The sequence below is a fragment of the Mus musculus genome, chromosome 1, assembly GCF_000001635.26.
Source record: "Mus musculus strain C57BL/6J chromosome 1, GRCm38.p6 C57BL/6J".
NCBI lineage: Eukaryota > Metazoa > Chordata > Mammalia > Rodentia > Muridae > Mus > Mus musculus.
Window position 1 is genome coordinate 96,229,855 of NC_000067.6, and position 144,179 is coordinate 96,374,033.

Here is a 144,179-nt window from a genome sequence, read left to right on the forward strand (position 1 = left end):
TTCAAATTGTTTAAATCTTACTGAATATCCTAGAAACACCATGTAAGAATAATTTTTATAAATTCAGAAGGCTTCCTTTTCTTCCGTGTTCTCTAAACAGAAAATGAGCAAAAAAATTAATTATGTGTGTTTAAATTGTAGTATTAGAAAATAATTTAGCTAAGGTAAAAATAACTAAGGATCTGTACAATTCAACATGTTTTCTTCCTTCCTCTCTTTTTCTGTTTCACGAGATAGAGTTCATTATGCATTCTAGGCTGATCCCAAATTTCTAGCACTCCAGTACCCTGCTGGGTTACATGTGTAATGCACTTCTTCCTTTTCTTATAACATTAGCATTTTAAGTATTGAAAAAGGCATGCCTAATTGTGTTTTTAACAGGGAAGGTTCTATTTTTCAAAAGAACAACTGGATGTATATCAATGGCCAAAAATAACAAAATGCTCTGTTTTCTTTTATAGGATTTGGCATGAATAAGACATTTTAACTTTTTTTATTAGATATTTTCTCTATTTACATTTCAAATGTTATCCCCTTTACTTGTTTCTCCCCACAAAAACCCACTCCCTATTCCCCTCCCCTTGCTCACCAACCCACCCAATCCTGCTTCCTGGCTGTGGCAGTCCCCTATTCTGGAACATAGAACCCTCACAGGACCAAGGGACTCTCCTTCCATTGATGACAGACTAGGCCATCCTCTGCTACATATGCAGCTAGAGCCATGAGTCTCACCATGTGTTTTCTTTGGTTGGTGGCTTAGTTCCAGTGAGCTCTGGGTTAGTCCATATTGTTGTTCCTCCTATGGTGCTGCAAACCCTTTCAACTCCTTGGGTTCTTTCTCTAGCTTCTTTATTGGAGACCCTGTGCTAAGTCCAATGATTGGCTGTGAGTATCCACTTCTGTATTTGTCAGGCACTGGCAGAACCTCTCAGAAAACAACTATATCAGGCTCCTGGAATAAGAAATTTTGATACTGGTTGAAAATTAGTCTTTATTTTATTTATTTATTTATTTATTTATTTATTTATTTATTTACTTTTACAGAGAATAATTCTCAGGGGTAGATGAACAAAAAAATTTCTGTAATGTGGTTTATGTTACATGATGCAATAAGAATTTTATGTCTGTGTGTGTGTGTCTGTGTGTGTGTGTGTGTGTGTGTCTGTGTGTGTGTGTGTGTGTGTGAGAGAGAGAGAGAGAGAAAGAGAGAGAGATATTGTAGTTTATTCATGTTTTTCTCTATATAAATTTTATTAGACTTACACATACACACATACTCACAGAATATTAAAATTTAAAAAATTCACATGAGCTTTTTCTGAGTATGAAAATAAAAGGACAGATTCAAATTAATTTTCATTAATTTATTTTATTCACAATTACTTTTTTACCTATTTTGTTATGCCTTAATCCATAATTAGATTATATGTATCACTTGATTGTCATATCAACTCAGTTTCTGCCCTAGACAGTTTAAATTCTCTTATCATCCTGCTTCACTGCCCCCATTATCTCATGTAATATGCTGACTGACATTTTTAATGATCCTCACTTTGGAAATACAGCCCTTTTGAAATGTGTAGAACAGGCTGGATGCTGGATGCTGGATGCTGGATGCTGGATGCTGGATGCTGGATGCTGGATGCTGGATGCTGGATGCTGGATGCTGGATGCTGGATGCTGGATGGGCCTTGGATTCCACCATCACTCTGCTACCTCTTCTTTTCTTCCTCTCTGTCTCTCTGTCTCTCTGTCTCTGTCTCTTCTCTCTTCAGGACAATAAATTATATTTCAAATGAAAGAATGAAAGACACATATCCTCATATGCATATATATATATATATATATATATATATATATATATATATATATGTATATGGTAAAAAATCCATATTCATTTGGAATCATTTCAGGTCACACTAGACAGATAGTTTTCATTTAAAAACACACAATTCTTAGGTTGCTAATTAGACTTTAAATTTGTAACATACAACAATTGGATATCTCTTATATGAATTGAAATGTTAAAAAGCAAAGTATATTCCTGATATTATTTCTGAATTGTCAAAAATAATTGTTTCTTATTACTTTTACAGATAATTGACATAATTTTCATGTTATTACATTATATCAGACTTGGGATCACATTACACCATAAAAGCCTTTGACAATTTTGTGATCCAAGGCTGTATCATGCATCAGAAAGCCAACTCACTGAACAGTTCCATGGAAACAGAGACTTTTAAATTGTGAATAGTTTTATTATTGATCTGACAAATTATTTTAGTATTTTTTGTAAGAAATCTATATTTCATACACACCTTTGTTTCAAAATCACTATAAAATAATAGAGAGGCCCATTGGACTTGCAAACTTTATATGCCCCAGTACAGGGGAATGCCAGGGCCAAAAAGTGGGAATGGGTGGGTAGGGGAGTGGGGGTAGGGTATGGGGGACTTTTGGGATGGCATTGGAAATGTAAATGAGGAAAATACCTAATTAAAAAAAAAAAAGGAGAACCTTCGAGAGTGGAAAGACGTTTTCAAGAAGAACGTATATCATTGGCTAGAGCTTAACATACTGGCTCATTTTCATATAAATGGACTCTGTGAATCCCAGATGCTTACTGAAAAGGTTTGTATCAGAAGACAGGAAGTTGAACTTGTAATTTTGCCAAGGTCTATGTGACATTCCATGTGGAAGAAGTGGTGGTCCATAGTCCTCCATTTTGCACTGAGCTCAGAAAAGCTGTTCAGACATCGTAGACAACAGCCTTAATAGTTGTCTCCAACATAATAGTACATGCATATTTGTCTGCTTTCCTTCCCTCTGTACAATTTATGAAGACTGATTGAAATCAGTGTGCCTTGTTTGATCATTACTAACTATTGCTCAGTCTTAATAGTATCTTCGAAAGTAAGAAATGTCAAATTATATTTATCGATTCAATTTTTGATGGGCATTTGGAATTTCTATCTGTTAAAGTATTATGCACAAAGGTGTTATAGGTATTTCTGTGCAAATTTTTGTGCCCAGATACATTTTAATTTCTTCAGAGTAAAATCATATGTGTGGGTTGTTATATTTTATAATAAGTATAACTTATTTTTATAAAACTTTTATAGAAACTTTTATAGAAACCGTCTTAACTATTTTCAAAAGCTATCCTTCCATTTTATGTCTGTGTGGTGCTACTGTCTATTAAAATACTTGCAAATACTCAACATTGTCCATGTATTTATATTAAATTGTTTTAATTGTCATGGTGGCTATGCAATGACTTGTTCTCTGGTTTGTTTGCTAATATGCTTTTTACTATAAGTTCATGTGTGTATGTCATTGCTATTTCATTTTCTTTTAATTGTCTCCTCAAATATTTTTATAATTTAAAATCAGTTTATTCATCTTCATGATATTAAACATTTTATATATGCTGTATACAAATGCATTGATCACTATGTATGTTGCCAATATTCTTCCTAGTATATAATTTGACTTGTTTTTAGTTTCCTAATTTTGCTTTTTGAAGGGCAGAAATTATAAATTTTAATAAACTACACTATAGTCTTCAAAAATAATAGAATACATTTTGTACAAGAAAGAATGTCTAATTATTTTAATTTTAAAGTAATTTATATGCTTTTAAGTTGATATCTTAAAAGTTGAGTTTTAAATTTCAAAATTTAACTTTAAAAAAAAATCTGGGTCATAAACATTTCATTCTTAAAGGACATAAATTTTGAGAGAAAAATACCCCCAATTTCTTGAATTTTCAAGAATAAATATAAATAGATAAATCTAAATATGTTTTTCTATCCCTTCTTCGACAATATCTCCTTAGTCTTAAGTTTATAGTTGATATTGTAGATCAAGTAGAGTAGGGAATCCCACAATGACACTGAATTTTAGTATGTACAATGGGTATTACATAAAATATAGATTATATTTTAAAATATAATTTAGTGATTTATATTGATTAAGGACAAATATTTGATTTTGATGAAGTTTAGAAAATAGCAATAATATATGCACAATAAAATATAAAATGATAACTGGAGCATATCTGATATTAGAATGGAAACTCATATTTTTATTAATATTTGCCTCCATTACTGTAGTCGTTACTATTGAAGCTTATCCCCAAACACTATCATACATCAAAATATCTGCATGCAAACTGGTACAACCACGCTGGAATTCAATCTGGAGGTTCCTCAGAAAATTGGAAATAGATCTACCTGAAGAACCAGCAATACCAGTCTTGGGACTATACCCATAAGATGCCCTACCATGCCACAGGGCGTGTGTTCCACTATGTTCATAGTGGCCTTGTTTTTGATAGCTAGCAGCTAGAAACAACCCAGATGTCTCACGACAGAAGAGTAGATACAGAATATGTGGTTCATTTACACAATGTAATGCTTCTCAGCAATTAAGAATGAGGACATCCTGAGTTTTGCAGGCAAATGGATGGAACTAGGAAATAACATCTTGAGTGAGCTAACTCAGGCCCAAAAGGACATGTATGGTATGTACTCACTAATAAGTAGATATGAGCCCCTCTCCCCCAAAAAAGTACAGAATACCCAAGACACAGTCCACAGAATTAAAAAAAGATTAACAAGGTAAAGGGCCCAAGTGAGGACACCTCATTCCCACTTGGTAAGGAGAAGAAAACAATCATGGGGAAGGGGAGGGAGGGAAAGAAAGAAAGAAAGTTAACGGGGGGGTGGGGGGTGCAGGAAACAAGATCTGGTATTGGGTTGGGGGAAAAGACTGAAGATCTGAAGGCCAGCAGAAAGAATGGAAACAGGCAACTTCAGTAGGTAGGAGGTTGGGTTAGGAGTGCATTCAGAATGCACTAGAGACCTGGGAGGTGAGACACTCTCAGGACTCAAAGGGAGAAGATGAACCTTAGATGAAATGCCCTGTAGTAGTAAGAATGAACTTGTAGAGCTCACCTACAGCAGGAAGAAAGTGCATCAAGTGAGGGATGGAGTTGCCATCCCACAGTCAAAAAACTCTGACACATAATTGTTTCTTTCTGAAACAAGTGAAGGGATGGAAATGGAGAGGACCCTGAAGAAAAGAAGGTCAAGTGACAGGTCCGAAGTGGGATTCAGTTCAATGGGAGGTCCCAACACCTGACACAAATACTAAGGCTATAGAGCACTCACAAAAAGGGACCTATCATGACTGCCCTCAGAAAGACCCAACAAACAGGTGAAAGAGTCAGATGCAGATATCTGCACCCAACCAATGGACAGCAGCTGCTGACCCCTGTAGTTGAATTGGAGAAAAGCTGGAAGAAGCTGAAGCAGAGAGAGACCCTGTAGGAGAATCAGTAATCTCAACTAATCTGGACCCTTGAGATCTCCCAGACACTGGATCACCAACCAGGCAGCATACACCAGGTAATATGAGTGCCCCAACACATGTACAGCAGAGGGCTGCCAGGTCTGGGTTTAATCAGAGAAGATGCACCTAACCCTCAAGAGACCAGAGGCCCCCGGAGTTTAGACGTCAGGTAAGGTGGGTGGTGGGTACATCCTCCTGGAGCAGGGGTGGGTGGGTATGGGAGATGGGGAGGGGAATAAAATCTCCACTAGTTGCCAGAGTGCTGGAACTCTCAACATTTGATAAACAAAGGAATAGGGAACTAAAACTGAATCAAATATGATGAAAAAATATCTGCTTGTTTAAATGTATTCATTTACGCAATATAACTTTTAAAGGTTACAAAACAATATGAACTAGTAAGAGTTTTCTCTGAGAATCCATATTCTTGCTTTTGATGTCTTGGGACTTCAACTTCCTGATACGGATGGCCCATTTCTTAATCAATCTATTGTCTCAAATGTTAATTTCATTGTATATGCTGTACTTCTTTAGCTATCTTGCATCCTTAAGCCAGAAAAGCTGACAAGTTCTAAGTAAATATGTATATGTATGTCTTAGTCCCCTGGAAAATGTTTTATTCACCTATTAAGATTATAATCAAGAAGACTATAAAATATCATAGTCTCAGGGTAAATACTAAAGAAGAATAAAATTGAATATTCAAAATTCACTGCACATTTTCATTATCCTGCACAACGCTAAAATAAGCTTGAGAAAGAAGGCATTTGTTTGCCCTCCCAATTTAATTCCTTGATTACATAATCTAAGAACTGCTGCTTTTCAGTGTCATACTTTTTAAACATACTTAGGAACCAGATGCTTTCTGTAATGATTGCTCTTATTTTCATTGCCATCTCCACTGGACAAGGATTATGTAAATGGATGAATGGACAATGAGATTAACGATTTAAGAAATTATAGTATATATGTATCAGTATTGAGGAAGTTCTATTAAAAAGGAAGATAGCCACGAAATTAAGCCACTGCACAATTTCATTTATCCATATTATCTAAAAAAAAAAAAAAAAAAAGAATCATGGGATTAGAGAAAAGGTTAAATTTGTGATTGCCAGAGGGAAAATAAAAACAAGGATATGAGGAGGCATATGCCATGTGGATCAAAGGGACAAACCTACATTTATTTTAAAAAACTCCAGGTCCAGTGCACAGTGTGAGAAATACCATTGATAACAATGTGTTACATTATTGAAGTTTATGTCAAGAAAAATCTTTAGATTCTGCCACACTGGAAGTTAAGTGTGCATCTGTGAGTTTGCTTGCCTTAGTAATCATTTTGTTATTTTTAAAATTATTTTAATTATTTACATCTCAAATATTTCCCCCTTACTGGTCTCCCCTTTGCAAAACCCCTCCACCCCATTACTCTTCCCTTCACCCCTTTGCCTCTATGAAGGTACTCCCCACCACCCACTCATTCTTGCCTCACCCCTCTAGCATCCCCCATTTCTGGATCAACAAACATCCACAAGACCAAGTGGCTCCCCTCCCATTAATTCCAGATATAGCAGTCCTCTGTTACATATGTAGCAGGAACTATTGATCCACTCCTATATACTCTCTGGTTGATTGTTTAGTTCTTGGGAGCTCTGACGGATCCATACTGTTGATACTGTTTATCTTCCTACTGGATTACAACCCCCTTCAGCTCTTTCAGTCCCTTCCCTAACACTTCAATGGGGTCCCAAGGCTCAGCCCAATGATTCCCTGTGACTATTGGCATCTGTCTTAGTCAGGTGCTGGCAGAATCTCTCAGAGGACAGTCACACTAGGCTTCTGTCTGTGAGCACTTCTTGGCATTGGTAATAGTGTCAGGGTTTGGTGTCTGCATATGGAATGAATCCTAAAGTGGGATGGCCTTTCCTTCAGTCTCTGATACCATTTTTGTCCTTGAATTTCTTTTAGAAAGGAACAATTCTGGGTTAAAGATTTTGAGATGGGTGGACTCCTATCTTGGGCCATGTCTATCTACTGGAGGTGATCTCTTCAGTTTCTATCTTCCTGCTTTTGAGTATTTCAGCTAATGTCATCAAAATTGGGTCCTGGGAGCCTCTAGCATCCCTAGCTTCTGGAAATTTCTAGTGGTTCCCTCTGTCTTCCCCCATCCCTGTTATATATTTCTTTCCATTGTCCTGGCCCTCTGGACTTCTCTCCTGTCTCTTCTCTCCCACCCAGGTCCCTTGCTCCCTTGCCTGCTATAATTATTTTATCCCCTCTTCTAAGTGGGATTGAAGTATACACACTTTGGCCTTCCCTCTTGTTAAGCTTCCTTCTTGTTAAGGTCAGAGTTGTATCGTGGGAGTTCTGAGCTTTTGGGATAATATCTACTTATAAGTGAGGACATACCATGCATGTCCTTTTGGGTTACTTCACTCAGGATGTTATTTTCTAGTTCATTCCATTTGCCTGCAAAATGTATGATGTCATTTTTAATAATTTAATAACATTCCACTGTGGAAATTTACCAGATTTTTTGAATCCATTCTTTCATTGAGGGACATCTGGGTTGTTACCAGCTTCTGGCTATTATAAATAAGGCAATTATGAACATACTGGAACACTTGTCCTTGTGATATGGTGGAGCATCTTTTGGGTATGTGCCTCTGAGTGGTATAGCTGGGTCTTTAGGTTGAATTATTTATAATTTTCTGAAAAACTGCTAGATTGATTTCCAAAGTGGTTGTATCTGCTTGCAATTCTACCTGCAATGGAGGACTGTTCCTCTTTTTCCATATTCTTCTAGCATCTACTGTCACCTGAATAAGCATTTGTATGCTAAAAGTGTGTGCTGTGTACTTTAACCAGACAAACTGCACTACCAGGAATGCTAATGGTAGTTCTTCAGACTTAAGAGAAATTATGTCTAACAAAAATTTCATTTTTTAATAAAAAGGCTAAGATGGTATTGAAAAGTTAATTATGCAAAAGAACAAAAGACTACTTTCATCCTCCTTGTTATATTCTCTTCATAAACCATTAAAATTCTACAAATCTCTTCACTAATGTATAATTAATTACAAATTTCTTTTAGTATCCTTTATTACCACTGTTAATAGATGGGGTAACTTCTTATAATTCTTTCCAAGTTTATGCTACAAATAAGTACACACATTTACAACAATTACATGCATATGTTCTTCTTAAATATCTTTAAGGCTATATTTGTAAGAAAAAATGCCTTTTAATTTTTATTATGTCTTTTTACTATATAAATCAGTTTAAAAAATTCTTTCTCCCTACTCAATTTTAAGTTCATTCTCAGAAAAGAAAGCCCAATACATAGCACAACCAAGAAAAAAAGTCCCAAAAGAAAATAAAAATCAATACCCAAACTCTAACAGAATGAAAGAACACATACACACACCCCACAAATATGTAGTTTGTCTGGTATATGCTATTCCATCATTCGTGAATATGAGGCCTGTCCTGGAGTGCTTGTTAAAGTCCATGTTGCTTTTTGGACAAACCTGATTTTTCTCTCCCTCAATAGGTAAAAGTAACAATTCTGTTGTTAACCTTTAACCTGGTGGCTAGGATTTTATTCATTCATTCCTTCATTAATTCGATTTTCAAATACAACAACATAATACATAATAAGATAAAACAATAACTATTACATTGAAGTTGAACATGACAAACTGAAAGAAGGAAAACAGCCCAAGAGAAGGCAAAAAAAAAAAAAAAAAAAAAAAAAAAAAAAAAAAAAAAAAAAAAAAAAAAAAACAGCAGAGACTCATTCATTTTCATGGTCACAAATTCTATAAAAACACTAAACTGGAAAACATAATATACGGACAGTGGACTTGGGATGAATCCACTCTGGCCTTGTGCATGCTGATTCAGTCTCTTAGGTCATAAGAGCTTTGCTTATGTTGTTGTAGAGGACCTTGTTTTCTTGGTGCCCTCCATCCCATTTGGCTCTTACATTTTCTGCCCCCTTTTCCATGTGGATTGCCTGAGACCTAAGGGTAAAAGTTTAATGGAACATCCCATTTGCTGCTGAATTTTCCAAGTTCTCCTACTCTCTGTGCACTGTCTGGCTATTGTTCTCTATACTTGTTCACATCTGCCAAGGAGGGAATTTATCTTATGACAGCTGAACAAGGTACTGATGTATAAATATAAAGAAATATCATTTGGAGTCATTTTATCAGTACATTTTTCTCTTTGTGTTTTAGACCAGCATGATTTGGTTCTAACATAGGACTGTGGAATATCTAGTCCTCTGGCTCTTGGTCACCCAAATTGTATTGGGCATGACTTCCATCTCATGGAAAGTGCATTAAGTCATTGGCTGGTTACTCCCACAAGCTTTGTGTAACCTTGACCTAGCATAACTTACAGGCAGAGCATCATTGTAGATCAAAGTTTGTAGCAGGATTGGTGTTTATGTTTGTCTTTTTGTTAGTGTGAGGAATACTTTCATGTTCAACAATGCTTAGACATAGGGATGATGACTTTATATAGGTGCTAGCTCTGCATCTCTATTTAATGTGTTTTGTAGGTGTTGTCTTTTAGGACCTGGATGTCAATTTATAGTGGCGAATGATTCATATTTGACCCCTTTGGCCAAAAACTTAATTAAATGTAACTTAATCCTCAAAGCTTTATTTGGTGGCAAGAGATGGCTAGTTGAAACTCTCTCTCTCTCTCTCTTTCTCTCTCTCTCTCTCTCTCTCTCTCTCTCTCTCTGTCTCTCTTTCTCTCCTCTCTCTCTCTCTCTCTCTCTCTCTCTCTCTCTCTCTCTCTCTCCTAATATCTGGCAATTTCAGGTAGATTGGGACATTTCTACTATATTAGTTTTCCATAGCACCCCTTAAATGTCCTTTCATTATAGCTGTCTATGCATATATTCTTTCCCACAACACACTTTCCCTTCTCTTTCCCTGTCTCAACTTAATCCTCCTGTTCCAGCACCTGCATATATTCTTTCTCACAACATACTTTCCCTGTCTCAACTTGATCCTCCTGTTCTAGCACCTGCCATTACCCAATGAATACATATCTGTTTGGGTTTTTTTTTTTCAAAACACATCCTTCAAAAGCTCAGTCTCAATTCCAGTCATATCCTTAACCTGTAACCCCAATCATCTCTGCTCCAATGCTGAGAGTAGTAATGAGAGGTGAGATTGTGCTGACTCAGTAAGAAAACCAGCAGAAACAGGAAATAATTAGTGTATAATACAAAATAGATGCTGAGGAAAACATTTTGATGTATTTTTCATTTTTTATATTGCTACCAAGGACAAGGAAAATGTTTAGGAAATAAACTAACATTGTACAAACAATATTGAAAATTATAGTAATTGAAAGCAGAATGTATATAACTAATTTTATATGTGTGTGTGTGTGTTCCTAAAGGTAAAACTATTTCCTTATTATTTTGAGTTATCTTATTTTCTAGATTATTTTTAAATACTTTATAGTTATGGATATTAATACAAAAAAAATGTAAAGAAAGAATGTGAATCCATCAGTTTCTCAATTAATCCTGAGAGCAGTGATCCTTTTTGTCTCTTATTGCAATGTTAAAAAAGAAATTCGCGCAGACAGTCGGCCACCATCCGGACCAGAGGACAGGTGTCCGCCTGGCTTGGGAGGCGGCCTCAGCCTCAGCAGCAGCGGTCGCCATCTGGGTTCTGGGTCTCCGCGGGACCTAGGAAATTAGTCTGAACAGGTTAGAGGGTGCGCCAGAGAACCTGACAGCTTCTGGGACGGGCGGAAGCACAGAGCCACTGAGGCAGTACCCTTTGCAGGCTGCAGACAGCCGGCCACCGTTCAGACCAGAGGACAGGTGTCCGCCTGGCTCGGGAGGCGGCCTCAGCCTCAGGAGCAGCGGTCGCCATCTTGGTTCCAGGACTCCCTGGAACTTAGGAATTTAGTCTGCACAGGTGAGAGTCTGCACCACAGAAGCTGACAGCTTCTGGGAACTGCCAAAGCAACACAGCTTCTGAGAGAGGCCCTGTTTTGGGCCTTCTTCTTCGACCAGGAGGAGATCCAAAAACAAGATATCTGCGCAACTTCCCTGTAAGAGAGCTTGCCAGCAGAGAGTGCTCTGAGCACTGAAACTCAGAGGAGAGAATCTGTCTCACAGGTCTGCTGAGAGACGGTAACAGAATCACCAGAAGAACAATCTCTAAACAGAGTCAACTATAACTACTAACTCCAGAGATTACCAGATGGCGAAAGGTAAACGTAGGAATCCTACTAACAGGAACCAAGACCACTCACCATCATCAGAACCCAGCACTCCCACTTCGCCCAGTCCAGGGCACCCCAACACACCCGAAAACCTAGACCTAGATTTAAAAGCATATCTCATGATGATGGTAGAGGACATCAAGAAGGACTTTAATAAATCACTTAAAGAAATACAGGAGAACACTGCTAAAGAGTTACAAGTCCTTAAAGAAAAACAGGAAAACACAATCAAACAGGTAGAAGTCCTTACATAAAAAGAGGAAAAAACATACAAACAGGTGATGGAAATGAACAAAACCATACTAGACCTAAAAAGGGAAGTAGAAACAATAAAGAAAACTCAAAGTGAGGCAACACTGGAGATAGAAATCCTAGGAAAGAAATCTGGAACCATAGATTTGAGCATCAGCAACAGAATACAAGAGATGGAAGAGAGAATCTCAGGTGCAGAAGATTCCATAGAGAACATCGGCACAACAATCAAAGAAAATGGAAAATGCAAAAAGATCCTAACTCAAAATATCCAGGAAATCCAGGACAAAATGAGAAGACCAAACCTACGGATAATAGGAGTGGATGAGAATGAAGATTTTCAACTCAAAGGACCAGCAAACATCTTCAACAAAATTATTGAAGAAAACTTCCCAAATATAAAGAAAGAGATACCTATGAACATACAAGAAGCCTACAGAACTCCAAATAGACTGGACCAGAAAAAAAATTCCTCCCGACACATAATCAGAACAACAAATGCACTAAATAAAGATAGAATACTAAAAGCAGTAAGGGAAAAAGGTCAAGTAACATACAAAGGCAAGCCTATCAGAATTACACCAGATTTTTCACCAGAGACTATGAAAGCCAGAAGAGCCTGGACAGATGTTATACAGACACTAAGAGAACACAAATTCCAGCCCAGGCTACTATACCCAGTCAAACTCTCAATTACCATAGATGGAGAAACCAAAGTATTCCACGACAAAACCAAATTCACACATTATCTCTCCACGAATCCAGCCCTTCAAAGGTTAATAACAGAAAAAAACCAATACAAGAACGGGAACAATGCCCTAGAAAAAACAAGAAGGTAATCCCTCAACAAACCTAAAAGAAGACAGCCACAAGAACAGAATGCCAACTTTAACAACAAAAATAACAGGAAGCAACAATTACTTTTCCTTAATATCTCTTAATATCAATGGTCTCAACTCCCCAATAAAAAGACATAGACTAACAAACTGGCTACACAAACAAGACCCAACATTTTGCTGTTTACAGGAGACACATCTCAGAGAAAAAGATAGACACTACCTCAGAATAAAAGGCTGGAAAACAATTTTCCAAGCAAATGGTATGAAGAAACAAGCTGGAGTAGCCATCCTAATATCTGATAAGATTGACTTCCAACCCAAAGTCATCAAAAAAGACAAGGAGGGGCACTTCGTTCTCATCAAAGGTAAAATCCTCCAAGAGGAACTCTCAATTCTGAATATATATGCTCCAAATACAAGGGCAGCCACATTCATTAAAGAAACTTTAGTAAAGCTCAAAGCACACATTGCACCTCACACAATAATAGTGGGAGACTTCAACACACCACTTTCACCAATGGACAGATCATGGAAACAGAAACTAAACAGGGACACACTGAAACTAACAGAAGTGATGAAACAAATGGATCTGACAGATATCTACAGAACATTATATCCTAAAACAAAAGGATATACCTTCTTCTCAGCACCTCATGGTACCTTCTCCAAAATTGACCACATAATAGGTCACAAAACAGGCCTCAACAGATTCAAAAATATTGAAATTGTCCCATGTATCCTATCAGATCACCATGCACTAAGGCTGATCTTCAATAAAAAAAAAAATAACAGAAAGCCAACACTCACGTGGAAACTGAACAATACTCTTCTCAATGATACCTTGGTCAAGGAAGGAATAAAGAAAAAATTAAAGACTTTTTAGAGTTTAATGAAAATGAAGCCACAACGTACCCAAACCTTTGGGACACAATGAAAGCATTTCTAAGAGGGAAACTCATAGCTCTGAGTGCCTCCATGAAGAAACGGGAGAGAGCACATACTAGCAGCTTGACAACACATCTAAAAGCTCTAGAAAAAAAGGAAGCAAATTCACCCAAGAGGAGTAGACGGCAGGAAATAATCAAACTCACGGGTGAAATCAACCAAGTGGAAACAAGAAGAACTATTCAAAGAATTAACCAAACGAGGAGTTGGTTCTTTGAGAAAATCAACAAGATAGATAAACCCTTAGCTAGACTCACTAGAGGGCACAGAGACAAAATCCTAATTAACAAAATCAGAACTGAAAAGGGAGACATAACAACAGATCCTGAAGAAATCCAAAACACCATCAGATCCTTCTACAAAAGGCTATACTCAACAAAAGTGGAAAACCTGGACGAAATGGACAAATTTCTGGACAGATACCAGGTACCAAAGTTGAATCAGGATCAAGTTGACCTTCTAAACAGTCCCATATCCCCTAAAGAAATAGAAGCAGTTATAAATAGTCTCCCAGCCAAAAAAAAGCCCAGGACCAGACGGGTTTAGTGCAGAGTTCTATCAGACCTTCAAAGAAGATCTAATTCCAGTTCTGTACAAACTTTTTCACAAAATAGAAGTATAAAGTACTCTACCCAACTCATTTTATGAAGCCACTATTACTCTGATACCTAAACCACAGAAAGATCCAACAAAGATAGAGAACTTCAGACCAATTTCTCTTATGAATATCGATGCAAAAGTCCTCAATAAAATTCTCGCTAACCGAATCCAAGAACACATTAAAGCAATCATCCATCCTGACCAAGTAGGTTTTATTTCAGGGATGCAGGGATGGTTTAATATACGAAAATCCATCAATGTAATCCACTATATAAACAAACTCAAAGACAAAAACCACATGATCATCTCGTTAGATGCAGAAAAAGCATTTGACAAGATCCAACACCCATTCATGATAAAAGTTCTGGAAAGATCAGGAATTCAAGGCCCATACCTAAACATGATAAAACCAATCTACAGCAAACCAGGAGCCAACATCAAAGTAAATGGAGAGAAGCTGGAAGCAATCCCACTAAAATCAGGGACTACACAAGGCTTCCCACTTTCTCCCTACCTTTTCAACATAGTACTTGAAGTATTAGCCAGAGCAATTCGACAACAAAAGGAGATCAAGGGGATACAAATTGGAAAGGAGGAAGTCAAAATATCACTTTTTGCAGATGATATGATAGTATATATAAGCGACCCTAAAAATTCTACCAGAGAACTCCTAAACCTGATAAACAGCTTCGTTTAAGTAGCTGGATATAAAATAAACTCAAACAAGTCAATGGCATTTCTCTACACAAAGAATAAACAGGCTGAGAAAGAAATTAGGGAAACAACACCCTTCTCAATAGTCACAAATAATATAAAATATATCGGAGTGACTCTAACTAAGGAAGTGAAAGATCTGTATGATAAAAACTTCAAGTCTCTGAAGAAAGAAATTAAAGAAGATCTCAGAAGATGGAAAGATCTCCCATGCTCATGGATTGGCAGGATCAACATTGTAAAAATGGCTATCTTGCCAAAAGCAATCTACAGATTCAATGCAATCCCCATCAAAATTCAAACTCAATTCTTCAACGAATTAGAAGGAGCAATTTGCAAATTCATCTGGAATAACAAAAAACCTAGGATAGCAAAAACTCTTCTCAAGGATAAAAGAACCTCTGGTGGAATCACCATGCCTGACCTAAAGCTTTACTACAGAGCAATTGTGGTAAAAACTGCATGGTACTGGTATAGAGACAGACAAGTAGACCAATGGAATAGAATTGAAGACCCAGAAATGAACCCACACACCTATGGTCACTTGATCTTCGACAAGGGAGCTAAAAACATCCAGTGGAAGAAAGACAGCATTTTCAACAATTGGTGCTGGCACAACTGGTTGTTATCCTGTAGAAGAATGCGAATCAATCCATACTTAGCTCCTTGTACTAAGGTCAAATCTAAATGGATCAAAGAACTTCACATAAAACGAGAGACACTGAAACTTATAGAGGAGAAAGTGGGGAAAAGCCTTGAAGATATGGGCACAGGGGAAAAATTCCTGAACAGAACAGCAATGGCTTGTGCTGTAAGATCGAGAATTGACAAATGGGACCTAATGAAACTCCAAAGTTTCTGCAAGGCAAAAGACACTGTCAATAAGACAAAGAGACCACCAACAGATTGGGAAAGAATCTTTACCTATCCTAAATCAGATAGGGGACTAATATCCAACATATATAAAGAACTCAAGAAGGTGGACTTCAGAAAATCAAATAACCCCATTAAAAAATGGGGCTCAGAACTGAACAAAGAATTCTCACCTGAGGAATACCGAATGGCAGAGAAGCACCTGAAAAAATGTTCAACATCCTTAATCATCAGGGAAATGCAAATCAAAACAACCCTGAGATTCCACCTCACACCAGTCAGAATGGCTAAGATCAAAAATTCAGGTGACAGCAGATGCTGGCGAGGATGTGGAGAAAGAGGAACACTCCTCCATTGTTGGTGGGATTGCAGGCTTTCACAACCACTCTGGAAATCCGTCTGGCGGTTCCTCAGAAAATTGGACATAGTACTATCGGAGGATCCAGCAATACCTCTCCTGGGCATATATCCAGAAGATGCCCCAACTGGTAAGAAGGACACATGCTCCACTATGTTCATAGCAGCCTTATTTATAATAGCCAGAAGCTGGAAAGAACTCAGATGCCCCTCAACAGAGGAATGGATACAGAAAATGTGGTACATCTACACAATGGAGTACTACTCAGCTATTAAAAAGAATGAATTTATGAAATTCCTAGCCAAATGGATGGACCTGGAGGGCATCATCCTGAGTGAGGTAACACATTCACAAAGGAACTCACACAATATGTACTCACTGATAAGTGGATATTAGCCCAAAACCTAGGATACCCAAGATATAAGATACAATTTCCTAAACACATGAAACTCAAGAAAAATGAAGACTGAAGTATGGACACTATACCCCTCCTTAGAAGTGGGAACAAAACACCCTTGGAAGGAGATACAGAGACAAAGTTTGGAGCTGAGATGAAAGGATGGACCATGTAGAGACTGCCTTATCCAGGGATCCACCCCATAATCAGCATCCAAACGCTGACACCATTGCATACACTAGCAAGATTTTATTGAAAGGACCCAGATGTAGCTGTCTCTTGTGAGACTATGCCGGGGCCTAGCAAACACAGAAGTGGATGCCCACAGTCAGCTAATGGATGGATCACAGGGCTCTCAATGGAGGAGCTAGAGAAAGTACCCAAGGAGCTAAAGGGATCTGCAACCCTATAGGTGGATCAACATTATGAACTAACCAGTACCCCGGAGCTCTTGACTCTAGCTGCATATGTATCAAAGGATGGCCTAGTCGGCCATCACTGGAAAGAGAGGCCCATTGGACACACAAACTTTATATGCCCCAGAACAGGGGAACGCCAGGGCCAAAAAGGGGGAGTGGGCGGGTAGGGGAGTTGGGGTGGGTGGGTATGGGGGACTTTTGGTATAGCATTGGAAATGTAAATGAGCTAAATACCTAATAAAAAATGGAAAGAAAAAAAAAAGAAATTATTTTGTCTCACTAGATAGCCCTGGGTGGCCTCAAACTAACTGTATAGACCAAGCCTGTCAAGACTCAAAGATTCACTACAGTCCTACTTAGTAATGGGGTAAAACACACGAAGCACACATCCAGACATGTCTATTCTTCTAACAAAAAGAAGTAAAAAAAAAGGAAAATATGACATGTTTCACCTATCATGTTTTCCTCAATTTAACATATACTTACTTTAATATCCATGAAATGTATATGGAAGGTGGAATAATAATAAAGAGGAATTGAAATTTAAAGTGTTTGTAACAAGAGATACACCAATCGGTCTACTAAATGGACTTGGATTTCTCCTGAAAGAATCTGAAATGATTGTTCATCCAACCTTATTTTAACGGTAGGATACCATATCAAAGTTCAATAGGCTGGTCTGTGTTAGTAACATGAACAGGCTGCAAAGTAACTAGCAGTTCAAGAATTATCTGCTTCATGTTTGCTGACAGCTGTAGGCTTAGATTTTCAAAACCTGCTTTTAATAAGTGTTCTCAAAAACTTCAACTCCCCCCTACTTCTAGCCTACTATCCAAAGTTAGGGGAGAAAAGATGGTAAATAGGGCAAGGGGATGTGGATCTGTTTGGAAGTAGTTCCTTGGAATGACTCCTATCTCCATTTGTCAGAATACCTACAATCCAATTCAGTAGTGCCAGGATAAACGCCTATCAGCAGCAATGGCACAATCCGGCAGGAACCACCAGGCATCTGCTGAATCAGCAGGAGTCAGCAGGAGCAACCAAGACCAGCTGAGGTGCCAGCAGTAGTTCTCTGCCTTGCCTGTGCCTCTCTCAATGAAGCAAGATCAGCAAAGATGAAGAGTCCACACCAACAAAACATGGCAAACCTAGCTATGTCTGTTGAGTCTTATTTCTACTTTCTCCAAACATCACATGTCCTCCCACAGTTCTTGCATCAGGAAAATATCATGTGAATCAGTCTCACCACGTGGGTCTGTATCACTATCATATCCAGAAACTTCCAATTCAGACAGCTCATCAATAAATACCAATAAGTCCTTTTGCATAAGAAAATATCTCTCTCTGCCATTTCCTCTTCCTACTCCTTCCTACTCTTTCCCTTCCCTATCCCTCCCCCTCTCTTCCCTCTGTTCTGCCATATTAATTTCACAAAATCATGGGCTTAATTATCATACAGTTATACAAGTATAATGTACTTTGATCATAATTAGAATTCTCAACTCTCTCTTGTCCGATCTTTCCTTTTGATGTTCCAGTCAGGGCTTTATTCAAAGTACTTCACTCTCTATTTCCATTTTTAAAATCTAGTTTATAATTAGAAACAATGTAATGTGGCTCTTTCTGATTCTCCTTTATTTACTTAACATGTTTAGACTATTTTTTTAAAAATGACATGATTTTTTTTCTAAGTTTTATAATCTACTCTGATGAAATTAGAATACTCATCTAAATTTGCTCAAGATTTTTTCAAGAAGAAATCATAGTTCAAAAGAAAGACACTATTTTTTTATCTGTTGAGGTCTGTTTTATGACCAATTATATATTCGATTTTAGAGAAGGTGCCATAAGGTGCTGAGAAGAAGGTATATCCTTTTGTTTTAGGATAAAATGTTCTGTAGATATCTTTTAAATACATTTCTTTCATAACTTCTGTTAGTTTCTATGTGTCTCTGTTTAGTTTCTGTTTCCAGGAGCTGTCCATTGATGAGAGCGAGGTGTTGAAGTCTCCCACTATTATTGTGTGAGGTGCAATGTGTGCTTTGAGATTTACTATAGTCTCTTTAATGAACATGGATGCCCTTGCATTTAGAGCATAGATATTCAGAATTGAGAAGTCATCTTGGAAGATTTTACCTTTGATGAGTATGAAGTGCCCCTCCTTGTTTTTTTTTTTTTTTTTTCTTTTTTTGGTATCATTGGGTTGGAAGTCAATTTTATTTGATATTAGAATGGCTGATCCAGCTTGTTTCTTCGGACCATTTATTTGGAAAATTGTTTTCCAGCCTTTCACTCTGAGGTAGTGTCTGTCTTTTTCCCTGAGTTAGGTTTCTTGTAAGCAGCAAAAAGTTGGGTCCTGTTTATGTAGCCAGTCTGTTAGTCTATGTCTTTTTATTTGGGAATTTAGTCCATTGATATTAACAAATATTAAGGGCCAGGCGTGGTGGCACAGGCCTTTAATCCCAGCACTTGGGAGGCACAGGCATTCGGATTTCTGAGTTCGAGGCCAGCCTGGTCTACAGAGTGAGTTCCAGGACAGCCAGGGCTATACAGAGAAACCCTGTCTTGAAAAAAAAAAGAGCAATATTAAGGAAAAGTAATTGTTGTTTCCTGTTATTTTTGTTGTTAGAGTTGGGACTCTGTTCTTGTGCCTGTCTTCTTTCAGGTATGTTGAAGGATTACTTTCTTGCAAATTCTAGAGCATAATTTCTGCCCTTGTGTTGGTGTTTTTCCTTTATTATCCTTAGGAGGGCTGGATTCATGGAAAGATATTGTGTGATTTTGGTTTTGTTATGGAATACTTTGGTTTCTCATTCTATGGTAATTGAGAGATTTGCTGGGTAAAGTAGCATGGGCTGTCATTTGGGTAGACTAATGGAATAGAATTGAAGACCCAGAAATGAACCCACACACCTATGGTCACTTGATCTTTGACAAGGAAGCTAAAAGCATCCAATGGAAAAAAGACAGCACTTTCAACAAATGCTGCTGCCACAACTGGTGGTTATCATGTAGAAGAATGCAAATTGATCCATTCTTATCTCCTTGTACTAAGGTCAAGTCTAAGTGGATCAAGAAACTCCACATAAAACCAGAGTCACTGAACTTATAGAGGAGAAAATGGGGAAAAGCCTCAAAGATATGGGCACAGGGGGAAAATTCCTGAACAGAACAGCAATGGCTTGTGCTGTAAGATCAAGAATCGACAAATGGGACCTGATAAAATTGCAAAGCTTCTGTAAGGCAAAACATACCATCAATAAGACAAAAAGGCTACCAACAGATTGGAAAAGGATCTTTACCAATCCTAAATAAGATAGGGGACTAATATCCAATATTAATAAAGAACTCAAGAAGATGGACTCCAGAAAATCCAATAACCCTTTTAAAAATAGAGTACAGAGCTAAACAAAGAACTCTCACCTGAGGAATACCAAATTGCTGAGAAGCACCTGAAAAAAAAAATGTTCAACATCCTTAATCACCAGGGAAATGCAAATCAAAACAGCCCTGAGAGTCCACCTCACACCATTCAGAATGGCTAAGATCAAAAATTCAGGTGACAGCAGATGCTGGCGAGGATGTGGAGAAAGATGGACACTCCTCCATTGTTGGTGGGATTGTAAACTAGTACAACCACTTTGGAAATCAGTCTGGTGGTTCCTCAGAAAACTAGATATAGTACTACTGGAAGATCCAGCAATACCTCTCCTGGGCAGAGACCCAGTAGATGTTCCAACTTGTAATAAGGACACATGCTCCACTGTGTTCATAGCAGCCTTATTTATAATAGCCAGAAGTTGGAAAGAACCCTCAATAGAGGAATGGATACAGAAAATGAGGTACATTTACACAATGGAGTACCACTCAGCAATTAAAAACAATGAATTCATGAAATTCTTAGGCAAATGGGTGCATCTGGAGGATATCATATTGAGTTATGTAACCCGATCACAAAAGAACACACATGATATGCACTTACTGATAAGCAGATATTAGCTCAGAAACTTAGACTATCCAAGATACAATTTGCAAATACATGAAATTCAAGAAGACAGAAGACCAAAGTGGGGACACTTTGCTCCTTCTTTATTTTTTTATTTTTTGGTTTTAAGAGACAGGGTTTCTCTGTATAGCCCTGGCTGTCCTGGAACTCACTCTGTAGACCAGGTTGGCCTCGAACTCAGAGATCTGCCTGCCTTTACCTCCCGAGTGCTGGGATTAAAGGCATGTACCACCATGCCCGGCTCTACTTGGCTCCTTCTTACAATGGGGAACAAAATACCCATTGAAAGAATTACAGAGACAAAGTTCAGAGCTGAGAGGGAAGGAAAGACCATCCAGAGACTGCCCCACCTGGGGATCCATCCCATATGCAACCACCAAACCCAGACACTATTGCATATGCCAGAAATATTTTGCTGACAGGACCCTGACGTAGCTCTCTCTTGTGAGGCTATGCCAATGCCTGGCAAATACAGAAGTGGATTCTCACAGTCATCTATTGGATGGAATACAGGGCCCCTAATGAAGGAGCTAGAGAAAGTACCCAAGGAGCTAAAGGGGTCTGCAACCCTATAGGAGGAACAACAATATGAACTAACCAGTACACCCCAGAGCTGTGTCTCTAGTTTCATATGTAGTAGAAGATGGCCTAGTCAGCCATCAATGGGAGGGGAGGCCCTTGGTCTTGAGAATATCATATGCCCCAGTACAGGGGAATGCCAGGGTCAGGAAGAGGGAGTGGGTGGTTTGGGTAGCAGGGCAGGGGTGAGGGTATAGGGGTCTTTGGGGATAGCATTTGAAATGTAAATGAAGAAAATATCTAATAAAAATGCCTAAAAATAAAGAGAAATTGCTCTAAAACTAAAGCAAACAAGATTTGATTGATTTCTCTTTCTCTATATATATCTTAGATTCTATTTCCCATTCAATACCTCATACACTCATTCAAGCAGCTTAAATAGAGGCAGGGCTTGTACTGTTTTTTCTGTCACTTCATAAAATGTAGATACATTTAACTACATGGTCATATTGCTGCTGGGTTTATATATAGCTTATATCTCAGTTGCCTCCAAAAATGTTAACATATAGTAAAAATGTATATGTTTAGTTTAAATCCAAATGCACTTCTTAATTCAGAAACTTCTATTTCTAATCCTTGTCTTCAATCTTTCATTCTAATATTTTCCTATCAGGACTTCTAGTCTGCTATGTCAAGCTTTTGAAAATTAAAATCTTATAATACACTGCAATTACATAAAGTTATTTTATTCCACATGAAATAAACTGATAAATTCATGAAATGAATGTATTGGAAAAGCATTCCTGTCTGAATTTTTTTAAAGACAGAAAACACTCAGATGCTATCACAATGAAAGAAACAGTCCAGGAGTATGTGTAGTCATTTTGTCTCATTAGAAATCGGAGTCCCGTTGTTACACATGGCTATAATATATTTCACTGGTCAATGCTAAGGAGTAGTGGAGGTTAGCTCTGCTACGGGGTGGGGACAGAGGCATTTTGTTTCTGTGCTGTCATTCAGCTTGTGCTCAATCTCATTCAAAACATTGCATGTTGATTGATTTTCCACAAAATGTATTAAGTTCATAATGGCATGATTCTGAGAAAGTTTATTCTTGGCTGCAATGCTATGAATGAGAGCTGTCCCTATTTATTATATATTCCTTCACCATCAGGATTTGATTGCTTGTCAGGAATACAGTGTACAATCTGTACACAGTAAATAAATGTGGATTCCATTGTTATTGCTTTAGAAACAATGGAATTTGATTCTTCTCCAGAGGATTTGTCACAAATTCTGGAAAGTCTCATGTTGATCATTGGCCACTCTGACGAGTCACATGTTCAAAAATAACTGTTTCCAAAGACACAATCTAAAACTTACCCAAATTTGTCAGTCCTGAAATCCACTCAAATATTTACAATGACCCACGGAAAAGAGGTCTGTGAGAGAGTTCTCAAAAGTAGAAAATATAATCATTTTGAACAATTAAGGAAATGCAAATAAAAAAAGTTTAGTATTTCATCATCTGCATGTCAGAATAGCAAAAAATCAACAAACCCCTGAAAACAAACCATGTAGGGTTTGTGTGGAATATGGAACTTCATTCATTGTTGAAGGGATTGTCAACAAGTACAGCCACTCTGTAAACCATATATATATATATATAAATATATGAATGAAAGAGTGGTTAAATAAGAGTAACAATTTCTAGAAAAATCATAAGGTCATATAATTAACTATCTTTAAAATAACCTAAAAATACATGTGTTTGTGAGACAGTATGTGTATACAGCTCAGATAAAATTTTCCCCACTGGGCTGCTTGTGCTCCCTGGAAGAGCCAAAGACCATCTAATATCAACCTCAACATCAGGTAAGAGAAGCACTCTTATTAATTGTTGATCCAGGCTATCTAAAACACCCCTAAACAGCACAGGGTTGATTGCCTCCCCTCCTCCAGAATGAAAGGTAAGTCTCTACATTCGTGTTCCATGTACTTTCAATCTAGAGTCCAATGGCCCCTGAACCCTGTCCTGAAATGACTTTCCCTGAGTACTAGCTTTCATGGTACCAGAAGAACCTATGAAAGGTGCTAAAGAAATCAATAAAAGTCATATTTGCAGGTTAATTGTAAAACCCACAACAAGCATGTCACAATAATCTTAAAGGTGAAGTCATAGCACCCCCACCCTTGGTAATAACCAATGACACTCTTATGAGACTTAAGATCTTAAGAAGAAGGTGAACATTTATGTCTGATTCTGAAAACCTAGCCAAGTATTCCTGGCTAGTGAGGCACTGTTTTTTGGAGGGGAACCAACAATCACCAATTTAGTAAATTACCATAATCCCTAAAACATTATAGATATTTATTCTTATACGAACAAATAAGCATAGACTTAAACCCTCATCAAGGAAACTTCATTGTGAAAAAAACAGAGACCATTACAGAAAACCACAAGCAAGGGAATTACACAATTGTCAACCCAGTCGCAGTTGATTCATCTGCATAACAATTCCCACATGTAATGCTCATGGAACATTGTGAAATGGAGGAGGGGAGAAATTTTAAAACCCAGATGACAAGGTATATTGCTGTGGGATTATGTCTTTTAGACATATCAAGAGGTTACACTCATAAAATATCACCAACATGGCTATGCAAACAGGAGTTGTACAAGAACAACCAACAGTCTTATTAAGCTTGATAGAGGAAAGACTAAGAAGACTCAACCATATAGAAAAAAAACTATAGGAAATCAAGAAATGCTGAAATCTGTTGAAAAGTCTTCCTTAGGGGACAGAATCCTATTTGGTGATCCAATATCAAATGGTCAGGTTTGAAAACATACATGCAAGTAACATTATATAGACTTAGCAGGTTGTATGTATATATTTAAGACTAGATAGATAGATATAGATATAGATATAGGTATAGGTATAGGTATAGGTATAGGTATAGGTATAGGTATAGGTATACATATCATATAGAAATGAGTAAAATGCCATGAGTTAGAGAGACAAAGGGGTAATATATAAGAAATTTTGGAGTTAGGGAAGGTGCACAATGTTATAATTATAATATAATATAAATAGAAGTAAATTAAACAAAACAAAATTAAATGATACTTATATTATATGTGATGGAGGCCAGTCTGAGATACCTGAGACTCCATCTTCTAAAATATAAACAAGGGAGAAGGAGAAGAGAAGACAAGAGAAGAATAGGGGAAAAAGTGGAGAGAGACAAAAAGCAATGATAAAGTAAGTACAATTGTGTAATTTTAATAGAGCATGGAAGAGACTGGTCAGTTGAAGAGAGAAACCCCAGAAATTCAGTTATAGAAATATGCCTGGTTGGTTTTGAAAAGGTACAAAGTAACATAAGAAAAGATGAACATTATTTTACATAAATGTCTGGGAAATTTGAACACTTCAGACAAAAACTGGGATTCGATCTTTCCAAATTTTATACAACATTAACTGAAGTGTACCAAAGATGAATTATTTAAAAAACATAAAGCAAAATCTTCAAACTATAGGAATGTCAAAAATGTACTTAGATTGGACCATTATGAAAAAAGAATTATTCAGCAAAAATTTACTAGTCGTCATCAACATTAAGTATTTATTCTGTCTTTGAAAGAGTCTGGCAAAACAAACTACATGTAAGGCACTGTTCAGAAAAAAAAATGAAATAATTCTAAGCATTCACTTTTAATTCAGTAGATCCAAGAATTCATAAGAAGTAAAAATGACAGCCCCCCAAATTATACACAGTATAATTTTAATTGTAATGTGTTAACAACTAATTATCTCTTGCCAGAGGTAAGGGCTGTGATTGTGAATATAATTAAGCAAAAAATACATTGCTCTAAAATGACAGAAAAAGACACATTTTAAAGCTGTCTTCTAGTATCTGTCTGAGGCTCCTGTCACTAAGAACTTCTTGGGATCACCAATAGTGTGGGAGGCTTAGTTTCTGCAGACAGGTTGAGTTCCTAGATGGAACAGTCTCTGGGTGGCATTTTCTTCAATCTCTGTTCCATTTTTTGTCTCTGTTTTTCCTTTGAACAGGAACATTTCTAGGTTAAAAATTTTGAGATCCTTGGGTGGCCCCATCCATCTACTGAGGGCTGTGCCTATCTATTGGAGGTGATCTCTGCAGGTTCTGTCTCCCCTTTGTTGGGTATTTTGGCTAAAGTCATCACCATTGGCTTTTGGGAGCCGTTTGCTTCCCTGGAGTCTGGGACTTTCTAGTGGCTAGCCCCAGTTCCCCAACCCCACCCCCTCTGCTACATGTTTCTATTCAATTTTCGGGTTCTCTGTACTTCCCTTTTGTCCTTTCCAATACCTATTCCTGCCTCCCTTTTCCCTCCCCCTCCTCTCTCCACCCCAGGTCTCTCCCTCCCTGTAGCTCCTGTGATTATTTTGTTTCCCGTTCTGTGTAGGATTGAATTATCTGCACCCTGTCTTCCTTCTTAAGCTGCATATGGTTTGTGTGTGGTTTCCTGGGTATTCTGAGTTTTGGGCTAAAATCCACTTACCTGTAAGTACATACCATGTATGTTTTCTTGTGTCTGGGTTACCTCACTCAAGACGATATTTTCTAGTTCTATACACTTGTCTGCAGATTTCATGAAATCAATTTTAATAACTGATTAGTACTCCATTATATAAATGTGCCACATTTTCTGTATCAATTTTTTATTAAGGTACATATGGGTTACTTCCAGCTTCTGGCTATTTTATATAAGGCTACTATAAACATACTCCTTGTTATATGGTGGGGCATCTTTTGTGTATACGCCCAGTAGTGGTATAGCTGGGTCTTTAGGTAGAACAATTTCCAATTTTCTGAGGAACCTCCATAGAGATTTCCAAAGTGGTTTTGCCACTTAAGGGCCACAGACTTGAGGAAAGCTTACAATTATTTCTCAGGAGTCTACAGTGTCCATATGTCCTCAGCTACCTGTGGGATTTCATGAGCACACTTTCCTTCCATACTGACTCTTGGGCAAGGTCATGTCCACATCATTTCCATGCTGTCACAACTGCTGATAGTATATATTTACAAGTTCCCTGTTGTGTTAGGGATATTTTTGTTGTTGTCACACATCTGGCTTTTACAATTTTTCCATCCCTTCTCCTACAATGATATCTGAGTCTTGGGAGGAAGAGTCCCATTTAGGGCTGAATTCTCTAAAATTTTTTATTCTCTGCACGTTTACCAGTTGTAGTTAGAACGATTTGGTGCTATCTGCAGGTGTAGAAGTTGCTATTATGTGTAAAGTCTACAGAACAGTTTATTTGTTTGTTGGAATCCTTTACTGACTTGTGGAGGTTGAGTAATGGGTAAAGAGGCAGGTTGCCAAACCTGATGACCTGTGTTCATTTGCAGAGTTCAAGGTAGTAGAAGGAGAAAACAAAATCACCTCCCCACTCTCTCTCCTTTTTCTCTCCCCTCTCCTATTGTGTGATATAAATACAATATCACAGAAAGGTCGAGAGACCAATTATATAATTAAAATAAAAAATAAAATGCCTCTACTAAAAACTAATCAGTTTGCAATAAACATCTAAAAATTGTTAATGACCAGGATGTTAACTCTGTAATTAATGGTAAGATGCACACACAAAATGAATAGGATCAGAAATACCACCAGGAGAACTACTATCATAATGAGTTAAAGAACAGTAATGTTGAAGGGCCTTAGAGTACTCTCCACACCACAGGACCTTGGGATCACCTCGGGATCACAGGTGAGTGGAACCCAACATCAGCTCCAAAGAATTACTGAGGGTCTTGTGCTAGCAGGAACAGAGACAAAGGAACCCCACCAAACCAGAGGCTGAGAACCACTCCAATCTGGGCCAGCCCCACAATTTTCTTTTTTTTAAAAATATTTTTTATTACATATTTTCCTCAATTACATTTCCAATGCTATCCCAAAAGTCCCCCATTACCCCCCCCCACTTCCCTACCCACCCATTCCCATTTTTTTGGCCCTGGCGTTCCCCTGTACTGGGGCATATAAAGTTTGCGTATCCAATGGGCCTCTCTTTCCAGTGATGGCCAACTAGGCCATCTTTTGATACATATACAGCTAGAGTCAAGAGTTCCGGGGTACTGGTTAGTTCATAATGTTGTTCCACCTATAGGGTTGCAGATCCCTTTAGCTCCTTGGGTACTTTCTCTAGCTCCTCCATTGGGAGCCCTGTGATCCATCCAATAGCTGACTGTGAGCATCCACTTCTGTGTTTGCTAGGCCCCGGCATAGTCTCACAAGAGACAGCTACATCTGGGTCTTTTCAACAAAATCTTGCTAGTGTATGCAATGGTGTCAGCGTTTGGAAGCTGATTATGGGATGGATCTCTGGATATGGCAGTCTCTAGATGGTCCATCTTTTCGTCTCAGCTCCAAACTTTGTCTTTGTAACTCCTTCCATGGGTGTTTTGTTCCCACTTCTAAGGAGGGGCATAGTGTCCACACTTCAGTCTTCATTCTTCTTGAGTTTCATGTGTTTAGCAAATTGTATCTTATATCTTGGGTATCCTAGGTTTTGGGCTAATATCCACTTATCAGTGAGTACATATTGTGTGAGTTCCTTTGTGAATGTGTTGCCTCACTCAGGATGATGCCCTCCAGGTCCATCCATTTGGCTAGGAATTTCATAAATTCATTCTTTTTAATAGCTGAGTAGTACTCCATTGTGTAAATGTACCACATTTTCTGTATCCATTCCTCTGTTGAGGGGCATCTGGGTTCTTTCCAGCTTCTGGCTATTATAAATAAGGCTGCTATGAACATAGTGGAGCATGTGTCCTTCTTACCAGTTGGAACATCTTCTGGATATATGCCCAGGAGAGGTATTGCAGGATCTTACTATGTCCAATTTTCTGAGGAACAGCCAGACTGATTTCCAGAGTGGTTGTACAAGCTTGTAATCAGCTATTGGATGGATCACAGGGCCCCCAATGGAGGAGCTAGAGAATGTATCCAAGGAGCTAAAGGGTTCTGCAACCCTATAGGTGCAACAACATTATGAACTAACCAGTACCCTGGAACTCTTGACTCCAGCTGCTTATGTATCAAACGATGGCCTAGTCAGCCATTAATGGAAAGAGAGGCCCATTGGACATGTAAACTTTATATTCCCCAGTACAGGGGAACACCAGGGCCAAAATGTGGGAGTGGGTGGGTAGGGGAGTGGGGAGGAGGGTATGGAGACTTTTGGGATAGCATTGGAAATGTAATTGAGGAAAATACCTAATGAAAAATATTTAAAAAAAAAAAAAAAAAGGAAAATCAAGAAGGAAGACCAATGTGTGGATACTTCATTCCTCTTTAACATAGGGAACAAAATACACATGGAAGGAGTTACAAAGACAAAGTTTGGAGCTAAGATGAAAGGATGCACCATCCACTGACTACCCCACCTGGGGAAACATTCCATAATCAGCTACCAAATGCTGACACTATTGTATATGTCAGCAAGGTTTTGCTGCAAGGACCCTGATATAGCTGTCTCTTGTGAGGCTATGCCAGTGCCTGGCAAATACAGAAGTGGATACTCACAGTCATCTATTGGCTGGAACACAGGGCCCCCAATGATGGAGCTAGAGAAGGTACCCAAGTAGCTGAAGGCGTCTGCAACCCTATAGGTGGAACAACAATACAAACTAACCACTACCCCTGGAGCTCGTGTCTCTAGCTGTATATGAAGCAGAAGATGGCCTAGTTGGACATCATTGGGAAGAGAGGCCCCTTGGTCTTACAAACTTTATATGCCCCAGTACAGGGGGACGCCAAGGCCAAGAAGTGGGAGTGGATGGGTAGAGGAGCAGGGTGGGGGTGGAGGTGGGGGGAGGTATAGTGGACTTTTGGGATAGCATTTGAAATGTAAATGAAGAAAATATCTAATAAAAAATTGGGAAAATTAAAGAACTACAATATCCACTAACCGGACCCCTCAAATCTCCCAGGATTAAACCACCAACCAAACAGTGTGCATGGGTTGGTCCATGGATCCTGCTACATATGTAGCAGAGGATTGCCTTATCTGGTATCAATGGGGGGGGTGCTTGGTTCTGTGGAGGATTGTTGCCCCAGTGAATGGTGGTGCTAGAGGGGTGAGGTGGAAGTAGGTAAGCAAGCAGGTAGGAGAGCACCCTGTTCGAAGCAAACAGGAAGGGGATAGAATGAGGAGTTTACAGTGGGGAGACCAGCGAGGGGAACAATATTTGAAATGTAAATAAATAAAATAACCAATAAAAAATATGCAATAAATAATTTTTTAAAAGGAAAAAAGAAAGAAAAAACAGTAATGTTTGCAGCTTGGGAGATTCAAGCAAGACTACCAAATTATCATGTTCATTTTTTTTGGAAATATTTTATATGTAGTATTTCAAATTCTGCTAAATGTTTATTCATCAAATACAGGTTGAATGGGGTACAAAGAGTAGAGATGATGTATGTTTTTGAAATATATGGCATAGAAAATGAAAAAGTTAATCCTGTTTATCTTGTCATAATTGTCCATTAAGGATACTATTATATGATGTGGCCATCAGTCCTGCACTAATTGTTGTTCTATGCTAATGAAGAGAAGGGATTATATCTCTTCCAGTTCATAACATCTTCCACACTAATTCTAGGTCAACTGTACCAGATTCTTTTCAGAATTATAAATGAAAATAGAGCCTGTGATGCCATGTTATCTTTCATCATACTTCATCTTCATTTCTCTTTTATTCAGATAAAAAATATTGCAAGAGAAAAAACACTGCCAGTGGCCACTAATTCAAGAACCAAGGTAACAGAAATCTTAAAATCAGAATGCATTCAAGGATGATGGTATGTTAAATAGTTTTGCTCTTTCTCTACCATCAGAAACAAAAACTATTATTGTCTTATGGTCTCAGTAGACTTCAGTTATTTTGAAAAACACAATGTATACAACCTCATACAGTCCTCATGATTTTAACATTCCTTTATTTGTCTTTTGATGTCCACAATAAATTTAGACTACATTTTTTATATAGTTGCATAAATTAGAATTATTTTTTCGAAAGAAGGCAAACTTAGAAATCCCTGTAAAGCTTACTGAAAGCAAAATAAGATTTAAAGAAAATTGGTTATAAAATCAAATAATTTTATTTATTGAAGAATATCCATGAAATAACATGCATTTGTGGGTACAACTACTAAATAAATACTAACCTGTTTTACATGTATTCCAGGACTTGTTGTATATTTCATAGAAATAGAATACTTTCAGATAAAATCAGTTAGGTTAACCCATGATTTGGACAATTATTATAGTTGTTAAAACTCAAAAGTGAAAAGTTTCATAACTTAACATGATTCTTTAACTTGGATTTTAAAAGAATTAAAACAGTTAGGATCTACTGAGAAATCACTGGCTGACTTTTTAAAGATTTGTTTTCCAAAACAATCTCAGGTGAATTTAAAGATATGCAAGTGAATTCAGTGACATGCTGTGAAATGTAGAGGAAGAAAACATAATTAAACATTAATTTTTTAAATAGTGATATTAAAGTGAAAGGACTATGGTGACCATATTTACTGTGACATGTGTCATGTGATCTGAAAGCGTGGATTTTCCTCTGTGTGTTCATGTATCTTATATTGATTTTGGAGATCACACTAATTATATCATTTATCCTCTTTTCTTTCATCACTTTAAACCCTCTCGTATAAATCTCTTTGATTTTGATTTTTCAATATTACTGCCATTTTGTTCATTAATTGTTATGTATACATATGTGTGTGTATATATATATACACACACATACGTATACATATGTGTGTGTGTGTTTGTGTGTGTATGTGTTTGTGTGTGTATGTATATATATGTATGTGTGTGTCTATGAATATATACATATATGTGTATATATGCATGTACATATATACAAATGGTATATATACATAAGACAACTTTCTCAGTCTTCATAATGTAATTTGAAGATATGTTATCAGGCCTAACCATCATTTAGTATTAGATAATCAATTGGTGTGGTCTTCTTTGGGGAATATAGTATAGGACCTTGCAGGGCAACCCCATGTTGGTCTCAAATTAAGCACAACACTGAATTGTATTTTTTATTTAATTTTCTTGTTTATTGAGGTATAGTTTTCAAAATACTTCCGATGTTCAAATGGTACAATTTGATAGGTTTGAACACATTCCTATATACTCATGACATCAGCATCTCAGTCAATATATTAAACATGTTCCTGTCGAAAATTTTGTGTCTGCTTTTAACACTTCCTTTTTATAATTATTGCTAATTTATGAAAGCATAAATGTGTATATGTGGATGGAATACTATATAATGTTTTCTTATTAAACACAAAGGCAGGTTAAAGCATCTACCTGCTCAAACAATTATCCTTACTATGATTATAGAATCAGCATTCTTATCTCTAAAACACTTGAGGTTTGAGATTAAAGGTATGTACCATTATGCTCAGCTACAGTTGTCATCCTTGTAGTCTTGTCTGTGTGTGTGTTGTAAAAATTATATTTTCTGGCTTTCATTTGTTCACATGTGTTATTACTTCATAATGAATTATTTTCTGATTTGTTGAAGCTTTAGGTAAGAGACCACTTGCCACAATAACATCTATCGAAATCACTGGTCACCAACACTTCAGCAGCAAGTTCACCTGAAGATAGCTTCTAACAAGCATGATTCATTCTGCCTTTTTGTTTATGTTATAGTCTCTCAGGAAACCAAATCAAAGCTTTTTCCTATGCTCATTTTTCTAAGGTATTGTGTAGGATAATTTCTTTCCATTCTTAGTATCATCAAGCTACTTTAACACAATGTAAATATGTCTTGAATTCTGTTTGGACAGTTTGTGGTCAAACAAAAATATTTCCATCTTCAAATTGATGACCAGAAACAACAAACACACAAACAAAAAAAATCAGACTTTGGTGATTTTGAAAGAATTCTTCCATACTCTACATCTTGACTTTTACTATTTCCTATAGGCCCTGTGGTCCAATCTCAAAGAAGATTTTCCTCCCTATAAACGTTTTTAAATCTTGTAGGCAACTGCACAGAGAGTGGCATAGGAAGCTATTTTAGCTTTTGGGATGTATAGTATTTTATTGTTAACTGTAGTTACCCTACTGTGCCAATGATAGTACACAGAACTTCTTCTGTGTAAACTGTGACTTGGTCATCATTGATTAGCACAATTTTAAAAGATAATTATGCATGTAATTTATAATTTATTGAATATAATTTATTGAAATTAATTATTAAAATACCTTGAATGACATTTGAATGACTTTAAGTTTAAAATATAACATAATGTGGCAAATATGTATTTGTCTAAAGAATGTGTGTGTGTGTGTGTATGTATGTGTATGTGTGTGTGCTTTATGTGTGCCATGTGCTTGCATGTGTCCACAGAGGTCAGAACTCATTGGCTCATCATCACGTCTAAGCTGCCAGATGTTGAAAAACAAGCCCAGGTCCTTTACAAATGCAGTAAATGCATTTAGCTCCTGAGCCAACTCTCTAGTCCCAAGTATATATTTTTCTACTCCTACTACCAACATCAGCATATAGAAAGATTCCATCACCTTACAACGTCATCCCTCAGCCCCTAGGGGGACATAAGTTTTCCTCCTAACAAATTTTGGTTAGAAGTATAGGTGTTAAGAAAATTATACAAACACATTCATGTAATTTTGTGTAGTGAGATACAATGCACTACGATGGCGCTAATACAGGAGTTTACTGTTTTGTTGAGAAGTATTGACAACAGTACTACAATGTACATTTTATATTCATCCTAGGTTAATAGACATTATGTTTACTTATGGCATCTTACCGGTATGAATAGTGCACACACACATTTCTATTAGCCTGCTCACGTTGATATTGTTTCGGTATTAGTCATGCTTGAGAAGCTAAATGTTTCCTATCTTATAGTAAAATTGGGAAGAATAATTTTTCCAAGATGAGTGAGCTTTCATGCTTATATCTCTGTAGTAATGAATATTAAAAAGTCCTGGGCCAGGGCTTCTATCCCACTTTTGGCTGTTGAGTTCCCAGTTGAAAGATGCACAGAGCCTTTATATTTTTAATATACCTTATGCAGCATAATATCTGGGCAGCTGCCTGCCCCCCTTGCTCTTAGAATCTACTTTCCTATCGATAATCCCCAGTAATTACTTATTATTTACTATGTTTCATCAAATCCAATTGGTCAATATTCTGGGTCACGTTTTTTTTATGGCTCAGTTATTCCGTGGCAGCTGCTTCCTCTCCTTCTTGCACATTTCTCATCTCCCTTTCCCTCAAGTTCTTTTCCTACTGGTCCCAAGCCCAGAAAAAAACCTAAACCCCACCTATATCTCTTCTCTCCAGCTATTAGCTGTTGACACCTTTACCAATCACATTTAACTGTGGGCATGGTCACTCAGTGTCTTACTTGCAGACTCTCTGGAGCACCAGTCTTGAGGCCCCAAATTAGCACCAAGCCACTACATATCTATTTGTAATATTTATTGGAATTTGTTTTGTTTGAAAACGGAAAAATGCCAAACAATTAAAAAGAAGAAAAATACTTCAACAGTCATTGCTGATACAATTAAATAGCACATGAAATAAAAAGAATGTTTCCTTTTCTCAAAATATTCTAAATAATTAATAAAAAATCAAAGGAATATTATCCAAGATCCAGAAATTCATTAATATGTTGATCCATTGATTTTTATCTATATAGGATATCAATATACTTATTGATTTTAATACAGCTTTATAGCAGTGAGTTTTTAACAAAACAGCTTTGGCTCCTGGTGGGTCGCATGCCTACACTTGCCCAGGAACTACCTGGATTCACGAATGAAATGAAACACACACACACACACACACACACACACACGCACACGCACATGCACACGTACGCGCACACGCACGCACGCACGCACGCACGCGCGAGCATGCACCAGTTAATTTTAAAATATCTTGGGTACATCAAAGGCTGGGCACTCATAAACCTTTCCCTTCTACCTCAGAGCCATCATGGAAGTCGCCAGTGGCCACTTAAGTGAATTTTTACATGGCTTGTTGGCTTTCTCTCCTGTACCTTTATATCTGATCCTCTTCCACCACATCCTGGCAATTCCCTCTCTCCTTTTTTCCAGTCCCTAGCCTGTGCAGATCTTAAGGTCCCTCCACATCTCCCTTTGCCCAACCATTAGCCGCTGGCTTCTTTAATGATCGATCAAAATGAAACTGGAGACAAGGATCTTCAGTTTTGGACACAGAGAATTAAATCAAAGCATTAGAACCAATCCTCACCACAGCTTAATTTATATGAATTATATTTAATACATTTTAATTATTATAGATCTTTAGTTATACTTTCATTTGGGATATTTAAGCATTTCAATTTTGCTTTCTAAAGATTGTTTTATTTCTTCTTTTTCTTCAATGTTATGTGCTTTGTATGCTAAAGTAATGTTTATACACATAGAACTGAACAACTGTTCTCTAATTTTAAATTTTAATAATAATAATAATAATAATAATAATAATATTTATTACAATGTAAGAAGAGTCTAAAACTAAATCTTAGTTTTCAGAAATGAGACTTCTGTCTCAAGTCAAGTCAGTCTTCCAAGTCTTGTGTCTGATGTTTGTGAGATCTGCAGCAAAGAGGGACTTACCTTCAATTTCTGAGAGAAAACATGACAGCATCTTGGGACTCTATCAAGACTCCCTTATCAACAGCTTAAATGGAAGCCTGGGGATTTTATGGGCTATCTTATGACTCCAGGGTGGAGCATTATCAACATACATAGAATAATTTCAACATGCACACACATATGTAGTGTGTGTGTGTGTGTGTGTGTACATACATACGTGCCATCTACATAATTTTATTTATTTATTTCCACTTATTTATTCACTTTACATTCCAAAAGATGCCTCCTTCCCAGTCACCCCACACATAGTCCTTCCCCTTATCCCTTCTCTTCTGAGTATGGAAGCCCTGCCTTGATATTCCCCAACCCTGGCACATCAAGTCTCTGGAGGGCTAGGCTTATCATCTTCCACTGAGGTCAGGAAAAGCAACCAAGTGTTTAATCAAACATAAAATCATATTTCTGCACAGACTTTTAGATTATTTTAGTGTCTTTTTACTCCTTCTTTGTCTCTCTTCATCACCACCCTCCTTTCCATGCCACAATTATAATCCTCTTCCCCATTTTTCACATTTCCTCTGTCCTGGCACCCATGTGCTACTATGTCTGCAGCCCCAGCCTCCCACACAATAGTCCATTTTTTTCCTGGTTTCTCCAGATAAATTATCGACACCTAAATATTCAAAACAAGGATCCAAATACTTGAGAGAACATGTACTGTTGAGCTTTCTGGGACTCAGTTACCTCCTTCTGTGTATTTTCTAGTTCCTCTCATCTGACTGCAAATGTCAAGTGTTTATTCTTCTTAACAACTGGATAGAATCCCACTGTGTATTTGTGCCATGTTTTCATTATTCATTCATGATTAAAAGACAATTATGTTGTTCCCATTTCATAGTTATTGCAAATAGAGCTGCACTGAACTATGCTCCAAACTACACTATGAAATGAAAATGATATAAATGCACATTCATCTAGAAAATGTGTCAATTATGTCGTATATAATTCTGAAAGTCTACTAGTTTACTTATTTAGCTAACAATAGATGCTATCATAGATTGTTTATTGCAATTTCATCATCTTTATTCACAGGGAGATGCATTTTGTTTGAAATTGTACGAATAAAGTTAAATGTATTTTATAGTGCATATCATGATAGAATTTACAGTGGAATAAAGTAATAAAATAAACTTTATATTTAACATATATGACTACTTACTGTACTGGTAGATAAAGTACTAAATTTATTATGGATATTATTAGTCATCATGTTTACATTAAATTAATTATATTTATACTAAGGACATTTCTGTATGTATGGGGTCTTTTAAACAATTTTATGTCAATCTTTCTCTTCCTAAACATTTCCTTAAGAGAAGAAAACTATTATTTAACATTTATTTTGTCACTGTGCTTTAAGGTAACTCTGTCACTGGATCTGCAGTCACTCAGGTAACAGGAGTGTGGGGATAAGTGTGTGCTCAAAGAAAAAGACCCCATAGACATTTCCTTTATATGCTGTCTTCCTGGGAGTGGAACACTTTACATCATATCAGAAAGAATGGCATGCACTCAGATATTTTGTTTTCTGTGTTACAATAAAATTAATATAAAAGATGCTGTGAACTTGAGGGAAGAATGGTGCGGATATTTGAAACTGAATGTCATTTGATGTGAAAACCTGACATGGAGAATGCTTACAGAGGGAAGCCAGTTAAAAGGCTAGTACGTGAAATTTTGTCTCAACCTTGTGGCATATGTGTGTGTGTGTGTGTGTGTGTGTGTGTGTGTGTGTGTGTATACATACACACACACACATACACACACACACACACACACACACACACACATATGTGAAGAATCTGAGTCAATAACTGAAAAGTGTGCCCGAGGACAGAAATCTAACTCTGTATATGATCTGTGTGCTACATAAATGCATTTCCATGGTAATTATGAATATCATCAAATATTTCTCAATGAAGATATGTACAACAAAATGATAAGTTCAACCTTTGCATCTTTCCAACATTTCTATTTCTATCTTGCAGATCACTACATTTATTATTAATAATTTTATTAAAGTACCCAAGGAGCTGAAAGGGTTTGCTGCCCCATAGGAGGAACAACATTATGAACTAACCAGTACACCCAGAGCTCCCTGGGACTAAACCATCAACCAAAGAAAACACATGGTGGGACTCATGGCTCCAGCTACATATGTGGCAGAGGATGGCCCAGTGTAGGGGAATGCCAGGGCCAGAAAACAGGAGTGAGTGGGTTGGTGAGCAGGGGGATGGGAAGAGGATAAGGGGTTTTCAGAGGGGAAACCAGGCTAAACATTTGAAATGTAAATAAAGAAAATATCTAATAAAAATAATTTTATTAATGGATTTTTGGTAATTACTTGAGTAGTTTTAGATCCACATTCAAACTTATTAATTTGTACATTATTAAAATAATTCTGTTATGACCTACATTCACTCATTTATCTTACGATCTTATGCTTAACAGCTACAAGTATTTCTACTAAGTACTTTTTAGTAAGAATCTTTAACTTTACATGCCCCATAAAAATATCTATTCCATCTCTCCAGGAATTTTCTAGATTGTAATTTTGTTGATATAGCTGTTGCTATAATAAGAATGCATTTATTAGTTTGTTGTATTCCAGTACATCAGTATTCTCACTCTTTAAATTTTACTTGGACTTGTTGGATTTCAGTGGGAGGAGAGGCCCTTGTTTCTGTGAAGGCTTGATGCCCCAGTGTAGGAGAATGCCAGGACAAGGAAGCAGGAGTAGGTGGGTTGGTTAGCAGGAGGAAGGAGGATGGGATAGGGGGCTTTCAGAGGGAAAACTCGGAAAGGGGATAACATTTGAAATGTAAGTAAAGAAAAATATCTAATTAAAAAAATTACTTGAGAGCAAGTTTTCAGGTAAATCAAGTAGATAAGTGGATTAGATTTATGTTTGTTCACTTACATTCTAGTAAGCCTTGTATGACCCAATACAGAGATAATTGCATATATTTACTGCTATTTTGTTCTGACATTGTTATTTCCAAGTATCTCAGCAACTTAAAAATCTAAATCTCGAGGGACATTTATTTTTTCTCACAAGGGTAACTTGTCTCCCTAAAGGTTCTTTTCCTATGACCTATATAGTCACTCATCATTTAATGAAATATACTATCAACTAACTAACAACATTTGATATTAAGGTTAAAGGCAAAATTCTCCATGAGGAAACTGTCATCAAGGTTTTTTGAATTATTTTCTTCATTACTAGATTTCTATTCCTACATGAGCAATCCAATTGTTCTGATTCCTTAACATGTATTATGATCAGATTCTTTACATTTTATATACTGTAATAACTATGTACTATAGCAATACCTTATTTAATTTAAAATTTTAGTATTATAATAGAAAGCAAGCTTATGAAGCCATATCAGTATTAATTGCTATTGGAAATATTGATGGCAGTTTCTTGCAGTGGCATATATTGAAATGATGGCCATGTCTGTAAGTAAAACTCCAAAAACATTACAGGCTATTATTCCTGGGCTTGGTCACCCCAAGAAGTGGAAAGTAAGTCCCTATTGCTGAAGACACCATGCACTTCAGGCACAGGTCTTAGGGAACCTGAGGAGGAACTGACCTTCCATAATATCAGAAAGTGCCATGCAAGCTTCCAAAGGAGGAAAACAATCAACTGTCCCACCCAGCTATTATGCCTATGGACCACATTAATAACCATCATAGCAAGATAACCTTAAATGTGCAGTAGTGGCCATGATACCTTTGCAATAACAAACAGATCTCTAACTGGATGTGAGACCTGCTCAAAATGAATAACTCTGCTTCATACTAGAAAGCTCGTCAGTTACTCAGTTCTTGGAAAGTTATGGATATCGGAGAGAGTCTACAACTCCACTTTACTGAACCAGCATTGTCATTAATCACAATCTAATTATCTGTTTTTATAGACACAGAGAAGTGGAGTTCTCAGCCTTCATCAAGGAAACTTCTTGTAATAGACAGGGAACACCAGTCACAATGGATATATCTACAAAAACAATGTGACACCTAACATTTGTACAGGTAACATTTTGGAAAATGGGGTAGAAATATTGTAAGAGCCAGGGAGTTTTTCTGAGATTCTATTTTCCAGTAGTGTCAGAAACTACACCCAAAAAGTCTCACTAAAATTACAGCATAAACAAAGACAATAGTTAAAATGCCTCAACCCTACACAGAGAACTACCAGACACTAACGAAAGACAAAGCAGGAGAAATATTCTGAGATGACCCAAACAATTAGTTATACAATGCTAAGTGGTCATCTTTGAAAACATGCATTCAAGTAACACTGTATAAATTAAGCTGTATATACATGTAGCAATGAGAGGTAAGGTGATAAATTTGAGGGGGAATGTATGAGAATGTTTGAAGCTAGAAAATGACTGGAGAACATGATGAAAATATATTTCAATCTTAAATTTAAAAGAAAATGATAATTTAGAAAGAAGGTAATCTGAGAGTCCTTAGATACTTTTAATTCCATGTTTTTGTCTTATAATGTTTTATAATTGTGTGTCATCAAATTTTCGGCCCTTCATGTTTTATGATAACATAAAAATTAAAACAGTATGACATTTTATAATATTACACCCTTTCTAGCTTCAAACCTAAAATTTAAAAAAAGCATGGGCTGAAGCTCTTTCCTTGTTTCCCACAAGCAGACAGCAGTTTCTTTCTGTTCAACACACACACACACACACACACACACACACACACACACACACACTAATCAGTTAAAGAAAAAGAGGCTATGAATTTGAAAGAGAGCAAAGGAAATGTAATATAATGGAGGAGTTCTGGTAGGTGAATATATTGTAATTATAATTTCAGCAATTTTAAAAATGGAATATAAAAATAAAGATATATCTACAATAAATCATAGGCATTCCACATGTGCATATTTGCACATAGAAAATAAGGTTTTTATTTACCTATATATAGGTAAGCATGTGAGTGTTTATAAAAGCTTTGTCACACAATTTAAAACTAAGAAACTTTGCCAGGCAGTGGTTGTGCACGCCTTCAATCCCACTACTTGGGAGGCAGAAACAGGTTGTTTTCTGAGTTCGAGGCCAGCCTGGTCTACAGATTGAGTTCCAGGACAGCCAGGGCTACACAGAAAAACCCTGTCTCGAAAAACAAACAAACAAAAGAAAGAAAGACAGACAGACAGAAAGAAAGGACAAAAGAAAGAAGGAAGAAAGAAAGAAAAAAACCTCAGTTCAATTATATAGTAAACATAAAATAATAAACAATTTGTAATATACCATCTCAGGAATCAAGATGAATTATAAATTAATTCATGAAAATATATAGAAAGAAAGCATTCCTTGCAGGAATTTAGAACAGTGTGTAATATACATTATTAGACTTTATATAAATTTACACAAAAATGCTCACAACCACACAAAAGACACAAAGAACATAAGCATTTGTCAGGCAATTGAGCAAGCAGGGCTAAATGAGGTAATATTTACAAAAGGGAATAAAAAATGGCATTTTTATGATAATAGATATCTACATTAGCTTAGTTGGAAATGTGTATCTCTGTGTGCATGCATGCACATATATCTCTTCCCCTGTGCTTCCCAGGAACATTGGTGACAAAGTAAATGAGATAAATTAAGTCTGTCTGCATTAGGAAAACAAAAGCTTGCTAAATTCAATCCGTGACATTTGTGTTCCACGAGGAATCAAATATAGGCTTGTGAGCTGGAAAGGTTATGGTGGAAAAGATAAGGCTTCATGTGGACTGAGGAGAGTAAGTTGGAGGAGGAAAGCCATGATAGTTGATCCACAGGCTCAGCTCAAGCTTCTTTACTTTTTCCCAATTGGTTATGTGTTGCAAACAGAGTCGAGATGAGGTGCGTTCTCAGCTATTCATCAAGCCTTTGCCATCAGATGCTGATGCTGACTGCTGCAGGGATTGTTTGGTCCAGGGCAATGCTTCCTGTGGATTGTGGATCTGAGATTGGATTTCCACAAGGTCTTGAACATTGTTGCTTATTGCTTTGTCCATTAGTGCCTCTTATAGCTCTGTCTGTCTCTGTGTATCTCTGTGTATCTGTCACTCCACATAGATGTGTCTTCCTGTTTTTCATCTTCCACATTTTGTATATAAGTGCATACATGTTTCGATGTTCATAAATATGCCTAAATATGTGAAATTGACATGTTTAATTTTATATACAAATCATATGAATCTATAAGTAAATTACCTTATGTAATTTACTTATAGATTCATATGATTTTTATGACTTATATGACTTATAAATCTATATGACTTATAGATTCATATGATTTTTACAAATAGAGGGACATAAACTTAGGCAGGCAGAATCATAAATAGTTATGAAGAAAGGCATAAAGCTTTAATAATTCTAGTCTGACAATCCTTCACTTAAGTATACTTTATAAGACAACCCCCATCAAAATATTGTCTATTGAATTAGAAAATTCTTCAAGTGGTAGATTTTTGTTATATTCCCTAAAGTTACCTTTTAACACAAGACTCTTTCATAGTCTAACTTGAAACTGAAATTTAAACTCTGATCATGACAGTTGAATATGTCTTTTTACCTTTAAATTTTTTGTTTTATTGTTGAAATAACATGTTTTAAAATTATATTTGTGTTTTTAGTTTTATTCCAAGTGGATGCTAAAAGTTATTTAAGGAGGCTAATATACCGCATTTGGCGTAGCAAAAGTTTATAGTGTTTAAATTTAAATAAAATAAAAATAGGTAGTGGTAAAAACAAAACTGGCACTTTGTGAAGATTATTAAGGGAAATACTGGTAATATAGTGGAGAAAATAAAAGTCACATTACACACCCATGCTGGGCATTTACGACACAGTTATGAGGTTGGGGAAAGCTAACTATTTAGAGGCCATTGTGGGTAATTTCTTATCTTTAACGGTTCTTAGCCTATGCTCAGACTAAAGCACATATGTAAATCCATAAAGCCAAATATTGACTTACAATATAAAAGTCTTGCGTGTTCAATAAGAGAGAATTTATGCCTGATAATGTAAACCTAGACTACTACATAGAGGTAGTGACATCATGGAGCTCATAGAACTTACAGCTGCCAATTTCCTAAGCCATCAGGACCCCTAGTTACATTCTAAAGATTTGTCAGTTAACACACAGATAAGCACAGCCCTCGCCCTTCATCAAGGAAACTTCTCCTTGGAATAGACAGAGACCATTAGAAAAAACCAGAACTACTCATAATGAAGAGTTTTATAAATGTCACACACACCTAAGGTTCAGGGAATATTGTGGGAAGCAGTAGGGGTTGGGGAGATTTTAAAAGCCAAAGGATTAAAATATTTTACTGTGAGGCTGCATCTGATAGAGATTTTGAACCTATGCCTCATTAGTTCCACCACCATGACTGTGTAAATGTGAGGTGAGCAAGCGCAACCATAGGTGTGCAAAATTGGGTGGGAATGTCCATTAGCTCCCAAGCCCACACAATGAACCACATGCAACTAAAGAAGACCAAGAGTAGGAGAAATAGTCTCTCCCAGGAAAGAGCCACCAACTGGTTATCCAATCAAATGGTTATCCTGAAAACTTGTGCATACAAGTACCATTATAAAAACCTGGGCAGGTTTCATTTACATTTTTATGAATAACTGTATATATTACATATGCAAAATATGTATACAACAACAATTAATAAAGATGGAGGGGATGAATTTGAAAACCGCAAGGAAGGGAGTATGGGATGGCCTTGAGTGAAGAAAAAATATGTAAATTGTCTCCCAAAAAGTAAAATCTGAAAGTATAACACAAACATTTTAAAGGCAAAAAGTTGCCAAAGCATCATCGCATGTGAGTTGCATCCTGTCAGTTTGTTTCTATATATCACTTGCCTTCTTAGAAAAACAAGTATCTTTCATCTATGATGGCCTCGAACATTCTGAATTTCTATATAACCACAGGCATAACCAAGTCCCCCGAAATAAAAACTCTGAGACTTTTTATAGTTGAATAAAATCTTTGGCTTTTTCCAAAAGAGTTAGTTTAGCTGATTAACTCAGTTATCTCATTTATTCTATTCTAAATCCTGCCACGGAGTTAGTTAACATTCCTCACATTCATGTGACTGTCTTCCTCAGAGTTGGGGCAAGTCTCCTCCCACACCTGACTCTCTTTCAGATCACCTTCTCCCTGGTAGATCTCCATCCTCCTATTTCCTGCCTCAGTTTGCTGGCCAATCCACTTTTTATTGACAGGTGATGCTTCCAAATGGTACACAAGAAATTCTCTCTACAATTCTGGATCTAAGAATGTTGACCAGTTCATGAAGAGAAAGCAAGGAATGTCTTAACTCAAACTTCTCTGTTTAAAAGATTATAAATAAATAAATCTTTTTGTTTTCTACATATCTGAAGAAAACAGAAAACCAGATATTTACTAAATACCACAATTTCTCAAGGTTTGAATAAAGAACAGATTTCCTAATTTTTATATGTTTATGCATTTTCACATATGGATTTCATTCAAACATCATTCGATAAGAAATTCATTCATTTTAATGTTTATTTTTTAATGTGGAGACAAAATCTCACTATGTATAGCTTCCTAGATTGGCATTCAGTATGTAGACCAGAGCAGCCTTGAACTCATAGAAATCTACCTGCTTCTCTCTTCTGAGTGCTGGGATTAAAGGTGTTTACCAACATGACTGGCCGAATTTTAGTTTTGCAATTTAATAAGAACACTTAATAGTGAAAATATATGGCTTCTAAGTTAGCATATGTATTTAATTCTTGATTGAAAAAAAACAGAAACAATGAAATGTTTCTGTTTTAAACGTTATACTATATATCTAAATAGTGTTTTTATAGGGATCACTGTTTCCTGTGATATTGTTTTAAATTAACATTTCTTATTCTAATAGCCATTCTGTAAGTAGAAATAATTAGTCTAGTTCTCAGAACCAGAAAATGGAGTTACAGACTTTTGTTAAGTCTAGATGTCCTATCTGGTATGGGAGACAGAGGCAGGGAACTCACTAGGATAGCACTTGGTTCCTGTCTCATAGAGTTCAACAAAGGTACGCTTGAACAGAGATTGGTGTGATGGTTCTTATGAAAGCAAAATATTTTATGTTAGTTGGGTATGGTGCCATATAAAATAATGTATTTCATTCATTAATGCTTATTGTGAAATTTCATTCAAATATGATGGTAGTTAATTAAGAATGAGGTATAATATTGATTTTCATGTGATGACTTTGCTTGAATGAAATTATATATTATATTCATATACACATTTTTCATACATGCATTGTGTTAGTTTTTTTTGCTTCTTGCACTTTAAAAGTGAACTAAAAGTTTATGTTTATATGTTTGATCTTTTATTTACTGAAATAATTATTTTTAATTTCTTGACTAAAAAACTTTAATACATAGAACATTGCCAGGTTTGTATATTTTACTTCGGTTAGAATAAATGTAAACTTTGAGTTTTATGAGCATTTTCACTATTGTAATTTTATATCCCTAAATTATAAACACTATATATTTTGATTTATCCACTGAATTTCAATTTATTATTTCTTGACACCTTTCTTCTTTTGTTAGTTCTCATTATACAGATTTGAAACTTTTCATAAATTTATAAGAAAAAGAACCAATAGATAATCCAGACTATTTGCAAAAAATAATCTTAAGAAAATTTTCTGTAAAAACAACAACAAAAAAATTAGCTTTAAACACATAGTGGATAGGTTCATGGGTAGATACAGTCAGCAGAAAAATGAACTGTGTAACTAACCAGAGTATGTTGGACTACAAAAACAATAGAAGATTATGAAAGAATTGGAGCTGCCTCGACTCCTGCATGGCTCCCTCTGAGTTTATTCTGACACATAGCACAGGTGTTTCTGGCTATTTCTGACTTTCAAGAAGTCTTTGTTCTTTAGCTACATGATACAGTAACTCACTGTGGCTCAGAAAACAAACTCAGAGCTATCCCAGTCTCTTTCCTGAAGGTAGATGAGGGACTCAAAGAGGAAACAATGTGCTTTGGCAGAAAGTGAGCGATATCTTGCTGCATATGCATACATTAGTAAAGGAGTGGAAGTTTGCCATAGGGTAGAAACATAGAGAAATGGATTCAAACAAACAAACGAATAGCTCAAAAACAGACTAGCATAACTTCATCTATATCATTAGAGCTCACAAGTGTAAACCAGACCCCAAATGCTAGTAACATCGCAAGCAGAAAATATTCTCATGAAACAGTATTGTTCTACTTGCAACTTCCTGTGTTTTATAAAATTCTGTAAGCCATATATTTAATTTTAGAACATGTTCATGTAATGATATATTAAGAATAATCCATATTGAAAGTATGGTAAAATTATTAGTTCTCATACAAAATATTATTTAAATTATAGTTCCATAAATATATAACATATAAATATGTGGTATTGTATAAATTCTTATTATTAAACGATACTAACTTGGTACAACTATGTCCAAAATATAAGTTTGAGCTGGAAACTTTGTAAGTGACATTAGCAGCTTGAGCTCTCAGTTCAATTGTGACTCTCAAATGTATAGCTCATTAGATTAGAAAGCCTTGGATCTCTAAATAAATTTAATGCTTGGATCTCTAAATAAATTGGTTGACAGCTTAATTTCTGATATTAAATTAAAAAAAATAGACTCAAATGTAGAAAGTAGAAGTAATTTGTTTATTCTTATATGCATTAAAGCAAACTGTTATGAATGCAAACTTAATGAAAATGTATGTGTGTTTTCATTTTGTATATATTCTATTATATATGTTATTTGTTGAAAGAAAATTTTGGTTTTATTAGTATCTAAATAAAAATTGATTCCCTGTGCCTGTGTGCCCTTCTCACAGAGAAAATCTTACTCTGGAAAATGGCAGGTAATTGAATATTAAGTCAGAGCAAATTAGTCACAAACCAATAATTTAAAACATAATGAATTCAAGCATTTAGAGAAAGACTTTACTATTTTAATAATAAGAAACTAATGAAAAAGAAAGTTGGAGCCATCAGTTTTGAAAGGGAGATTTGGCCAAGGTTTTCTTGTAGTTTCTCTTGTACTTTTTTTACTTTCATTTTTTTTTGTGTTTCATGTAGTTTTTAAACCTGTGATAAATGGCAGCAAAAGCCCATCTCTGTGTTAATTTAAATAGGAATCAGGCTCTATGTGTTCTCAGAACAAAGAGTAAATTCTCACAAGCCACTTTCCTATAGGGCTGCCTACACAAGAAGTGGCACCCATGTGCTCATTCACCATAGCAGAAGTCTGTCCAAGAAGTGCACCAAGTGTTTAGAATTAATTCTGACCTTAACTTTGCCTATAATTGCCCCTAAAGCTGTTAATAACAGATAATTGAAGCATGGCAATTGTTAAATAAGCCTCTGATAGAGAAGAATCAATATCCAAGAACTGTTGAGAACAATTACATAAACATGCTCTGGATAGAGAAAGTAGAAACAAATGGCCCATGCTCCCAGGGTTCTGAAGCTGGCATGACTGGTTGCAGTTGAGCTGAAACAGCTAACATGAGGTTGATGAAGAAAGACTAGCTGTTTTCCCCAATAGACATCACAGTCTTTTTGGCAGATGGCAGAACTCTTCGTGTGTAGATGGCTCCTGGATGCTTGTGTTGCATCCCTGGGGATCTTTCCAAATTAAATTTCACCCCTCCTATGCCTGCTGAGAATTCTACAAGTCTCCTTCCCAGATATGAGAATTCATTACTCAGTGTTGGCTTTCTTCCTGGAATCAAAACACTGACATTTGTATAAAGTTACAGCATTGTGACAACTGTAACTCTCAGACAACAGACACATAAGAGATCCCCCGAGAATGTAATAACTTTACAGGGAAGCTCAGAGAAACAAAGAACATCTTTTTGAAAGGAATCTTATTGTCTGCACTGTAAACACACACACACACACACACACACACACACACACACACACACACACACACACACGAATGCTTAGTGTACCAAGTCACTTACATTCCTCTTAATGCTGAAGGATGAAATCAAGTAAGAGTTGAGGGAACTGACCCTGGCATGAAATCCTAACTCTCTCCTGTGCAAAGCAGCACAGAACTCTGATATAAAATACCAGTCCTACCTCCTGATACTGAAGTTAGCAATTTTTGTTTTGAACAACATTATGAACTAACCAGTACCCTGGAGCTCTTGACTCTAGCTGCATATGTATCAAAAGATGGCCTAGTCGGCCATCACTGGAAAGAGAGGCCCATTGGACATGCAATGTCCTTTATATGCCCCAGTACAGGGGAACGCCAGGGCCAAAAAGGGGGAGTGGGTGGGTAGGGGAGTGGGGGTGGGTGGGTATGGGGGACTTTTGGTATAGCATTGGAAATGTAAATGAGCTAAATACCTAATAAAAAATAAATAAATAAAAATAAATAAATAAAAAGAAAAATTGAGTGGGAACCCACTAAAATGGGAAAGAGAAGCTCAAGAAAGTAGGATAAATATTAGGAAAAAAACCTGCCTTCTGGTCTTCCACATAATTTTATTTTTGATAATGATGGAAATTTGACTCGTAAATATTGGTGATATTCCATTTAATATTCTTAAGTTTGTCTCTTCTTTTCTGTTTTGTATCTTTGTTTGGCGGCTAACCTACAAGTCCTAAACTGAAGAGCTGTTGGGAGGTAGTTTCTGGAGGTCAGCCATCTCAGGATTGAGTTCCATCTTGCTGGCAGGATCAAAAATAGAGTTTACCTTCCCAGACTGTAGAATCCAACGCCTATCCTGCTGCTTCAGATGGTTCATATCTGTCTGTTAACCCATAATGGATGTAAAGAGGTGAGACACTGTCTCACCTTATCTAAAACACTTACCTAAACCAAGACACACAAATTATAAATGTGCTGTCTATTTTGACATAGTTAACTACTTGAAGCTCACATACTCCATTGTTCCCTTTTTTTGAATACCAGGTTTCTTGGTTCAGTTGGCTCTTTGCCCACTCCTTTGTTCCTTTATCACTTTAGATTCCAGGTCAGACTCCTGGAGGGGAACTAACTACAAAAGCTGACTCAAGAACCCTGATACTAGGTGACCCAGATAAGGGCTAGTCACAAATGTTAACTTCCTCATATAACCGACCCCTTGTGTAAAAATCTGATTGGTCAATGAAATGGCCCACCCTGCTGCCCCTTGTTTTTGTTGCCATCCTATAAAAACATGAGACAGTTTCCTTCAGGAGTGTGGTCCAGATCCTGACCTGGCTGCCTCCCTGAATGCTCAGAAAATAAAGCTTCAATTTGTAAGGTTCCATGTCTGAAGTGGGATTTCTTGGCTTCTACCCTGAGCCCAACAAAACTAAATACAATAAATCCAAAATTATTTTAATGATAGTTTTAAATAGTTCAAAGAATGTTAAAATTAGTAAAAATAAAATTATTTAACAGAATAATTATGGAAAATTTGTGAGAATTAAGAGAGAATATAAAACTAGGACATTGGTAAGAATGTTTTATATTTTGTCACAATGAGAGATGAAATTAAGTAATTGGATTGGTTGCTTTTTGATGTCTGGTTCCTTGAATTTTTTTATAATATTTTAAGTATTAGCACTCTATCAGACATGTAGTTGTTGTAAATCTTTCTCCATTCTGTAGACCACAGTTTTGTCCTTCTGACAGTGTCCTTGCCATACGTTTCAGCGTCATGTGATCCTCTTTATTAACTGTTGATTTGAGTACCTGAGATGTTGTTCTTATGTTCAGGAAGTTTTTTCGGGTGCCATCCCAGGCTATTCCTCACTTTTTTTTAATTCAGATTCAGTGTATCTGCTTTTATGTTGAGGCTCTTGATCTAGCTGGGAGAGGAGAGGAGAGGAGAGGAGAGGAGAGGAGAGGAGAGGAGAGGAGAGGAGAGGAGAGGAGAGGAGAGGAGAGGAGAGGAGAGTTGAGGAGAGGAGAGGAGAGGAGAGGAGAGAAGAGAAGAGAAGAGAAGAGAAGAGAAGAGAAGAGAAGAGAAGAGAAGAGAAGAGAAGAGAGAAGAGAAGAGAAGAGAAGAGAAGAGAAGAGAAGAGAAGAGAAGAGAAGAGAAGAGAAGAGAAGAGAAGAAGAAAATGAAGAAAGGGGAAGAAAAAGGAAAAGGGAAAAAGAAAAAGGAAAAAGGCACAGAAACAGGAAAGGAAAAGGAAAAGGAAAAGGAAAAGGAAAAGGAAAAGGAAAAGGAAAAGGAAAAGGAAAAGCAGCTTAGTTCTAACTTTATGGGCATTAGTAATGCAATCAACTAGAGAATGAGGCCTCTCCGCTGCCATATATTTGAGGAAAACTTGCTCTCCCTCCCCCCAGAATAGCTCCTCAGATGTTGCTGAGACTTCATGCTCATCTGTGATGAAGGTAGTAGCAGAAAGATCAGGAGTTTAAGGTCATCTTTGGTCATAAAACGAGTTTCTAAATATCAAGAGCTATGTGAAACTCTGTCTTAAAACAAACCAGTAAGTAAAAAAATCACCAGACAGAAGGTCATCTTCTGTCAGCTTATTAAGAGGTTCATGATGATAAGGAGTCTATATAAAAAATACAGATTTTATTTTCTGTGTAATTTCATTTACATGAAAAAACAGAATTAGAGAGAATTGTGTTCTTATAGTTCCTTTATGAGCCAGATAAATGGCATCTCAAAAGTTTAATTTTGTTTAATATGAAATGATAAAATGTTTCTATTATAAAATGAAGTATGTATGCTCCTTTATCTTGGGAATAGTTTCCTCATTCCACCACTGTGTACAAAAATTACAAATCATAGTATAACTCATCTAACAGAAAAACAAAGAACAATTTATGAACATTATTCTTTGCTTCAGTAGCTTATTACACTAGTTACATTTTTATCAGAAGTTTTACTTTCAAATCATGGCTAGCATATATAATTATGTAGAGAGAAAGAGGTAAGATAGTATCAGATTTTGTAGTATATAGGGATGAAACATTTATTTTTGGAAAATGAAGATATTGATATGTATTAAACAAAGTAAAAATGGTGTTTTACATAGCTTATAAAACAAAAAATATTTGGATTATTCCATTTCAATGGGAAATTAACCATCCATTGCATTCAAACTTCACTTGACAGAAGAGACAGCAGGTTTCCAGACTTCTAATAAATGAAAGAAATTCTATATCTTTTAAACAGAAGCTATTGAACTGTCATTCATATTGTCTAGTGGGTGATCCAAAGGACTTGCTCATCATATAAGTAAAACTGGCATGATTTGGGGGAGCAGAAAATAGTTTTTGTAGAATTTGTCATACAAGACATTAACTGAGGGTTCTTTGAAATAAATAAAACCAAGTCTGAGTCATAAGTAAAAATTAAATTCACTAATAAGACATAACATCAGACTCACTTTCCAATAATGTTGTTTTACTACTGATAGTAATAAAAATAGTCTTTAGCTTGGTTTATTTGTACTATTTAATATAATTACTGATTGACTACTGTGTGACTTGTTTATGATTTATGAGAGTCATTGAAATTTTTTAGCAAAGCACCATGAGGAAACATGTTAAAAAAATATCCTAAGGCAACAGAGATCATCAATTTGCCAAGGTCATATAGTAAGTGGTGGCTTATGTTTAAAAGTTTACAGTTTCACAACAAAAATTTTCTAGTACTGCATGATATTGTCTCTAAGATAACATCCTTCACAACAAACTGTTTACCAATGATTGCAAACAGGTATATAATTGAGGTAATATGTCATTGGATGTTAATATATAAAATGTGTTATTATTACCTGTGAAGAGAGAAAAACATTTATTCTTTGAGGTTTTGTGAATAAAACATCTGGACTAAACTAACAAAGCCACTGCATATTACTTTGGTGATAATATTTCAATTTTATCTTCCCTGAATTGTACATATAAAACCAGTTAAGACCTCAGCAAAAATAAACCCAGAGTGTTCACAAATAAGTTTTTTTAAAAATGATAGTATTATTCAAATAATAGCATAGAAAATGGTTCCAGGAGCCTAGGGGTGGTAAATTACTAAAGATTAACATGTAAGAACAGTGTTCGAAGATGAGATTACCTAGTGAGACTTCTTCTATCTGGACTAATGACAACGTGGGGTTACTCAGCAGTGAAAACATGCTTCCTTCTTTCCTAGAATGATAATAAGCAATGCAAGAAGAGGATTTGTGCCCTTTTTTCCTTTGGCAATATAGTTTTACATACTTCTTAACCTCGATTACCTTACCTTAATACAATCCTCATCAAAGTGCATATTTGCTCAGGGCTTGGTTTTACTCTCTCCATGATTGAAAAATAAGGAGGTCAAACTGATTTAAAGTAAAAACAACGGTTTTATTTTTTTATCTTTTATTATATATTTTCTTTATTTACATTTCAAATGTTATCCCCTTTCCTAGTCTCCTCTCCGAAAATCCCCTATCCTCTCCCCCTGCCTCACTGCTCTCCAACCTACCCACTCCCTGCCAGGCATTTACCTGTACTGGGGCATAGAACAGCACCAAGGGCCTCTCCTCCCAGTGATGATCAACTAGGCAATCCTCTGCTACATATGAAGCTAGCGACATCAGTCCTTCTATGTGTTTTCTTTGATTGGTGGTTTAGTCCCAGGGAGCTCTGGGAGTACTGGTTAGGTCATATTGTTGTTCCTCCTATGGGATGCAAACCCCCTCAGCTCCTGGGATACTTTCTCTAGCTCCTTCATTGGGGACCCTCTGCTCTGTTCAATGGATGACTGTGAGCATCCACTTATGTATTAGTCAGGCACTGGCAGAGCCTTTCAGGAGACAGATATAACAGGCTCTTGTCAGCAAGCTCTTGTTGGCATCTGCAATGGTGTCTGGGTTTGGTGGTTGTTCATGGGATGGATCCCCGGTGGGGTAGTTTCTAGAATGTCATTCCTTCAGTCTCTGCTCCAAATTTTGTCTCTGTAATTCCTTCCTTGGGTATCTTGTTCCCTCTTCTAACAAGTATCGAAGTGACCATGCTTTGGTCTTCCATCTTCTTGAGTTTCGTGTGTTTTGCAAATTGTATCTTGGGTATCCATATATCCAGAAGATGCTCCAACTTGTAATAAAGACACATGTTCTACTATGTTCATAGCAGCCATATTTATAATAGCAAGAAGCTGGACAGAAACCAGATGTCCCTCAACAGAGGAATGGATACAGAAAATGTGGTACATTTATACAATGGAGTATACTCAGCTATTAAAAACAGTGAATTCATGAACTTCTTACATTTGGAGGATATTGTCCTAAGGGAGGTAACCCAATCACAAAAGAACACACATGATATGCACTCACTGATACGTGGATATTAGCCCAGAAGCTCAGAATACCCAAGATACAATTTGCAAAAACAATGTTTAAGAAATAGCTAAGATAAAAAAGGAGTAAGCAAAAGGATGTTATGGGGCCAGGGATGGGAAGATGTCTTGTAGTCTGTTGTCAATGATAAAAAATGTCCTTTCTATTAGTTACACACACACACACACACACACACACACACACACACACACACACACAAACAATGTGAAAAACCAAATTTCCAAAGAGTTCTTCTCTACTGTGATGATTGTAGTGCATGTTTGAGATTGGGAATAAAGAACACATTAGTATTTATTGTTAGTACTGACATTCAGAACTATGAGAACTACATGAGTAAAGGCAGCAGGAGAAAGAAGCATCATTCAGGCTGTACAGCAGACCCCTTAACAAATGTAAGTGCATATATGGGAAAGACATACTCATGAAGGCAACAGCATCTGTCCCCACTTTGTATCCAGTCATTTGGAAGGACAGTTGGTACTGAAAAACATCCACCCACAGAAATTAGTCAGAATTGGCTCTCATTTGTAGTCATAACATTGCTTGTGGCACACTACTACAACTTGTAGCATTTCCTGCAGAGGCATACGTCACTATAGGAGAGAGAGAGACTTCTAGGATCCTCTGTGTTAAGCTGCAGATAATACCTGTGGTGTAATACATAGAGTAAAGTGATTGCAAAATACTTATTTAATACCTGTTCCAGATTTCATTTAACTGTCACATGAATTTAAATGGTAATGTCTAGATATACCAGGTTCACTGACTCTTTAGATACCCATATAATATTCTACCCAAAGGAATATTTGAATGTCTTCAATATAAGTGACATTTTAATCTCTTTTGGCCACACTGGATTTTATCAATATCTATATTTTCATTAAATGAAGTAAAAATAGTATTATTATTTGTATTTTATATTTTGAGATAATGTAAGTGAATTATATTTTTTTGAGATAGGTATCTCCATATAGCCATAGCTACCCTGGAGCCCACTTTGTAGACGAGACTGGCATTCAACTCATAGGTATCTACCAGCCTTGGGCTTCTGTCTGCTGGGATTAAAGATGTCCATGACCATATTTGGCAAGTTAACATTTTTTCAGCATATATTTTGATAAAATAATTTTTTATAAAATGAATTAACTCATATTTATCATGTATATATCTTATATGCATTTCTTTTCTACTCTGGTATGCAGCCAGCTTTTCTTTTCAAGTGTCATAGGTAATACTTTCATATGAATTATTCATTTAAAAGGGGAAACATATGGGCCACCAGAAATACAATTAAATTTCTGAATGTTACAAATGTCTCTCTGTTCATTTTTTTTAGTTCTAAAATGTAAACCATGTATGTCAAAACTGTTAATGTGCAAAAGTATCTTTCAAAGTACCTACACCAGCATAGACCATATAATGATAAACCATGAAAATTTATCCCCTCAGTTTTGCAATGACTTCAAGTTGGTATCCCTGAATAGGGCCAACTAACTACAGGAATTTAAAGTTCTTTCATACTAAAAATTGAGACCTTAGCTATAATTTTCTACTTTTGTTTTTGTTACCTGATCATCTGACTGAAAAAAAATTCTGACTATAGTTAGTTTAGAAGAACACATTACAATCATTTTTGTGTGACTCAAAAGAACAAGAAACCTTTAGCTGTATGAAAACATAGCACAGCCAAAATTAAAACTCAACCATGGAAATGACTCTTGGAGACTCTTCCAAGTCTCAAAAGGAGAATGTGACATGTTATTATGACCTGGAATTCTGTATTAGAGCATGGTTTCTTTCCAATAACTCCCAGAAGTCATTACATGGATAAATCTCATCAAAATGTAGAGAAACATCAATATTTCAAGATTAAATTCAGAAACTGATGAGAAGTATGTCCTGTTTATTTCCATTTCAAGTACAAATATTTAAATATATAGAATTATAATCTTTTATGGATACCAATATACATGTATAAATTTCTATTGCATGAAATATGAATACTTTAAATAATTTCATATACCAGATACATTAAAAATGTTCATATTGCATCATTCTAATTAGCAACTTTTGGTTCTATATGTTTAAAGTACAACACAATTTTATTCCAAATTTTAAAACCTGAAAGATAGTTGATATAAAATTTATAATTGTTTGCCCAAAATTAGTTATTCTATATAAATGTTAAATATTTTTTCTTCTTGAATAACATAATTCTAGTAAACTTTTTATTTGACTGTCAGTCTTTCCTAGTATACAATTATACATCAACAAAGTATAATTAAATGTTCTGAACTTTTATCACCAAAGCACATAAATATGAATAACCAAATACTATCAAAGGGCACATAATTTTAAATTGTGAATAGATAGTATAACAGATTTTCCTAGTTTCTTGAATATTCTCTTGGACTTCCTTCAGTAAAGTGTTGGCTGATCATGTCCACCCATACAATAGGAGTAACAAGCACAACCTTGATGAAACAAATATGTAGATCAACATAGACCTGGGTCTGGAGAATTATAAATAATCAAACACAAGTGCCTACCAATGTTTATAATGAGATATTATAGACTTATGTTTCTCAAAGCATGGGAAGGCACATTGACTTGCAAAGGACAACTGAAATTACTGAACAGTACTCAAAATGCCGGCATCATAATTTGAAATGTGGAGAGATGAGGCAGAATAATCTACAACACCTGACATGGCAAATCCTTCCCTATGTGCTTGTGTGTGTATGGTATGTGTGTGTCAATGTGTGTGTGTTTTCTATTTCATATATTCCATCCATATAGAAAGTTATACCATGAATACTAACAAAATCAGACAAAAATAAGCAAGCTACAAAATGACTACAAAAGAGCCATCTCTCCAAAGACCTGTTTTGTCTCAACAAGTAAATGGGCTTAAAAGGAAAAAAAAAAGAAAAGAAATGAAAAATTTACAAACTTATCCAGAAAAACAAAGAAAACCCAAGTGAAGTTCTCTAGGGAGAAATAGAGACTCTGGGACTGAGCAAACCACTCCTCTGGACTCTGGGCTTTCACCATTGCTTAATAAAAACAAAGATAGTAAGGACTGCAAAGTCCAGAGGTGAGAATTTTGACACTATTCAGATTTCTTTGATATGTGCCTCACCTGTAAAGCCTAGTAGGTGTCACTAATGAGTTAGTGCAACCATGTTTATCTAGGAAGAGCCAAACACAGTTGAAAGCAAATAATATAAGTTTAGGTCAGCAACAAATAATGATCCCCAAACTGATCAGATATAAATGAAAGCAGAAGAGAGAAGGCAGTCATCAATTTCCATGTAGAAATTCTCTCCATTAAGAAATGAGTGTGTGTCCTTTGCCTTATAGAAGCTTTGCAATTTTATGATGTCCCATTTGTCAACTCTTGATCTTAGAGCATAAGCCATTGGTGTTCTCTTCAGAAAATTTTCTCCTGTGCCCATGTGTTCAAGAATTTTCCCGACTTTCTCTTCTAATAGATTTTTTTTTTGTATCTGGTTTTATGTGGAGGTCCTTTATCCACGATAAGAATGGATCAATTTGCATTCTTCTACATGTTCACTACCAGTTGAACCAGCACCATTTGTTGAAAATGCTGTCTTTTTTCCACAGGGTGGTTTTAGCTCTTTTGTCAAAGATTAAGTGACCATAGGTATGTGGGTTCATTTCTGAGTCTTCAATTCTATTGCATTGATCTACCAGCCAGCCACTGTACCAATACAATGCAGTTTTTATCACAATTGCTCTGTAGTACAGCTTGAGATTAGGGATGGTGACTCCCTAGATGTTCTTTTATTGTTGAGAATAGTTTTCACTATCCAGGGATTTTAGTTATTCCAAATGAATTTGAGAATTTCTCTTTCTATCCACTATATACAAAGAACGCAAGAAGCTGGACTTCAGAAAATCAAGTAACCCTATTTAAAAATGGGGCACAGAGCTAAACAAAGCATTCTCAACTGAGGAATACAGAATGGCTGAGAAGCACCTAAAAAATTGTTCAACATCCTTAATCATCAGGGAAATGCAAATCAAAACAACTCTGAGATTCCACCTCACACCAGTCAGAATGGCTAAGATCTAAACTTCAGGTAACAACATATACTGGCGAGGATGTCATGAAAGAGGAACACTTCTCCATTCTTGGTGGGATCGCAAGCTGGTACAACCACTCTGGAAATCAGTCTGGCAGTGCCTCAGAAAATTGGACATAGTACTACCAGAAGATCCAGAAATACCTCTACTGGGTCCATACCCTGAAGATGCTCCAACATGTAATAAGGACACATGCTCCAGTATGTTCATAGCTGCCTAATTTATAATAGCCAGAAGCTAGGAAGAACCCAGATGTCCCTCAACAGAGGAATGGATACAGAAAATGTGGTACATTTACACAATGGAGTACTACTCAGCTATTAAAAATAATGAACTTATGAAATTCTTAGACAAATGGATGGATCTAGAGGAGATCATCCTGAGTGAGGTAACGCAATCACAGAAGAACACACACGATATGCACTCACTAATAAGCAGATATTAGCCCAGAAACTTAGAATATTCAAGATACAATTTGCAAAACACATGACACTCAAGAAGAAAGACCAAAGTGTGGATACTTCGTTCCTTCTTAGAATGGGGAACACAATATCCATGGAAGCAGTTACAGAGTCAAATTTCAGAGCTGAGACAGAAGGAAGGACCATCCAGAGATTGCTCCACTTGGGGATCCATCACATAAACAACCACCAAACGCAGACACTATTGCATATGTCAGCAAGGTTTTGCTGACAGGACACTGATATAGCTATCTCTGGTGAGGCTGTGCCATTGCCTGGCAAATACAGAACTGTTTGCTCACAGTCATCTATTGGATGGAACACAGGGCCCCAATGAAGGAGCGAGAGAAACTACCCAAGGAACTAAAGTGGTCTGCAACCATATAGGCAGAACAACAATATGAACTAACCAGTACCACCCAGAGCTTGTGTCTCTAGTTGCATATAGTAGCAGACGATGGACTAGTCAGCCATCAATGGGAGGAGAGGCCCTTGGTCATTTGAAGATTATATGTCCCAGTACAGGGAATGCCAGGGCCAGAAAGTGGGAGTATGTGGGTTGGGGAGCAGGGCTGGGGGGGTAGTATAGTAGACTTTCAGAGAGGAAATGGAACATGGGATAGCATTTTAAATGTAAATGAAGAGAATATCTAATAAAAATTATCTTACTTTCAAGAGGAGAATATTACAGTCAATCTTAATTATATTGCATTTACCATGGAATCACCTTATACAACCTAAGCTAATGCGAGCTGGAATCTTAAATTATGTCCTTTTCTATGCCCTGACTCAGAGCAATGCATGTGTTATATCATTTGCTGAATGCAGAAAATAAAAACACAGATTAAATGCAATCTTCTAAAATAAGCATCTATTATAAGTGTTGAATGTATCATTTAATGATTGGTTGATGAAGAGGGTATTTGTCTGGGGTACTTATCTCTGACTTTAGGAATGAGTTGGAGCCAATGACTTATTCCCTTGTAACACTGTTTAAGGATTCTCTAAGGTGGCCCTCAATCCATTCCAATGCTTTCTCAGAAGTTTAATAAAAGACAGAGCAAAGATATTTGTATGTGCAAGCACACAGTCACACAGGCACATACATATACAGAGTTAGATTCACAATACAACCTTCAAGTAGGCATAGATTCAGAATCATGTAATAGGCAGAGGACAGAAGACACAGGGAGTAAGACGTAGAAAATTCAAATCGATATTCATATTTTCATGACTCCTGGGCAAGTGCTTTCTTTTATTTCTTGCTTTAATGTAACACTGATGCATTATTGGGGACTCAGAGTTACTCACTATTACATTTAATCCAGGCATGAAGTTGGTCTAGAAAATTATTATTAACCTCAAAAATGTCCGGGAACCTAGATTATGCTTTTCTTAGATGTGGATACATATATTTTTGCATGTTTGTGTGCATATTTGTTAGTATTCATACGAAAGGACAATTGATACTGTTATTTTTTCTACAGGTATTATCTAGCATGCTTTTGGATCAGAGTAAATTAGTGTGATTGGCAGGCCAATGATATCCAAGAATGTGGCTTGTCATTATCATGTCTGGCTTTTCGAGAAATAGCTTAGACCATTGTGTTTGTGTAACAAGCATTTATTGATTAAACTATATACCCTGTATTCAACGATGTATGGGTAGCCTTTGGGGACCAAACCCTTACATTCTAAAATCTGTGAGAATACGAGGAAGACAGTGTTAAAACTGAGTTGGTCTTTATGTATTAAATTTAATTAATTCTCCAGGAGATATCCAAAGCATTTAAAAATTCATTTTGAAAAGAAGTTATTTCCTACATACTTAATGTTAGAGGTATTATGTATAAGTAGAGACAGAATGTTTCATTAACACAAAAATTGAAAAAGAAATAGATGACCTGTCTTATTAGCATATTATTTGTTGTTTTATTAGTTTTTTTTGGTTTTGCTTTAATTTTGTTTGTTTGTTTTTGAGACAGATTCTCTCTACAGAACCCTAGCTGTCTTGGCAGTCACTGTGATATGAGTCTAGACTCAATCTCACAGAAATCCATTTACCTCTGACTCCCAAGTGGGATTAAAGCCTCATGCTGGAAGAACAGGCTCATTAGAGAAATGAAGTTTATCATTTTCTTTAAATAGAATAAACATAAATCTATACTAGCCTAGCAGTTATAATCATCTTTATGTCAAAGAAAGTGAATGTTGCAGACTTATAAACTACGTAGGAAGATTTATAGATTATATTATGACACCAAGGACTTGCAGGAAAAGCAAATATTTTTCAATAGTTGAATCACTTTAGATAGCGCAGTTGTGCCATGGAATTACAGAGATTGAAGTAAGAAAAAGTAAATTGTTTCAGACCATTACATTTTACAAAATATTCTGTCTGTGTATTTTATAGGAATATTTTGGCAGAGCCAAACTGACCTGTCCACTTTGTCATGCTCGCTGTCTGCATTTATTACCTTGAGAAGGAAAGGTTAGTTTTATTTTTAAAGTACTGTGATAACACACATATAGAGCTTAGAAGCACTTTAGTAATAATCGATCCCCAAGTGTGCTCTGTGCTGTAGTCCCCAATACCATCTTCAAAGTACCACTAAGAAATCTAATATGTGAAAAATTTAGGAAGTTGCTGAAATCACTCATATAGTGCAATATGTAAATAAGATGATAACTAGATTGTCAGCTTTCATTATCTCTGCCCTGCATCACTTCCCAAAGTTGACTAGAAATTGCTCTTTAGTAAAAGAAATACTAATGGTGACAGAATCATGCTTGCCCACATGTAGCTGCTTTATGTTTTAAATTATGAAAAAATCAGTAAAAATGTACGAGATTATAAATGATATTACAGGCACTGAAGATGTTATTAACTACAGCCATCTGTAACATATGTGGCACATACCTCAGCCTAGGAACAAGGAGAGGAAAAAAAATCACATGGTATAACTTTATTTCAAAATTATCTGTTGTTTATATTAATAATGGCATGGAAATAAATCTTCATATAATAGATACAAAAGCAATATACATTATTTATTTAATCTCTATCAAAAGTTCGTTCATGTGAAAACTAGTGTTATCATTTCAGTTGAGAAAATAAGATTGATTTATCAGCATTTTCAGCCTAATTCTGCCAATTTAGAAAATGTGATTTGCATATATTTCTTCTCAGAAAAATAGAACAAAGTGATTTTGATATTGGCAATTTTTGTAGCAAACCTGCTACATAGATTAGTAAACACATAAGAAATCAGAGACATGAATACTCAATCAAGAAGAAAAAGACAAATCTGTCCATTCAAAAACATGATTTTTCAAATATCAAGAATATAATCAGTAATATGTTATAAAATTCAAAATAACCATAAATATAAAAACAGAATTTTTTTGGAATAAAGTACCATATAAAATTACTAGAAATAAAATTGAATCTGTAACCTTTCCCTATAAATTCACATAAAAATTATCTGTAAATTCATTGACCCTCTTTAAACAAAATATTATTAATTCTTAAAGAAAAAGATCTAAGAAAGAAAGAATGAAGAATTCAAAATTAATTGTTATGGTACTGTGATGGTTTGTATATGCACTGTCCAGGGAGTGGCACTATTTGAAGGTATGGCCCTTTTGGAGTAAGTGTGTCACTATGGGTGTGGGCTATAAGACCCTCATCCTAGCTGCCTGAAAGTCAGTATTTTGCTAGCAGCCTTCAAATGAAAATGTTTAATTCTCAGCTCTTCCTTGACCATGCCTGCCTGGATGCTGCCATGCTCCCACCTTGATGAATATGGACTGAACCTCTGAACCTGTAAGCCAGCCCCAATTTAATGATGTCCTTATAACAGTTGCCTTGGTCATGGTGTTTTTTCATAGCAGTAAAACCCTAACTTAGATATGTTCCAACAATGAAAAATGTCTTGAATACACATCTGGAAATGTCATAATAAAGCTTATTACTTGAGGCAACTACTTTACACACAGAAAAGGTAAATGATGGGGGAAGACAACTTCTAAGGTTTTCCCAAATGACCTTTAAGTTACCATCTATGTTATCTTAATGAGACAACCTAGCACAGTCCCGAGTCTGAATAAGGGTGGGACCTTACAGTAGGTGTGTTGGTTTTCAGTGTTAGGTTTATAATGTGTCATTTTTAACTACTTGAGTTATTATTTCTGAGGACTCTAATCATAATATGTGAAAGGCTTAACAGTGAGAAATTACCAATCTTATAATTTCTTTCTAAATTCTTTGACACTATTTCTTTGAAATATTAAATCCAAACTCAGCATTCCTCAAATTAGCTCACAGTTGGAAAATAGCACATGAAGTTGTCAAGATACTCCCATAGCACCTATGAAACAAGGTCATAGATATTACCTGGCAGGCTTAGTATGGTTCTTTCTTGTTCAGGTTGGTTATTCTGGACAGACAGACATGTTGTACAGATTCTTATAGTCCTAAAGAACCTTCCTCATTGGAAAAAGGAATTGGTGGCTGTTTAGTACCTATTTATTGAAACAAATTTATTATTAGTGTGGTAGTTGATCGTCTAACTTGGAACTAAAAAAATTCAAATCCATGGGTATATCATGATAATGATAACAAGAAGGTTAAGCCACAGCTTCCCAACACAGTAGATGAGCACTTACTCTCCCAGGTGTTTTAAGACAGAAAAGTATTACAGAACAAACTAGTTGGTACAAAGGGTAGATAATTATATGAAAGCAAACCCTTACAATATATCTTTCAGTTTGCTCAACAAAAATATGCAGAAAGATGAAAGAAGGAGTTTGTAAAATATAGAAGATAAAAAACTTGATTTTTATCAGTACTATAAATGGATTACAAACACCAATCTCGTTTTAGGGCTATTTGCTATTCACTGCAATGTACAAAAGGAAATGCTGATCTTGTGTGACATTTATGTATATTTTCTAACAATATGTTAAATAACCTCAGCTCATACATAATCAATTTGGGGAAAGCAATTTATTAATTTGCTATCTTTTGTTTCTTTAAGCAAAAAATAAATACAATCTGAGGTTTTATAATCAGAATCATGTAGGAGCACATTCATTATATCAGAAGTGGTCATGGAATGATATCATTGTCTAAGGGTTAGATAAAGTAAAACTAATTCACAACCCTGCCTACCTCTCTGGGAAATATTAATTTACTTGATACACACTGTTGAGATAGTTGATAACGAAAACAATTTTCCTTATCTTTTAGTTTGTTTACAACCCTCATTTGGGAATTTATCTTACTATTCTTTTCAGATAATTTAGACACTGCAAGAGAAAAACAGAGTGCAGTAGTTGTGTATAATATTTTTAGACCTACTTTTTTTCTCAACAGCTAGATTTTCTTATTCCATAAGATTATTATTAAAAACATGGTATTTAGCATATTCTGTTCTCTAACTTGACAAAACATCTATCTATATATATATATATATATATATATTTTTCTTTTTGTAAAAGAACAATCATAAAAGTCAATGCTTTCTCGTACATTCTATATATAATATAATCATTGTTTCTTATGCATCAAACAAAAATGTTTTATAGGGAATATATGAAGTCTTGAGTTAGTATATTATTGACCTAAGCACAGCTATGTCATATTGCCTTGCTATTCCTCATCAAGACACAGGTAATGTCTTCTCATTTTCATAGCTAGAGGAGTCATGTGAGGAAAATTATGAGTGTTTATGAGAAAATTACAAGAAACTAAGACCAGAGTCTTGTGTCACTTTCTTCAAAAAATATATTCTTAGAATATGATTTTATGCTTCTTCCACACATAGTGGATAGAAGTAGGTTTACTTTAGATGGTTCATTAAATCTGGCTATTGTTATTGCTTATATACCTCTGTACAAAAGCATGTTTTAACATGTCTAGCTTGTCTTTGTGATTATACATTTTACTCATGTGATTCTTCTTAATCCTCAGAGAATAAATTGTCTGAAGCTCTGAATAAATTTGGCAATTGGTTGAGAACTCTGTCTGCCTTATTTATCAGCTCCATCCTCGAAGTTTCACCAACTCTCGAGTGGTGACAGAACTCCAAATGTTCCCCCAAATAAACATACACCAAAGCTTGTTCATTTTGAAATTACATTAACTAATTAATTTATTTATATGTCTGTATTTTGAATGAGAATGGCCTTGATACATTCATATACTTGAATGTTTCCTTCTTAGGTGGTAGAACTGTTTAGGAAGGGTTAGTAGGTGTGGCTTTGTGGTAGGAAGTGTATCACTGGTGTGTACATTAAGGATTCAAAAAGTACATGTCATTCCCAGTTTGTTTTCTCTCTGTTTCACGATTATAGATTTGAGATTTTATGTGAGCTTTCATGAACAATTACAGCACCATGCTTCCTGTCTGCTCTCATGTTTCTTATCATGATAGTCATGGATTCACCTTTTGAAGCTATAAGCTGCCAATTGTATATTCTTATTCTATAGATTTCTTGATCATAATATCTTTTATGGAAGTTAAAATGTAAATAAGATGGCTTACCTACCATCATAAACATGTGGGGATCAGAGAACAACTTACAGAAGTTCTACCATGCTGGCCCTTGTAATCAAACATGTGATATTTCTCTTAGAAGTAAACACATTTACTGAGACATCTCAATGGCTCATTAAGCATGATTATTTCCTCCATAGTAGATTAAAATTGTATGTCAGTATACAAATGATTTATGCTTATTTATTATTATTTCCAATATCGATTATTCAAATAGTCTCGCCAGAAAATAATGAAATCAATGGAAAATTTATTCAAACTCAAGAATTATACCCACATTATAAAAATATACAGCATGTTACAAAATATGAAAAAATAGCCTATTCAGATCACTGATGACAGACACATAATTTTAAATTCTTCTTCTACTTTTTTATGTCCGAGTAAATAGGATTTAAATTTTCTACCTTTGCAAATCTCTTCTAAAGCAAGATGAACATCTTTTGTAGCAACAATATATTTTTAACTTTATTTTATTTTTGGCATTCTCTCTCTCTCTCTCTCTCTCTCTCTCTCTCTCTCTCTCTCTCTCTCTCTCTCTCCCTCCCTCCCTCCCCCCCTCTGTGTGTGTGTATGTGTACTGAAAATTCCTTTTTTTCAAATATAATAAAGTTATTTTCACTAATTTTATGTATGCTTTATACTTACCTCAAAAAATAAAAAATAAGCTTACCATATAACCTAGCTAGTGGTAACTCCTATGAATATTTCCCAAGAACTTGACATCAAAGGCCATATAAACTTGCTTAGCCAAGTTTACTGAAGCTCCATAGCTAGCAAATAGAAAAACTTCAATGTTCTACAACAGAAGTATGAGGAATGAAACTACATTATTGAGTAATATTCATGTGTCAAGAACAATGAAATCATAAACATTGCAGGTAAAGTGATGGAAGTAGAGAACATAATATCATCGAGGTTACAAGCACCCACAAATTCAAGCCTTACATATCTTCTCTCACCTGAGGAATCCAGCCCCAAATAATCAGGTGAGAGTAGATATTACAGCTCAAACCAGGAATGTAAAATGTGACCTTTGCTTCAGTAGGACAATTAAGGAGCAACAGAGAGGGGAAACTGGGCACAGTAACAAAAAAGTGATATATTGAAATGGGTTCCTCCTTATGGAGGCTGGAGAGAGTAGTTGTGTGAAGTTAATATAGATTAAGGGGTGAGGAGGGTAAAATAACAATAAATATGTCTGAAAAATAATGAGGAATCATACTATTAACTAGTTGAGAACGCCAGGCCCAAAAGGTGGGAGTGGGTGGGTAGGAGAGTGGGGGGGAGGGTATGGGGGACTTTGAGGATAGCATTGGAAATGTAAATGAGGAAAATACCTAATAAAAATATTAAAAAATCTGTAACACATAATTCTGTGTTTAAATATAATTATATATAATTTAAATAAAAATTTCTTATCTGGACTAACAATGTTCCTTCCAAAATCCAAAGACTATTTAACAAAAAGTCAGTAACAGTCATGAGATGTCCTCTTAAGAATTGTCAGGTTTGTTCAAGAGATTTAAAAACATGCAGCCTGTTGTTTTTGGGCTTGGTTGCTTCTAGGAAGTGAAAAATATGTCCTTATTGCTCAAGACATCATGCACGTTAGACACAGGTTCCAATGGTCACTGAGCTACAACAGAACTGAATGCTTACCTCCTAAGGGCTAGATTTTATGATACTAGAAGACACCATACCAACTACCAAAGAAAGGAAGCAGCCACAAGTTCTACCCATCAATAACAGCTAAGAGCCACAACAATGAAGAACATGGCACAATACTCCCAGTTGTGCAGTAGTGGCACACTTACTTCGATGGTAACCAACAGCTCTCATTAGACTTAATAAACATTTAACAAGAGGGAAACCACACCCAGTGCTGAAAATCTAGCCAGTTACTCAGGACTAGTGCAGAACTGTAGTCACTATTTTATTAAACAAACATGACCTATTAAACAAACACTACCTACATTCCAGATATTTTTCTTTTATAAATAGATAATTTAAGTCCTTGTATATAATCAAGAAAACATCTTATAAAAGACATAGAGCATTACAGAAAATCATCACCCATCAAAATGCAGTTATGGAGTTCAATCCCAATAGATACAACTACAAACACTCCAGAACATGCTTCCACACACACTGGCACGTCCGTTGATGTTCAACTTCTTTGCTTATATTGAGGAGTCATGTTGGTAAGACTTTCTGGGTTTAGTTTCTGATGTTAGTGGAAATAAAATCTCACACACACAAAGAAAAACACCCTCTAACTCCCTGTGGCTCTCATAAACTTTCTGATCCCTCTTCTGAAATGTCTCCAGAGTCTTAGATACTGTTTTCTATTTATTTATTTCATTCTGGTTTTGTAAAGATATGTTCATTAGTGGTGGGCTCTATAACTCTGCCTTATGATTTGTTGTGGTTTTTTTTTTTTTTTTAGGTTTCTATTGTAAAGAAAATTTCCTTGATTAAGGATGAAGACAACACTTATTTTCAGGAATAAGAACTAAAGGTTCTGTAGTGACATGCATATCATTTAAATAACTAACAGATCTCTATTTCAAATCAATATCCACTTAACAAAAAGAAAATCCTGCCTGGTCCTGGGCAGGATTCACTCCTCAGTGCTAGTGAATTCATGTTTGTTAGAGGAGAAGCCAGAAACACTACTGTACTAAAAAATAAAATGATCTAGTTCTCTTGTTCCCTATCATTACTGTGGAACATTGCCTTGCTCCTCTGTTTTTGTGATATCTCTGTGGTTTTTGCTTTAAAACCAATTGTTTGACTGTAGATTTGTGGTTGATGCATGTTTAAAACACAACATAAACTACTAATTTAACTATAACTTCGCTTCAGCTTGCCTGGAGTGACTCTGAAGCATGCTCTGGAGTGTTTGTAGGTATATCTATTGGGATTGGACTCCATAACTGCATTTTGATTGGTGATGATTTTCTGAAGTATTCCCCAGTCATCTCATTTTGTTCTACATTGACTCTACCATTCTCTACTTTAATGCTTGCACATTTTCTTTGACCTTCATATTCTATTTTTCTGCCTGTCTTTTATTTCACAAAGTTATAAATAATCTAATAATTATTTTGCCATGCACATATTTACTCATATCCACTACTGTGTTTACTTTAAATAATTCCTTCTTGTAATGATTTTGCCAACTGACTTGTAATTTACTTACTTTCATTAGCTTCAGTTTGTTTTCAATATTTATAAAATCCAGAACTTATTAAAATTTAATAAGATTTTTATATTGAAGCAATTATGAGTTCACCTGGTAAAATCACACCATGGAAATATCTTACAAATCTGAATAACTATGGATAGAGCATGTGGTTATAAATACAGTCAAAATTCAGAACAATTCCATAGTCAGTAGTACACTTTCTATACAATAACTATCACACTCCTCTCTCCCCCATCTTTGGTAACTTCTAATTTATAACAAATATCTGTCAATATAATTGCTGTTGTCATTCTTTCCTTCCTATGTATAATACTTTGTTTGATTTTATTGCAGGGTATACTTCCAATATATGTTTTAGCATAGTTTTTCAATGATTAATTTCATTCCAATGAATGCAAGACTACTTAAAATAATAAAAGCAAAACAACCCTGAAGTTTATTAATGTTTTAAATGAGTCATGTATATTTGTGTCAGACATAAAATAGAAGCACTTGTATTTGCAGAAACATTAATATTGACATAGAATTACAATAAACATTGAGTCTATTCTTTTTGATTTCTAACAATAAATTATAAGTGACTTCATATGGTAAATCTGCTCTTAATAGGGAGCCAATATCAATGTATTATTGACAGGTTCAGACTTAAATTTTTACTGCAATTTCCTTCTTCTTTTTCAAGGACCCATTCACGGTACTGCATTGCAAGTATTTGTTGTAACTATAGAATTTCTCCATAATATAACAGCTGAGCAGATTGATCTCCATATTGAGGCATAATTAAGACTGCTTTTAATTTTAAATTATGACACAAATAGGAGTATTTTCAATTTTAAAATTAGTATTTATTTCTCTCAGAAACACAATAAACTTGTATTTAGAACACTATGTTGTAAAGGATGAGAAGTTAGAGTCATCCTCTTTGTGTTAAAAATACCTGTATAGAGATTTTAATTATGTTTAGATTTTTCCCTCTTCCTCTATTAACTATTTAGATATAGAAGTATTTTATGTCATTTTACAAATAAAAATATTTACACGTGTACTTCTATTTTTATGTAAGTGTTTTATATCAGTATGGATGTAAGGATATGTTTCATTTATGGCTATAAATTGTTTTAAAATTGAAAATCAGAAGTTTGTTTATCTATTTGATATAACCACATCAAATTTTATTTTTGTTTTCTTTGATTGTTTTCCTCAGTGAAGTAGGTGTAGCTCATTACATGTATTCACTGATGCAAGGCCAGAATCCATTATCTCTTCAAGGGGACGTAGTTTATTTAAATGTATAATATTAAAATAAAGGTCTGTTTGAATACAATATCGGGTATCTTTTCTTTCTGATTTTCTCATTAAAAGGAACAAGAAAATATATAGATGGAAGTATTGGCACTCAATTCAGTTTTATTTTGATAAATAGTTCCATATTGGGCAGGAAAATACAGCTCAGGCAAAAAAGTATTTACCTACCATGAACAAAGTCCAAGTTGGAATCCCTGCATGGTAGGAAAGCAGGTGTGATGGAACATGCCTGAAATCCTAGTTCTTAGGAAAGGGAGGCAGAAGTATCAGGAGTCTAAGATCATTGCTAACCGCACAGGGACTTCAAGGCTAGGCTTGTAAAGTGCATCAAAAATATATCAATTTTATGTACATTAAAACAACCATTAATAGATGTCTACAATTGTAACATATAAACATGTATATTGTATGAGCTTTTTTTCCTACCCACCTTGTTTGTTATTTTCTCATAGAGAGTACAATGTTCACTAACATTCATGACCTACTACATAAGTGGCATACTGATTTTAAAATTCAGTTATATAAATGTACATTATATATGTATGGATAGATAGATAATAGATAGATAGATAGATAGATAGATAGATAGATAGATAGATAGATAGATAGATAGATATTTTGTTTTCAGATTGTTAGCCCAAGCCCCACAGTGAAAAACCTTACTTTTTAGCATGTATACTGCAGGCATATTTAGCAAGTAATTACTTTTACCATTACTCTTAATAGTTTCCTAACATTTCCAATATTCTGCAGAGTAAAACGTTTTCTAAGAGATGCTAGTTCATTCATTTCTAGTACAAGTTCCATTGTTTTGTGAAAGTTTGCATTCCATCCTGAGAGCTTCACATACTTTAACTGTTTTCTCTTAATGTGTTCAGGGGTAGGGCAGTGAACCTATTTTTTAGAGGTAAGCATGGAAACTCAGTTCAGCCCAACTTAATCAGTCTGACTGAATTAAACTTCTAGAGGGTCTGATGCCAGGTGGTTTGTTGCCAGCATATTTAAACACTGTACAATTTTAAACAAGATCCCTTGTTGAATACCAAATCCTGATCACAGGGAAGCATAATTACATTAAAACTTAACTCTAAGTACATGCCATTTCTTCAAATAATATGGGTTTTAGAGATAACTTAAGGACCCAAAGGGAAGGGTCTGGTGTGATCTCAGTCACACATATTTCACAGGTCATTTGGGCTGTTAGTCACCTGTGATCTTGGTTGTGACAGCTTGCAGGATCCCCTGGCTATGCATACAATGAAAGCATCACATAGACTACTAACCATCTCGGGTCCAGGTTGTGAGAGCTTGGTATGGCCTGGTCTAACAGATAATGCAGATCACTAGGCTATTACTCAACTTCGATTCTGAGGTTTCTGGGTAGAAAAACAGGTTTTATGTCCTTGTGTTCAAAGAACATTCCTTTATATTAACATATCTGATTTCCCTGGTACAAGGACCTCTATGCTTCCTCACAAGTGTTCATATTATTTAAGATTAAAGTCTTCATGTTGTTGTTTTTTTTTATGTTAGATCAATTTTGGTTTCTTAAGTAAGGTTCTCTTCCTTAGTATTTAGAGAGTGAAATGAATTTGTGATTCTAGGTTCTTAATTGTTTTCTAATATTTATGTTTTCCTTAAAAATCACAATAGAATTCTCTAAGTAGATCTACTATTTTCCTGTTTGAAATATTACTGATTACAGCTTTACAATAGAGGTTATAAACTTTGGCATATCTCACTCTCCTTGCACAAATGTGTTTCTTTACATCTTGAAGCAAATTGAAGCATTCTATGCAACTCTAACTCTGGCTATCTATAATAATCTGGCTCATTCTAGTTCTGTGATTTATTTCCTGCATCTTGTCTTTGTAACAAACTATTCAGGTATATATCTCTCTGTCTCTCTCTGTCTCTCTGTCTCTGTCGCTGTCTCTCTCTGTCTCTTTCTTCACTAGTCTTTTAGGTTTGCTCTTTCCTGTGCTGTTCTCATGAGAGTTGAGTATATTCTATCTCTGACTCATTCTATCAATTCTTTCCCTGATTCACTTCGTCTGCCCTTCAGTTAGACATCACTATCCAACATGGCTGCTTCCTTCTACAAACTAAATTTACTTTTAAGGTGTGTACTAAGGGTGTACCTGTATTCCTGACAGAGGGATTAAATGTATGTGGCATGTCTGCATTCCAGGCAGATAACACACACTTAGGTCTTTGTACATGATTTCTTGGCAGAACTTGTATGCTGCTAGATTAAAAGTCCTCTACACCATCTCAAGGTAACCAATATTGCCTATTAATCTGTCTCCAACCCTGTGCTCTAGATATGCACATTCATTGGCTTTATCACTTTGTTCACCTTTCTGTAGACTGTAAGGAAATGTTTCCCTTTCCTACTTCTGTTCTCTGAAAATTCCTAGAACATTTCATTTTCTCAGTCTTTTCTTGTTAGAAAGGTTATATATTTCTCAATAAATGTGAGCTATAGGTCTCCTAATACACCTTTTCTTGTGAACTTCAAAATATATCCAGCATTGTACAGATAAGTTGAATTACTGGAAGCAGAAGATCTAGAGACTCTGTTATTTTTCTATTTTCTCTTACATATAATTCATATTAAACATTCCTTTATCAATCATAAATTTTTCAGGTGAAATTGCCCATTATTACTTAGTCCAAATAACTTCTAAAATCACATGTTAGTTAATTATCATGCCAGGATCTTCATTATAGGCTTGCCTTGAACTTCGTATGCACTGAGCCTAGCCCTTCTGAACACTTGACCTCCCTGCCTTTTCCTTCCAAAAACTTAAGTTACAGTAGTCTACCACTACAACTAGCTTGAACATGTATTTTAAAGCACAAACAGACAGGCAAAGAACAAATGTCATCACATAAAGAAAGTGAGTCATTATGATGCTATCTGCAGTATATTGGGAAACAATTTATTAGACTAATTATAATAAAACTTAATTGACACACCTCCATACAATGATTAAAATATTTCCCCAATATACCTATTCCATGAGATCTAAACATCTTATTTTGAGCTCTGTGGGTGGAAAAACCCTTTTATCCACTCTAGATATTGCTATTATTATGACTCAGGTTTTTCAAACAGCGTTTTAAGTAGTATAATTAATCAGAAGCTGCACACACATGAATGGCAACAATGGAAGTCTTAGCACTCTTAAGAAATCGTGTGGGGAAATTACAGGAAATTTTAGAGTGTTTGTGATTCTGAAATCCTGTTATGCTTGGCCTCCAACTGTGCCATGGAAGTGTCTGCTTTCATAGTGAGTTGTTCACTGCAGGGGAGCTAGCCGGGAAAGAACTTAATAAGCAAAAATGGCTTGGCACATAAAGGGACTCTGTTCTCTAAGCACTGTAACGCTGACTATTCCTGTGTTAGGTTCTGTATACCGTCCTAGATTTTTCAAAATTTTATAAATGGCAGTAAGGCCATTGAGGACTGATTTACAACCAATAAGAAATCACTTAGGTTTTGGTTTTAAACTCAGCTTTTCCCCAAATATTCTCTAGCCCTTTTCTGTGGCCAAAAGTCCTGATAGACAGTTACATGAAATAAACCATTTACAGGGTGATAAGTCTTGTTCAGCTTAGTAATGCATTCTGTAATGATGCAGACATATTTCTTTTACTTATTCTTTGACACCTAAGAAAGGGTCTGTGTATAGGAAAACATAACTGCAATCTATATATGTTTACAAATGTATAAATGGATTTTTTTTCTAAAGGTAAAGTTTTATATAAAAGTAATAAAATGTTCTGTTTCTTTGGAGAATTTAGGAACTTGCTTTTCAGGGAATATAAAACGTATTTTCTTAATGTAATACAAAGAGAAATAATAAAAAAAAGACATGAGAAATAAAAACAACACATAGACAACACTTTCTTTTCAGAAAAGGTGAATATATTTGATATTTTGAACTTATAAAACTTTATTCTGTGTATAAATAATGCTGTTCTGTTTTCAGTCATAATATAATCAAAAAGTAATTAGAATACCAGGTGCCATGAGTAGTTGAGAGATTAAATCTTTATTTCTACTAAAACATTCTTACCTGTTATGATAGCTGCCAATAAGATTCTAGTTTTTATTTTTTTAACAAAAAACTCATTATTAAACAGTCAAAATGATAGAGACTGTAAAATACTATTTTTTAAATTCAGATGCATTTTGACTATACACTAATTTTGACTTTTCTTTAAACTATAAGAATGTTTGGCCTTTTATCAGGGGATCCATCCCATAATCAGCTTCCAAACACTGACACCATTGCATACACTAGCAAGATTTTTCTGAAAGGACCCAGATATAGCTGTCTCTTGTGAGACTATGCTGGGGCCTAGCAAACACAGAAGTGGATGCTCACAGTTAGCTATTGGATGGATCACAGGGCCCCCAATGGAGGAGCTAGAGAAAATACCCAAGGAGCTAAAGGGATCTGCAACCCTATAGGTGGAACAACAATATGAACTAACCAGTACCCACCAGAGCTCATGTCTCTAGCTGCATATGTATCAGAAGATGGCCTAGTCGGCCATCAGTGGAGAGGCCCATTGGTTGTGCAAATGTTATATGCCTCAGTACAGGGGAATGCCAGGGCCAAGAAGTGGGAGTGGGGGAGGGGAGTGGGGGGGGCATGTGGGGGACTTTTGGGATAGCATTGGAAATGTAAATGAAATAAATACCAAAGGGGAAAAAAAAAGGAAAAAAGAGTGCTTTATCCTGTCCCGCGGGATTCAGTTATTCGTGGGTGCCAGGCAGACCGCAAACCTGGAAGGAGATGGAAGGAAGAAAAAGAGGAATAGGAGACCAGGAAGGGTACCTATCGAGGTCTCGTTTATTATGCTGAGGTGCCTTCTTTTTAAAGCATACATCACGGGGAATATGGGAGGGGTCGAGGGAGAATTATACAAAGAACAAAGAAGTGGGCATCTGCTGACATGCGGGCCGAAGTCAGGCGCCAGGCAGCGGGCACTTTGCATCTTATCTCCGGAACATCGATCCTCCTTGACAGCCTTTGGTGTCAAGCTGGGCTAAGGTGTAACTCATATCCTTGGATGTCATGGGAACTCAGGAAGAGATAGGGAAGAGGGGACTATAATTCAGCGTTTACAGCTTCAGGTGCCAAGAAGGGAATAGGGAGGAAGGGGGTGATAACCAGCTCTTAGCACGAGGACATTTGGCCTGTTAGGGAGATTGTGAAGGGCTCACTTTCTCACGGGATGGTCTCTAACAATGCTTGGCCTTATGCCACATGGTATCATGTATAGTTTTGTATTTATCTCTTACTAATTCAGCCAATATTAATGTGTATTCTCTAAAGGAATAGAATTGATAGAACTCATACATACATATATATTATAAATATGTAATGAATAATACATACATGTGTATGTGTATGCACACACACACACACACACACACCACACACACACACTGTTAGATTGGTTTACAGACTGTACTCCAGCCTATCCAACAATGAGTGTCTTCCAATGGAAAGTCCATGAATCCAGTAGTTGTTAAGTTTACACTGCTAGAGGTTTCAGCTTGTCTCTAGTATATGTTGAATCAGAAAGGGGCTATAATAACAATGAAAGAATTAATTTGCCATATCAAGTGATGGAAAGCAGGCAAAGAACAAGTACTTCCTTTGTCTATGTCCTTGACATGGGCAGCCTCTAAAGGGTGTGTCCTAGATTAAAGAATTAATTAAGTTCCTCCCACTTCAACAGATCTGGACTTAACATTAGCTACACTCTATCAATGACAATAAATAAAAATTCTTTACAGGTATACTCAGTTGCTTGAATTTTAGTTAATTCCAGATATAGTCATATTAAAAACCAAGAATAGCCACTACAGAGGGTCACTTGTGAAATAGAAATCACAGAATTGAATAATACAAACCATCAGATTGGCATAGCATAGCTTCCTTCCCTTCCTGAGCAATTCAGAAAGTTCTCGGTAGCAGGCTTATGCTATAATGTATATTTAAGTGATACATAATAGATGCTTTTAGATAAGAAGTTTGAGAATGTTATTGAGTAGATTAAGTACATTAAGTAACCATTAACAGATAATGCAAACACTTTATATGTAGTTTTCCTAGTGAAAGAACAAATGCTTATACCACAACAATGACTAAAAGGTTTTAAATCTATAGATTAAGCCCTTGCATGATATTCAAGAAATATTCATTTAAAGAAATTTAGTGGAAAATATAGGATAATTGTTGAGATTTGTTTAAGCAAAGATTCCTGAAATCCTCAGAGTATAAGTATCTCCATTTTTAAATGCATACACCATCCTCAGTGTTTTCCTTTCCCCTAACAGCTTATTTTCTATTCGTAAATATTGTCATAGTTTCCTATTGCTGTTGACACTTCAAAAAAGAAACAAGCAGTAAATGCAACTAACATCAATGAATGGCTCAAAAGCAAAACTCCAAAAGACTAGCAGCTGATGCATGAATGAACTTCATGGCTTTTATGATTCAGTGGTTCTTTCTTTCAAACATCTTCAGCTGTATATTCTTTGTTACCATGTCCTTCTAAACCAGGAAAGTAACTAACCCTTTCCAGTGTCCATAAGAACATTAAAAACAGTTGATTTTTTTTTTAACTAAGTACACCCACTTAATAAGGTAAGCTTGAATTTAAGTTCTCTAAAAGAAAAACACTTTGTAGAACAAAGTAACAACAAGCTAAGTTTATGCATGTAAAAAATTAGGTAAAATGGCGAAATACATTAGGCAAGATGACAAATAATGTCCCTTAGTTCTCAGTGTTCATGGGCCTACTGCTTGTACTCTCCTACAATTTGCCTAGAACTGTTTTACCATGAGCAGTACCTGTATCATATTTCTTAGCCAACATGCACACATCCTTTTCTGCCACTTTTTTGATTTTTGGAATTTGATATATACATATTGTGTGAGAGAGATGAAATATGATTGTACACATTTCCCATTTTTCTCTGCCTGTTCTTCCTGTATGCTGCAATACCTTCCTCTCCAAATTTTGCATGTTTGCATGTTTCCATTGGTGCTGTACATGTTTACATATATATGGACCATCATTTGGATCATGGGGAAGCTGTCAGTGTCCACACCCTTAGTGAAAAGTGATTCTTTCTTCACCCATGTATTATCAACTACAAATAGCTCCTCAACCTCATCGAAGTAAGAATTTTGACTGGCTTGAACTCACATACGTCTTGTACAGATAACCACAGCTGTTGTGAGTTCATATATGTAGTAGATATGTTATATCCAGAAGGTAGAGTTTCACAGCATATATCATCTTCCTTCAGTTACTACATTCTTTTCACTTCCTCTTTTGCAATAATTTCTGATCCTTGACACTGGATAGAGGTGGCTTAGCCAGTCAAAAGAATCTACTGCCAAGTCTGAAAACTTGACTTGGCTACATGAAACCTACATAGTCGAGTAAGCAAACCTATTACAAGTTGTCGTCTGACATTCATGTGCAAAGATACATATAATCACACATACACAAACACACACACACACACACACACAGAGAGAGAGAGAGAGAGAGAGAGAGAGAGAGAGAGAGAGGTCAACAGCCAGTTTCAATATGTAAGGTACACTTAATGGTGGCAAGGAGTTGGCAATTAATCACTCAGCAGACTTTTCTCTGAGAGAGTAAAAATTAATTCTCTGGTGCTGGTGAAAAGTGCTGAAACACACACACACACACACACACACACACACACACACACACATGAAGCAAGGCTCCCCAAGCTTAATAACTTTATTCCTTCCCTCCCAGTAGAGCTTGCATATCCCAGCAACATCTTTCAAGCAATATAAAAACTATAATGGGTTTACATTCTATTTTTCTTCAATTGAATGATTTAAAAATACATCTAAATCAACAAAACAAAACCACAACAACAACAACAACAAAACCACCATGACCCCAATATCCTTTCAAGACTAAATGTTTTACATATCACAGATGAAAACAAACAAACTAACAAATTATTTCCAAGGGTCCATATGCATGCATGATTAAGTAACTTGTTAAAGATTAACAAATTTTAGGAAAGCAAGCTATTTTTCTCATCCAGTTCCTACTGGCATGCTGTAATTTGCAGTTACAAAGACAGGATCAATTAGTTTATTATTCATTTTAAAAACTAATCTTATAAAAGGTCTTAAAAGATTCTAAACCTTATGTGTATTTAAAACAACAACAGCTGTTACTTTTCCTTTAAATCCTCAGAATCCACAGATCTTCCCTAACAATTTTTTGTTAAATCATATCAGGAAGCTGAGGGCAAAATGCATGTGAGAAATTAACCATCACAATGATCACCAGCCTAGCTTCAGCAAGAGGAGGCACATCAGCTAGTAGTAGTCTGGCAGCCCCTGTTCTTATTCCCTGACTTCCAAAATTTCCTTACTCAATTATCAAAAACAAACCTTTCTGAACTTTTAATTGCCAAATCCTCTAAGCAAAACATCTTAACTACAGTTTATCAAAAAACTACATCTGCAAATTATTTCTAAGGGTGGAGTTTGAAGCACTAATCTGCCCCAGCAGCAATGCTTTATAAAAATCAATCACTAATATTGTAACTGAGAATGACACTGTCTAGTGAGGGGTTGGAAACCCCCTTAGTTTTCATACAACTCATAGATTATGAGGGATGGGATGATTGTGGGTGTAACAAGCAGATCAAACCTCCTCAACAGCACGAAGTCTTCAGGATACTTAGTCCCTGGGGCTCTCTGCCAATCTGGGGCACACTTCTCATGGTTATGCTAACCCGCAGGCATCACTCTAAGTTTTAAAGCTGTTTGCTGTTCCTCTCACATAGGCCTCAACAGAGAGAGAGTGATACACACACAGAGAGACACCAAGAAAGAAACAGACAGAGATATATTCAGAGATGGAGACAGAAAGAGAATAAGTAAAATGTAGAGAAAATTTAAAAGCAATAACTAAGATCATATGAGCACATTTCATATCATGCCATTCAGAAACTCAAGATATCTTTAATGGAAAATAGTCACTCATACCATGGCAATAACAAATTGTTGTGTTTTGGATTTAAGGTCTGACCAGAAGGAGAGAAGTCATGCCATGAACAGTAGCTCCTAACATCACCTTTCTAGATCCCCGTAATTCTAACTTAATTCTGTTTCTACAACTGATCCATATACTCACAGAGAAGTTTGGCTTTCACCCTTCATGAAAGAAACTTTTCTTTACATCAAATGGACAGTGTTACAGAAACATCATCAATTTATATACATCATCTATATTACAACTCGTGGGCCTAAGACACAGGATGCAGCTTGGAAGAGAGAGCAAAAGATTGTTAGAGTCAGAGGCCCAAGAAGTCTGTTGTAAGATTATGTTTCTTAGAAGAGATAGTGGAGATTCACCAATGTGGCTGCCTAAATGAGACATGAATGACAATATTAATAGACATGCTAATGCAGAAGGGATTCTCTCTCTCTCTCTCTCTCTCTCTCTCTCTCTCTCTCTCTCTCTCTCCAGATATGTGTGTGTGTATGTCTGTGTGTGTGTGTATGGGTGAATATGAGTATATATTAATAATTATATATAATTATATATTTTTTCTTCTCATATGTAGATTATAATACATGCACACATACCCACATGTATTTGTGACCTAAAATTAGAAGGCAAAGGATTACAGAGGAAGGGATACAGAAGAAATGAATAGGAAAGTTAATAAGGAAATCCAGGTATGAATGAGAGTAATATAAAAATGATACATATCTGTGAAAATATCATGTGAAACCTAATATTTGTAATGAGCTAAAACAATGGAAAAATGAGTCATCCATTTTACATATTCTTATAGGTTACCTATGTATGTTATAAAACAGCTGGCACATCAACCCATTAAAAACACACATCTCTAAAACCTAATGAACGAAAAGTTAGAGAACAAGCCACTGTAATATGAAGGTATAAGAGATATACAATTTTACCTATCCGAGCTGGTAACAACCAAAATGACTCTTTAGCAATGATAACTTGTTTAAGTTGCATCCAGCAAAGGATCCTCTAAGTTCTTTTAACCTTATTTTCTTAAGTCTGACGAATCAAACCCCCATCTAAATAAATTACTGTTATAAAACTTTGACCTTGAAAACAATTCTTTGGTGTTGCAAAAACCCTGATCAAATGGATTAAAAATTGCATTATTGTCCATCAGGGTTCACTAAGACTCCAGGAATAAAAAAGCTTCTGCCTGTTTCTCAGGTATTTAGATAACCGAGTTCAGTGTCCTTGTGCGTAGTATCTGCTGTCCTAGAAAAATAGACTCCATTTTATGTTGGATCACTTCCCATTCTGGTAAGAATAACTTCTATGAAGAAGTTTAGAGATAATAGCTTAAGAAATAAACACAATTAAGCATGAAACATCATTAAGAGAAATAGAATTATGGTGTTACATGAAATATGGGTTGATGGTTAAACATAAAGAAGTGTGAATAATAAAACAAGGAAAAATTTCAACTCAGGCTTACATTATCTGGGCCTGATGCCTGTCTTTGGTAAGGCCTCATGTGCTCTCTGTAAATTTCTCACAAAGGCCAAAGGACACTTGAGCTTCTTTGATTTGAACCTGCACTTGCACAGCCCAGATAATCCTGTTTTTTGCCTTTGGTACGAAGCAGTACTTGGGGCTGAGGCCAAGGCATTTTCTATCAATTCCTTCTTAGAAGTAACTTTATGGACATCCTGAATTTATTTCTCCTAAACTACTTTAATGATAAGACAAAATACATTTTGCAAAGTTTAAAGATGAATGAGGATGTAGTCATCCAATCCCTATGGCTCTTACATTATTTCTGCTTCTTCTTCCACAAAGCTACATGAACCCAGATGTTCCTTAATTATTAAATATTTTCTTAGGTGGCTGGAGGGATTTGTGTTTCCATATGTAAATGAAGATAGTCTCCTCATTTCCTGTGAAGAATCCTGTTGGGATTTCCATGGGGACTGCATTGAACCTATGGATTGCTTTTGATAGAATGGCTGCTTTAACTACATTAATCCTACTGATCCATGAGCATGGGAGAACTTTATTTCTGATATCTTCTTCAGTTTTTTTCAACAACTTAACTTTTTAAACATACAGATCTTTAACTTGCTTGGTTAGATATAATCCAAATTTTTATACTATTTGAGGCTATTGTGAAAGGTATAATTTACCCGATTTCTTTCTCAGAGTGTATAGTCATCTGTATATAAAGGCCTACTGAGGGCTGGAGAGATGGCTCAGCCATTAAAGGCTAGGCTCACAACCAAAAATAAAGGCCTACTGAATTTTGTGAGTTAATTTTGTAACAACTTTACTGAAAGTAACTATTTTACTGAAAGTATTTATTAAATGTAGGAGTTTCCTAGTGGAAATTTTCAGGTCATTTATATATATAATCATATCATCTACAAAAAAGATATACTATATTCTTTCTTTCCAATTTTTATTCCCTTGATCACGTTTGATTATCTTATTGTTCTAGATAAAATTTCAAGTACTAAATGGAATAAGTGTGGACTTGTTTCTGATTTAGTGGAATTGATTTCATTTTTCTATCAATTTAGGTTTTTATGTGTGGTATGTTTTTGTAAATTGCTTAATTATGTTGAGGTAAGCCCTTTTATCCCCAATATCTCCAGAACTTTTATTATGAAGGTGTGTTAGATATTGACAAAGATCCTTTCTCTATCTAATGAGATCATCATGTGATTTTATCTTCAACTTTGTTTACATGGTAGATTAAACTTACTGATTTTCATATAATGAAACATTGCTTTATTTCTGGAAGTAAGCCAACTTGATTATGGTAGAATAAGTTTTTAATATATTCTTGAATATATTAAATTTGCAAATATTTTATTGAGAAATTTTGCAATTATACCCATAGTTTGCAAAGTTTTAAATTATAAGAGAAATTGGTCTGTAATTCACTTTATTGAGTATTCACTTTAATTTTATTCACTGTATAGGCTTTGCTTATCAGGGTAACTCTGATATTGAAAATTAACTGTCAGTATTCCTTTGTTTTCTACTTTTCTAAATTATTTGAATAGTACTAGCATTAAATCTTTGAATGCCTGATAGATTTCTGAGCTAAAACCATCTGATTCTGAGCTTTTGGTTTGGAGACTTTTAATTACTGCTTTTATTTCACAAGGGGTTACAGATCTGTTTAAATTGCTTGTGTGATTTGATTTGATTTTAGTAGGTGTAGGTGGTATATATTGAAAATATTATTTTCTCTTTTTTAGATTTCTATTTGGATCAAGTAGAGGTTTTTTAATAATGTTATTATGGCTGAGCAACTTGCCATCCCAAGGGGATTTCTATTCTTCAGATACCTTTTCTGCACCTGCATCAGACTCCTGAAACATACAGGTAAGTTTCCACCCCCCACCCATCTTCCCTGTTAAGTTCTTGTAATCAGTATTAGGAGCAGAAAGAACCTTTATGATCCTGATGTGCAAGGCCTCTGAAGGATATTCTTGGGCTGTATGGTTCTGAACCTGCAGATTTGTATGGCTCAGGAGGCTCACAGGTGAGGAGGTGGTAGGGCATCTCCAGGACATGACAGAGACCCGGGATAAGAGGTGCCGAAGAATCCATGTGAGTGACCTTAGCTGTGACTCACTACATTGAGGAAATGGAACCTAAGGAGGCCACCTCCTGTAGCCAGACAGGACACCCAGTGGAGCAATAGAGACACCAACCCAGCCACAAAACTTTCAACTCAAAATTGTTCCTGTCTAAAAGAAATGGAGGCAGGGGGATGGTGCAAAAACTGAGGGAATGGTAAATCAATTATGGGTCCAACTTGATACCCATCCCATGGGCAAGCACCATTCCCTAACATTATTAATGGTACTCTGCCATGCTTTCAGGCAGGAGCATATTGTCCTCTGAGAGGCTCCACCCAGAAACTGACTAAGACAGATATAGACACCTACAGCCAAACATCCTCCATCCTACAGATGGAGATTGGGGACTCTTATGGAAGAATAGGAAGAAGGGTTGTTGGTCCCAAAGGGGATAAGAACTCCACAGGAAAACCAACAGAGTCCCAGGAGCTCTCAGAGTCTGAACTACCAACTGAAGAATATACACAGGCTGGACCTGGGCTTCATATGTAGCAGATGTACAGCTTGGCACTCATGTGTGTCCTGAACTGGAAAGGGAGCTATCCCAAGAGCTGTTGTCTCTATGTTGCATATATTCTACTAGCTTGACTGCCCTGTCTTGCCTCAATGGGAGAGGAAGAGCCTAGCCTCTCAGAGACATAAAGTACCAGGGGGTGCAGGTGACAGACAAGTCTCCACCCTCCCAGAAGAGAAGAGGAGGAGTCATGGGAGAAGGATTGTGGGAGGGAGTAACTGGGAGGGGATCAGGGAAAGAGGTGTAAAGTAAATAAGTAAAAATAAATAAAAGTGAATAAATTAAAATTTTTAAATGTCATTATAATTTCCTCAGTGTCTGTTGTTATGTCTTTTTACTTATCTCTATATTTATTTCTAAATTCTTTCTCTGTCCATTAGTTAATTTAGATAAGGGTTTGACAATCTTACTGATTTTGTCAAAGAAGAAACTCTCTGTTTCATTGTTATTTTGTATAAAATTTGTTTCTTTCTTTGTACTTTATTGGTTTCTGTACTGTTTTGCCATCTACTCCTTTGGCTGTGATTTCTTCTTTTTATTGTAGAGATTGTGGGTAATTCCATTAAGTTACTTGTGTGAATTCTACTTTTTTTCCTATATAGGCGTTTAGTGCTATGAACTTGCCTCTCCTTTATTGTGTCCCATAAGGTTAGGTATGCTATTCATTCCCTTTTGTTCAATTTTAGGAAATTTTCAATTTCTTTCTCAATTCCTGTCATGACCCATTTTTCATTTAGTAGTGAGTTGTTCAGTTTCCATGAGGTTGCATGATGTCTGTTCTTCATATCCATGGTGGTCAAATAGATGCATGGTGTTATTTCACTTTTCTTATACCTGTTGAAACTTGCTTTCTGTCTGAGTATCTGGTAAATTTTGCGGAAATTTCCATGAAGTGCTGAGAAGAATATATGGTCTTTTTTGTTCAGATAAAATATTCTGTAAATATATGTTCAGTCCCCAGGTTTTGTAATATCAGTTTGCTTCAGCATCTGTTTTGTCTGGATGACCTCTCTATTGGCAATGGTGGAATATTAACGTCACTCAGTATCACTGTATATTAAGGCTAATAAGTGATTAAGCTATAATAGTGCTTTTTTAATGAACTTGAGTACCTATGTGTTTGGTGGTGCATAGATGTTAAGAATTGATTAATATGCCATACTGGTGATTTCTCCTTTGGTGAATATCCAGTCTCTTTTTATCTAAAGATTAGTTTTGGTTAGATCTATTTTGTTAGATATTAAAATGACAACATTAGCTTGTGTCTTTGGTCACTTTGCTTGGTTCTGTTTTTCCATTCTTTTAGCCCGAGATGTTATCTATCCATGAGATTATAGTGTATTCCTTGGACATAGCAGAAGCATGGATCCTGTTGTTGAATGCACTCTGTTAGTATGTCTTGAGATCATTATTGTAGAGAGATAATAATGAATAGTGTTTGTTAATTTCTGGTATTTTGTTGTGGTTGAGATGGTGTGTGTGTGTGTGTGTGTGTGTGTGTGTGTGTGTGTGTGTTGGTCTGGAATAATTAATTCCTTGTGTTTCCATGGATGATTAATGTCTTTTGACTGAAGTTTTCCTTGGAGCACCTTCTGTTTTTGTTTTTCAATTAATTAACATATTCATTTTACATTCCAATATCACCCCTTCCTCCCAGTATCCCCTCATACAGAATCTCTCCATATTCCTTCCTATTACTCCTTTGAGAAAGGGGAGCTCTCTCTCCTCTAGGTATCACCCCACCCACTACTATTATGACCTCCACTCTTACCCACTCTGGCACATAAAGGACTGGGCAAATCTCCCACTTCAGACCAGACAAGGCCGCCCATTTAGGGGAACAGGCATTTAAATAGCAGATTCGGGCGAGGCCTTGTTCCTGTCATTGGAGGCCCTGGGTAAAGTCCAAGCTGCTCATCTATTATGTGAAGGGGGCCTAGTTCCAGCCCATACTTGCTCTTTGTTCATTGATTCAGTCTCTGGGAGCCCCCAGCTGTCCAGGTTAGTTGACTCTGTTGGTCTTCCTGTGGAGTCGCTGTCATCTTGCTGTCCCTCACTCTTTTCCCAACTTCTTTTAACGTTTGGCTGTGAGTCTCTGAATCTCTTTTCATTGCCTGCTAGGTAGAGCCTCTCAGAAGACAGTTGTGCTAGGTTCCTCATTGTAAGCATAACAGAGCATCATTAATAGTGTCAGGGATTAATTCTTGCCTATAGGCTAGATCTCAATTTGAGTTGGTTATTGGTTGGCTGTTCTCTCAGTCTTCATTCTATTTTTGTCCCTACACATCTTGTAAACAGGACACATTTTTGGTCTAAAGTTTTGTGGGTAGGTTGCTCTTCCTAACCCTCCCTGGAGCCTTGCCTATCTATGGGGAGTAGCCACTTCAGAACCCATATTCCTCACTAATAGGAGTGTCAGCTAGAGTCAGCCATCATAGAACCACTGGGCCTCCCCTAATCCCAGGTCTCTTGGATGCCTTAGAGATTGAAAACAGAAAATTTCCTTTCTCTCTCTCCTGCTCTCCCAACATTTAATCTCTCTAGCCCCAGCCCACTCTGCTCCTAGTCCCCTCCTTTACCTACTTCTCTCATTCCATCAAACTGTGATATCTACTTTGGTTTTCCTCTTGAGAAAGATTCAACCATTCTCCCTTAAGCCCTCCTTGTTGGCTTCTTTGGGTCTGTTAATTATACCATGGATATCCTGTCCTTTATGGCTAATATCCACTTAAACATGAGTACATACAATGAATGTCTTTTTGGGTCTCAGTTACCTCACTTGGGATGATATCTTTTTACTTTCATTCATTTGCCTGCAAAATTCATGATATCCTTGTTTCTAATGGCTGAGTAATATTTCATTGTGTAAATAAACCACATTTTAATCCATTCTTCTATTGAGGATCATCTAATTTTCAAGTTTCTCACTATTATGAGTAAAGCTGCTATGAACCTAGTTGAGCAATTGTCCTTGTGAGATGGTGGAGCATCTTTTGGCTGCTCAGGAGTAGTATAGTTTGGGTCTTGAGGTAAAACTATTCTCAAAATTCTGAGACACTGTCAAATTTATTTCCAGAGTGGCTGTATAAGAGTTCACTCTCACCAGCAATGGAGGAGTGTTCCTCTTCCTTGGAGCACCTTCATTTAAATGTGCAAAATACATAGTTTTAATAAGATGGCAATGTAAGCATATTAAAATGTGGAAGAACATAATACACGAAAGATCCAAGCTATCTGGTACCCTTGCGACCACATGAGATAGATTGAATTGGCAACTGATTGGATGTCAGAGCATCTGGGATTTAGTCACTAAAACTATTAAAGTGGGGACCTTAGTAGTTCACATAGGCAATTGTTCAATGCAGGATCAATGTCAACATAAACTAAAAGAAAACAAAACATATAAGTTTGTTCAAATGACTTCTCCATTCTGCATATGAAGCATCAATTTCCAATCTCTTTCTTTCTCTTTCTTTTCTCCTCTGCTCTCTGTCTCCTTTGCCTCTCTTTCTCTATCTCTTTCTTTCTCTGTCTCCTGCACATGAATTTCTCTATCTCTCTCTCCTTCTTATCCCCTTTCAAAGTAGACAATGTTAAATAATATAAATATTTCAAAATGTTCTAAGTAGGAGGATATCTCAATGTCTCGGCTAGAGCTTTATTGCTGTGAAGAAATACCATTTCCAAAGAAACTCTTAAAAAGGAGAACACTTAATTGGGGCTGGCTTGCAGTTTCAGAAGTTTAGTCCTTTATCATCATGGCAGGAAACATGGTAGCATGCAGGGAAACATGATGCAGAAAGTTCTATATCTTGATCCACTGGCAGCAGAAGAAATGCTATGTGCCATTCTGGGTAGAGCTGGAGCATAGAACTTATAGTAATAATTGAGGTTCCTGAAGCATTCATTTATCATTTTTGAATGACACTCTTCATAAACACCTCATTTTTATGTCAAGGTTGGGTTCCTTATTTGCATTGGCTTGAAGATTCTTAATTTCTTTTATCTAATGGTTAAATCTGAAAGCCTAATGCTAACTCTAACCCTAACTATCTAGTAGCTGGTTCCTTTCCCAAGTTACCCTCAGGATAGTTGGGGTCCTCCCAGAGACAAAAAATGTCACAGTTTTATCTACTAAAGCAATTGCAAATGTCCAACTCTAACAAAAAAAGGCTATAAATACATGAATTCTAATTTGTTTCAGGTTTAGAATGGAAGCAAATTAGTCTATTCTTAATTAGCACTCACTTATGTCCTCAACAATACACAAACACATAGAAGATTTTATTAAACCAATAATTTATAAATTGTGAACAAGAAATAGCTAAAGCAAGAAGAATTAGAATTGATATTAGATTACAAGATCAAAAGCGCTGTTTTCACATCTACATTCTAGAGATGGCTAACACAGGCAAGCAACTAAAACAAGAAGCCCACTATGACTCATTTTCTCAGCAAGACTACTGCTCTCTGGCCAGCAGGATATCTCTCTTATCTCACTTCCTTAAATATTTTTTTGTTACAAGTTGTTTGAATTTCAAAGACATTTTCTCATCATAGCAAAGATACATAAGTATGTTTTCTAAAGCTGACCCTTGCTCTGAAGTATGAATAAAAATATCATGCATTAGACATATCTCTTTGTCTTTAAGTGGATTTGATTTTTTAGAAAAGAAGGCCTGCAATACTGGAGATAACCTATTCCAGGTTTCTGTGTATAATTTACTGCATCAGCAGGATGCAATGTTGCCAAAACAAGCCTGGAGCTCACAGACCATGATAAAATGCAATTGTCCTTTCTAAAGGGGAGTCCTCTAAGTTCTAAGAAATTTGTGTAGCTGCTGTCAGGGGCTGGAGTTCCTTAGGTTAGTAAAATTGAACATTTAAATACTAAAGAAACAGGACTACATTTGGAAAATAAATTTAGTCTTTCATTTTTTCTTTTTTTTCCTTCCTTTCCTCCTCTCTCTCTTTCTCTCTCTCTCTTTCTTTTTCTTCCTTATCAGAAACATCACAGATACATAGAATACATGACAAATGATCTAACCTTGTAAATACAAAAATATAAAGGGCAACACTTTAGAATACAAAGTCATAGAATTATTTTATTGATACATATGCAAAATGTCATTATTGGTCATTATTTTCTTTTCATATAGTTTTAAAATACACATAAATGTATTTTTAGTTTCAAAAATATTTGTTTGTTCATTTTGTTATTTAGGCAGGTGCTCATAAAACTCAGGCTGACTTTGAGGTTAATATGTAGCTGAGGCTGGTCTTCAGCTCTTGATCTTCTCAACTGTTTCTCTTTCTAATAACATGAATGTTATTAAATATGAGCACAATAGCAAGTATTTGTCATATCCCAGGGATTATTATCAAATATTTAGAGAGACAAGACAAAGGAGGCAATTTAAAAGATATACTACTACCTTTCACAGCAATTCTGTTCATATAATGTCAACTGGAGGGCAATGGTGGCACATACCTTTAATCCTAGCACTTGGGAAGCAGAAGCAGGCAGATTTCTGAGATCAAGGCCAGCCTGGTCTACAGAGTGAGTTCCAGGACAGCCAGGTCTACACAGAGAAGCCCTGTCTTTAAAAACAAAACAAAACAAAACACAAAATAATGTCAGCTGGAAACTTCACAGTCTTTTAGTTATATATGGGCACATGAAATGTTTATTTAATAGCCATTTTCTTTAAATAACACAAAGATAACAACTATTGTCCTAATAAGCTCAAATTGAAAGAAGACCCCCCCCCCGAAATTACCAATGAGCAAAACCTTTCAGAAAAGTGAACAGCCATCACTGTCATAAAATTATAACATAATAGGCACATAATTACCACTCCCAGAGCAAAAATTTCAGTCAGGAAATCTGAGATCCAATTTTGCATATTTTCTGGAATTATTAGTAATAACATCAATTAAATATTAAAGACATTGCGTAAACCAAAGATACTAAGATCAGCATGAAAGAGATATATATTTTAAAAGTTAAAGAATTTGAAATTATTATAGATGTGTAATCTTCTCAACATCAAGGCAAGATTCCACTGCTGTGATGTCACTGTACAAGTAAAAACTTTAGTTCCGTGAACCACATGCACAGATCCTGGTGCAAGGGGAGCTGATCCAAGGCTTTTACCAAGGGCCTGATATGTGGGAAAAGAATGTAGTCCTTTGCCTATTAACATGAATATGCTTAGCAGACCCAGAAATAGCTGTGGCTACCCCAAACTCAGGCCCCATTTGTGCAAAGAGGAAACATTTCCTTCACTAAAACCAGGAATATGCTTGGCAGAGCCACAATTGCCCTAGCATAGGGCTTTGGAAGAATAGAGACTTCAATAATGAGACTCAAATTTCCTTACCCTAAAGGTCATCAGCCCTGTTTATATGATGCCCTGAGATACTCTAGATCCTTTGTGCAACATTATTGATTTAGCTGACACTGTCCCATTTCTCCCCTGAAGAGTGAATAGAAGATAGTGTACTTCTTAAGATTTCTTGGCATAAACTATCAACTTAAGCAGGATCTCTCAATACCAGCTTCTGTCATTTTTATCTTTTCATCTCTTGCACTTTCCAGTCTGAAAAAAGGCTTTCTCGTCTAGGTCAGATTGGATACAAGTTTTTATAAGAGACTAATTCAATAGAGTTTTGCAAATTCCCTACTTCATGTACATGCTGATGCTAAGCCAAACTCAAAATATAAACAAGGCTTGGATTGGAAGAGTTCAGCTTGTTTTAATGGAACAATATTTTGCTAAGAATAAAGAAAACACATTTTAATAGACATTTAAAAATCATAAACAGCAGTTGAATAATATGTGTACATCATCTAATTTCAGTTAACTGATTTATTGTTTTCTATTATCCACTCCTCTGAATTTTGAAGCTAGAGCTCTAATTATGAATATCTATTCATTAATAAATTTTAGGGACTTTAAATATTATATCTGAATTTTGTCAATTAAGCAAAGTTTTTATTTGGGCTGCTTATTATTCAAGCTTAAAATATACATGAATTCTAAAATCATGCTGGCTATGAACAAGACATGTGTCATAAAACTTGTAACTTAAAAACTAGATGCTGTCCTTCAGACATTTACTTATGTAATAAAAATTTAAAGAACATACAAATCAAGTTTATAAAGAGATAACCACAACCCATTCCCATGATGCCACTCCAGAGAGATGTATAGGTGTGAAGGTGGTCCAACACTGAGTGAATTAACCACTGAAGGAGATAGAGCACTGATCAAAACATCATGAATCAAATTAAAGTGATTTGATTACATGAAAAATAAACTTAGAATTTCTAGCCGACATGATGATATTAAGAGACAACTGGAATTTAGAATTATCTGAGAGTGAGGGGAAAATGCAAAGAGCATGTGTTTACAGAAAACCAAAGCAAATAAAGTCCAAATTATGGCTATTAGTTAACAAAAAAATAAAAAATTTAAAAAAGAACAAAAATCAAACAAATAAACAACAAGAAAAAATAATATCCTAGCTGGAGAGAATGAAATGGGGTGAGGTCTAATAAAAACTAAGAACATAAAAAAAGTGTTATGAATACTCACTAGTTTATAAATTAATTTAAATTTATAACTAACAAAATAGGGGTTTAGACAGAGTTACCCTGAATATGTCAATAATGATGCTTCCATAAGCTATGGATTGTAAAATAAAATCTCAATCCAGGTGTGGGATATTTCCTTATCATCTTTTTGCTAAGAGGCTACAATAAAGGCTATTGTCATGGTTCATGGTTGGTAACAGATTACCATCTGTTACTATTACTGAAGACAGTCAACACTTTCCTTTTTCTTTTTATTCGATATTTTCTTTATTTACATTTGAAATATTATCCCCTTTCCTGGTTTCACCTCTGAAAACCCCTTTTCACCTCTTTCTTCCCCCTGCTTACCAACCTACCCTCTTCCACTTCCTGGTCCTGACATTCCCCTACTCTGGGGTATAGAGTCTTCATAGGACCAAGGGCCTCTCCTCCCACTTATGTCTGACTAGGCCATCCTCTGCTACTTATGCAGCTGGAGCCATGAGTCTCACCATGTATACTCTTTGGTTGGTGGTTTAGTCCTTGGGAGCTGTGGGAGGTACTGGTTGGTTCGTATTGTTGTTCCTCCTATGGGACTGTAAATCCCTTCAGCTCCTTTGTTCCTTTCTCTAGCTCCTTCATTGGGGAAATTTTTCTTATAGGACATAGAAATTAAGCTGTACTTTCCTGGACATGTCTATATGGATGACCATAGTGTAAAAGATGCTATGCAGGCAGCTCAGGGAGAAACATCTTCAATGGTCTTACCCAGTGGTAAACTCTGCATACTATTAAACTGACATGCTAGGCAGGGTACTTCCACTTGTGTAATTGTGGCATGAATGTTATGGATGTAACTGACTCCTTCATGATTGGATTTGAGGTCCAGTATGTAGAGGGTCATTCATGCCTGGTACTATAAACTTTTTCATAGGAACATGGCCAAGGAGGTTATTTACCCTCTAGCAGAACTTATTGTTGCTATTTTATTAATTGTATTACTGCCAAATTGCCTTCTGAATGTGTGTGATTATGGTGGCAGATTCGTGATAATCTCACTCTTGGTCAGAGATATTTTATTTGCAATAGACAATAGTCAATCCAGAGATTGATAACTGGTAGAGCAATGAGAAGAGAGATTTTTAAATGCATACTCATAAAAGGCAGAACTATGCTACCCATTCCAAGGATTGGAGAACATCACTAAAATAATAGCAGAAAGAATGTAAGAGCTGAGGGTAGGGAGCGATGCTGTCAAATGTTGTCTTCTGGACATGAAATGCACTCAGAATTTACAGGACTTACAAACTCAGAGTAGTTGTTGTACCTGAACAGGACCAATACTCTAGCATAGATGGAGGAGGAACACATGAAGCCAAACTCTTAATCAAGGAAAAATTGGTAATCAAAGCTGAGTGAAGAAGTTACTCTTCTTCAGAGATGTGTCTCTTTTTTAAATTGCATAATGCAGCCAATAACCCCATACCCATACACATGTGCATTAAAGCAAACCTAATTCAGCATTATCAATTAGTTAAATATAAACAAACAAATAAATAAATAAATTTAGAAGGAGACAAGTTGGGAAGGGTTCAACAGGGAGTGAGAATGGAATAAGAGAGAAGAATGGGAGTTAACATGACGTGTGTGTGTGTGTGTGTGTGTGTGTGTGTGTGTGTGTGTGTGTGAAATTGTCAAAGAATAAATTACTATTAATTAGAAATAAGTGTCTTTTATCTACATACAAAGCAAAAAGTGCAACCAACATAATCAGATATATACTCAGAAGAATATCAGATTAAAAATGAATCTTGTGAGCATTTATTTTTCATTTTTAATTTTTTTGTGTGTTTTTGACTCACATCACAATTCCAAAAGAAACAATGAGTGCCGTCCTATATTTTAAAAATATCATGTTTAAAATCAGGCTACATTCATGATTGTATTTAACGGCTGAGCTCATAAAAGTTTCTTTAAATGAAAATAACTTTGCATTTTATTTTAACAGTTTATTTGTTTTTATTTTATTTTCGAGATTGTAACAAAAGCACAAATTTTTTTTTTCTTTTCCCCCTTCTTACACTCCAATAAAACCTACCTAGCTCTTGTCCAAACTCATGGCCTCTTGTTGTATTGCATGAATATTGTAGCGTGTAGTTTTAAGAATGAACCCACTCTAAATCCAGCTATGTGCTAGCCTTGGCGGTCTTGCCCACTGCCATGGGCAGCGTCAAGTGGCCTCTTGCCCTGGTTCCTATGGTCAGCCTGCTGCCAAGCTGTTCTGCTCTAGTCAAAAATCTGCTTTCTGAGCTGACTGAACCAGACTTTCCTGAAATGCCAGGAGCTGCCACTTGCACTTCCCAGACCACCTACCCCCTGTGGCTGCCCTGCAGAAAGCCAGATACTAAGGCTAATGTTCATTCAGATCCTATTAGCCCCATGAAATGAAAGCATTAGAGACATAATATACCAGCCAGATTTGTAACAGTAAATCTCCATCCACAAAAATGTCTGGACAAAGAACACAAAACTCAACTGATATAAATACAAGCTGCACACCTAGGTTGGGCAAAGTACCCTGCACTACTCTGTTGCCCATCTATGAAATCCGTAGCTACTTGCAGCTCCCCCAGACCACGTGGTTCAACTTTATCTCTTTCTCCCTCCATTTCTTCTCCCTTTTTCTCCATCTCTTATATCCTTCTTCTTCCACTTTTCCCCTCTCTAAAACTTTCAGCTCCACCTTTTCCTTTCAATGCCCAATCACAGGCTCTAGCCTTATCTATCCAATTAAGATTTCACCTGACCTCACCTGAGTATGTGATCTGCTCCTTGTTGGGGGCATCCCTCTTGATGGAGCAACAGCATTTTATATATGTGTGTGTGTGTGTGTGTGTGTGTGTGTGTGTGATCGGCTCAGTCAATATATCGTTTCTTGTATGTATGTTTTTTCCAGGGCGAGATATTTGTTACTGATGTCCTTCTCCCTGAGGAAGCCTACCTTTCTCACTCCCAGCATTCCTCATTTGCATGCAGTTCTTGCTGTAAGAATGAAGCCTTAAGGGCTTTTCCCACCTACCTTTGGATGTCCATTGTGTTGTCCTTGCTCACTCGCATTTTGGAATCATGTTGTGAGGATTTATGGGTCTGATAATACTTGGAGCTATAATCTCACAGAAAACCCCATGATCCATTGGTACAAGCTCTCTACCCCCTCTTTTGTAAAGCCAATGGACTCCCAAAACATGCAGTTCTTCCTGTGACTCTTGGTTACCTCACAGAAAGAAGGTAAATTTCTACTGCTAAAAACACTGCATACTTTAAGCCCAAGGTCCAAAGTCCCCAGAGCTGGAACCTGACTTGAATGAATATTCTCGCCCTGAGGAATAGCTTTCATGTTATAAGAGGACACTGTACAAGTGTCCCAAAGAGGGAAGCAAGCAACCATCCTACAGAACTATGATGCCTATGAGCCACATCAATGACCAAAGTGGCATGATAATCCCAAGGGTACAAAAATGTCATATATACCTTGATGATAATGAATGAGTTTCCACTTGAAATTAAGGCCTCAATAAGAGAGAAACTATGTTTGGCAAATGAATCCCAGCTAAGTACTCAGTACTAGTGAAGTCTTAGTTACTGGAAGATAATCTACAACCATCAATTTACTGAACTATCATAATTCCTAACAAAAATTATAAAAATTTGTCCCTATACTCACAGATAGAAGCATCATTGGCTCATGAAATTATCATATCCATAGATATTTTGCACACTTTACTGTTACAGTAAAACAATTACACATTAAATTTCAGTTAAAATAATTCTACCCTTCATCTGGTACCATTGTTTCATAATCCCCATGTACCTTTAATCATTTCTTGAGATATATTGAGGTAAGATGTTGGGTCTCACCAGCAGTATATAACATTGTTCTGAATTCACATTTGAACAAAACACTATGATGTCTAACCATAAAGGTGTGTATGATGGTGCATACTTTTAAATCCAACAGGCTAGTGAGGAGGTGGGAGTTATAGGTCAAGTCCAGTCAGGAATATATAAGACCTCTTAAAACTCAAAAAATATGATGTTTTGCATCATAGAGCTTCTAATCTAAATTTCTGTTGGAGATTGAAATTCAAACCAGGTAAGTTGTATTTTACTTTTGATATCATTGTAGACTATAGTACTTGCCAATTAGGTAAATTTAGTTTGTAAAGGGGAATATTGTAATTTTCCTACAAGGATATCACAGTTTTATATACAAGATAGTACTGGTTCCCACACACTTAACCTGCCTAGTTATATCAGAAAGAGTAACAACTTTGGTATCCTTAGAGAAACTGTAAAGTGGAATCAATTTTATTATTTCCTACTATGAAAAATAAAATGAAAGTTCTTATTCCTCATCTGCCAAGAGACAAAGAAGAGGACATCAGACCAAATGTGTATCTGCTAACAACAGCATTTTTCCTAACTACTAGAGAGCATTGATGTTTCATGTCGTGCTTCTATGTGATGAAATTATTCTTCCACATCTCATTCTTCATAAAAGCGTAATATATTCATAAAATTGAGTATATTTACAGCTCATGTAAGCCCATCTGTCTTGCTGAGAAATGATATCGGTTTGCTCAAATGCTTATTTTTTTCACTTATGTAAAAAGTAAAGCTTTAATACTTATCTTCAGGATGGAATGGGCTAGGGGCAAAGAACAGAAGACCCTTTCTCTTAAGGTAAAGACAGTTTCCTGATTATAGCACTTTCGAGTGAAATTATTTTTCAATAAGAACAAGAAAATTAGGAAGACTGGTCAATAAAAATCTTAGTGGCATTGGACATATAGTACAACATTCGAAAAGCATCAACTCTGTTTTTTGGTTTTTTTTTGTTTGTTTGTTTTTTTTTTGTTTTTTTCTGGCCCTCTAGTGTATTGCTACTCCTTGTAAAGTTCTTACAAAGGATGATATGTAGTGATTATATTTTGTACTGTAGAGATGGCTCAACAATTAAAAGCACTTCCTGTTGTTCTAGAGGATCAGGGTTCAGTTCCCAGCAACACCTGCTTTGTTGGACTGTTCTGGCTTCTTGTTCTTATGGCCTCTGCCATCACCAAACACACATAGTGCATATATGTATATATACATATATATATATATATATATATATATATATATATACACACACACACACACACACACACACATAGAAAGATAGATAGAGATAGGGATAGGGATAGGGATAGGGATAGGGATAGGGATAGGGATAGGGATAGAGATAGAGATAGAGATAGAGATAGAGATAGAGATAGAGATAGAGATAGAGATAGAGATAGAGATAGAGATGGCAAGTCACTCATACATGTAAAAAGGTATTTCAATATTTAGTTTGTCTATATTTAGCAATGAATTTTAATAGAACTTTCCAAATTTAAATATGGAAAACACCAATATGGGACCCATAAAACAACAATTTGAAGGTGAGGTTCTTGACCAAGAATGTCTGTAATGACAATCATATAAGCAAATGAGATAACGTTTTATTGTGTTAGATCCTTATTCATGGTTGCTTATGACTATTAAGCAATTTAGGAAAAAATACTAATTAAAATTAGATAAAGGGCAAAATGATTAGAAATATATAGACAAGCAGACAGAAGATAGAAACATGATAGGTACCCAAGGTGCTAAAGGGGTTTGCAGCCCCATAGGAGGAACAAAAATATGAACTAACCAGTACCACTAGAGCTCCCTGGGACTAAACCAACAACCAAAGAATAAACATGGTAGGACTCATGGTTCTAGCTGCATATGTAGCAGAGGATGGCCTAATATGTCATCAATGGGAGGAGAAGCCCTTGGTTCTATTTTTCTATTCTCAAAGATATTTTAAAATTAACCACCCCTTGCTATCATTAGCAACAATTAAATCAATATTTTGAATAGACCATTTCAAAATCCTTAAAAATTGAGCACCTTAATTTTTCACATTATAATGTTTGGTATGAAATATCAACAGCCATTGGATAATTTCTTTGTATAAAAAGTTCCTTACCCTTGCCTGTCTATTTTTAAATTATTTTAAAGAGTCATCTGAAGTGTATAAAAAGTTAATGTCAAGTGCCTAAATTATGTTCTAAACAAGAAAGTCAATCTATCTCTCAAAATGAAGGCATTAAAAGGCCTACTGTTTTCATTAAGGGATTATTTTTGCATAACACATATACATATTTGATGTAATTTTGAATGTTTATGATTTTGAATTTTCTTTATAATGAAGACTATTTGATTTGAAATGTAAATTCTGTATCTAATTTAGCAAGATTCAGTTGTCATAATTCATCTTTATAGAATCCACACTGCTGTGTAAGTTGAAACAGAATTGGAGAGAAACTTTTATAAAAGCCTTGGTGCAGATATTAGAAGTGAACACAGCAATTATTTTCTTTTAGGTTGTGTGATATTTTTCACTGTCCTCAGGTTTATTCAATACTGATTGCTACTCCACTGTCATGAATCTCTTTAAAATGGGATAGTGAGTAATTCTGTGTGAGCAATTGCCATTCACATTTGAGGAATGAAATCCAAGGAATCAATCTCATTTGTCACACAATTCTAACTTTGCAGCAGTGTGGGTTACTCCAAACAAATAACCCATTTATTATGCTGCTTTCAAAATTCACCAAGTAAGACTAAATTTCTTGAAATGCAAAAGATGTACATAGAAAATTGAAATAATAAATAAGTGATTGAAAATCTATATTTTATTAAATAAAAATGTAAACACTATTCATACATATCCACACCATCTGTTAGTCCCTAACATTTGTAACCTGTTTCAATTTATTGAATTCTTATTACATGAGAATTTTATTTTCTAAATTCAGGAGATGCTGTATATATATATATATATATATATATATATATATATATATATATATGAATTTTATATTTATATTTTCAAAACATGACTTTAGTTCTTTAAAATGAAGAAAGCATAAATGAGATACATCTTACAGAGCCACTGATATGACTCTTCATAAAGGCATACATAAAGGCTTTTCCTTATTTATTCATGTGTTGAAAATGAGAGTGACTTCAAAAGCGAGGTGTGTCAAGAGCAGGTAATAGATAAATGGTTTAATGCCTGAGTAACAGGAGGACTGCACAACAGTCTCCTTTGGCGACTCAATCTTTGCCTTTATCTGGGTCTGTCATTGTCAAATTGCAGGTCTTTGATCACTGGAATAAAGACTGAAACTACATTAGTTTCTCTTTTACACATTGCTCCCCCACCAACATACACATACTTAACAATGTTTATTAGACATAAGTTGTACTAGAACAGTTCATCTGCCCCACCCCTAGCCAAAGGACACAATTTTCTACATTGCTAAAATGAATCCTGACCTTACATTGAGAGAGTAAACTTAGTTCCTTGACTCTGAGGCCACTACATTTTTAAATTTCTAGGGTTAACTGGTACACATGATACGTGTGAGCAACAGTGTAGGAATCATTTGAAGAGGATTGCCATTACTTATGAGACAGATACCTTCACCAATCTGGACTTTAGCCTTCTCATCTACCAACCATAAGTGCTGCCATCTTAATAGGCATAAAGCAGTTAAGCCTGTTAAATATACATTACAAAGGAAATTTTGGTAGTATTGGAGAGGGTTGGAGAGGGAGGGTGAGAACAGAAAAATACTGCTTACTTCATATACTTTATATTCCCAAATATGCTACTATGACTGAAAATATTTGACAGAAAATGTGATAGGCAAAGTGAGAAGTTATCATATTTTTATATAGTTTTTATTAGATATATTCTTCATTAAGATTTGAAATGCTATCCCCTTTCCTGGTTTCCTCTCTGAAAATCACCTATCCACTCCCTCCTCTCACTGCTCCCCAACCCACCCACTCACGCTTCCTGGCCCTGGCATTCCACCTATACTGGGGCATAGGATCACAAGACCCAGGCACTCTCCATCTATTGATGGACAACTAGGCCATCTTCTGTTACATATGCAGCTAGAGCCATGAGTCCCAACATGTGTTTTCTTTGATTAGTGGTTTAGGCCTTAGGAGTTCTGAGGGGTACTGGTTAGTTCATATTGTAGCTCTTCCTATAGGGCTGCAGACCCCCTCAGTTCCTTGGGTACTTTCTCTAGCTCCTTCACTGGGGGCTTTGTAATCCATCCAATAGATGACTGTGAGCATCCTCTTCTGTATTTGCCAGGCACTGGCATAGCCTCACAGGTGACAGCTATATAAGGGTCCTGTCAGCAAACTCTTACTGGCATATGCAATAGTGTCTGGGCTTGGTGACTGTTTAGAGGACAGATTCATGGATGTGGCAGTCAATGGATGGTCCTTCCTTCAGACTCAGCTCCTAAACTTTTTTTCTGTAAATCCTTCCATGGGTATTTTGTTCCCACTTCTAAAAAGGATCAAAGTATTCACAATTTGGTCTTCCTTGTTCTGGGTACTCTGAGGTTCTGGGCTAATATCCACTTATCAGTGAGTGTACATCATGTGTGTTCTTTTGTGATTGGGTTACCTCACTTAGGATAATATCCTCCAGATCAATCCATTTCCTAAGAATTTCATAAACTCATTGTTTTTAATAGCTGAGTAGTACTCCATTGTGTAAATGTGCCACATTTACTGTATCCATTCTTCTGTTGAGGGACATCTGGGTTCTTTCCAGCTTTTGACTACTATAAATAAGGCAGCTATGAACATAGTAGAGCATGTGTCCTTATTACAAGTTGGAGCATCTTCTGGATATATTCTAAAGAGAGGTATTGCTGGAACTTCTGGTAGTACTATGTTCAATTTTCTGAGGAACTGCCAGACTGATTTCCAGAGTGGTTGTACCAGCTTACAATCCCACCAGCAATGGAGGAGTGTTCCTCTTTCTCCACAACCTTGCCAGCATCTGCTGTCACCTGAATTTTTGATCTTCGCCATTCTGACTGGTATGAGGTGGAATCTCAGTGTTGTTTTGATTTGCATTTCCCTGATGATTAAGGATGTTGAACATATTTTCAGGTGCTTCTCAGCCCTTCAGTATTCCTCAGTTGGGAATTCTTTTTTTTTTCCATTTTTATTAGGTATTTAGCTCATTTACATTTCCAATGCTATACCAAAAGTCCCCCATACCCACCCAGCCCCACTCCCCTACCCACCCACTCCCCCTTTTTGGCCCTGGCGTTCCCCTGTACTGGGGCATATAAAGTTTGCAAGTCCAATGGGCCTCTCTTTCCAGTGATGGCCAACTAGGCCATCTTTTGATACATATGCAGCTAGAGTCAAGAGCTCCGGGGTACTGGTTAGTTCATAATGTTGTTCCACCTATAGGATTGCAGATCCCTTTAGCTCCTTGGCTACTTTCTCTAGCTCCTCCATTGGGAGCCCTGTGATCCATCCATTAGCTGACTTTGAGCATCCACTTCTGTGTTTGCTAGGCCTCGGCATAGTCTCACAAGAGACAGCTACATCTGGGTCCTTTCGATAAAATCTTGCTAGTGTATGCAATGGTGTCAGCGTTTGGATGCTGATTATGGGGTGGATCCCTGGATATGGCAGTCTCTACATGGTCCATCCTTTCATCTCAGCTCCAAACTTTGTCTCTGTAACTCCTTCCATGGGTGTTTTGTTCCCAATTCTAAGGAGGTGCATAGTGTCCACACTTTAGTCTTCATTCTTCTTGAGTTTCATGTGTTTAGCAAATTGCATCTTATATCTTGGGTATCCTATGTTTGGGGCTAATATCCACTTATCAGTGAGTATATAATGTGTGAGTTCCTTTGTGAATGTGTTACCTCACTCAGGATGATGCCCTCCAGGTCCATCCATTTAGCTAGGAATTTCATAAATTCATTCTTTTTAATAGCTGAGTAGTACTCCATTGTGTAGATTACCACATTTTCTGTATCCATTCCTCTGTTGAAGGGCATCTGGGTTCTTTCCAGCTTCTGGCTATTATATATAAGGCTGCTATGAAGATAGTGGAGCATGTATCCTTCTTACCCGTTGGGGCGTCTTCTGGATATATGCCCAGGAGAGGTATTGCTGGATCCTCCTGTAGTACTATGTCCAATTTTCTGAGGAACCGCCAGACTGATTTCCAGAGTGGTTGTACAAGCCTGCAATCCCACCAACAATGGAGGAGTGTTCCTCTTTCTCCACATCCACGCCAGCATCTGCTGTCACCTGAATTTTTGATCTTAGCCATTCTGACTGGTGTGAGGTGGAATCTCAGGATTGTTTTGATTTGCATTTCCCTGATGATTAAGGATTCTGAACATTTTTTCAGGTGTTTCTCTGCCATTCGGTATTCCTCAGGTGAGAATTCTTTGTTCAGTTCTGAGCCCCATTTTTTAATGGGGTTATTTGATTTTCTGAAGTCCACCTTCTTGAGTTCTTTATATATGTTGGATATTAGTCCCCTATCTGATTTAGGATAGGTAAAGATCCTTTCCCAATCTGTTGGTGGTCTTTTTGTCTTACTGACAGTGTCTTTTGCCTTGCAGAAACTTTGGAGTTGCATTAGGTCCCATTTGTCAATTCTTGATCTTACAGCACAAGCCATTGCTGTTCTGTTCAGGAATTTTTCCCCTGTGCCCATATCTTCAAGGCTTTTCCCCACTTTCTCCTCTATAAGTTTCAGTGTCTCTTGTTTTATGTGAAGTTCCTTGATCCACTTAGATTTGACCTTATTACAAGGAGATAAGTATGGATAGATTCTCATTCTTCTACACGATAACAACCAGTTGTGCCAGCACCAATTGTTGAAAATGCTGTCTTTCTTCCACTGGATGGTTTTAGCTCCCTTGTCGAAGATCAAGTGACCATAGATGTGTGTGTTCATTTCTGGGTCTTCAATTCTGTTCCATTGGTCTACTTGTCTGTCTCTATACCAGTACCATGCCGTTTTTATCACAATTGCTCTGTAGTAAAGCTTTAGGTCAGACATGGTGATTCCACCAGAGGTTCTTTTATCCTTGAGAAGTGTTTTTGCTATCCTAGGTTTTTTTGTTATTCCAGATGAATTTGCAAATTTCTCCTTCTACTTCGTTGAAGAATTGAGTTGGAATTTTGATGGGGTTGCATTGAATCTGTAGATTGCTTTTGGCAATACAGCCATTTTTACAATGTTGATCCTGCCAATCCATGAGCATGGGAGATCTTTCCATCTTCTGAGATCTTTTTAATTTCTTTCTTCAGGGACTTCAAGTTTTTATCATACAGATCTTTCACTTCCTTAGTTAGAGTCATGCCAAGATATTTTATATTATTTGTGACTATTGAGAAGGGTGTTGTTTCCCTAATTTCTTTCTCAGCCTGTTTATTCTTTGTGTAGAGAAAGGCCATTGACTTGTTTGAGTTTATTTTATATTCAGCTACTTCACCGAAGCTGTTTATCAGGTTTAGGAGTTCTCTGGTAGAATTTTTAGAGTCACTTATATATACTATCATATCATCTGCAAAAAGTGATATTTTGACTTCCTCTTTTCCAATTTGTATCCCCTTGATCTCCTTTTGTTGTCGAATTGCTCTGGCTAATACTTCAAGTACTATGTTGAAAAGGTAGGGAGAAAGTGGGCAGCCTTGTCTAGTCCCTGATTTTAGTGGGATTGCTTCCAGCTTCTCTCCATTTACTTTGATGTTGGCTACTGGTTTGCTGTAGATTGCTTTTATCATGTTTAGGTATGGGCCTTGAATTCCTGATCTTTCCAAAACTTTTATCATGAATGAGTGTTGGATCTTGTCAAATGCTTTTTCTGCATCTAACAAGATGATCATGTGGTTTTGTCTTTGAGTTTGTTTATATAATGGATTAAATTGATGGATTTTCGTATATTAAACCATCCCTGCATCCCTGGAATAAAACCTACTTGGTCAGGATGGATGATTGCTTTAATATGTTCTTGGATTCGGTTAGCAAGAATTTTATTGAGGATTTTTGCATCGATATTCATAAGAGAAATTGGTCTGAAGTTCTCTATCTTTGTTGGGTCTTTCTGTGGTTTAGGTATCAGAGTAATAGTGGCTTCATAAAATGAGTTGGGTAGAGTACCTTCTACTTCTATTTTGTGAAATAGTTTGTGCAGAAGTGGAATTAGATCTTCTTTGAAGGTCTGATAGAACTCTGCACTAAACCCGTCTGGTCCTGGGCTTTTTTTGGCTGGGAGACTATTAATAACTGCTTCTATTTCTTTAGGTGATATGGGACTGTTTAGATGGTCAACTTGATCCTGATTCAACTTTGGTACCTGGTATCTGTCCAGAAATTTGTCCATTTCATCCAGGTTTTCCAGTTTTGTTGAGTATAGCCTTTTGTAGAAGGATCTGATGGTGTTTTGGATTTCTTCAGGATCTGTTGTTATGTCTCCCTTTTCATTTCTGATTTTGTTAATTATGATTTTGTCCCTGTGCCCTTTAGTGAGTCTAGCTAAGGGTTTATCTATCTTGTTGATTTTCTCAAAGAACAAAATCCTCGTTTGGTTAATTCTTTGAATAGTTCTTCTTGTTTCCACTTGGTTGATTTCACCCCTGGGTTTGATTATTTCCTGCTGTCTACTCCTCTTGGGTGAATTTGCCTCCTTTTTTTCTAGAGCTTTTAGATGTGTAGTCAAGCTGCTAGTATGTGCTCTCTCCTGTCTCTTCTTGGAGGCACTCAGAGCTATGAGTTTCCCTCTTAGAAATGCTTTCATTGTGTCCCATAGGTTTGGGTACGTTGTGGCTTCATTTTCATTAAACTCTAAAAAGTCTTTAATTTCTTTCTTTATTCCTTCCTTGACCAAGGTATCATTGAGAAGTGTGTTGTTCAGTTTCCACGTGAATGTTGGCTTTCCATTATTTATGTTGTTATTGAAGATTAGTCTTAGGCCATGGTGGTCTGATAGGATACATGGGACAATTTCAATATTTTTGTAACTGTTGAGGCCTGTTTTGTGACCAATTATATGGTCAATTTTGGAGAAGGTCCCATGAGGTGCTGAGAAGAAGGTATATCCTTTTGTTTTAGGATAAAATGTTCTATAGATATCTGTCAGGTCCATTTGTTTCATAACTTCTGTTAGTTTCACTGTGTCCCTGTTTGGTTTCTGTTACCACGATCTGTCCATTGATGAAAGTGGTGTGTTGAAGTCTCCCACTATTATTGTGTGAGGTGCAATGTATGCTTTGAGCTTTACTAAAGTGTCTCTAATGAATGTGGCTGCCCTTGCATTTGGTGCGTAGATATTCAGAATTGTGAGATCCTCTTGGAGGATTTTACCTTTGATGAGTATGAAGTGTCCCTCCTTGTCTTTTTTGATAACTTTGGGTTGGAAGTTGATTTTATCCGATATTAAAATGGCTACTCCAGCTTGTTTCTTCAGACCATTTGCTTGGAAAATTGTTTTCCAGCCTTTCACTCTGAGGTAGTGTCTGTCTTTTTCCCTGAGATGGGTTTCCTGTAAGCAGCAGAACGTTGGGTCCTGTTTGTGTAGCCAGTCTGTTAGTCTATGTCTTTTTATTGGGGAGTTGAGACCATTGATATTAAGAGATATTAAGGAAAAGTAATTGTTGCTTCCTGTTATTTTTGTTGTTAAAGTTGGCATTCTGTTCTTGTGGCTGTCTTCTTTTAGTTTTGTTGAGTGATTATCTTCTTGTTTTTTCTAAGGCGTGGTTCCCGTCCTTGTATTGGTTTTTTTCTGTTATTATCCTTTGAAGGGCTGGATTCGTGGAGAGATAATGGGTGAATTTAGTTTTGTTCATGGAATACTTTGGTTTCTCCATCTATGGTAATTGAGAGTTTGGGTGGGTATAAAAGTCTGGGCTGGAATTTGTGTTCTCTTAGTGTCTGTATAACATCTGTCCAGGCTCTTCTGGCTTTCATAGTCTCTGGTGAAAAATCTGGTGTAATTCTGATAGGCTTGCCTTTATATGTTACTTGACCTTTTTCCCTTACTGCTTTTAGTATTCTATCTTTATTTAGTGCATTTGATGTTCTGATTATTATGTGTTGGGAGGAATTTCTTTTCTGGTCCAGTCTATTTGGAGTTCTGTAGGCTTCTTGTATGTTCATGGGCATCTCTTTCTTTAGATTTGGGAAGTTTTCTTCAATAATTTTGTTGAAGATGTTTGCTGGTCCTTTGAGTTGAAAATCTTCAATCTCATCCACTCCTATTATGCGTAGGTTTGGTCTTCTCATTGTGTCCTGGATTTCCTGGATGTTTTGAGTTAGGATCTTTTTGCATTTTCCGTTTTCTTTGATTGTTGTGCCAATGTTCTCTATGGAATCTTCTGCACCTGAGATTCTCTCTTCCATCTCTTGTATTCAGTTGCTGATGCTGGCATCTATGGTTCCAGATTTCTTTCCTAGGGTTTCTATCTCCAGCGTTGCCTCGCTTTGGGTTTTCTTTATTGTGTCTACTTCCCTTTTTAGGTCTAGTATGGTTTTGTTCATTTCTATCACCTGTTTGGATGTGTTTCCTGTTTTTCTATAAGGACTTCTACCTGTTTGGTTGTGTTTTCCTGTTTTTCTTTAAGGATTTGTAACTCTTTAGCAGTGTTCTCCTGTATTTCTTTAAGTGAGTTATTAAATTCCTTCTTTATGTCCTCTACCATCATCATGAGAAATGCTTTTAAATCCAGGTCTACCTTTTCAGGTGTGTTAGGATATCCTGGACTGGTCGAAGTGGGAGTGCTGGGTTCTGATGATGGTGAGTGGTCTTGGTTCCTGTTATTAGGATTCTTACGTTTACCTTTTGCCATCTGGCAATCTCTGGAGTTACTTGTTATAGTTGTCTTTGTTTAGAGATTGTTCCTCTGTTGATTTTGTTACCCTCTATCAGCAGACGTGGGAGACTAGCTCTCTCCTCTGAGTTTCAGTGGTCAGAGCAGTCTCTGCAGGCAAGCTCTTCTCTTTCAGGGATGGTGCACAGTTATCTGGTGTTTGGACCTCCTCCTGGCTGAAGATGAAGGCCCAAAACAGGATCTTTCCCAGAAGCTGTGTTGCTTTGGCCAGGAAGGTGGCCGGTTGTCTGGAGCTGAAGATGGCGCCGCCTCAGAAGCTCTCTGGCTCTTGCCTGCCCCAGAAATGGCTGGCCTCTGTATTCCACGCCTTCACCCGTGCAGCCTGCCCTCCGAGGAGTCCCGGAGCCAAGGAGGCTCCCACTGCCGGGGCCTGAGGCACAAACCTCTCGGGCTGGTGGATCCCTGTGCACTCACCAGGAAGGTGGCAGGTTGTCTGGAGCTGAAGATGGTGCCGCCTCAGAAGCCCGGTGGCTCTCGCCTGGCCCAGAAACGGCTGGCCTCTGTATTCCACACCATCACCTGTGCAGCCTGCCCTCTGCGGAGTCCTTGGAGCCAAGGAGACTCCCGCCGCCGGGGCCTGAGGCACAAACCTCTCGGGCTGGCGGATCCCTGGGAATTCTTTTTTTAGCTCTGTACCACCATTTCAATAGGGTTATTTGATTTTCTGGATTCCATTTTCTTGAGTTTCTTACATATATTGGATATTAGTCCCCTATCTTATTTAGGATTGGTAAAGATCCATTCCCAATCTGTTGGTGGCCATTTTGTCTTATTGACAGTGTCTTTTGCCTTACAGAATCTTTGCAATTTTATGAGGTCCCATTTGTTGATTCTCGATCTTACAGAAAAAGTCATTGCTGTTCTGTTCAGGAATTTTTCCCCTGTTCCCATATCTTCGAGGCCCCACTTTCTCTTTATAAATTTCAGTGACTCTGGTTTATATGGAATTTCTTGATCCATTTAGACTTGAGCTTTGTAAAAGGAGGTAAGAATGGATCAATTCGCATTCTTCTACATGATAACTGCTAGTTGAGCCAGCATCATTTGTTGAAAATGTCTTCTTTCCACTGAATGGTTTTTGCTCCTTTGTCAAAGATCAAATGACCATAGGTGTGTGAGTTCATTTCTGGGTCTTCAATTCTATTCCATTGATCTACTTGTCTGTCCCTGTACCAGTACCATCCTCTTTTTTTTTTTTTTTTTTTAATCACAATTCTCTGTAGTACAGCTTGAGGTCAGGGATCATGTTTCCACTGGAGGTTCTTTTATTGTTGAGATTAATTTTGCTATCCTAGCTTTTTTTTTTTTTTTTGTTATTCCAGATGAATTTGCAAATTGCCCTTACTAACTCTGTGAAGAATTGAGTTGGAATTTTAAAGGGGGTTCCATTGAATCTGTAGATTGCTTTTGGTAAAATAGCCATTTTTACTATATTAATCCTGTTAATCCATGAGCATGGGAGATCTTTCCATCTTCTGATATCTTCTTCAATTTCTTTCTTCAGAGATTGAAGTTCTTATACAGATCTTTCACTTCCTTAGTTACAGTCACACCAAGGTATTTTATATTTTTTGTGACTATTGTGAAAGGTGTTGCTTCCCTAATTTCTTTCTCATCCTCTTTACCCTTTGTGTAGAGAAAGGCCATTGACTTGTTTGAGTTAATTTTACATCCAGTTACTGCACTGAAGCTGTTTATCAGGTATAGGAGTTCTCTGGTGGAAATTTTAGGTCACTTATATATATTATCATATCATCTGAAAATAGTGATATTTTGACTTCTTCCTTCAATTTGTATCCCCTTAATCTCCTTTTGTTGTCTAATTGCTCTGGCTAGGACTTCCAGTACTATATTGAATAGGTAGTGAGAGAGTGGGCAGCCTTGTCTAGTCCCTGACTTTAGTGGGATTGCTTCAAGTTTCTCTCCATTCAGTTTGTTGTTGGCTACTGGTTTGCTGTATATTGCTTTTATTATGTTTAGTTATTGGCCTTGAATTCCTGATTTTCCATGACCTTTATCATGAATGGGTGTTGGATCTTGTCAAATGCTTTCTCAGCATCTAATGAGATGATCTTGTGGTTTTTGTCTTTGAGTTTGTTTATATAGTAGATTACGTTGATGGATTTCCATATATTAAACCATCCTTGCATCCCTTGGATAAAGCCTACTTGATTATGATGGACGATCGTTTTGATGTGTTCTTAGATTAGGTTTGTGAGAATTTGATTGAATATTTTTGCATCGATATACATAAGGAAAATTGATCTGAACTCCTCTTTTTTTGTTGGTTCTTTTTGTGGTTTAAATATCAGAGTAATTGTGGCTTCATAGATTGATTTGGATAGAGTACCTTCTGTTTTTATTTTGTGAAATAGTTTGAGGAGAGTTGGAATTAGGTCTTCTTTGAAGGTCTGATAGAACTCTGCACTGAACCCTGGGTTTTTTTTTTTGGGGGGGGGTTGGGAGACTATTGTTGACTGTTTCTACTTCTTTACGGTATATGGGACTGTTTAGATCCTTTGTTTGATCCTGATTTAACTTTGTACCTGGTATCTGTCTAGAAAATTGTCCATTTCATCTAGGTTTTCCAGTTTTGTTGAGTATAGCCATTTGTATTAGGATCTGATGATGTTTTGGATTTCTCAGGTTCCATTGTTATGTCTCCCTTTTCATTTCTGATTTTGTTAATTTGGATCCTGTCCCTGTGCCCTCTAGTTAGTCTGGCTAAGGGTTTATCTATCCTGTTGATTTTCTCAAAAAATACAGCTCCTGGTTTGGTTGATTCTTTGTATAGTTCTTTTTGTTTTCCCTTGGTTTATTTCAGCCCTGTGTTTGATTATTTCTTGCCATCTACTCCTCTTGTGTGAATTTGCTTCTTTTTGTTCTATAGATTTTAGGTGTGCAGTCAAGCTGCTTGTGTATGTTCTCTCCATTTTCTTTTTGGCGGTACTCAGGCTGAGTTTTCCTCTTAGGACTGCTTTCATTGTGTCCCATAAGTTTGGGTATGTTGTGGCTTCATTTTTATTAAACTCTAAAAATTCTTTAATTTCTTTCTTTATTTCTTCCTTAATCAAGTTATCATTGATTAGAGCATTGTTCAGCTTCCATGTGTGCCGGAGACTGGACTCAGTTGGTCACTCAACCTGCAGGAGAATTCAGAGCCCCAGTCCTCAGGTGGGCAAGGAGCCAGCGAAATGATAGTCACTGACACAGGGAATGCTGTAACTGAATGTAATTTCTCAAAGCAAGCATCAGACTTAATAGTACAGAAGAAAAACAAGAAAGTTAGGTGATACATTATCCAAGGTACATCTCGATGTACCTTGTGAGTCTGTTAGCTTCTGTCATCACTCCTGGCTGTCCAGCTCTCTCCTGAGTCCCTGTGTCAGAGCACTGTCAGTAGGCCAACTCTAATCTAGCAGGAAAGGTGCATAGAGGACTGTGGATCAGCCCCACCTCCTGTCTGAGGATGAAGGCCTGAAGGGATCCTGTCCAAAAAGCTCTGTTGCTTCTGTGGCCTGCATGCTCTCCTGCATGGACTGCTTCAGAAAGACCAGGTATAGAAAATCTCGTATTGTTTTAAAGAGAAAGCAAACACAAATTGGGTTTATTTTATGGTTGAGAAAAGAAAGATAGAGAAATAGAATATCAGAGAATAATTTAAAATTTTTGTGTCAGATGACTGTAGAATATAGAGTTATACCAAATCATTTGATCATCTCAAAATACCAATCTCATAACAATTAGTTTTAAAAAATTATTAATAATTCTTTATAATCAGTTTAAACCCATATTAAGCATAACACCTGTAGAAAAAAATTTAGTTCATCTGTCAAGCAGCCTTAAATTGTCAAAATGGCCTCTGATTTCAAAAAGAGTGGGTCCAGATATATCCATGATGTGTTTTCTATACCTGTGGCTGTTTATTTATGTTATAATACAGGGTAATAGAATTTTTGGTGTGAATATACTCACAATGTTTATTACGTAGTGGGGAATTTCTAAATATTCCATGGTAATCAAAGGAAAACAATTAGTAAAATAGTGTTAATGAACTGTAAATACCCTCATTATTTATCAATACTAGCATCAAGCATGTGTCAATGATGCATTATTTTGCCCCTGAATTGAATTAATCTACAAACACCCCTTGTCATTCACCATTGTTGTGCTTACAAATAAATACCTAGAGGCCATGGAAGAAATGAAGGCAAAATGAGGATTCATTACAAATTTATAGTGACTCTTCTTTTAATTCAGTGTTTTATTATGAGGACTATAAAGATGTTCTTACTGAATATGCAAAAAGCATCTAAGATCTTTTTATAGCTTAAAAGTAAAAGGCATACATACTGTCAAGACATAAACAATATTCAAGCAACCCAATTTTAAATGAGAACATGCCCATGCCTAACACGGCTACAGTGGCACATCGTAAAAATAACTTATGTGACAACAAGTTATTTTATGTTTTAATTTTCTCCATTTAAATGTTGATTGTTTCCTTAAATTACAGCTTTCAGCACCAAGTCTAGAGACAATTATATGCATATATGCTACCTTTATAGATCTCACCAGCAAAAAATGTGAATATTTAGTGGTTTAGAGAATTTTGATTTTGCAGGAACAAAATAGAATTTGACAATAAAAGCTACTAAATAAATTATCCAAACATGGTTATGTTTCTGGTATTAATCATGCTTATCATTATTACAAATTCTATATTAGTTCTGGATGTAATGTTCTACATCCTTAGCAGCAGGGTTCTGATATTTTCATACATCAACAATATAACTTAACTCAGAGAATGAAATTCTACTTGTTAAGCCTTGACATTGTCAGTTTAACCAAAATTCTAGGTGATATGTGTAGGCACATTTCTGAAATTTTGATTTCTTTGAAAAATACAGAAATATTATAAAAATGTTTTTGTTTAAATCCAGGTATAGAATATGGGCTGTTTCAGACTGTCCACAGCAGTTGACTATAATTTGCCTCATGCTCTAGCATAGATGTGTTTTTTTGCAAGCTGCAGATGCTTTTGTGATTGGGCCAGGTTTGGAATTCTGGAGAATTTTCGGTGTATATAAAGGCTAGGGCCACCAGAAGCCGGATAGGTAGTTGTGGGTCACTCAGAGAAGTTGGTTGTGGTTTGTTAGTAACGGGGCTCAAAGAGGAAACAAAAGGAAACAAGTTAGATTCAGGTCTTTCTCTCTCTCCCTCTCTCCCTCTCTCTCTCTTTCTCTCTCTCCTATCTATTGCTAGAGGGTGAAACCAGGGGATAAAGGGTTAGAAAAAGAAAATCCCACAAAGTACCAGAAAACTGCTACAGGTATGTACTTTAAAATGCTTACAAAGCTCATGAAGCATTATAGGGATATTCCTTAAGTCTCCCCATTCCCTAGTAAAGGCATCACTCTTAGGATTTCAATAATAATTCTAAAATGGCTTTTCTATGTAGAAAATTCTATGTCACTAATTAAACCATCAGATAGTTTGGAATTTCAAATGTTCCATCTAGGTTCTTCAAGAAAAAAAAATACACACACACACACACACACACACACACACACACACACATATATATATATATATATATATATACATACATATGTGTGTGCGTATGTGTATATGTGTGTATGTGTGTATGTATATGTATAAATATGTATGTATAAATGTGTATATGTATAGATATGTATTTATGTATATATGTTTATACACACACTTATATGCATTTTGCTTAATATTTATCACTCTTTGGCAAAGATATTATGATCTGAATTTTTAATATTGATCATTAAATTATATTTACATAAGTTATTTAACATTTTCAATCCATGACCTTTTAATCCATGAAATGATCTAATGCAAAACAAATAGCAAAAGCAATGACCGAAATAAAAGGTGAACTTCTGTTCCCAGTTGTTGATTATTTTAAATAAATAAAATTTTATTTTATTATTGTATTTATTCACTAAATTTCATAGAAAGTCATGGTGATTTTTCTTGTCCTAAGAAAAGCAGAATGAGAGTCTCATTAGTTTGCTCTGTTAGCAGTCAAGCCAAGACAGAAACCGTCAGTTTCAGGTAGACCTGGAAGTGGGACAACAGCATTGATGCATGTTCAAGTCTTCCACACGCCCTTTGCTATGAACCGCTCTGGAAAAACAAATGAGAATGTGAAATAATCTTTAGTCCTTTGAGATAAACTGTTCTGGAATTAAATGCATTGCTTTTCTTTTTATTAAGGGCAGATAGAAGGAATCAAAACAGCATGTTACTACTCAAGGATATTAAATTAGTTAATAAGATAATCTGGATATAGGATTTTTAAAAAATTGTTGTCTTATGAATTATGAAGATGATGGAACATTTAAATATAAATTAAATAACAAATATAAAAACACATAGAATACATCCTCTTCTCCAGCATCACTATGGTTCCTTGGTATTTGGGGTGAGGGAGATACGTATTAAAATAATGTAGTAATCTAGGGTTAACCTGAATTATGTTAACATGTATTCAATTATCGTGACCTAGATATTTTAAATCTGGTACACTTTTGAAATTTTTGAACACTGATATCGATCTCATTTTTAGAATAATTTCTAATGTTCATTCATGTTTCTTATTGTTTCTGTTGTTCTTCTGATAATGTTTGAGTGATTATTTTCCATATCTCATATTATGATGTGCATGTTACCCTTTATCTACTGAATTAGAAACACTTCCATAGTAGGGTTTACACAGGTTTGATCTTTACACCCACAAACTAAATTCATTACATGGACTAAAATATATATTTCATAGGTTTCTATTTATCAAGGTTTCTATTTATCAAAATAGTTCAATTTCCTCATACATTTTATAAAATCTTTTAAAAAGTAAAGTAGCCAAAATTGGCATTAATTTAAGAAGGATGTGTCCTTGAAAGACTAGAGACTATAAAGAAAGTAGATATGATATCTTTTATCATATTATATACAATTTCTACTTTTAAATACATTGAAAATTTAATATTCTTTTATTGTGAAGCTATTTATATTTGTGTATTTGCAATAAAATTGTAGTTTTATTTTGGAACTCAGTGTCCCTTAAGTATGTTTGTCTCTTTTTTCTCAAGTTTGTATAAAGGAGAATTATATGCTTCTGGGACATGAGAAAAATCTAATTTTTCATAAAATACTTAATAGCCATAAATTATATATTCAAACTAAAATATTGTGATGCAGCATTTCAAGATCTTATTAATTCCTATGTAATAAAATAATTTACTAATATGATAAAGACTTAATGGAATCTCAGCAGGAATACCTCCAGCATAGAGTAAATTCCTAAAGAAGGTTTCCAAAAATAACATGAGACTCTTCAATAACTTTATTTGCTGAGAAAAATAGTTAACATGAAAAAAGCATAAATAATTTAGGATGCATTTAAAAAATGTTAATACTTTCAATAGAATACTTCATGAAGTATTTATGTAGTGATGCTGCAGGCTTCAGTGTACTGTAAGTCACGACAGACTTCAGTACAAGTCCCAGATATAAGTGCCATAGCAATACCAGCAAATCTAGTGAGGCACATTTAACTTTCCCTGCTCTGAGTTCATATATGCCGGTGCACATACAACACAGGTATGTTGGATAATGTTAAACTTCCTGCAATGAATTCCATTTAAATTTTACCACTACAGCTAATAAAATTAGTGACAATGGAATAGTGAAAAAACTCAGATTATTACAAATAACATTTTCTTATGATTTTTCTCTCCCCAATCAACCATCATTTTCTGTTAGTTCTTTTGAGAACTTCAAGTTCTGATCATATTTTCCCTCTTTCTACAATACTTTCCCACATCTTTTTCTTTCTACCTTTCAACCAACCTAGTATCCTTTTGTTCCCTTCATGAGGTCAATTTATGATGCCCAAATAGCATGACCTACTTATCAGAGACTTCACTTTTAGAGAAAACTGACCCTTCTATTCCAGCAGGTAGGCCTTGCTGATAACTAGTCTGTCAGAGGGTAACTTCCTGCCCTACTACTCTCTCCATGATGATATTTGATCTACTTTAGGCTTTCATGGGTCTTGCATAAAATGTCACAGCCTGCTGTGTGAGTTCATATGTGCAGCTGCACTGCAGTGTCTAGTAAGAAATACTTCTTTGTACTCCTCTACTGCCTCTGGCTCTTACACTCTATCTACTTTTCTGCAATGATCCCTGACACTTTACAGGAGGTAATGCAGTGCAGAATGTGTGTGTGTGTGTGTCTGTCTGTCTGTCTGTCTGTCTGTCTGTCTCTCTCTCTCTCTCTCTCTCTCTCTCTCTCTCTCTCTCTCTCTCTCTCTGTGTGTGTGTGTGTGTGTGTGTGTGTGTGTATTTCATTAAGGGCTGGATATCCTGAAGTCTCTTAATTTCAGTACCTCTTTCAGCTGTGGGTCTGTATATTGATCATGATATCAAATAATAGAAGCAACTCTGATGAGGATTGAAAGAAACCTTCATTTATAGGTGTAGTGATAGATCATTAGGAATCAGTTTAATATTATTTCAGTTTAGCAGAATAATATCATTACATTCTCTGCTAAGGTCAATATCTGTCCAGCCATAGTCATTTGGGCCAGTGGTAGTTACAGTTGGGGGGGGGGAGTTATCTTGTGGGGGAGGCCTTAAATCTAATCAGAAATGATTAGATATTTTCATGACATTTGTGTTACTATGACCCTAAGGAGGTATGTCTTGTCAGGCTGATAGTTACTGTAGCTTGGTGTGAGCTCAGTATGGTCAGAATTCTATGTTGAGAAACAATTATGTTTTTAAAACATTCTTTGGCAAAGTAGAAGGTGGGAAATCATATTAAAGAAAGAGCTTAAGAATATAAGTAAATGCACAGAAATTGATTTAAAGTGGATTGGTGGGTTTGGGGATTTGCTCAATGGTAGAGCAACGTCCAAGTGAGCCCTGGGTTTGGTACTTAGCTCCAGGAAAAACAAATGTGACAAAAAGACATAAAAAATGAATTTCTATTGGGCTCTAAATCTCTACAATTATAAATCAGGAAAAAAAAAGAAATTAAACATCTATAACTATGTGAAAGTCATGTGATCCAAACTATTGCCAACACAAATGTGGAAAAATATGTATAGATTCTAATCAATGAGGCTTTGCCAGCTGAGTAAATGAATCTAACAAAAACTGAATTTTGTTTACAAGACAATCACTAAACTTTATCTCGGCTAACATGATTAGGATTCCTGATTTATAATTTGAAATGTTTTCATAATTTTTTATCTTCTGTAAATATATGAATTTTCCAATTTCTAATTTCTGTATCTATTTCCCTATCGATTAATATCACTATGTCTGTCTATCTGTCTATCTATCTATCTATCTATCTATCTATCTATCTATCTATCTATCTACCTACCTACCTACCTATCTATACATATATTACACATATACAGCCTATACTTATATCATTTATCTACCTATCTACATCATCTATTATCTACATCTATATGTTATCAATATCTATAGATTCCATAGTATCCATCTCTATCTCAATATAGATATGGATATAGATATCAGCTATAGCTATATCTAATCTATATTTGTCTCTGTGTGTATGTGTGTGTGCTTGTATTTCTTAAAAGATGAAAGCTAGTTGTTTTGTTATAGAAATAACTGAATTGTTCATACCCAATTTCAGTGCAATCATTCATATTAAGATGAAATAAAATATATTGTTCAAATATGAAGAAAACAGTGGCAAATGACATATTATTGACAAATATTTATATAAATTAATAAAATCAGGAAATTTTTCTTTAGAAAACTAGTTAGAAGAAAAAATTCAAATTACTAAAAATTCAAAGCCAAAGTCCAACATTCTGGTTTACAAAAAGTAAAATATTAACACTGGGCTCTTTTGTGCTCTGTAATGTCCAGACACCAATAACATCTACTGCATCACTCCATAATTGCTGTGTAACAATATGTAATGTATGCCTTAATTGTTTTATAATTATTTCTTGAAAGAAAAATTTTAGTATCTTTTATAGTTTACTTTTATTTTCAACTGATATAATATCTGATGCTTTAATATAATTTATCAACATACTAGAGAGGAAAGATGTTGTTTCCAGATTTACTGATGGAATGAAAAAGCTATTCAATGCATTTTGTTTGTATTTCTATTTATTTACGATTGTAACACAGAAATAACAAGAAAAACAAATGCATATTTGATCTGTGTTATAAAGCAATCTTCAAAACATTAAATGAAAATGTTTTACAGTCTCAGAACCATGTATCTTTAAACAAAAGAAACAATTATTTAGTAAATATAAATTTTCAGATTGTTACAAGGCTATAAACTTTTGAAACAAAAGCATAATGAATTAAAAAAACTAGAAAGTTGGCTTAGATAATATTACATATGTATATGACTAAAGAAATTTCTTTATATATTGTTGTAACATACCAACCTCTAACACAAGCACTTACATTAAAAGTAATGTTACAATTTTGCCCATATAGTACTATGGAATAGGTATTGCAAGCAGTGAATATTCATATTTTTAAATGAATACTTGTCTCAGGTAGTTGTATTTGCAAAATTAGGCAGCAATAAGGAAACAGAGTAAATGTCTTCTGCTAGGTCATAGAATGTCTGAGAATTGGTAGAAATTGGAATATTAATTAAAACTTGATAGCAATGAAGAATTATGTCGTTTGTAATAATTTCATAATGAAAATGTTAAAATTACAGATATGTCAACATTATTATAAAAGGTAAACATAGTATGTAAAATTCATTTTATTTTATTTATTTAAACACTAGAGGTGTGCATTTCTAAATGTTTCTAGCAAAATTCAAAACTATAAGGTAATTCAGGGTATCATTTTCTGTATGTATCTTTAATCCAAGAACTTGGGAGAAATTCTTTTTTTTCTTTTCTTTTATTAGGTATTTATTTCATTTACATTTCCAATGCTATCCTAAAAGTTCCCTACCCGCTCCCCACCCACTCCCCCACCCACCCACTCCCACTTCTTGGCCCTGGCGTTCCCCTGTACTGGGGCATATAAAGTTTGCATGACCAATGGGCCTCTCTTTCCACTGATGGCTGACTAGGCCATCTTCTAATACATATGCAGGTAGAGACACGATCTCTGGGGGGGTGGGGGGGGTACTGGGGAGAAATTCAAGAGCAGTCTGAAATACAAATGCAGATCCTGTCTCCTATAGTATAGTAACATTGGTTGTGAGCCTAGCCTTTAAGAGCTGAATCAAGATATACTAGAAAACATTTTTTTAATGAACTGTCACTTCAAAAAGCGTCTCTAGCCTTTATACTTCTCTCTTTCATTATTGGATATTTTATTTATTTACATTTCAAATGAAATCCCCTGTCCTGATTCCCCCCAGAAACCCCCTATCCCATCCCCCTTCCTCCTGCTTCTATGAGGGTGTTACCCTATCTGCCTACACACTCCCCCATCCCAGCCTTCACATTCCCCTACACTGGGGCATCAAGCCTTCACAAGACCAAGGGCCTCTGCTTCTATTGATGCTCAACAAGGCCATCCTCTGCTGCATATATGCCTGGAGCCTGATATATACAAAGGTGTATGCTCACAATCAACCATTGAACTGATCATGGGGTCCCCAATGGAGGAGCAAGAGAAAGGACTGAACGAGCTGAAGGGGTTTGCAGCCCCAAAGGAAGAATAACAATATCAACCAACCAAGGAGTACATTTCTCTCTTTGAAACAAGCTTTTCGAGATTGCTATTTACATTAAATAAAGCAAGCTTGTAATTATTAATTTAATAAAGATAAACTATTTGTGTGCATGTTTATAACTAACTTAAGAGTAAGTTCTAGATACCATTTACTATATATTATTTCTTTATATACTATTTTTATATACTATATAACATTATTTGTTTTATATTGTGAATGTTTATCTCTACCAGTTAAGCAAAACTATAAGGATAAAAAAAATTCTAGCATTATTAATCCAACTTTAATTTTTTAACAAATAAGGCTTCTAATAGGCAACACTTATCAAGAAAATTAAGCAATATTGTTAAATTGCAGATATATATGTTATTTGAAGTTAGAAATATTAAAGAATATCTAGGTTTATAGTAGTCACATAAAGAAGAAGAATCTATAGACATTGCTTTCTCTATCACTTTATTTCAGCCTGTATAATCAAAAAGGATTATTTTCTTACTTATGATATTTAACATGTAAAATCACATTTAACTTATATGCTTAAACTACATTTTTCTTAATAATACTTTACTCAGTTTAACTATAAAATTAATATAAACACTACCTTAATGGATAGGAAATTTTTTAATTAAAATTTAATTTTTTGTTTGCTACTTTAATTCATAAATATTCTTCCTAGGTGTTTGCTGAAGTGATATTACTTGATTTCATATGATATAATCCTGACTAGTATTTTATAAGTGGCATTATTGATTATGTTTAAAATATTCTGTAAGAAAACTGGGAGCATTATTTTGGGTCCCATTACAGCCACTATAAAAAGGAAATGTCACTGCCAAAGATAAGCTATAGATATAATGTGATCCAAATTTCTTTAAAGAAATAAGAATACTTTTCATAATATTTTAAATTACTACATACGCACGCACACAAACACACACAATCTTAGAATTTAACTGTCCTGCTGTATTTTTTATTCTTCACAGCACCTCAATGCAGGTATGTGTACATGTCAGAAAACTCTCCAAAACACACAGCTGCAACCCTTCACTATGTCCTTGGCTTCTACGTTTTAATAGAGATGCCCATTCTGAACAATTTTATGCAAAGACATCTCACTAATTGGAAAATCTAGTTGATGTGTCTTGTGATGATTCATTCAGAGACAGAGGCTTAAATAGCAGCTATTTATATGTTAATTAATAAAGTGACATGCAGAGCTCTGTGATTACACCATGCACATAGTCTATTGAGCATATTGCTGCTTTCGATTTCCCTTTCACTAGAAGATGAAAAGCTCCTCATACAGAAGCTTTAGTTTGGTTATGCAGATGAGCTCTGTCTCATTAATAAAAATATCCTCATCATTGAGAATAATTCTCAAGGAAAAATAACAACTGCTCGCATATCCTAGTGCTGATATTTGTCAGTACCTTGACAGAATCTTTCAAATGCAAAACTAGTCACAGAATTGGATTGCAGAAAAAAAAAAAAAAAAAAAAAAAAAACCAAAACAGACACTGAATAATCTGAAATTGAGAGAAAATCAATTCACAGGTGAGGCATGTTCTAAGTCATCAAAGAAGACAGTTTTGTAACTGAAAACATTATTAAACCACACACTACACGTTGATAACTGCTGAGGGCCAGCTCAGGCTTTTTCTTCTTTCTTATTTCTCTCTAGAAGGTAAGTGGACAGGGAAGAGCACAGGCAGGGGAATGATATTTAGGGTTGCTGTATAATAATAAAATGTTTACCTATCTTAAATATAAGTCAGTTTGGTACTGGAGCCAACCTGCCTGAGTTCCTTTTCGGGCAGAAACTGCAGTCTCTGGAAATTAGCACCTCATCATTAAACAGCAGGGGGTTAAGTAAAGAATTAATTGCTAGAGACCTTTCCCTCTTGCCCAAATGCCTCTCACTTGTCAAGCTATGGAGAAGTTTGGAACAATAAACTTCTACTGAATTAGGAGAAGAGAATCATGGTCACAGAAGGAAAAACTTTTACACAGTAAATAGGGGTTAAATTCACATGAATTCATATACAGATTCATGCACACACATTTATTAATCTCCATTCAAATCAGTTGGATCTACCTTACATACTTATCTCATAATTATATATTTATATCCATCCATGTGTGTGTATACACATTTGTGGAACAAAAGACCAAGCCCCAGTACAGAAAGAACTCACTCTGAGTGAAAAGTGACCTGCAATCTTGATTGTGTAGAGAATGAAAAAGCTTCTACCCTTGTATTACTAAATGAACTAAAACCTAAGAAGAAAGCTTTCTTCTCTCTTTATATATATTTTATTAGGTATTTTCCTCAATTACATTTCCAATGCTATCCCAAAAGTCCCCCATACCCCCCCCCCACTTCCCTACCCACCCACTCCCACTTTTTAGCCCTGGCGTTCCCCTGTACTGGGGCATATAAAGTTTGAGTGTCCAATGGGCCTCTCTTTCCAGTGATGGCCGACTTGGCCACCTTTTGATACATATGCAGCTAGAGTCAAGAGCTCCGGGGTACTGGTTAGTTCATAATGTTGCACCTACCTTTCTTCTCTTTAGTAAGAAAAAATCCTTGCTATCAAGAAAGGACCTTTAGGTCATATGGTGAGAAGCCAATCTGCTCCTTCTGCTCTCTTTGCAGCTTCTTTTTTTCTTTTTCCCTTCACATTCATCCTTATAATTTCTAAGTTATTCCACTCTGCATTCTCCTTCCAAACTTGCTCTCTGCTCTTGCTTTGATGCAACAATGTTCTTGCTCCCAATGCTTTTTCTCTAATATAATATGCCCCAATGTTTCCTAATCTTTTGTAAAGTTTTGAGGAGAATATCACATGGTTTTACCAAGCATCCTTTTTTTTACGAAAGTTCTCTAAAAGTTCAACCATAAATTGAATAAGAAGTTTACAACAAAGGATGTTTGCATGCATACCCCTTAAAAGTAATTATCTGGCTACACATTCAACATCTGTCACCAGTTCTACAGGTCCAAGGAGAGTTGAAAACCAGAACTTGTGTGATTAAGTAATTAGTGAAGTCTTATATAGACAAACCCAGTCAATATTTGATCTTCTGTCTTTGCATCTATAGAAAATCCTCAGTTGCCTATTTAAAAACATTGGTTAATGGTTTTAAAACCTCTTGGAATATACTCTAAATTGTACATACCTACCTGCTATTTCAGAAGCAATTAACTTGTGACACTTGAAGTCTTACAGAGTTCTCAATGCAGCTTTGGTTTTTCAGATAGTACATAATAGCAGTCCTATTATAAAAGATTGATAATTACTAATATAATTTTAGGAATTTCTATAGGATAATTATTAAAAATTAAGACATCTTCTGTTTGTCTATATAGCACCACTACAAGAGAGCATATATTTGTTCTGCAGAAATCTGCTCCAAAGGGTGAACTAATACCTAGTGATTGTTATATATATTTAATAATCACAGGAAAAGCATATTGATAACAGGAACCTTTCCTAAAATGAAATTCTCTTCAGCCTTGCCTAAGGAGCCAATCTGTCATAGATTTGAATTCGTGGTAGAACCATCTCAGGAAGATGACCTGCTAGTTTTTAGCTTCTCTTTGATGGCTTCTGGCAGATATCAATTAAATTCTCCTCACTAAATTGCTGTGGAGAAGACACTATGAAAGTATTTCTGTGTTGGGGAAAAAATGTGGCATGGAAATCTAGCATACTTACAGGTTTTTCCTATGAATTTTATTTTCTCTCACTGCAAATTATAGCATAGTAAACCAACTTCATACTTAGACCAAGATATATGAAAAAAAGTCAATAATTTCACATTTATAACCCTGGCCCATTCTGTTGCTCTTGACCAAATTCCCACACACATCTGGTTTCTGCTGCCACTGCCTGTTTATTATGTGTCTCCAGGTTGATTGGCTGTCAGTTTGAATGATAGTGACTCATCCTTATGTCTCCTTCGAGGGATGAAACACTCTAGACCTATCCAATTAAAGAAATGCAGGGGAAATCAAAGAGCATAAAGAAATATCAGAATAGGACAAGTTATTTTTTATTATCCTTTTATGGTTTGCTGTGTACAAAAGGCCAAAATAATTTAAATGGTTAAGCCAAGATTCAGTGCAGAAGAAATTAGTATGCAGAGGATAATTAAGTGAGGAATCACAACAAAGCAAACTATTATATGTCCTGAGACCCTAGTGATCAATAATAATAAGTAAAATGCATTCAGTTTTATGGGAAAATGTAGAAGCCTCATGAATGATTGAATCTAACAAATACCAACTTTAAATAAAAAGACTAAGTAAAGCATATTTATATTCAAGAGAGATATTTGTTGTTACTGTAGTAATTTTAAAATAGACTTACTGAAAGGAGAAAAGTAAGCACTTTCCTTCCCTAACTGTGACCCTTGTAGTTTCAATAATGATCTACCTGGAAAGATATTTTTGCTAGTGCAAGAGAGACACAAGTGTTTGGTTATCTCACTCAGGATGATATCCTCCAGATGCATCCATTTGCCAAAAAATTTCATGAATTCATTGTTTTTAATTGCTGAGTACTATTCCATTGTGTAAATGTACCACATTTTCTGTATTCATTCCTCTGTTGAGGGACATCTGGGTTCTTTCCAGCTTTTGGCTATTGTCAATAAGGCTGCTATGAACTTACTGGAGCATGTGTCCTTATTAGAAGTTGAAGCATCTTCTGGATATATGCTCAGGAGAGAAATTGTTGGATCTTCCAATAGTACTATGTCCATTTTTTTGAGGAACAGCCAGAATGATTTCCAGAGTGGTTGTACAAGCTTGCAATCCCACCAACACTAAGGAAGTGTCCCTCTTTCTCCACATCCTCACCAGCATCTGTTGTTACCTGAATTTTTGATCTTAGCCATTCTGACTGTAGTGAGGTGGAAACTCAGGGTTGTTTTGATTTGCATTTCCCTGGTGAATAAGCATGTTGAACATTTTTTCAGGTGCTTCTCAACCATTCGGTATTCCTCAGTTGAGAATTCTTTGTTTAGCTCTGTAGCACATTTTTTAATAGGGTTATTTGATTTTCTGGAGTCTATCTTCTTGAGTTCTTTATATATATTGGATATTAGTCCCCTATCTGGTTTAGGATTGGTAAAGAACCTTTCCCAATCTGTTGGTGGCCTTTTTGCTTACAGGATCCTGACATAACTCTCTCTTGTGAGTCTATGCTAATGCCTAGCAAATACAGAAGTAGATGCTCACAGTCATTTATTGGATGGAACACAGGGCCCCTAATTAAGCTAGAGAAAGTACCCAAAGAGCTAAAGGGGTCTGCAATCCTATAGGAGGGATAACAATATGAACTAACCAGTACCTCCCAGAGCTGTGTCTCTAGTTGCATATGTAGCAGAGGATACCATAGTCAGTTGGCCATCAACGGGAGGAGAGGTTCTTGGTATTGTGAAGATCATATGCCCCAGTACACAGGAATGTCAGGGCCAGGAAGCGAGAGTGGGTGGGTTGTGGAGCAGGGCGGGGGTAGGATATAGGGGACTTGGGGGATAACATTTGAAATGTAAATTAAGAAATTTTCTAATAAAAATTTTTAAAAATTAAAAGAACATTTACCATTTTAAAGAATAAAACTTCTAAAAGTTGAGAGAGAGAGAGAGAGAGAGAGAGAGAGAGAGAGAGAGAGAGAGAGAGAGAATGATGGAGTAACCAAAAACATAAATTTACTGGATTTAAGACCCCCTCTGTGAGATGGAACTCATATCTACAACTGTTAGTGATGCCACAAACTGCAACTAGATAGGTCATAGGTTCTACAGAAAGAATTTAAACCATTAAAAAAGCTAATTACCTAATGCTGTGTCCATAGATCAGTGCATTTCTCAGTACTCATAGGAGAATTGCCTTTTGTATTAGGTGGCAATTAATACAGAATTATTAATTACTAACAATTGCTGTTATGGAGAGTAAGAGACTTCAGAATGACCACCCCTAAATGGAATGTCTGTACCACCATTCTCCTTTCAAAGCTTACAGATCTTTGAGCTATTGGCATTTGTTGATTTCTGGGAAATTTAAAGTCAATTTTCTTAGTATTCTGACCTCTAATATATCAACTATATATCTAACACCTAAGCATAGTTGGCCAATACAAATTTGATTTAAAAGGTTTTAAAAGGGGAGAGGGGACAGGAAATTGTTTGGTTATGTAGGCAGATTTGGATTTCAGAAGAGCAGGAGAAAGTAGGGGTAAATATATGTAAAATCCATTGTATGAAATTGTCAACAAAATACTAAAATGTACTCTACGTACCTTCCCAAAAGTCTAGAACTTCATCTGTTGCTGACACTTACTAGAAGGAAGAAACATTTCCTTACCAGGTCCAATGATGAATTCCGCAAATAATATCCTGTTGTTCCAGTCCATTATTCTTTGATTTGAGTGCTTAAACATACTCATATAAGTGTAAAAATGATCTTTGTATCAAAATAGTAGCTTTCTCTAACCTAGAGTTTTCCTATATCTTGAGAAGTCTTTCTTCATAATTTGATGTATTTGTTTGTTACATACTTTTTGAAATTATAGAAGTTTCTATATATGAGATTCTGACCCATTTTTTATAACATACAATATATCAACAATTATTTTGAATTATCTCTCACTCAGGGCATTTGGGTCTTCCTTTTGCAAATATAATACCTTTACAGTGATTCAGCCATTTAGGAGACATTAGATAACATCTGGAGACATGTCCAGTTGTAACTTTTAGGACATAAATGGTATAGGGAAAGGAAAGGGGTATTCCTAAATATATTCCAATCTAAAAATGCCACTTGCTTATGTTAAGCTTTATTCTGACTTGGTTTTTCAACTTTACATGAGTTGACTTTACATGTCAAGGAATTTCAATTGGTAAAATCCATCCATCAAATTTCATGTAATCAAATATTTGGGTAATGATCTTTATTAAAGTTTACTGTCAAAGGGTCCAGTGTAAGGTGGGCAGGTGATCCTGGGTTGTATAAAAATAAATTGAGCAAGCAATATATCAGTATTTTTGTTGGTGTCTGCCCCTAAGTCTTACCTTCAGTTCCTATCCTGTCTTACCTTTGTGATGGACTATAAGATGAGATAGACCATTTTTTTTTCCACAAGGTGGTTTTGGTTATGATATTTATCACAGAAATCGAAAGACATTCAGGACACTATACACAATATATAATTATATAGCTCTGACATTAACAGCACATTGGCCAAGAACATGATTTTTCTAGTATTTACTAGACTTAGTCATTAATTATATTGGACTTTTAGGTCTCGGAATCAAGAAGCACATATTGTGTTTTCCATCACAGTCCTGCATTTTCCTGATGCCAATTTCTACCTGTTAGATTGATTATTTCTCCTGTATCACAAAGTACAAACTTTTGGTGGCAGAAAATTACAAACATGTTTAGCTCACATTTCCATAGTAATCAGCTTTGCCTGGATACAGCAAATGATTTTTCTGCTGGTATTAGATGTGTTTTTCTGTCAAAAACTACTTATCACGGAAGCTCTTATTTTTCAAAGATATATCTTGCCAGCTTGGTCAATAGGGCTTAACGGGTGACAGGTTTCTTAACACATAGCAGGCTGTTTTAAGAGCAATGATGAAGAGAGTCTTCTTTCCAATATTCTTCTTTCAATGTTTGAAATTAGTCCATTTCATGAGACCAAGAGAATCTATATGGCCATCTGGAGATTAAATTGATGAAATTTATAAAAAGCACATACATGCTCATTATCTCCTAAATAACCATAAGGATTTAAGGTCACTGTTTTACTCTGTTTCCTATGTCATGTTAAGCAAGCACACACACATGCACATACAATTCACACACACAAACACACACATGTATATCCAAAAGAATGTTATATATATTTATATGTATATATACATATATACTATGTACAATATTAGAACAGGATCATTTTATAGTATGAGAGTGGAAAGTTCAAAATTATAGGCAGTTGGTCTCCATGTACAATTTAAAAAGATATATGAATCAAAACGTAGTGACGTCTTTTCTGGATCTAGAACCATTCCTAAACTTATTGTGTATTATAGTAAAAGCTTCTCTGGAACTGTAGATGGAAATTATGGTTTCTTGCTATTAAATATCCAAACAAGGAAAATTAAGATACAGAAAATTCTCTTTTACATAAGGACATTCTCCTTATTTTAGATATTGTTGTCTAGGGAGTTTAACTTGTTTTGAAATGCTCTATATTATTTGCATGTCTTCAAGCATTTTAATATGTATATGACAGTTTCTTCTCCCATCAAACAGCAGCAATTTGTTCAAATAAAATGAAAATTAGATAGGAAAGAATCTTGTTTGAATGTGGAAATAGAAACTAAATCAATAAATAAACTTAATAGCTAATATATATGATTTATGTAATATGTGTATATTGCATATAAATACATACTATGTATACATGTATACATACATGCATGTATGCATGCATATATGTACACATAGGAGAGAAAGACTGAAAATCAATGATCATCTTTGTGTTTTGCACTACTTTTGGGAATCTTGAGTGTGCAAAACTTAGTAGACAAACTTCTACCAGTGAACTACATTACTCATCCTTTAAACATAAACTTCTACAGATTTGTACATTTTGGTGATATCATGAAACATAAAAATACAATCTCATTGAACTACAAAGCCTTGTGACAAAAGAGTTACTTAGTAAGATGCAAACTTTGTTTTGGGCAAGGAATGCAGTTCAGCCAGTGGATGCGTACCTGTTTTGTTTACTAATAAACATAATACTCAGAAACTTGAAGTTTCCATGTTTTTTGTAACTTTTACATTTTTGACTATTTTATGTGATTACAAAACTAAACAGAACAAAGCCATGAGAGAATAATTTTACTTATTTTTTTCACATTTGATCATTTGAAATTTATGAGTTTTATAATATAGGATCAACATGAAAGATTATTGTAAGTCTTTGGCTTAGCCACATGAAATATAATGGTAAGTCTGGCTTATCTACCATGTGTAGTCAGATCCAGATAACAAACTTTTTAAATCCTTTATTATATTTCAAAAATCTTAAACTCAATATTTTTTCATATTTAGATTACATTTTTGTATTTCTATGGCACACATTTAGCATTTACATATAACTATTTTTTTGAAAAAAATTATTGGATATTTTCTTTATTTATATTTCAAATATGCCCTTTCCCGGTCCACTCCTACCCCTCACCCACTGAAACCCTTTATCCCATCTCCCCTCCCCTGCTTCTATGAGTGTGTTTCCCCACCTACTCACCCACTCTGCCTCCCCACCCTCGAATTTCCCTACACTGAGGCATGTAGCCTTCACAGGATCAAAGGCCTTTCCTCCCATTGATACCCGACTCATGCCCTGCTACATATGCAGCTGGAGCCATGAGTCCCTTCATGTGTACACCTTGGTGGATGGTTTAGACTTTGGTTGCTCTGGGGGCTCTGGTTGGTTGATATTATTGTTCTTTCTACGGGGTTGAAAACCCCTTCAGCTCTTTCAGTCCTTTCTCTAACTCTTCCATAGGAGACGCCATGATCAGTCCAATGGTTGGCTGCGAGCATCCAGCTCTGTATTTGTCAGGCAATGGCAGAGCCTCTCAGGAGACAGCTATATCAGGCTCCTGTCAGCATGCACTTCTTGGCATCAACAATAGTGTCTGGGTTTGGTGACTGTTTATGTAATGGGCCTATTTCTTATCATCTTAATTGGAATGTGAATTTGGCAATTGAATGTACAGTAATGTCTTTAGGAAATATTAATCAGTGAATGTTGAACTGATGGATTTATGCAATAGATAAGCACAAAGTACAGATGATAACACTAATATAATGCTTATATAACTAAATATGTAAAAATGTAAATGCAAGAAGTACTTTCATATATATATATATATATATATATATATATATATATATATATGCAATTCTGAGCTTGATTGAGTTACCATTGTAAGTATTATTTTATCAATGTCTTCATATAGCAAATACCATGGCTAGAAGATAAATCAAATGAGCCAGGCAAGAAATGCTTTTAATAATTCACAAAGTTGATAATATAGTATTTTTCAACTCAGGTAACAATTCAGTTCTTAAACTAACTGTTCAATCACACATTGTTTCTAAGCCAAAATTAAATAATGTGTAAAAACAATTAATGCTCTCTAAAAGGCATGGACAAGAGAGAAGAAATGTATTTATATGACATAGTTTATTATTTCTATTTGCTTATTTACATTTAATAGAATTTGAATTGGAAATAGATTCTTCTATCTTATAATACATCCTCCCTCGACTTCTCCCAGTTCCCACCCACTTCCTCTCTTACTGATATCCTCTTCCCCTCTATTTCCCTTCAGAAAAGAATAAGCCTCAAAGAGAGATACAGTAAGACAAGGCAAAAGCCCTCATATAAAGGCTGGTCAAGGCAAAGTAATGGGAGGAAAAGAGCCCACAAAGCAGGCAAAATAGATACAGATGCATTTTCAGTCTTAGGAGCTCTAGTGCAGATGCATGTAGGCTCAGTGCTTGTTGCTTCAATCTCTGTAGCCTAAATGAACCCTGGCATTGTCTTCTTATATACTATCCCATTAAAGAAAAATATATTGAAAGTCTCTCTTTTTATATGAGATTCTTGGTACCTAAATCATTTATAATATTTTTTATGTTTTTTTAATTTATTTTTTATTAGGTATTTTCCTCGTTTACATTTTCAATGCTATCCCAAACGTCCCCCATACCCACCCCCCCAATCCCCTACCCACCCACTCCCCCTTTTTTACTAAAGGGCATCGATATTTAAATCACATATCTATGCTCCACCGTGGCTTTCATTTTGAAAAACAAAATTAACAATAATACAATTTCACAGGACTCAAAAAGGTCAACAAGCTGAAGGACCCAAGTGAGGATGCCTCAATCCCACTTGGGGAATGGGGGCAAGGAAGGAGGGTCCTGGGTGGGAAAGAAACAGGGAGAGGAAGAGGGGAACAGGATCAGGGATTGGGGAGCTGGCAGGACTGAAGCCCTGAGGGCCAGCAGGAAATGGACAACCTCAGGAGGTAGGAGGTAGTGGAGTACCCTCTAGAATATATCAGAGACCTGGGGGTGAGAGACTTTCAGGACTCAAAGGCCCGAAATGTCTTACAGTGGGGAGACAGAACTTGTAGAATCCACCTCCAGTAGAAAGATAGGGCATCAAGTGGAGAGATGGGGTTACCATCCCATAGTCAAAAAATCTGACCCATAATTGTTCCTGTCTGTAAAAACTGCAGGATCAAAAATGGAGAAGAGCCTGAGGGAAAGGAGACCCAGTGACCAGCCCAAATTGGGATTAATCTTAAGGGGAGACTCCAAGGCCTAAAACTATTACTGATGCTATGGTTTATTTAGAAACAGTTAAGTAGCATAGCATAACTGCCCTCCAAAAGGCCCAATAATGGGCCGAAAGAGTCAGATGCAGATATTTACACTCAACCAATGGACAGAAGCTAGTAACCACTGTGGTTGAAGGGAAAAGCTGGAAGAAGCTGAGGAGGAGGAGGAGGGATAGACCCCACAGGAAGACCACAAGTCTCAAATCATCTGGATCCCCGAGATTGCTCTGACACTGAGCCATGAACCAGACAGTATACACCAGCTGATATGAGTGAGACCTCCAACACTTATACAGAAGAGAACTGACGGGTCTTTACTCAGTGAGAGAAGATGCACTTCTCTCACTGCTCAAGAAAGTTGAAGCCCCAGAGAGTAGGGAGGTCCAGTGGAGACATCTTAGAGATGGTGGAAGGGGTATGGGATGTGGAACAGTCAGAGGGCTAACCTGGAGGGGGAAAAATACTGGACTCTAAAAACAGATTAATGAATAAAAATAAAAATAAAAAATAATACAATTAATTTATCCAATTTCATTCAGACAACAGATTGTTGACAGTTTTCTGCTCTATTTCATTAGAAATTCTAAAGGTATTTTTTTACATTGTATGTTAATGTACATTCAAGTAAAGAATTAACTGTCTTTGCCTGGTGGTGGTGGTGCAAGCCTTTAATCCCAGCACTTGGGAGGCAGAGGCAGGTGGATTTCTGAGTTCGAGGCCAGCCTGGTCTATAACGTGGGTTCCAGGACAGCCAGGGATACATGGAGAAACACTGTCTCAGAAAAAAAAAGTAACTGTCTTGACTCAAAATTTATCTCTATTCAGATTAAATAGGGATTGCTGTTCAAGGCATTTGGGAGATCTTCTAAAACATCCCAGAATTCTTCTGATTTCAGCAGTGTTTAGTCATGCTCAAGCTATGAGAACTAATCAAAGCTACTACAATATAGTAAATGTATTTCAATATCCCTTAGAATAGAATAGAATTACTATTATATATAACTTATTGTCTTCTCAAAGCTCTCCATGTATTTCATGTTCTATAACTTTCCACTCACTTCTTATTAGTATAAAATAACAAACATCAATTTATTGCTACAAACTAACATCACATTTGAGTTAAGGAGGCCAGGCCTGCTTCTCTTCATATTTGTTTCCAGCTTTCATGGATCTATAAACATGAGAAGTTGAATAGCCATGATGATAGTTTTTATGAATTATCGACCTAATGAACTCATTTTCCATTAGCTGGGTAATCTTTGTATGCATGTAGATGTTTAACCTCTGTGCCATTTGTAGCACGGTTCATATATGCCCTTGATTTCTAGAATGTCTCAGGTGAACACACGTGTTTTCCCTGAATTAGGAAGCTTCATAAAAATGCAATTATCAATCTGCCAGTTGCTCAGCTAAGAGTATAACTATCAGAAAAAAATAAGAGAGAAAGGAGACAGAGCCCATTAGTCAATTACTAGACTACGTTAAGACTAGTTAGCAACATTAGTGTGTCACTACATTTAAAATAACCAGTACCCCGGAGCTCTTGACTCTAGCTGCATATGTATCAAAAGATGGCCTAGTCGGCCATCACTGGAAAGAGAGGCCCATTGGACTTGCAAACTTTATATGCCCCAGTACAGGGGAACGCCAGGGCCAAAAAGGGGGAGTGGGTGGGTAGGGGAGTGGGGGTGGGTGGGTATGGGGGACTTTTCGTATAGCATTGTAAATGTAAATGAGCTAAATACCTAATAAAAATGAAAAAAAAAAACATTTAATAAAGCTTGCTTTAATTTTGGACCAAAAAAGAAAAATCTTGCAAAAGTAGTAGGAGAATATATCATCTATTGTTTCCATACTTTCCGATATATAAAAGTGCTATATAACTCATTAACTCAGATTGTATATACTAGCAAGTAACTTGTTGATTTGAAACATAGCTGGGCAGTTCCAATTAGATATGGTTAATAAAAAAAAATAGATCCCTTCTTATTCTGGGAAACTTTATCATGTATCTATTGACATCTTCAGGATTTGAGATACTTGAATATGTCCTATTATATGTAGTTGCTTAGACTGAGGATTATTTGTGGATAATAAATGTGCATGTAGGTATCTATATATACATGTCTTAACTTTGAAGGTGTATGCTGACTACTCCTATGTAAAACAATCTGTTGAGAATGTCTCACATGGCCCTATTAAGTTTGAAACACAGATTTAAATTTAAAAGTGGAAATTGATGTGTTATCCTGAATTTGTCAGTTTACAAAAATAAACAGTCATCATGCTAAAACATGTGAAATACACCAAAAAAAAAAATAAAATAAATCACTTTATTGAAATGGGACTATTTTGAGGAAATATATATATATATATATATATATATATATATATATATATATATATAGTATATTTGAGGTACTGTATACAATTTTAGATCAAGTCAATTTATAATGTGAAAAGTTAAAGATGTTTGATCCATTGTCACATTAAATACCTTTTGTGCAATAGTATATAACTTGGCTATGGTACCAGAAAAAGAAAAAGAGAGATCAGATATTCTCCTAAGACCTAAATTTATATTAGGCATGAAAACTGTGCCAACCGAGGCCCTTCAAATCTAGCATTTTTCCGTCCCATTATACTTCAGCTACAATAGAATTCTGTTCTCTGAAAATTTACTACTTCTGATGTGATTTCAAGTATTCTTGTTTTATGCATTCAGAAAATATTAAAACCCCACTTCAACCCATCCAAGTGCTTAGGTAAAAGTAACAGTATTAAAATCATATCTACCCCCTTTGGACTTACAATTTAATTGAAAAGTTTTTAACATTTATATATCACACCTTTTATTTTCCTGGAATATCTCATTGCCTCCTTTGTGCCTGATAAACTCATCCTGAAATAAACATCAAGAATATGTTTTCAGTGAGGCCTGGAAAGATGACTTGGTAGGTTTAGATACATATCATTTTATATGTCTTGAAGACCTGTGTTCAAATTTCCAGAGCCAATGAAAAGCAGCATATCAAATGTCCATAAGCTCAAGTGCTCTTATGAACAGACCAGAGATGGTGAGAAGATAATTTTGAAAACTAGTTGTTCAGCTGGAGACACATGTGCAGGGGAAAAAAAAAAACAGTAAGATTCAGTGTGTCAAAAATCATGAAATGTAAAGAACAACATCTGAGGGTATCCCCTGTCCTCATCAAGCACTGTAGCACACTTATGCTTACATTCACATACATGATATTGAATATATGTGTGTGTGTGTGTGTGTGTGTGTACATATATATAAATTTAAATTGTATATACACACATGCATAGAAGGAATGGAGAAAAAAGGAATCTTCCCTTTGATATCTTCTATGTAATATTCTTAAATTTTTATTTCTTCTTTTTTTGTATTCTGATTAGCACTATTTTCAGTTTCTTATGTTCCCTTGTATGATATAGAAAACACTTATTTAGATTAAACTACTTTAAAACAAAAATAGGTTTGCTTTCTCATCATCTGTCTTTTATACAGATGGCATTAAAAGGCCAATCATCTTACTACAAATAAATAAATTAGTCAATTGAAAATATAGAGACTTTCTGAATTTAATTCTTTCCTAATGAATGCTATTTGCTCTGACTAGTTGATGGCTATGTAATAATCTTGATATAGGTAAGCATTTATATAAAAGTAAAGCAGGGAAGAATTACATACAAGGTCAAAAATTACACAATGTCTTGGCTCAGAGTCTCTAAAGTCTATGAAAAATACTTCTAGGGAGTGAATGTTGGTGTCTAGGTGCCTCTTCAATACTTTATAGTTTCCAGAAGAAGTTGGTTGTAACTTTTATTTTCAGGTAGGGACCATTCTCACTTCCATAATACAAAGGAAAATTTCTCCCTTGCTAACCTGCTTTTAGAGTCTTTCTTACTATGTGGTGATTTCCTTCAATAACTCAGTGAGATTCTTGCTGAGACGAAGGCTTGTATAAGAATGCAATCTAACCCTACTGTCTTTGCAATGTTATTTTTTTCAAGAGGATATAACATGAAAGCATGATTTACTGAAGTTCATTTCATAGAATATGTTCCAAGTACCTTAGTGTAAACGTTAAAAAAAAAGAATAAGAAGAAATTTTTAATTCTACTGCCCAACATAATGAAGTTTCAAAATCTTACTTTTATAAGAAACAAATCAATAAAGAATGGCAATTGAATAAATCATTTAGCTTTTGAACCAGTGAAAATCCCTCAATATTTATATTGTGTTTCTGAAAAAGAGAAGAGCAAAATGTATACTTCTGTATAGTTATGGAAATACATTCAACATATATAGGGAACAAAACACATCAAATGCTTGTCTATCTTCTGTATTCCTGTGTCAATAATCACTTCCCTGAATCCACAGTGCAAATAGTACATGAAAATCATTTCACCTACATAGTAGTTTGACTGTCTACTCCCCTGTTTAAACAATCTACAAAGTTATTATTACCAATAACTATCACAAAAAAACTTTATGGTTCTATGAAACAGTCAATGATTATGTTGATGTTTAAGCACAGGATGTGAATTATAATTTTGATAGCTATAACAAGCTAGAGAAAAAATACTATACCCCAAAATATTTGTAAGATTATCTGACAACACCTCAGACTGAGACAGACCCCAAGTAGACTAACTATGATAGGAAGGAGCTCGAAGATTCCCATGCCCTCACTGAACAATAATGAAACCCTACACACTGCCTTGGTAACGTATTTCTACATCCCCTTCATGTTTCTTGCCCATTATTAACACTCATGACCTCAATTAATTCTGGATCATCATTCTAGTCACTGGTGAGATTTTTTTTTCTTTCATTCTGCATAATTTTAGAATTCCTGCAGAATTATCCACTGATGTCTCTCTCAGTAGGGCTTGATACTTTTCTGAGACACATAAGGTCCAGTACCTATGAAAATCCCCACTATACATAATCTTCCACTCATATTTTACATCAACAGTAGTATTCTTAGAACCTGATTACCTTCTGTCCTTTTGAACTATTTGCTGCTTTTTGGATGAAAAATATTTTATGCTGATCCATATTTTGGCATACTCTTAGTTTGTCATCTACATGATGTTTATTCTCTATATTCTCAAATGTCTTTTTCATAACTAATTGAATTCTTAGAAGTCTCACCTGACCACACAGGCTGTCTGAATTAATGTAATTTTCTTGATAAAAATATACACTTGTGTTTAGAACTCTGCATAGTATATAATACCATTTGGTTTATTATCATTTCTCCAACTATTGTAAAATGCTTGAAATAAATACAATAAATTAATATAATGTCAGTATTTAGATGACGACCTTAATGTCTAAATCATCTAATAACCAGCTTAAAGTTGTTCATGAAATAATAAATGATTCGAGACCTTAGTCACTGGAGATGCTTCTCCTCCCAACCAGCTCACTGGATACTTAAGTTGACAGATTTAGAGTAAGCACTAAAACTTCTGAAGCAGCTACAGCTAGAGCTCTGGAGAGGAGATGGAAAACCTAGGGCCTATCTTAGCTAAGATTTTATAGCACATTCTGTCAGAGATAGCTTGGGAAGGTACATCTATATAAGCCTCTGCTTATAGTTCTTTTTACCCATGAAGTCATCATCCTATCTTTATGACTAATTCTCAGGGGTGTAGGGAGGTTCATGTGTTCATTTTAGCTAAGTATAAATTGATACTTCTTGAATGGAGACACTCTAAATACAAAGCATATTTTATCATTAGCCCAGATGCCCTACCACAGTCCAATCTATTTTATTCTGTACTACCAAACAGCTGCTGGCACCCACCAAGAGCATCTGGTTCCATTTCCTGTTGGCAAGGGCCCCATTAGCAGTAAAACAGCTAATGCCTTTTAGATGGCCTCATGATTATAGTTTTTATTGGTACCCCAGGTAATTGAGTTAATAAATTTAATTGCCAGTGCTGACACTTCCTCCCACCCTCCTCCTCTTCTTAACATCTTTCCCAGATACTCTCGGGGGAAAAATGGAGACAGAAAAATGCAGAGAATCCATTAATAAGAATATGCAACAAATGGGACAGATGACCTCACAAAACACTTCTGAGTGACTTGAAAATGTCACTGGGCCTGCCCCAGTTTGTTTATGGCAGCATGTGGTGCCATGACTCACAATTACTACCCTTATCCTTTCAAGATAATTTATAGAACTGTGCACATGACACTGAGCAATACCTAGAGTGTAGAGTGTGCTGTCACAAAAGTTTCCAATACAGTATTTATAGTTACATAAGAGAATATGGGCACGGATTTCTGTATTTCTCAAAGAATATTTCATATACTACACTGTAAATCATAGTGAAATATTACATATTACACAATAAAACCACAGCAGAGAAGAGACCATTGATAACTGAAATCTTCTTTAGGGAGACATTCTTAAGATTTTGCTGAAAGAAAAACAGATCCTGAACTATAATACATATTTCTCTCAAGATGACAGTTCCTAGATGTGTCTGTTTTTGTTTTGATATATTTGGGCTTGGTTTGCTACCTATTAAAATGTCTCATTGTGGTCATTGGCTAATGCCATATGCCACAGCACTTCTACATTTCAAGAGTGAAAATTTAATTGAAATTTGTAGAGCGCTCTCTCTCTCTCTCTCTCTCTCTCTCTCTCTCTCTCTCTCTCTCTCTCTCTCTCTCTCTCTCTCTCTCTCCCTCTTTCACACACACACACACACACACACACACACACACATTTCTGATGAATTAAGAGAGCCCATTGTGAACATCAACCCAGGCATTCACTGTCACAATTTATATTGGTCATGAAACGTATATTATCCACATTCTTTCATGCCTGAATCCAGCTCAGTGCCTCCTTAAATTCCTTCAATAATCTCCAAGCGCCCACCTCTTGGTTCAGTCCTTTGTGTAGTTTTCTGTCGCTGTTCAAAAATATAAATTCATATGAGAACTGGCTGTGATATCCCACTGGGAACCGATTACTAATTAACCAGTAATTTTTATAATATGTTACAAAGTATTATTATGTTTAATTCTCGCATCCCATGAGGCAGTGATTGCCAAGGAAGAAACAGGCTTTCCTAAAGCATATTTGGCAATGTCTGGAGACAATTGGAGTTGTGATAAAGGCACTCTGGCAAGCAGTTGAGTATACTGGGGCCATGGCTGAATGATTTACAAAGGACAACAAAAAACTATCTAGATTTTATGAACAATCTTTGGTCAGCACCCTTACCAAAAGACATAATTTTATCTGATATTTATAAAAAGGAAAGCAGAAGCTTGGAGCCAAAAAAAAAAAGTTTACATACAATATCAGAAGGACTGTAAAGAACAGGTTGTGAATCTCCTCAGTTCATCTGACTCTAATGTCTACCATTCTTCTATAGAACAATCTAGATTCCAGGAACTTCTAGTGACTAGGAACTAGAAAATTAAACAGAAGTACAAGTACAAAGGGTGTTCAGTGCTACATACTCCAAATCATGCTTTACTAAGAGAACTCTTTTGCTGCAATTACTGTTTAAAGTAAGATGTGATAAAGGTAGAAGTGTGCAACAATTCAAAGTACAGGTGGCCCTGTGAGCTTTGGTCTCATAGATCTCTGCATGATGATCTATGGCAGACTATGTGCAAAAAGATATGTAAACAGAATCCGCAGTAGCTGTGTCAAATACGATTCACCAACCAGTATGGTGTGGGAGAGAAAAACATTCAAAAGCATGTAAGTGTGTTACTAAAAAAAGAGTAGTACACAAGGTATAAGCAGGAACAGATATGAGAAATTTCATGCACAAGAGAATCAGGTGTCTCAGTAAGATTCAGGGTGGTGGGTGGTTGTGTTCAGTTTACCAAGACTTATTCGTAAGTTGAATTCTAAATCTTTTAATATTTTTAATTTTCTTTCTTAAGTACAAAGATAAGTATTACAAAATGAAACGTAAAAATGTAAATACTAATAATGTTTTAGTGTAAACTCGGGTTATTTTTAATATCATATATCTTTTTTACGCTTGTTAGTTAAGCCAGATGGTTTTAATAGATACTTTATGCATGTTTTATTTGAGTCATATTGATTTGTTTATATTATTTTGTTCTATTTTATTTTGTGTGTGTGAGGGGCAAGGTCTTTCCCTTGCATATATGTCTGTGAACCATGTGTGTGTAGTAATTGAGGATATCAGAAAACTTTGGATATCCTGAGAATAATGTTACAAACAGTTGTGACATGTGTCTAGGTACTAGGAATTGGGCCTGAGTCATCTCCAAGCTTTTTTAAGTCAAGTAACAAAAAAGTCTAAAATTTCATTTGCATGATTATTCTATAGATTACAGAATGTGATCATATAGTGTGTATTAATTTAAAAACAAACAATATTTTGTCTTTTTTCAGAGTCAAGTTATTCAAAGCTTGTACTTTGCTCATATTAGGAATCTTGTCGTAGGAATAAAGAGAAGACAAGACCAAAGCAACTGAGGGATGGGCCTTACTCCGGGGTACAGGAAGACCATAAAATAAGACCACTCAAAGCAAAGCATGTTAAAATGAAAGACCAAGGTGAAGCCAGAGTAAAACTGTGCTACAAATAAAATCCCAAGAAAAGAGCTAGGGAAAGATATAAAACATACAGTGTAGATTAATTATTAAAATTCACAAAATGATGCAACTGCAATTAAAGTCAGATAAAAAAATCTAGAATAAAGCCAGATGCAGGGAAATGATGGGTAAGCCCAAGAGACCCATAAATGTTGTCAGTAGAGAAAAGTAGGAACACTTCCTTCTAGTTGCAAAATCAGATTATGGGTGTGTTATCCCATGTTGCATTCCTTGGCAGTGACAGAAGTAGAAAGCAAACATATATCTCCATTTTGATCAGGGTCTCAGGAAAAGGATAAAAGCTGTCTCTTGTGAGACTATGCCGGGGCCTAGCAAACACAGAAGTGGATGCTCACAGTAAGCTAATGGATGGATCACAGGGCTCCCAATGGAGGAGCTAGAGAAAGTACCCAAGGAGCTAAAGGGATCTGCAACCCTATAGGTGGAACAACATTATGAACTAACCAGTACCACAGAGCTCTTGACTCTAGCTGCATATGTATCAAAAGATGGCCTAGTTGGCCATCACTGGAAAGAGAGGCCCTTTGGACACGCAAACTTTATATGTACAGGGGAACGCCAGGGCCAAAAAGGGGGAGTGGGTGGGTAGGGGAGTGGAGTGGGTGGGTATGGGGGTATGGGGGACTTTTGGTATAGCATTGGAAATGTAAATTAGCTAAATACCTAATAAAAATGGAAAAAAAAAGATACTCAGAAAAACTGTGTAAACTAACTAGGCAGCCATCTGGGTTCATTCTTAGTTGCTCATATTCCCATTATGATGAGTGTGTTATTCTACTTCAATGATATACAATTTCTTTTCCCTGGCCAATGAGCCTCAGATACCAGGGTATGCTCAGTTGTCAGCTATAGGCAAAAGTCAAGCTACTTACATGCTACAGGAAATTCTACCATGTTAACTAATGGGTCATATATCTGAACTTATTTAATTTTCAGCCAATTTCCTTCTATTTTAGGTAAAGATACAGTGATTATCATAAATACTATTTTAAGCACTAATAATGGCTTTATCCTACCTTTATTTTCCAAACAATCTGGAAATTTCTTTAGCTTCAGATATTTTTTAAGCCATAAGATCACAAAGAATTCTTTATGTCAAACAAGTAAATGGTAGATAGATACAAAATGACTCTGTATGATTTGGTTCATCAATATGAATTAAGTACCTCTGAACGAAAAATATACTCATGAACTTCAATGCCACCCCCAACCTGTTTATAAGATATTTTACTAAACATTATTTACTCATGAAACTTAGAAGTTAATAGTATAAAGAGAAGACAATATCACTATATTTAGCCTGATAATCATAATATTAACCATAAATTATTTTATTTTATTCCAGGGATGGTACTATTAGTAAAGAAATAGGGGATAATAGGGGATAGTGGGGTATCAACTTTCTCTCTCTCTCTCTCTCTCTCTCTCTCTCTCTCTCTCTCTCTCTCTCTCTCTCTGTGTGTGTGTGTGTGTGTGTGTGTGTGTGTGTGTGTGCTATCATCTCCTTTCCTTCTTTATTTTGTTCTCTTCTTTTCTTTTTATTTCTTCATTATACTGTTCCAGTACTAAATACATGTAAATATATATGAAATTCTAAAGTAACTAAATTCTAAAATAACTAAAGTATAAGGTTTATACTTTAGTTGGTGGTATATATATTCCTTGTTCACTTGTAATATTGCAGAATCAATAAATAGAAATATATTGTGATGTTTTAAAATTATTTTTATTAAGACATAATTTTAAAACATGCATTTTATATAATATTTAATCCTAACTTTAACCAAAGCTTAGAGCAGTTTCCAAATTCAAACTTGTTCAGACCACTACAGAGCTCTCTGGAACAATATGCATATCGCAAAGTATATAGGACAATTTGTTCTGTGGTAGGAAGTGAGACAGACCTGGAGGTCTATCTTCTGGGAAATGTTTATGGAGTTATTTGCTCTATAAATTTGAGGATTTTTTTCCTTTGGTATTTATCCATGAAAACAAAAGGACAAGAAGAAGAAGAAGAAGAAGAGGAGGAGGAGGAGGAGGAGGAGGAGGAGGAGGAGGAGGAGGAGGAGGAGGAGGAGGAAGAGGAAAACTAGAGAACTATAGATGTTTTGTTATCTTATATCCTTCACTAAGCTACCTAATGTCTAACCTTTATAATCACATACTATGAGTGTTTGGCATCTAAGACTTTGGTATATGAGCATGCGAGACTGAGTCCATTCCTTGTATGAGAGCAATTTAGACAGTATCTTATACTTGCTGGCCATAAGCAGTCTTTACCCAGATGCAAGCCTTTGGCCTTCGTGCCTTACTTCTAGTCTTAACAATCTTTTATAAGGTATGATTTTGTATATATTTTCTATCAGGGATGTGACATCTCAGTATCAAAGGGCACAGAATTTGTCTATAAGGTGGCAAGATGAAAAGCATAGAAAGCACCCCAAGTAAACGGCAACACACACTTTATATCAAACATATTAACCTGGCATTTAGAAGACAGCAAAGCTACCATAACACCTAATTTTTGATGGAAATGAAAAGCCATATGGTCCACACAAAAGAATACTCTGTAGGGTGTTCTTTGGTTTAAGTTAAAACCTTTCATCTGAAAGTTAATTGCCATTCTTCTTCTTAGAACATTTCAATAAAACACCTGATTTCAATGAATAATACAAATAAAAACATATTTCTACATACTCCCCCAAAAAAACTCAAAGAAAAATGCAGAGAACACCATGGCTTTATTTTGTTTTCTGACTTCTTGGCCAGCAGTCATTTAAGTAATAGGTGGAGAAAGAAATTTGTATACATACAAAAAATCCATATATTCTACTTTATTAAAATTAGAAATTATGAGAAAGACTGTTAAAAAGGTCTCATTAACAGGATGCTCACATAATACTTTGATTCTTTTGGTAAAAATGTATAATGGTGTGTTAATAGGCATTCTTTCACCAATTCTAGTCTGGGGGTGTAGTACTTAGAAGACTAATAGTGAAAATTGCTCTGGTTTTTGAGTAGTCCTTTAGATTAGATTGGCAATGTATTAAAATGCATAGCTTCTGGCTGTATATAAAGCAATAGTTTCTACTTAAATGGATTACGGAACATTAACAATGTTTTTGCCTCTTCTCAAATTGTGAATTAGAGTAACCCTGATGTGTCCATATATGTACAGCCTTTAAGCCCTATTCCTTTGCTTTGCAGAAAGACAATTTCTGTCACTGCTAAAAACATTTTCCCATCCTCATAGTATACCAAACCAGAAATATTTTGAAGACTAGAAATTCTAGAAGAAACAGAAACTCAGTTTTATCTAAGAGGCATAAATATGCATTAAGATCTTGAATATAACCTCAGTATTGGCATATGCTGCTAAAAGTGTGTTCAGTGACAATGTGAAATACATCAAAAGCTGCAGACTGAATCATCGCTTGGATGTATTTTGCCCCTTAGGTATAAAGCTTTCAAGAGTTATTTGATATAAAGCTCATTGAATAGAGAGATCTCACATATATTCACTATCATCAAAAAAAAAAAAAAAATCCGAAAGTTTCTACTGGGGTAAGAGAAATGCTATTACATAGCTTATAGCTTAAATTTGAAGCCTCCGGTAACAGTGGAGAGTTGAAAGTACTGACAGTGCCATACGTTTCAGTGCCTAGAGATTCCATACTGCAGATGAATTAATTGATTACCCATAGTCACAATGCCGATAAATTGAAGGAGGTATATGAACTGAAACCTTAAATCTTACTGTCACTGTTCATTCTACAATCACTTATAGGCACAGAATTATACTACAAAACTATATCTACTAGTTCCTAGATTAGTTTCGCCCACATTAAGACAACGTAAACTCATGAACTTCTGATTCAAGTGGGTCAAGAATTCAGATATGATGTTCATGAGGGCTTTTTGGTTTCCATAAAGAAATCAAATTGTGGGATGGAGCTGGAACTCTTAACAAAAATACTTGGTGGTTTCCTCTGACCTTTAGATGGCGGTCATCATCCATGTCCTTATCTTTATAAGGAAAACGGCTCACTTACTGCTTGCTGTTTAACTCGTCATTCTTAGCATCTGCAGGCCCTGCAATCCATTTTTGCATCTCCCCACAGTCAGTTCAAATCATTGTTATGTGGCCCAGAGAGCTCTCAGCCTTCAAGCCCCAGAAAAAATTCTAGTTTGAGAGTACAGGATGCTTTCTCTTACCTAGTGGATTTTTCAGGTTGTCCCCTCCTCAGACCCTTAACAGATATTGTTAAGCAGAGAACCATTGAACCATGAAATGAATACAGGAGGGTTCATGAACACCTAAACCACAGTCACCATTAAATTCCTCTTTTTCTTGTCCTTTTATTTAATAAAGTAGAAACAAAAAAAGGTAAGAAAAGTCAATATACATAATATTTTGGGCATGATAAAATTTTTAGAAATGATGTATGAATTAGTGATTACAAGGGGTAATGATGGGAATAGGAATAAAAAAGCAGGCTTGTGTATGATAAAAGAAAGACACATGCATTGAAAGTGTTCAGTATTCAGACTTTATGGAAGACACAGAAATATGCAGGGAAATACATATAAACAAGTACTTGTAAGAGTTAAGAGTCGTTTTCAACTTGAATAGGGATAGATACATCATGAAATGTAGGACTGTGTGACTATGAGGGTCTTTGCAGAAAGGATTGACTGAGAAAAAAAAAAGATTGACCCTGAGTGAGAAACTGAAGTGCTACAGTGAATAAAAAGCAAAAAGTGGGCAGAGTGCCAGTATTCATCTCTCTCCTCCTTAACTGAAGCTAAAACATGACAAGCTGCTACCGTAGATTTCCCATCACAGTTGCACCCTCAAATTGCTGCATGTTCTTTTCCTTTTAAAGTTGCTGTATGAGGTGTTCTGTCACAGACACAAGAATAGTTCCTATTACAGTTGAATTCCATTGTTTCTCAGACTTAAATGCTGAGCAGTTGTCTGAAGACACCGATCTCAGGTATTCATGATTAGGGCTCCATACCTAGATCCAGAGTTTGAGTTAGCATAGTCAGAGAAACCAGTATATATCTATATCTATATCTATATCTATATCTATATCTATATCTATATCTATATCTATATCTATATCTATATCTATATCTATATCTATATCTATCTATATATTTATATATCTATATATCTATGTGTGTGTTTGTGTGTGTGTGTGTGTTTCCAGACAGGGTTTCTCTGTATAGTCCTGGCTGTCCTGGAACTCACTTTGTAGACCAGGTTGGCCTTGAACTCAGAAATCCACCTGCCTCTGCCTCCCAAGTGCTGGAATTAAAGGTGTGTGCCACCAACGCCCAGCAATGAGAAACCAGTATCTTATGAGCCTTAGGTTAAGGCACTGTGTTTTTCCAACATGACATGTTGGATACAAAGAGGTGTTAAGGGAGGTCAGAGATATACATATACATTACTAAGAATTTCTCTCATAAATTCTGTACCTTATGATGTTACAGTCATCCTTTCTGTAATGTTGGTATAGAGCCAGTACATTGAATGTCATTTGTAAGTATAAAAGTGTGGTACATTAGACATTTCTTTAACATCCATTTCAGCCAAAGACAATGTTATTTCTGTTTGCATGGTTATTTACTTTGTACATATACCAGAGACACTGAAATTCTAGAAAAATGGATTCATTCAGGTAATCACTTCAGAATCTTCTCTGATCATTGGAAATGATATCTATAAAAGAATTTATACCCAGAAGGAGCATAGGTTAAAGAATAAGGTCTCAATCACTTAACAAATGATCAAGAGGTAAACCCTTACGTATTTACAGGAAAATAACTATATCTTCCAGATTCCTCTACTTGTTGCTACACCTCCCTGCCATGATAAATTTATCTGTCTGGAACCAGAAGGTAAAATAACCGGTTTTGTTTACAAGATGCTTGTGGTTATAGACTTGGTGTGTTTTTGTTTGTTTATTTGTTGTTTTGCTTATTTTATTCTTCTTCTCTCATGTAATACATTCAAGCTATATATTTCTCTCTCCGATATCCTGCCTTTTCTCCTCAACTCCAATCTCTCTTTTCCTCCCAATCTACTCCTCAGCCTTTTTTATTCCCCAGAAAAGTTAAGCCCTTCCAGGGACATCAATCAAAAAAGGCATATCACCTTACAATAAGACTAGGCACCTCCCATCATATAAAGGCTGGACTAGGCAACCCAGTAGGGGAAAGAGTCTCAAAAGCAGACATTCATTATGCTTCCCTCTTTTTCAGTGAAAAACAGAACACTTCAGACCAAACAACTGGTTCTCTCTATTTAAATATTTTTCCTGGCTTCAATTCAGGTAATTTAAAACAAAAAGTACTATCCAATAATTCGAATGTATTCTGGTGAGTCTTCTTATTTAAAGCTATTCACTACATTGGAGTGTGTGTGTGTGTGTGTGTGTGTGTGTGTGTGCATATGAATTCATGTTTTGAGGCACACACATTTGTGGATGGGAGAAGATGGCTTATAGAAATCAATTTTTTTCTTCCACTATGTGGGATGCAGGGATAGAATATAGATCATCCATTTAAGCAATAATTTCCTTTACCTGCTGAGCATTCTCAGTGACCTTGTATGATTTATTTTAAATTATTTTCATAAACCCTAACACCTCAGATATTTTTAGAAAGGTAGTTTCCCATTTCAACACTCCAAAATCCAGTATTCAAAAGAATTATATAATTTTTCCTATGATACTTTTGAATAGATGTAGATGTAGATATATAGTTCTTCAATTGTGTACTTCTGCTACAAGACTGGGGTTCATCTTTTAAGCACTCTACTTGAACTGATCTATCGCTATCCAGCACCATAATAATCAAGTTCTCTTCTACACTTGCATTTAGAATCCTCTAGTCATTGACCTTCTACTATTAATATTGTCTATGTACTTTCCTACTTTTGTAGATTGTCTGGCCTCATTATTTCTATAGAATTGCCCATGTTTAAGTTGGTTTTCAGGGATCTCCAATTTTAAACTATCAGCACAATTCATATTAACCCCAATACCAAGTTTACCATTTTGGATTATATCAAAATGAGACAACCTAAAGATTGTATGTTCCTATACTTTCTGTCAACACAACTCATGCTTTTTACCATTACATAATCTCTTCTGCTAAATAATTATTCTCCTACCGCAGCATAACACAGTTCACTGAAATCCAGGCTATGTATAACTTTATGGTGAAAAGAGATTTTCAAAAAACACTGTGTGAGGATGAGTATTTTATTAGTTAGCACAAATTTTGAGTATTTGTTCATTTTTAGGAGAAAAGTGAAGCCAGAAAGCCCCATGAGTCAGGAAAACAATCTAAATTTGTTGAAAGTATTCCAAGACAAAACCAACAAAAATAAAACAATTTGAAGGCTAAATTGAGTGATCATAGAGTAGAATTAAAATAAGATTCCCAGAATAGAGTATATTTGGAATGGAATCTCTTCCCTTGGGTATCTGTGGTTTTATATCAATTACAAAGAACAAGATAGTCACTCCAAATTAAGTTTTGACAACAAAACCTTACAGTTATAAAACTGAAAAAAATGTATAAAATATTACTCAAAAGCACTGTCATTACATCGTTTAGCTAAACCACAATGGTAAATCTGTATTTAATATAGAAATTACATTTTGCCCTGTCATACTCTAGAATGTTTTTAACTCTCATGTAAGAATGAAAAGACATGTTTATTAGATAAAGTGAGAAGTTTATTTTTATGCTAATTTTTTGCACTGATATAAATTAAAATATTGCCTTCACTTGGCTCCTGCTAATTTGACAGCATAAGTCTACTTTCCATAACAATTAAATTGGGGGTTGATTTCTTGAATTAAGTCAAAACTTGTTTTCTATTAGAAAAATGCTTCATAATTGTCAATAAATACAACTTCTAAGTAGATGCCACTTAACAAGATTCCCCACTAACTGCTATGCAGGAAACCTATGCAAACTGCTGCCAAGGAAACAAGCCATTCTTGCTTTTTCCCTGACATAGAATGTTTATTTTTCTTCACTATTTTTAAACAGGTTATTTTACCCAATAGATAAAGATTGGTTTCTAATAAGCTAAATGAGAATGTCACGAATTTACTTTTAATCTTCATTTAGGAAATAAAAACCTTGTTCTCCTGCTAATATTAAAATAATAGCTTAAGCTTAGACACAGTTATGATATCTAATATCAAGGTCATTGGTTTATGCAAAGCTTACAGTGAGGAAACATTTTTTGCCTCTACTTTAAATGTTAGTACATTTGTTAGCGTTTCCATTTCATTTTGTAGCTTAAAAAAGAAAAT